The sequence below is a fragment of the Apodemus sylvaticus genome, chromosome 7, assembly GCF_947179515.1.
Source record: "Apodemus sylvaticus chromosome 7, mApoSyl1.1, whole genome shotgun sequence".
In the NCBI taxonomy this organism is placed as follows: Eukaryota; Metazoa; Chordata; class Mammalia; order Rodentia; family Muridae; genus Apodemus; species Apodemus sylvaticus.
This window is the reverse complement of record NC_067478.1, coordinates 130099771-130243949: the sequence shown is the minus strand read 5'-3', so window position 1 is coordinate 130243949 and position 144179 is coordinate 130099771. Positions and strand designations below refer to the sequence as shown.

General features: G+C 37.3%; 1 protein-coding gene and 1 pseudogene across 1 annotated transcript; both read left to right on the top strand.

The window, feature by feature from the left end:
- Positions 1-22008: 22008 nt before the first annotated feature.
- Positions 22009-31403, top strand: LOC127689464 (caspase-1). Its single transcript, XM_052189172.1, has 10 exons — positions 22009-22126; positions 22655-22921; positions 23172-23234; positions 25827-25939; positions 26452-26625; positions 27014-27248; positions 27659-27799; positions 30171-30280; positions 30684-30787; positions 31288-31403. The coding sequence occupies exons 1-9, from the start codon at positions 22120-22122 to the stop codon at positions 30780-30782; spliced, it is 1209 nt and encodes a 402-aa protein (XP_052045132.1). The 5' UTR covers positions 22009-22119; the 3' UTR covers positions 30783-30787; positions 31288-31403.
- Positions 31404-73677: 42274 nt separating this feature from the next.
- On the top strand, positions 73678-117469 carry LOC127689860 (caspase-12-like; annotated as a pseudogene).
- The last annotated feature ends 26710 nt before the right edge of the window (positions 117470-144179 follow it).

Sequence of the window (144179 nt, the reverse complement as noted above, 5' to 3'; positions counted from 1 at the left end):
ATATCTATAGAACATTTTATCCTAAAACAAAAGAATATATCTTCTTGTCAGCACCTTACAATACCTTCTCCAAATTTGACCATAAAAATTTGGAAACAGACGTCAACAGATATAAGAAGTTAGAAATGATCCTATGTACTCTATCAGAGCACCATGGAGTAAGGCTGGTCTTCAATAACAACAAAAACAACAAAGAGCACACATACACATGGAAACTGAACAATACTCTACTCAATAGTAACTTGGTTAAGGAAGAAATAAAGAAATTAAAGACTTTAGAAATTAATGAAAACAAAGGCACAACATACCCAAACATATGGGATGCAATGAAAGCCGTGCTATGAAGAAAACTCATACCTCTGAGTGACTCCACAAAGAAAGTGGAGAGAGTATACACTAGTAGTTTAACAGCATATATGAAAGCTCTAGAACAAAAACAAGCAAATATACCCAAGAGTAGACTACAGGAAATAATCAAGCACAGGGTTGAAATCAACCAAGTGGAAACAAAAAGAACTATACAGAGAATCAACCAAACCAGGAGCTGGTTCTTTGAAAAAACCAACAAGATAGAAAAAACCTTAGTCAAACTCATCAGAGAGCACAGAAACAGTATCCAAATCAACAAAATGAGAAAGGAAAAGGGAGACATAACAACAGATATTGAGGAAATCCAAAAAACCAACAGATCCTACTACAAAAACTGATACTCAACCAAACTGGAAAATCTAAAGGAAATGGACAATTTTCAAGATAGATATCATGTATTAAAGTTAAATTAGGATCAGAGAAATGATCTAAATACACCCATAACCCCTAAAAATGTAGAAGCAGTCATTATTAGTCTCCCAACAACAACAACAACAACAACAACAACAAAAAGCCCAGGAACAAATGGGTTTAATGCAGAGTTCTATCAGACCTTAAATGAAGACCTAATTCCAATACTCTTCAAACTCTTCCACAAAATACAAACAGAATGAATAGTACCCAAATCATTTTATGAAAAAAATATTACCCTGATACCTAAATCACACAGACACCCAACAAAGAAAGAGAACGTTAGAGTAATTTCCCTTGTGAATATCAATGCAAAAATACTCAGTAAAAGTCTTTCCAACCAAATCAAAGAACACACCAAAATGATCATCCTCCACAATCAAATAGGCTTCATCCCAGGGATCCAGGGATGGTTCAATCTATGGAAATCCATCAGTGTAATCTACTACATAAACAAACTCCAAGAAAAAAGAACCCACATGATCATTTCATTAGATTCTGAGAAAGCATTTGAAAAAATCCAAAACCCCTTGATGATAAAAGTCTTGGAAAGATCAGGTATTCAAGGCCCATCCCTAAACATAGCAAAAGAAAAAATACAGAAAACCAGTAGCCAATATCAAACTAAATGTAGAGAAATTTGAGGCAATTTCACTGAAATCAGGGACTAGACAAGGCTGTCCACTCTCTCCTTACCTGTTCAATATAGTACTCAAAGTCCTAGCTAAAGCAATTAGACAACAAATGGAGATCAAAGGGATATAAATTGGAAATGAAGAAGTCAATGTATCACTATTTGCAGATGATATGATAGCATGCTGTTTTTACTATGTTTAAGTATTGTCCTTGTATTCCTGATCTTTCCAAGACTTTTAAGATGAGGAGATGGTTAATTTTGTTGGGCTGGGAAATAAATTAGGGAAACAACACTCTTCACAATAGTCACAAACAATATAAAACCTCTTGGTGTGACTCTAACCAAACAAGTAAAAGATCTGTATCACAAGAACTTCAAGTCTCTGAAGAAAGAAATTGAAGAAGATCTCAGTAGATGGAAAGATCTTCCATGATCATGGATTGGGAGGATTAATATAGTAAAAATGGTCATACTGCTGAAAGCAATCTACAGACTAAATATAATCCCCATCAAATTTTCAATTCAATTCTTCATAGAGTTAGAAAGAGCAATTTGTTAATTTATTTGGAATAACAAAAAGCCCTGCATAGCAAAACCTATTCTTAACAATAAAAGAACATCCCGAGGAATCACCATCCCTGATCTTAAGCTGTATTACAGGGCAATAGTGATAAAAACTGTGTGGCATTGGTACAGTGACAGGCAGATAGATCATTCGAATAGAACTGAAGATGCAGAAATAAACCTATACACTTATGATCACTTGATTTTTGACAAAGGAGCTAAAACCTTCCAGTGGATAAAAGACACTATTTTCAACAGTTGATGCTGGTTCAACTGGCAGTCAACATGTAGAAGAACGAAAATTGATCCATTTTTATACTAATCTCAAGTCCAAGAACCTCCACATAAAACCAGATACACTGAATCTAATAGAAAAGAAAGTGGGGAAAAACCTGGAACACATGAGTATAGGGGAAAAGTTCCTGAACAGAACACCAATTTATGCTATAAAATCAAGAATCCACAAATGGTATCTCATAAATTTGCAAAGCTTCTGTATGGCAAAAGAGACTGTCAATAGGACAAAGCAATAACCAACAGATTGGGAAAAGAACTTTACCAATCCCACAGCTGAGAGAGGGCTAATACCCAATATACACAAAGAACTCAAGAACTTAAACTTCAAAGAATCAGTTAAATGTATTAATAAATGGGGAACAGATCTAAACAGAGAATTCTCAAATGAGGAAAGTCGAATGGCAAAGAAGCACCTAAAGAAATGTTCAACATCCTTAGTCATCAGTCAAATCCATCTCAGAACAACCATGAGATTCCACCAGTCAGAATGGCTAAGATCAAATCTCAGCTGATATAAGATGCTGGCTATTGTATGGAGAAAGAGCAACACTCCTCCACTGCTAATATGATTGCAAGCTGGTAAAAACCACTCTGGAAATCAGTTTGGTAGTTCCTCAGAAAATTGGACATAACGCTTCCTGAGGAGCCAGAATATAACCAGAAGATGCTCCAACATGTAAGAACACATGCTCTACTTTGTTCATAGCAATCTTATTTATAATACCCAGAAGCTTGAAACAACCCAGATGTCCCTCAACCAAGGAATGGATACAGAAAACATGATACATTTACACATTTAATAGCTGGAATACTTCTCAGCTATTAAAAACAATGACTTCATGAAATTCACAGGCAAATGGATGGAACTAGAAAATATTATCCTGAGTGAAGTAATTCAGTTACAAAAGAACACACATGGTGTGCACCCACTCATAAGTGGATATTTTTCATCATGTATATGGTCACCAAACCTGGACACTATTTTTGATGCTTGCTGAAGGGAGCTTGATATGGCTGTCTCCTGAGAGACTCTGCTGGAGTCTGACAAATACAGAAGCCAATGCTTGCAGCCAACCTTTGTACTGAACATGGGGTTCTCTGATGGAGGACTTAGAGAAGGGACCAAAGAAACTGAGGGGTTTGCATTCCCGTGGTGGTAGCAACAGTGTGAACTGACCAGATCCCCTGGAACTCTCAGGAACTGGATCACCAACCAAAGAGTACGCATAGAGGGACCCATGGCTCCTGCTGCATATGTGGTATAGGATGGCCTTGTCGGAGTTCGGTGGGAGGAGACATCTTTGGGCCTGAGGATATTTGATGCCCTAGTGCAGGGGAATGCTGGGGTGGGAAGACAGGAGTGGGCATCCTCATAGTGGCAGGACCAGGGGTGATGGGATATGGGGTTTCTGAAGGGGAGACCTGGAAAGGGGAAAACAATTGAAATGCAAATAAAGAAAATATCCAATTTAAAAAAAGCTAAAATAAAGTTAATAGTTTGTTGAATGAATTATGAAAGAATTAATCAATGATCACAAAATAAATTGAGGAGATATTTTTCCTTTGGCCAGTGTCATTTTAGAATTTTGGTTCTCAAACAATAAAGCTGTGAGATAGCTCACAAATGAAAGAAGCAAAGCTAATTGCCTAGTTCTTTTCATACAGGGGAAAGTATTTATTGGCAGGAAAGTCTTCCCTGATACTAGCAAGAGATTAGGAGATGCTTGGAATGGGTAAGTCACTTTTGACTGAAAAGGATTAGAAGATACAGCATTGCGTGTTTAAAATAGTACATTTAACTTTTTCTGGGAATTCTATTTGGAAATTGTCATGTTCTTGTTTCTTTGAAGCTCACATAACCAACCCTGAAAAACACTTCAGCTGAATACTGTGCAGAAAACAGTGACCTTAACCCCTCCAAACAACTAGTCTAGAAATCATTAACCTCAATGAAACTCATACTGTTGAAACTGAAATTTATGATCAAACATTAAGGATTTCATATTGTTTCAAAAATCATTGTATAATAATATTTGAAATAAATTCAAACATTAAGAGGTTCAAATATCAAAAAACATAAGTAAAAATAAGTTTCATTCAACATTCTCTCTGGATAACATCTCCATATTCAAATAGTCAATATTGATTGTGTATTTTCCTTTTATGCTTTTGATATTTTATGGCGTATATGAGTCAACATGAGCACACATGTGCATACATTTATACATGCAATTTTTTCATAAGTATTAAAAAGAATAAGTGGTGACTATTATTTCTATGTACATTGCATTTTCTACTGTGGAATCAGAAAAATGTTTCCCTATCAGTGCATACCATGATATTATAACTTTATATACTCTCACTGTGAATTTTTTAACTTCTTTTCAATCTTTCTGTGATAGAGAAAATGACGCCATTTAGATTAAGCTTTGTAAATGTGCGCAATTTTCATTGTACTGTGACCACATGAAATGTGTGCATCTGTTAATTTCACAGTCACTGAAGACCACACTCCCTTCCATAAACTATGCAAATATCCAAAATATTACCCAAAACATATTATCAATATTAGAGGACTTTGATAATATTATAAATACTACAAATTTATTTTCTTTATGAAGTATGTCACTTTCTTTATGCCCACTCCTCTCCCACTTTAATAAATGAGAAGGAGCATGAAGGTCTCAGCCTAGATATTAAGGAAAATGTGAGAAAATGCTAGAAAATATAATGATAACAATGTAGAATCAAATAAGTTTTATTAGAGAAATATATCTTTCATGCTCACAGATCAGAAAATTAGGAAATTAAGACATAATTTTTAAAAGTTAGTATTTATATAAATTAGATAAAAAGTCTTATGAATTCAAGAGACAAAAACTCAAAAGTAGGTTTCCATAAAGAATGGTAGAGATAAATATTTCTCTTGTTAAGTTTCTGAAAAATGAATAATGCTATTAAAGAAATTTCTTTTTCTCTCAGATTAACTGGGTGGCTAGTAACCCATCAAGAAGAATCAAACAACCGCAAAGAAAATGGGCCTTTTCTAAATTGTGCGTGGAAGTATACCTAAGTGATTGATATGAATTATCACAAAGCAATGTTGGCTATTTTTTATTTTGACAGTGCTATATTCAGATGTTTGTACAGGGCTCAAAGAGGAACTTGAAACCTGAGTCTAAGCACAAAATGACACAGCATTTATTTTCTGAGGATTCAAAACTCTGTGGTCAAAACCTTTCAGATGTGCACATTGATTTATTTTCAGTGTTTTAAGGGAACTTAGCCCTGCTCTTCACAAAAACTGCTGATATTTTTGCTGGAACCTTTCCTTTCCTTTTTGGTTTGTTTTTTGTTTGTTTGTTTTGTTTTTTGTTTTTTATTTTTTTCAGTAGCCCTGGTTGTCCTGGAACTCACTCTGTAGACCAGGATGGCCTGGAACTCAGAAATCTGCATGCCTCTGTGTCCCAAGTGCTGGGATTAAAGACATGCACCACCACTGCCCTTTCCTTTTTTTCCTCTGCTTTTAGCAGCACTATTTCTTTTTTCTTTTCTCTCTCTCTGTCTCTCTCTGTCTATCTCTCTCTGTCTCTGTCTCTCTGTCTCTCTGTCTCTCTCTCTCTCTCTCTCTCTCTCTCTCTCTCTCTCTCTCTCTCTCTCTCTCTCTCTCTCTCTCTCTTTTCTCTCTCTCTCCTTTCTGACAAAAGTCACTCTAACTGGTGATGGTAGCTCTTTGTGGTTTTGATTTTCATTTCTTTGTCAGTTGAAACAATTAAGGTTTGTTTGTTTTCCCAGATACATGCTGGCTGTTTTATCTTGAAAACTATTCATTCATAGCATTTGTCCAGATTTAATTGTAGATTTCTTGTTATTGAGCACTTTGCATTGTTTTATTCATTAATTTTGTTTGATCCTTGATCATATTTTTATTCAAGTAGACTGACTGTTTTCTCTGTGGAATGGAACAGATTTTGATAGTTCCTGCAGCGCACTTTTTTCTTGCAGTGTGTTTCTTCCCTGCTGGCTCCTTCTTAGTTACTGGATTCTTAGTAGCTGCATGCCTTCCCCCTCCACTCTAAGCCATCCTTGGCTTCCTGTGACCCACAGATATCTTGCCTTTCTAGAGCTTTGACTTCTGGGCAGACCCAGTATCTAATTTGGCTTGCAGGTTGCTGCTGTCCCTTCCACTAATTTGATTGACATTTTTGGTAGCTGGCCTGAAGAAAAATGTCATTATAGTCTTTGTGTAATGGTTCAATTTCAACATAAATCTCATGTTTCTCACAGTATTCTTTTTCAAGATTTCTTGGGTGGTCATCAGGGGCTCTTTGGATCTCTGAGCTTTTCAAGTTTCTGTTAGTATTTGTGTTGATCAGTCTTGTGCATGTGGAGGTTATCGTTACTCTTAAGGGCATCAACCTTACGCTACATTCCTTGAAACTTTTGGAAACCACTTTCAGTCCAAATGAAGAAATGCTCCATAGGCCCGCCAGGTAATATTTCAAAATGTGCAGCTAGCTTACATTAAGCAGAATAAAACAAGGGATGTTTCTGAAGTTCCTGCACTAGATAAGTGATCAGGTCCTCATATTGCCATGCCTCCTCTTTTTCACTGAGAGGTGCAGCAAAAGATATCAGTCCAAATTTAGATTTTTTTAAGAAGTCGAGCAGCTTTCTCAGACATCTTGGAATGGAAAATACTGCCTTCCACCTCCAAAATGGTTCAAAATGGACTTCCTCAACTTGATCACTTCGAGGATACCACTAAAGCTCAGGAGCCCAACTCAGCCAATGAAGAGCAGAGGGCATGGAGGTGGCAATGACACCAAGTTTCAGTTGGTACCAACTTACAGTCTTTGACAAAACAGTGGGTTTCACCACTTCATACCATAGGATTCAGCACAAGACTGACACCTTGCTAATTCCATGAGCTACAGCAAAGGGCTATTTGTTGTTTTTCTGCTAGCTGGTGTGAACAAAGTGGACAAAAACATGTCAAATGGAGGCTTTGAACATAGCTGGCAAGGCAACATTTTTGCCAGAGAGCCCTGCCCTTTCACAGTACACCAATATGAGTAGGCTGGCACAGGCTTTGGTGGGGAGAGGAGACATTGTTTTATTTTCCCTATTAAAGACAGAGCATAACTTCATAACTTTGGGTCAAAGTACCAGGTTGCCCTGGCTAGCACCCAAATGTATATCTTATCCTATCATGACTTCCAAAGTGTTGTGATTACCAGCATGCATTTACACACTGAGATAAGTTTCATCTCTCTCTCTCTCTTAATCTCTGTCTCTCTCTGTCTCTGTCTCTCTCTTTCCCTCTCCATCTCTCTCTCTCTTCCTCTCTCTCTCTCTCTCTCTCTCTCTCTCTCTCTTCCTCTCTCTCTCTCTTTTTATGTGTGTATGTGTGTATGTGTATGTGTGTGTTTAGTTCACTCAAACACTTGTGAATTTGTTTACTATGTTTAAGTAGATAAGAAAAAACAAAACATAGAACATAAAAAATAATTGTACTATGCCATGGCAGAGCACGCTGATTATATCACAATAAATTTCATATTTTGTGAGTAATTAGGAGCAGTTTTTAACTTTGGAAATTAATGATAAGAGGATAGAAATATGTTAATAAAGTTTTAAAATTTAAATTGTGTATAATAGTCTGAAAAGAAAAGTTAACCCTTGTCATGTCTGTTCTTTAATTTTTTTATTAAATTAATCAAAATTTAAAATATACAACTCAGTATTGACATTTTAAGTCATCAAAATAATTAATTATAGTTCAATGCCCCTTAAATATAAATGATAACTTCTGAAGCTAAAAGTAATATGCATTCAGCCAGCTTTTAAAATCTACTTGGAACTTTAAACATGATAGAAGTAGAAAAAAATCTCTTATGAAGTCCTCTATGATAGGAAATTGTGACATGTTCTCAATTAGACAGAAATTATTCCATCTCTAAGGGAGAATATGTAGAATAACTGTGGCTTCATAGAATGAATTGGGTAGTGTTCCTTCTGTTTCTATTCTGTGGAATAGTTCGAAAAGTACTGGGGTTAGGTCTTCTTTGAGGATCTGACAGAATTCTGCACTAAACCCATTTGGTCCTAGGCTTCTTTTGGTTGGGACTTTTAATGACTGCTTATGGGACTGTTTACATGGTTTATCTGGTCCTGATTTAAATTTGGGACCTAATATCTAACTAGAAAATGGCCCATTTTATTCAGATTTTCCTTTTGTAGTAGGATCTGATGAGTTTTTTTTAATTTCCTCAGTTTCTGTTAGTTTCAATGTGACTGTTTAGTTTGTGTTCCAATTATCTGTCCATTGATGAGAGTGGGGTGTTGAAATCTCTCACTATTTTTGTGTGAGGTGCAATGTGTGCTTTGAGCTTTAGTAAAGTTTTTTTGTTTTTGTTTTGTTTTGCTTTCTTTGTTTGTTTTAATGAATGTATATGCCAATGCATTTAGAGCATAAATGTTCAGAATTAAAATTTCATCCTGTAGATTTTTCCTTTGATGAGAAAGAAGTGTCTTTTCTTATCTTTTTGATAAGTTTTGGTTGAAAGTTGATTTTATTCGATAGAATGACTCATCCAGCTTGTTTTTTGAGACCGTTTGCTTGTAGATTTGTTTTCCAGCCCTTTACTCTAAGGTAGTATCTGTCTTTGACTGTGAGGTGTGTTTACTCTATGCAGCAAAATGCTGGGTCCTATTTACATATCTAGTCTGTTATTCTACATCTCTTTATTGAGGAATTGAATCCATTGATGATAAGAGATATTAAGGAATAGTGGTTGTTGCTGCCTGTTATTTTTTATGTTATTTTACATTTGTGTGGCTATCTTCTTTTTGGGTTTGTTAAAAGAAGATTACTTTCTTTAATTTTAACTAGGGTGTAGTTTTCCTCCTTGTGTTGACATTTTCTGTCTATTCTCCTTTGTAGTACTGGATTTGTAGAAAGATATACAAGGTTTGGTTTCTCCATGTATCCTTTGTGCCTAGCCCAGGAGATTTTCTTTTGTTTACGTTTGTCTAAGTTTACTTTTCCTGTTGCTGTGGTAAATATGGCACAAATCACATAAGGGACAAAAGGGACATGGACAAGGGGAAGCAATTGGTCACATTATCTTTACAGTGGGAGAGCAGGGAGCAATGGGTGCTTGTATGCCAGCATTCACCTCTTTTCTATATTTACAGAGTTCAGTGTGGAAATGGCCCCGTCCACAGTTAAATACACCTTCCGACATCGATTAATCTCATCAAGATAATCCCTCATAGCACTGCTCAGAGGTCATCTTTGAGCTGATTCTAGAATTTTTTCAAGTTGACAATACTTCCATACTGTCGTATTACTTCTTGAATGATTCTAAGGAAAAGACACATTTAGACTAGTATTTTAAACCTGGAACACACAAACAAATCCCATTGTGACTTATCACAATGTCAATATCATACAGCAGGAACACATGGAGCCAGAGAATCTTCATTTTTAACAAGCTTCTGCATATTTCCATATTATGTGGACAAACTGGCCTCCAGAGCTTAGTGGATGCTGTACTTGTTGGAATGCTATTTCAAAAGAATGGAACTTTCTCTAGTGTAATGGGCAAACTGAAGTTCATTCTCCTAGGATTCCTCTCATGTGGTTGCTACCTTGCTTTAGTGAAGGGATCATGATAAGTTTGCCTATTTCCTGGTATTATGAGATTTTTTCCAGGTATATAATGGTGTGTAGAGCTTGTAGGAAGAAAAAGATTGTTCCATGTGACTGTTGGGACCTTTGGTTTTTGAATCTATCTTACTGTCAAGTGACTAAAATCAATTTGGAAGCAAATATGTTATCCCATGCTTGACCATTTCCATATCAATTTATACCTGTTTTGGAAGACTTGGCTGTTGATGAGATGGTGATGAGAGAGAGAGAGAGAGAGAGAGAGAGAGAGAGAGAGAGAGAGAGAGAGATATTAACAGACAGAGACCAAGAGACAGAGAGACAGAGATAGTGAGATAGTGAGATAGTGACAAGGAGACAGAGAGAATAACACGGAGACAGAAAGAGAGACAGAGAAACCGAGAGGCTAGAAAAAAGAAACCCACCCCTGGTCCAATGACCTGGGTGGCCTGAAAGAAAACACTCAAGCCCCCTTGCCAGCCTAAGGAAGCCAAAAGAATGGTACCCATGTACCTTCTGTGGTAGGCCACTGAGATAGACATAGGCATGATAGAGAGGTAGGAAAGATGGAATACATGGTGAAGAGATGGAAAAGAAAGAAAATCTGAAATTCCATGAAGACAGGAAATGAAAACTCTTCAGATGTGAGGAAAAAATAGATATCAGGAGGCCATGGTGAGGTCCTGACCTAGGGTGCTGCCAAGAGCCATTCCTAAGTTTGTGGTCGTACTAGAGCTAGAGATTACATTGATATCTGTGGCCTGAGTTACTACCACAGGCCAGTTAAATGTCTATGGTCTGAGATGCCACAAGAGACCATGTGGATATCTGTTGGCCATGCTTACTCAGGATGGGCATGATAATCTTAGTACTGTGCTGCTCCCTGTGGTCATGAGGATATCCAGGCACATGCTGCTGGCAAGAACCATGTCTAGGTCCATTGTCATGTTACAGCTGTGGTCTGTGTTTATGTCCCTGGCCCATGTGACACAAATGGGCATGAAGATGTCCCTGATTTGGACTGCTGTGCTTAGCAGGTCCTTTCCTTTGCTAGCCACCACACTTGGGAGACAGTACCTGGATATCGCCTGAGAAACACAGTAGAGATGACCCAAGGACATGAGAGCAAGAGTGTTGACTCTGTCCCTTGCTAGCTATAGAATCAGGTAAGTTAGTCAGGGCCTTGCTGGAGAGGTCACCTTGATGATGCTGGCAAAGAAGAGCTGGAAGGCTGACAAGCTCAGATATTGACCAGATTCAGATATTTGATTTGGCCCATCCCAACATCTATCCCATGTACAATCTGATGGAGAACATGAAAGGACCAGTGCTATAGATTCAAAGTTATGGGATCTCCATGACATGAGGTTACAAGAGAATAACCAGGAGAACTTCTTATGAAGATCCAGTATTAATAGTGTAGCAGCAGCCAGGGGCCTAGAGACTAATAATTCATTTGCAAGTGAAGAATATAATGCAGTGTGACACTGAAACACTACAACTTCCAGAACAACAGCATTTGTTTATTGTTGATAATGGTGGTGGCAGTGGTGGTGGTGGTAGTTGTTTTTGTTTTATTTTTCTCTTATTTTATTTTCTTTGTGGTAGGGGGAAAGGAGATGAATGAGATTGTGGTACATCCTTGACTAAGTCTCTTCAATGAACAATGAGCCTCATAGGCAATGTGCTTTGAAAATGAATATGCATGGACAAAGAACTTACAGTGTAGATGGAAAGACTTTAACAAAGAATATCTAGACTGCTATTATGAAACATGTAGAATATGAATTTAATAAGATGAGCAATTAAGGGCATTTGATATTGTTCAACTAAAATTCATTGTTAAAAATTTCCTGCATAATCCTATCCTTCTACCAGACTTTTGTGCCCACGCATGCACAGAAAATCAGTTCTCAGTACGTTGATGATTCTTCCAAACATCTCAGAAGAAGAAACGCAGTTTTCGATGTCTTTATACATGATAAGGCAGTAAAGGCCAGTAACCAAAGGTGTTCAACATGAAAGATGATTTCTTTCAGACTTACAATACGCTTCACATTCTTCATTTTATATGAGACTTATGTTATGTTCTTTCATCGCATGATGATTAATCCAGTCTTTCTGGGGTTGAATCCTCTTTAAACTTTGGAAATGAATACAAGTACTAAGTCCTCCATCCTGTGAAGATAATTCTCTCATGGTTTGCTACCATGTAGATACTTGAAGGATTGCATAAAGGCAATAACAACAATGACTAGTTGCCTAATGTTCAATAACCCATAAATGAGTTCAGCACTTTCTCTGTGTCAGGTCTGGTAGCAGGAATTTGTCATCTTGTCAGTTAATGCCACTATGTCCTCATGAAACTACAGGAGGTAAAACAGCTAAATCGTCCAGATGCTTCTTGGGATTTAAGCAAGCATAAAATTTCAAGGGTAGCCTAGATGCTTTGATGACTCATCAGGGTAGGTAAATTGAGTCACTTGGCTGTTTCTTAGATACAGCAATGGTGTAAAGCACTACCTGGCTATATCCCAGGACCCTTCAGTAGTGTTCTTCAATTGCTGTCTGTAATAACAACAAAATAGATAGTAGACAGGATTGACATAATAGTATAGATTAAGATTCTAGACAGATTAGTGTCAGGAACTTGTATAGGCACTATGAATGTTTCACAGGACAGAAGAGTGCACATTTGCATAATGCCATTGTATGCTATGGATAATTGAGAAAAGTCCCTAGATCTTAGAGCCTGTAAAAGCAGCAAGCTGCTCCATCTACAAGTATGTATACTGTCTGTGGTACTCCTGAGAATATCATGGAGATTGTCACTTACCTTTGTTGACTCAGTTGCAGAGACAAGACAATAGATGCTGTGAACTAGGTTCCATTCTTCATAGGGTCCTTGTGGAAATTTACATCTTTGCCTTTTTAATGCTACACTCAGGATCTCTGCCATAGACTTCCCAATATATTAAACTTTGATTCTTTTGCTTAGAATGCTCTCAGTGGAGAGATATATTCCCTCCACTGAATGCCTGATCTACTTTGTCCATTTGTTAGAGAGTTAAACTTGAACATACATTATTACTTATATTTATCTAACTTTTTAAATTCTATTAGTTTTATTTCCGTGTCAATGAAAAAAGAAAGCAATGTTGATAAGAAAGGTCTCATTTCACTTTATCATTCCTGGTTAAAATGCAGCATAAGCGAGTCACAAAATCAAAAGTCTGAGAGAGATGGCCACATGACATCCACAACAAAGCAGAGAACAAAGGATGCATACGTGATAGCATGCTCTCCGTAATGAGCTTTCTCTGTTCTTTTGCCATTTAGGAACCTCTGCCTCAGGAATAATATATTCACAGTGAACTAGGACTTCCTTCACTGATTGAAAATCAAGAACATTCAACCACAAACATGTTCTATCTAATTTATTTGAGATTATTCTCCTTTAAGTCTTTCCCAGTTGATTCTATGTTTTCACATCTTTAAAAACTTATTAACACAATGGTCATACACAAAAGAATCATTTTTATTCCTGTCTTCTCCTACCATATCCAAAATTCTCCTGCTTTAAACTATTTGAAGTGCTAAGAAATAATCATCTCTGTGGTTGACTAACTCCAAATGAGTGAGTTTAATGGGGACATGAAAGCATTCACACACAAGAGTGATACTTATTTCTCAATCTTCATTTAAACCTCATTATATAAAAGCCTATGACCTCTTCTCAGTTTCATTTATATTGGAAGATAGAAGAGAAAACGCATGGCTATTAAAGGAACTACTGTTAAAGGAACAAATTTAGTGAATAGTTTGGAAAGGGTTTGGGCTTTCTGCAAACTATCATTGTGTTCTGCAAATTATTATGTGAGTGGAATCTAGAAAAATACCCCTGACATTGAAAGGAAGCAAAAGCGGGGGGGGGGGGGAGTGAAATGTGCTTTACTGGCATTCTTTTGCATTTTGTGTCTACATTATTAAATGTCCATAGTCTAAAAGAGGGAACAGGGTGAGTGACAGAAACTATTGCCTTCAAATAAAAGAATTTGTCATATCTTTTATTTTTTTAATCTGAATATACATGGAACAGAAAACAATGGTTTCTTCATCCTAGGTGCTAATTAAGAATCCATCCCCTTATTCTGGTCCTTCTTAGAAGGGGGAGCAGAATACCCACATAAGGAGATACAGAGACAAAGTGTGGATCAGAGTCTGAGGGAAAGACCATCCATAGACTAGTGATCCATCCCACATACAGTTACAAAACCCAGACACTATTACTGATGCTCACTAGTACTTGCTGATTGTAGCCAGATATAGCTGTCACCTGGGAGGCTCTGCTAGTGCATAACAAATACAGAGGGGGACACTCTCAGCCAGCCATTGAACTGAACACAGGGTCCCCAATGGGGGAGCTAGAGAAAGGACCCAAGGAGCTGAAGGGGTTTGTAGCGCCATAGGAGGAACAATGATTTGAGACACCCAGTACTTCCAGAGCCCCAGGGATAAAAGTGTCAACCATATAGTACACATGGTGCTACCCATGGCTCCAGATGCATAGGCAGCAGAGGATGCCTTGTTGAACATCAAAGGGAAGAGAGGCCCCTGGTCCTGGAGAGGCTCAATGCAGCAGTGTAGGGGAATACCAGGACAGGGAAGCAGGAGAGGGTTGATTGAGGAACTGGGAGGGGAAATGACTTATAGAACTTTCAGTGGGGGAGGGAAGCAACCAGGAAAGGGGAAATCATTTGAAATGTAAATAAAGAATATATCTAATTAAAAAAAAACAAGAGTCCATTCCTTACGCTGTGTGTGTGTGTGTGTGTGTGTGTGTGTGTGTGTGTGTGTGTGTGTGTGTAATATTGCAGGAAACTGTGGAAGAGATACACAATAAAGAAAGAAAAAATCAAAGGGTATGAAAAAGAAATTTTACTAATTCTATCTGAAAGAGGCCATACCCTGTTAATGATATTAGGGGGTATATTTCTGACCTGAAAACTTTGTATCCTAAACAGATAACATTCTAAGGGCAAAGAAGAAGCAATTCATCATTTCAGTAAGTTTAGTTATGAGGGATGGTTTGCTTCATAGACTTTTGGAAAAGAAATTGATGAACTATGAGGAGATGGAGAAAATAAATTTGAAAAGGCCACTCTTAATGTCTATCAGAAAGATTCGAGTTTTCTCCAGGGTGATAGATATGGATCTATTTTCAGTCTTCTATATGCTGGATCTAGGTGTACCAGCATCTTCAATTGTCGAAGATGCTTTCTTTTATCCATTGTATATTTTTGTTTCTTTGTTAAATCAAATATCCATAGGTGTGTTGGTCTACATCTATGTCTTTGATTAGATTATATTGACTAACTTGGCTATCTGTATGCCAATACTTTGTAGTTCTTACTACTATTGTTCTGTAGGATAGCTTGAAATCACGAATGATGATACCTCTGAAATTTCTGTTATTGTATAGGATTGCCTTAGCTCTCCTGGGTTTCTCGTTTTTCTATATTAAGCTGAGTATTGTCCTTCCAAGATCTGTAAAGAATTTATTAGAATATTGATGGATACTGAGGTGAATCTTTAAATTGCTTTTGGTAAGATTATCATTTGTTCTATGTTAATTCTACACATCCCCAAGCATGGGAGAACTTTCTATCTTCTGATATATTTTTTGCCACTGAACTTAATATAAAAAAGTGAGGAATAAACTATATCACATTGGTACAAGAGACAATTTCTTGTATAGAATAAGGATACAACAGCTATTAGAAGCAAAAACCAATAAATGGTTACTTGTAAAGTGAAAATCTTCTGTAAGGGAAAGGATACCATTAATAGGACAAGATAATAGCCTAGAGAATGTGAAAAGATTTTACAAACTTCACTTCCAATAAATGAGTAATATTCAAAATATATAAAGAACTCAAAAAACAGCCAAAAAATCAAAATAGTCGAAGTAAAATAAGGTACAGATCTAAAATGAGAATTCTTGAAAAAGGAATTTCAAATACTTGAGAAACACTCAAAGGACTGTTCAACATCCTCAGATATCAGGAAAATATAAATCAAAACTACTTGAAGATTCATTAATATACCTGTCAGAATGACTAACTCAGGCTGGTAAGGATTTGGAGAAAGGGGAATACTCCTCCATGAGTTTGTGCTCATAAGAAAACAAATGTGTGCAGCCAGTATGAAAATCAATATGACAGTTCCTCAGAATGCTGGCAATCAATGTACTTTAAGACCTGCTATACTATTCTTAGGCATATACCAAAAAGACATTCCAACCTACCACAAGGACACTTGTTTAGCTAGGTTCCCAGAAGTTTTGTTCATAGTATCCAGAAATCCAAAACAACCTTGATGTTCCTCAACCAAAGAATAGATAAAGAAAATGTGGTAAACATACAAAAAGGAGTATTACTCTGCTGATAAAACCAATAACATTATGAAATCCACTAGGTGCATGAATAGAGCTAGAAAAAATTATACTAAGTAAGGTAATCCAGACAAATATGTGCTCACTTATACTTGGATATTAGCTGTTCAATAGAGGATAATCATGTTATAATCCACAGAACCCAAGATGGTAAGTATCACAGAGGGCTCAAGATGGGGTTCATAGTACTCTCATGGAAGAAGAAATAGAATAGATTTTAAGGGTGGACTGTGAATGCTGGTACTCTGAACTCCACCCCCACAGTTACCTGGCAACACCCAGGTAGACCAGGCCCACTGTAAAAGGGACTTCTTGGCCCTTCCTCCCTCTTACTCTCTTTTTGACTCTTTGCTCTCTTGTTCTCTTTTGCCCTCTTGGGCTCATCCCTTCTCCCTCCCCTTCTCTGCTCTCTCCATGTGTTCATGACCTGCCTCTACTTCTCTATGCTCTCCTTCTCTCTGCCTTTCTCTGCCTCTACTACTCTCTTAACTCCCCTCCCCATGCCCTAAATAAACTTTATTCAATGCTATACCACAGAGGAAAGGGATGCCTAATCATGGGCCCACTGTGGTACCCCCTTCCTCCATACCTCCCTCACACTTCTTTCTCTTTAAATGATCACAGCAGTGGATATTTGAGGATTAAAGCAGGAGATATAGGACAATGGGGTCAATGGGAGAGAACACTGAGAGAGATGACTCAAATTCTAGGGTGATTTGGATGTGATGTAGAAATGTAAAATACATATAAAAACACTGCAATTCCCAGTTATTCAGTTGCTGCTCTGTGTCATGGAGATCTTCTCAATATTTGATGCCATTATTGGTTCTCTGCTTCTAATAATTTCTGATTCTTCTACATATTGTTTATGTTGTACATTATTGCTTCCATTAGGATAAACCAGTATCAGTACGTCTGTGGGGGACTGATAAACACTTGTTATTTCCTTAGTTTGTCCTTGCTCCTTGATCAGGATCCTCTTAAAAATCTTAAATACATACCAACTCTCCACTTTGATATTTTTAGGCAGTTTGAGCTACAGCCTGGAAACAAACTAGTCTTCATTCTGAATTTTCAGTAACACTGTACACACAGACACATACACACACAGAGAAAGAGAGAGAGAGAGAGAGAGAGAGAGAGAGAGAGAGAGAGAGAGAGAGAGAGAGAGAGAGAGAGAGAAAGGTGGAAGGGAGGGAGGGAGGGAGAGAGAGAGAGAGAGAGAGACTCAGATCTGGGTCTAAATATTTACTAAATACTTAACTATAGTTAACAAACCTTCCTTACTTGGAATACAATAGAGTAGACCCAAAGAACCCATTGCCATAAGTATACTGTCTTCAAAATATGTGATTATGAATGTATTGACACTGTTTTTCAACTCCAAATGGGAAGTGCTACTGATGTGGTAAGGTCTCTGGGGAATACAAATAAACAGAGCTAGTACAGAATGGTGACTGACCTTCCTAGGAGGAAAATGAGCATAATTTTGCTTAGTTGACTTTGATTTTCCTATATATTAATATATTCTGAAGTATTATCATCTAGAAAACTCAGGACAGGTTCTAACTCATTAACTCCTGCCAATTTTAAATTTTTCTGGCATGGAGTATCATATATAGTATGTGAATAGTACTAGAAATCAAGACCAAGGAATTTACTAGAGTTTTCAGTTACTGGAAGAGAGCTGAAATAAAATTCAATGTGTTTTCTATTCTATTGAACTTTCTCACTATGAGGGTCTGTATATGCTTGGCTCAAGGAATAGCACTATTAGGAGGTATGGCCTTGTTGGAGTAGGTGTATCACTGTGGGCATGGGATTAAGACCCTCATCCTAGCTACCTGGAAGTCAGTATTCTGATAGTAACCTTGAGATGAAGGTGTAGCACTCTTAGGTCCTCCTATACCATGCATGCCTGGATGTCTCCATATTCCTGCTTTGATGATAATGAACTAAACCTCTGAACATATAAGCTGATTACAATTAAATGTTGTACTTATAAGAGTTGCTTTGGTCATGGTATCTGTTCAGAGCAGGAAAACCCTAACTAAGACACTCACTGATTAGTGTGAAATCACTATAGTTTGAAGCCAAATACAATACTGAATATTACCAATATTTTTTCCATGGAAGAAGGTTGTGCCATTGACCATGAATTTGTACTTATCTGGGAAATATTAGCCAGCATGTTGAAAGTTTTACTAATGACATAAATTATTTGAGGATGATCTGATATCATTTTCAGGATCAAGTTTTCTGTCTTGGTTTAAGACAGGACAATCATAGGCTCTGTGACCATGTTAAGTTTTCTCACCCTAATTTGTCCATGTGCAAAATGGCATTAACATCACAGTTCACATGCAGTCCTTCAAAGAACTATAAGACCTTGTAAAGGCCCAACCCATTTCTCAATAGCAGCAGAATCAAAAACAATGAATTTTGCTTCCAAATATTCTATATTTATTGCTCTTAATATCTGTAGAGATACAGAATAATGAGATTGAGTAAAAGAAAATCTATAACATTTCCATTATAGCCCCTGTCACAAAGATGGCAAATGATTTTATCTTAACATCATGAGCACTACAAAACCTACAGTTATTCAAATGAACATGTAAAACACATGTTCAATACATATAAATTCAAAGAGGATTAAAGAGGCTTCAGAGGGGCATCTTCCATGTTCCATGAAGCTATGAAAGTGAATGAGGAACTCAAGGTTCCAGCCATGTATACTGGGCAGCCACTCTTCATCACTAATGGTAGTGACAGTGCCTCAAAGAACAGGCTCAAAGCAGGAGCAACTGACCTCCTGAACTCAACCTAACTTGTTTCTGATGTTCAACATGTTTTATTTAACCATATTCAAAATATGTGTAATGTAAATGAAATCTAAACCTTTAAGAGAACAACAGTTTAAAATGACTGCCTTAGTTTCTTAATTCACAACTTCCTTAATCAAGAAAGTCATCTTTCATAAATATGTCAGAGCTCCATTTGCAATAGTATTTCTCTGTTGTAACATTTGTTACTTTTATCAATGTTATGACAAATACCTTAAAAGAATAAGTGAAGAAATGCAAACATTACTTTCACTCAGTGTTAAGGCGGAGCACAATCACTGTGGAAGGGTGGCTGGAGTATTGGAACAGGAGACCTTGGTCATATTATATCAATTAAATTGCAATTGTTGAATTCTAGTAACTCAACTTGTTACTACCTTTTCATTTACTTATTTTTTTGTAGGTTTCCATGAACATGATGGTCCCACCTTCTCCCTGAAAAGGCATATTTTCCTTTCTCAACTAAACTGCTTCTCAAACAACTTCAAAGACACATGAAAGTCTCCTATGGGATTTCAAAACCAGTCAGATTAACAAGAGTGTCTGCACATCAAGTGTCCTTGTGGAATAAAGGAATTCTCATTGTAAGCCTCTGGTGTACTGCTTGCATCAAAATCTGACTTCTCTTATCAGAATAGTCTCCTTGACTTCACCCCAAAATCTCATATTTTTGTCAGATGTCCCTTCTCCACAGCCACCTGCACAGACACTGAAATCTTGAGTTCTCACTCCTCTCATGCTAGCTCTGGGGGAGCCTCTACTATGTGTTAAAATTCAGCATCTTACCCAATATCCCTCACAATAGTAGCATATCAATTACTGTCCAAATAAGCTGTTCTTCTTATCAAATCTTAACTTTTATTTTTTTAAATTTATATTGATTTTCATAATTGTCTGTGGTTTGGGTATAAAGGAAACATTTTTACTAAGCACACCTAAAAACAGAGTAAAAGGCATCTGTATCTAATCTAAGTACTGTGGGGATTTATATAGGGTTTGGTTGGGAACTTTGTACCCTAAGATTGTGGGAAAGCAAGGTTACTTGATTTCCTTATTTCACAGTGAACTATTATTTCACTAGACTATCTCAAAGTGGGGAGCCTTTTTCCCTTTTGCTTGTGTCAAGTTAATATAAAACTATTCAGAACAACACCCCGACTCATAATTCAAGGTGCTATAAATTGTTTCTTTCCTAGAGTGTATACCCCAGCATCCCAACCTTCCATTTTCCACCTGACTCTCCATTGCCTGGCTTTTGTATTCCCATGGGTTTCCCTTAATAAAGCACAGTGGAGTTGGGTTTTCTGGATCCTTGTCTTCTTTCCCAGACAACAGTTTCTATGTGAATGAGAAGCATGGGTGTGTCTCTCAAAGCTTCAGCTTTATTGCTGTAGATAAAGCTCATAATAAAGAACAAAGCCAGTAGTGGAAGACCATTCATTTCTTTTGTTAAGAACTTAAATAAAGCTTATATTTCTTGAATATGTATATTACAGGAAACAAAACAGAAGCCAAGAATTAGGCATCTAATAATGATGGTGAAGAAAAATTCCAGAAAAGAACCTATGAACATGTGAACAGAAACCTCCTGGAAGAAGATTTTGCATCTGCTGAGACAGACAGACCAATTGGAATTGCTGTACTCTCAAAGGGTTGGAATTTTGTAGGTACAGAGTACCTACTTCATTTTAGACTGTGTTAGTTTTCTAGAACAGCCATTTCTTGTTTAACTCTTTATCTGAAGCAACACCTTGTGATAATAAATAACCTCTTAGAAGCTATTAACTTAGAAAAACATGCAATTTAACCAATCAGAAAGCTAAGACTGTCATCAGATAACATTTTATGACTATAGCAAAGTTTTCCCACATCAATGTATCTGCTTTTTAAGCTTGCCAATGCATTTTAAAGTTGCCTTGATTTTACCTTTCTTTGCTCTCCAAAAACTAGAAAAAGTTTATGAAACTGCTTCCAAGTTGGAACTTGGAATTTGAGGTAACCTAAATCTGGGTTCTTGGGTGCTACTCACTCAAAGTGGCTTCCGAATAAAATCTTGTTTATTACCTTTAAGGTAAGAGCTGTGGGTTTTTGTTTGTTTGATTTTGTTTTTATTTTTTATGACACAAGTAGTTCATCTTAATGCATCCTTATCAACCCTACCAATGCCCTTTTCCACCCTCCCCCAGCAGGCACCCTTGCTAATTCATGGACTTTCCAGGCCAGAGAAACAAGTAGTGTGACAACACACATGCACCTCTGCTTCTGCTTCTCCGAGTCCAATCTTACTGTCTGTCTAACTCTGCAACGGAACAGGAACGGGAACTTTAGACTACTTCCACTGCAGTGCCTCCTATATTTTTCTTTCCACTACTCATTTCTTAATTCCAGCCCCCAACTCCCACAGGCACCCCTGCTAGCCCTCAGGCCTCACAAGCCAGAAAACAGTACACTGACTACTTATCTTCTCTTTTCCTTTTATTCTCACAGCTCTGATCCCAGAGTCTCAGCCCCAGCCCTGCAACAGAAACACCTGTGGCAGCCTTCCCTGCCTACTTGTTCCTTTCCTGTGATTCCCACAGAGCCTCTACCCTCTCTTCCTGGACTTGTTTTGTCACAGCTCATTTCTTTCTTGATGACAAAGACTCACTTCCTTCCTTTCCTGAGCTCTTCCAAGTGTTGAGGAAAGATCATTTCTATAGTTGACTCTTTGCCAGACTTGAGCATTTAAACCTAAGTTTAATTAGGGAAAGAAGCATGCGCACACTGCAATTGTGGTTATTTCTCAATCTACATTCACGCCCTGTCGGAAAGGAACCAGTTAGACGCTTTCAGTTTCAGAAGCTCTACAGTGTAGAAGACAAACGCCATGGCCGGTGAGTTTTCTCTCTTATTAAAGGTGCTTGTTTGGGGAATAAGTCATTTAGAAAGGAACTTGATTTTCTGAAAGCCATCATTAGTTTCCCGAATTTTATAGGTAAGCTGAACCTGGGCAGAATGGAGACTATGTAAAAGTCTGCACAGAAGCTTCTTGATCCCTGGCTGTGCCAGAAAGGAAACAGTGCTTTACTTGTATCCTGCCATTGTTGCCATTGTTTTTGCAATCTTAGATAATAAATGTCCCTAGTCAGACAGAGGGAATTGGATGACTGACAGAGTCGGTGGTAGCAAAAGAAAATGGTTTATGCTTCTTCAGTTCTAACAGAAAGACATATGTCTCACACTATGTGCTTTTGTGTAATGTTGAAGGGCAAATGTGGAGCAGAGATAGAAAAAAATGAGCAGGGGAAACGATGTATGTGAAAGGGACATTTTGCGGATTCACTCTGAAAGAGAGTATACCTTCTTTAAGAAAGGAATATGCAACTGTTTTCTTGACTTGAGAATTCTTTGTGCCTTAACAGACAAGATCCTGAGGGCAAAGAGGAAGCAATTTATCAACTCAGTGACTGTAGGGACAATAAATGGATTGATGGATGAACTTTTAGAGAAGAGAGTACTGAACCAGGAAGAAATGGATAAAATAAAACTTGCAAACGTTACTGTTATGGAAAAGGCCCGGGACCTGTGTGATCATGTCACTAAAAAAGGGCCCCAGGCAAGCAATATATTCATCACTTACATTTGTAATGAAGACTGCTACCTAGCAGAAATTCTGGAACTTCAATCAGGTAAGAGCCTGAATCTTAGACCAAGTTGAATAACCAATGTCTCTCTGATTGATGTGTTTCTTATGTGGTGTGAAGACAACGCTCTCACCTTAAAGTCCAGACTCCCGATGTTGTGTCCATAGCTCTGTTGTGTGTCTCTTGGCTCCTTTATTCCCAGTACTTCTGTTGTGTCTCCTATAGCACACATTGGCCTCAGTATCACCAAGGATGACCTTGCTATGGTGAATTAATTTTCTTTGTCTCTTTTCAGGTCCATCAGCTGAAACTTTTGTTGCTACAGAAGATTCTAAGGGAGGATATCCTTCCTCTTCAGGTACACATCCTAGTAGAGGAATAATACCTGCTGGACCCTCATCTCTTTTGCCATTGTCTTCATGGGATGAACCAAGGTTGGGGGTGCTATGTGTAATTCACATTTTCCTCTTCTTATTCTCTATATATCTTGCTTGAGCAAAGCAGTTCTTGTGTATTTATTCAAAACTATCTGAGTCTGTATCTCAGTCTTATCTCCCTAGTTAGGTACCTTACCATTCAAGAGCCTAGTGTACATATTCCCATTTTTTTCTGGTGATTTTATCTAAACACGCCCAAAAGATAAACTTGCAATTCTTCCCCATCCAACTTCTTAGCAGTTTTCTTAATTAATGCTGTTCTCACTGGCAGCTGTTCAAATCTGAAACTGAAAAATGCGGCCTAACTGCTTCTTCCCCCTCCCCACCTTTCAGTCTGTGGCTAGGTTTTAATGAGTTCCTCTCTCAAGTCTTCTAACACCTTATCACACACCTGTTATCATAGCACACATTATCTGCCAATCATGGATCTCTACAGTTATCTATGTCAGCTATAATTTTCTTGTTCATTAGAAGAAAAATAGTTATCATATGCCAATTATACTCTAGATATTATCCTATAGGATGTTCAAGAATAGTAAGTACAACATATTATATATACTTCTTATTGAACTGAATTTGCATAAATAAATATTAAAAAGAATATGTATTTGAAGCTATCACTGAGTTAAAGCTACCAGCATTTAGTCATAGTAATGATAATGCAAACTCTTATTAAGATAACATTGAATGCAATAAGAAAGTCGTTATTCACACTTGTTCTTACATGGGAGAAGGCTGTTTCTTACTCATGATGATTATAAAATAGTCATTCTCAATAAGCAAGGAGCTATCTTCCCTAACAGACATCTTCCACACTAAGTCTCACACTTACAGCCAACAGCACTAACAGAATTATGTTCACAGTTAACCTGTAAGAGACATTGGAAAGAATGTGAGAAGACAATTTGTGGAAGACTTTGTAAGCTCAGCTTAGATGTGTCTCACACCAAAGACATATAAGACTTCTTTGGCTACAACTGATCACTCAGACAGGATACGTTCTGGAATGATGGTAACAATGACAGCTTGGTGGCACAGGGTAGGCCATCATATGGACACTGAGAAGAGATTCTGAGAGTGTACAATCAACTTTACTATTAAAAAAGCAAAATAAGCTTCATTTTACACAACATAGAATTCCCACAGAAAATGTTTAAGTCCCAAAACAATTATTGAAGTGGTCTGCACTTTAATGGTCCCTCTGCATTATAGAAACTGAGGCTGTCAGCATATACCACACCCCTTGTTAATAATTTTGTTTTTGAGTAAGTTCATTTATTTCTTAAGAAATAATTACAGCTGTATGTTGCAAGAGCAGTTTTCCACCATATTTCTGAAATAATTTCATCTAGAAGACAATCATTTTTCCCAAGGTCAGAAAGTCAAGAGTTTAAAACAAATCAGTTATCCTACTGGTTCTATTAACGGTGATTAATCCATTTGTTTTCTCTGATTTCATCTGGTGTGACATTACCATTTAACTGAATACTTTATTGTATTATTTTTAAAAAAATCTCTAGTGTAAATAAAATTTGCTTAGTTTGTTGTTGCTTTCAACATATTTATGTAGAAGCAAGACATTTTTCACCAATTAATAAATATTTTCATATTTTTCTACTATACTAATTTTAAGTAGTGTGCACTATTTTCTATTACCAACCTATTTTAATGATTTTGTTCAACTGCTAAACACACAGCAATTTACCTAAATGCCTTTTATAATTATTTAAAATCTGCCCATTTTGATTGCTTAATTTCTATTTTCCAGCTACCTAGGTAAATTATTTCCATTTTGAAATATACCAAGTTTATATCAAATTATTTGCAAGTACATCACCTTGTTTGATGATACTGAATTTAGAATTCAATACAAGTCTCAGGAGCTACTGACATAAACCACTGTAAAAACACTTCTTCTGAGATAGATGCATTCAATAATGAGTCATATGAACTTACAAAATTTGTAAATTTGAAAATTAACTTTATCACTTACCATTCTATTCTACCACGCTTTCCTTCTACTTCATGTGTTCAATATTATTTCTTCTTTGGTTAATGTGCAAATACAATGGAAAGTGATACTGGGGCAGAGGATCATTTCTAAAGAGTACTTGATGCCTACTATTGTGTATAATTTTTTACCAAAAAATAGGTAAACATATTTCTGAAATTATTACTGTAATCACACAAAAAATATTTTCTACCCACCACTACCACTTAAAATTTTCTTCTTGTCTCAAATACTTTCTAAAATGAATATTAAATTTTTAATACTCGTTGCTTTGTTTTTATCTAAAATATGTGTCAAAATACTAATTCAAGACAGATCCCCTATCACATCATTTGGGATCTCCCTGGTTTGGAATGTGTTCCAGCAACATACCTTGTTCTACAATGCGGTAATGAACCCCGGGTTGCCCTCACCCATTTTCACATATAGCTGAGGCTGTAAGAGCTTATATTTGAGACCACTAGAGTTGAATCCACTCATGTGCATTTTTCTTCTCCTACAGAAACAAAGAAAGAACATAGCAAAGAAAGTGGCACATTTCCAGGACTGAGTGGGAGCCTCAAGTTTTGTCCTTCAGAAAAAGTCCAGAATTTGTGGAAAGAAAATCCTACAGAGGTGCTGTGCTCCAGAATCCAGGATGGAACAGAGTGAAGAATCCTGAGGCCATCCTAAAGGGTGGTGGTTCTGTGGCATAGCCAAGTTCATTGCAATATACCAAATATAAAGATTAGGAACCTAAGCCAGATGTGGATCCACTGTTATGTCTACATTCAATGAAATCCTCATAAAAAAAGAAAGAAGGAAACAAAAGAAAACAAAAGAAAAAGAAAAGAAAAGAAAAGAAAAAAGAAACAGTTATTACAATTTAAAGACCCTAGCTACAGCCTCCCACTACATTTTATAAAATTTCACTTTCAAAATTAAGGTCAGAGGCTGAGAGCCCACCTGGTGTTTTCTAGACTCCATTAGCACTCATGAATTAAGATTGAATTTCCTTCCTAGGCTTGATCTAACTTTAATAGGGTGGGTTTCTTGAAAGGATTAAGAGAAAAGAATTAGGAACTGTCATATGCACAAAAGGTAGATAATGGATTAAATAAGGCTATTCATTCAATCTTTTCATACAGATTTATCCAATAATGAATACAACCATTCGCACACGGCTTGCCCTCATTATCTGCAACACAGAGTTTCAGCATCTTTCTCGGAGGGTCGGAGCTGATGTTGACCTCAGAGAAATGAAGCTGCTGCTGCAGGATCTGGGGTACACTGTGAAAGTGAAAGAAAATCTCACAGCTCTGGTAAAAATTCTCATGAAATAGAAGCAGGGTCCATATCTCTCTTCCCCTTAGATAATGCTAGAAAAAGTGTTACAGAAGCTAAAGACTGAAGTCTTGCTAGTTCTATACTAGTGCTATTATTTGGTGACTAGCCACAGAATATTATACAATCCTGTCAAATACAAACATGGTTTAGCCAAAGTCTCATGTAATGTCCAATTGCAAAATGTTTCTATCAGCTAAATAATCTCAGGATGACTTCCTACAGTTTTATAACCTTGATTTATATAAAATAGAAAATTAGAAAATTTCATTTCCATGACACTGACTTTTATGTATGTATTCAAGGACTCCTTTTACTGTACCTAGAAAAGTCACAGTGTAAAATCCTTGGTCTTATCTCTTACAGGAGATGGTGAAAGAGGTGAAAGAATTTGCTGCCTGCCCAGAGCACAAGACTTCTGACAGTACTTTCCTTGTATTCATGTCTCATGGTATCCAGGAGGGAATATGTGGGACAACATACTCTAATGAAGTTTCAGATATTTTAAAGGTTGACACAATCTTTCAAATGATGAATACTTTGAAGTGTCCAAACTTAAAAGATAAGCCCAAGGTGATCATTATTCAGGCATGCCGTGGAGGTAAGTTCTGATGGTTTAAAATAACAGGGCATTCCCATTGAGACTTTATCATTTATAGATAGACAGCACTCTTCAGTGTTTTGGGGTTGATTACTAAATATCTGTGGAGTTTTGTTCAAATTGGTAAATATTTGCTTCATTTTCCACTAAAGTCTATCACTATTAATAATCAATACATACATATTGCTCTTTAGGTACTACTGAAAAAATTATTAAGGGAAAAAGGAATTGTTGAGACATGGCTTAAAACAAATATTTTATACATATATGTATATTCATATTTATAAACACACTACATATAAATAAAAGATAGACTAATATGTTTAGAAACAGGATTTAAGAGAAGTTTCAAGAAAGCAATAATTCCCTTGTAAATTGTTAGTAATATGAAATCACTTTTGGTTTTCCAGAGAAACAAGGAGTGGTGCTGTTAAAAGATTCAGTAGGAGACTCTGAAAAGGAATTCTTGTCAGATGCGATTTTTGAAGATGATGGCATTAAGAAAGCCCATATAGAAAAAGATTTTATTGCTTTCTGCTCTTCAACACCAGGTAAAGAGTTTTTATAGAAGTCACTTTGTCTCTGTTACTGTTAGAAAGAATGACTCTATACTCATCATTATATAAGACTTTTAAGACCACTTTTAAACTTTTTATCCAGTCTCCCTTATCCACACAGACAAGATATATATGTCTGTTTTCTGAATTAGTAAACTCTTCATGCTGTATATTATTTCCTTAAGAACTATCAAGGATAGCATAGAATTAAATAGATGAACATCTTCACTAAAGTTCCATAGAATCTTAAAGGTGCATATCACTGACCTTAGAACATTATTGTACACAGTCATCAAGTGTTTACAGAATCCTGATGGTGGGGATATGGAGACAGGAAAGTTGATTAGTTAACCTGAGATCCTCAGAGCCCATGAAAGCCTGGACATTCATCTGTAATCCCAGATGTTACTATAAATACTTGGGAGCATAGATATAGACTAATCTTTTGAAATCATACAGGCCAGCTAGTTTATGTTACATATTAGAGACTACATAAGTTTTAATGTGAAACAGTTTTATACATTAAAACATATTTTGAAGTAATTCAAATGTATGCTACCTGGTAATATTCAGATTATATTCTTGCATTTCTGTTTATTGAATTTAATATTAAGTCTCATTGTTTCATCACGCTGAAATTTGTTCAAATTTCTCATCAATATATACAAATTTTCTGTCATTAAGGCAAGGATTGAATAAGGTGATATTTGTGAAATATTGAAGAATTCCTAAAACGTTGACATTAAATTACTCTTATTACTAAGGTTTTAGTTTGAATTCTAGCTTGTTACTTACTATGTTAAGAATTAATTAAAACTCCCTTGATCCTTTAATTTCCTGAATTTTACATTTTTGAGGCCTACATTCTTTTACTCAAATACATCCTTAAGGCCTCACATCTAATTAAATTGCTTACACATTATATTACTGACTCTGATACACTTTTCATATAAGGCCTATTCCTACATTGGGTGAACCATGCCTTGATGTTTATATCACTACATTTTTTTTCCAATGATAAAATCACAATGACTATTGATACATTCTGGGCCTAAGGGCCTTACTGAACCATTGGCTAGTGACAAATTCTGGCAAATTGATAATCATCTGAAGAAATATACCAATTAGTAATCCCATGAGACTCTGTTACATAGTTTCATACTCATGGTCACTCTGACATTACTAGTTATACATAGTGAATGACTAAAATACAACAGACATGCACACAGGAAAGAGACATATATGGGAGAGGCCTTGGTTAAGGAGTGGAAGGAAGTTACAGAGGGAACAAGGCATAAACATACTCAGATGCATTTTCCACATGGAAGAAATTGTCAAAGAATAAATATATTTAATTTAAAAATAGGACACCAAAGCACCTACAGATTTCCAGTTTAAGAATGCAATCTGCTTTATTATTAGATTTAACTGTTCCTTTAAATTGTTTCCTTTTGTCTTACACTATATATCGATCTCTGGTTCTAGAGTCTTCTGCACTCCTGCCATCCACAGCTGAATTCTTTCTCCCTCTCTTTTTTTTATTCGATATAATTTATTTACATTTCAAATGATTTCTCCTTTTCTAGCCCCCCCACTCCCCGATAGTCCCTTCTCTTCCCCTGTCCTCCCTCCCACCCCTTCCCACTTCCCCGTTCTGGTTTTGCCGAATACTGTTTCACTGAGTCTTTCCAGAACCAGGGGCCACTCCTCCTTTCTTCTTGTATCTCATTTGATGTGTGGTTTTGCCTTCTTCACTATTCTTTATAAATGAATTTGACTCTACTCTCCCACTACAAAACCCAGCTGCAATTTGCCTGTATAAACTCCAGCCACATAGTAGGACATTTCTGAATATTCTGGCCATTTATTCCTTTCAATGTACAAACTGCTTTCAGAGATATCTGCCCCACTCCTTTCCATTTTCTTTACCTTAGAGAGATATCTATGGTGTGCCATCCATTTTTCACTTATATTTTTTAGTAAGAATAATCATCCTCATCTTATAGTTAAAAACATTGCATTTAAAAATGTACAATGAACTTCTATCACAGTCATTACATTGAATCCCAGAGACATCCACTCAGATACCTGTTCTCACAAACCTAATCACATTACCTTCTGTAGTCAACCTACCTCTCTATTACATTTTTACTTCCTTGAAATCAGGAGCTACACTGTCTGAATATTTGTATTTTTACAATACCACCTTAGGTAGGAAGGAAAATGTAGTCATTGAATTTTGTATACACTGAAAAAAAAAGACAGAATATAGTATAGAGTATAAGCTCTATAATATGTCCACCTAGAGTGAAAGGCTAAATCTGTATCAATCTATCATAAGATTTGGAATGTACTTTATTCACAGATAATGTGTCTTGGAGACATCCTGTCCGGGGCTCTCTTTTTATTGAGTCACTGATCAAACACATGAAAGAATATGCCTGGTCATGTGACTTGGAGGACATTTTCAGAAAGGTGGGGCTGCAAATGCTTTATCAGGTCTACTTCCTTCGTCTTTGACTCCTCAAACTACTTCTAATGGAAAAGTTCTGGGCATGTTTGTCATTCTTTCAAAAGGGATATCTATTTATTTATTGTTTAGTAAACAATCCATACATGGTATCAATGTTTTATGATCAGGATCCTTAAAACATTATCATATATATTAATCTATATCCTTACCTTGGAAGAATATGGAGCAGAATTTAAAATATAATTTAATAGTCTGGGAAATATTCTCATAACTTTGGCTTCTATAAATGCCATGAGATATTGTTTCATTGTTTATTGTCATGCTACTCAATGCAGTCCTTGTTCATCTTGAGTCAAGATCCTACTCTCTGAAAATTATGGCTATAAACATTCCTTTTACTTCTAGGTTCGACTTTCATTTGAACAACCAGAATCTAGGCTACAAATGCCCACCACTGAAAGGGTGACCCTGACAAAACGTTTCTACCTCTTCCCTGGACATTAAACTAAGTATGTCATACCAATGTCTTTGTACAGTTGTGTGTGCATGCATGTGTATATAAACAAGAATGTGTGTGAGAGAGTGAGTGAGTGTGTGTGTTTGTGTGTGTGTGTGTGTGTGTGTGTGTGTATACAGTAGGGGAAGGTTGGATGAAGACCACTTAAAAGTAATAAAACTGATCCTAATCCAAGTTTCTATGTCTGGTATAATACATAGAGAAAACATGGACTCACTGAAGGGGCAACATGTTTTCAGTTGTCTACAAAGTATTTTGATTTTTCTTAACATTCTCAGATTTTTGTGGTCCTTTCTCAGAGTTGGCTGTTATAAAACAAAAATTTGAGAGGCCCATGTTCTATATGTCTACATTTTGTCTCAGTAGGATAAACACACACATCTTGGGCTCTTCTCTGTTGTAAGTGTGCTATACCATTTTTCCAATGTGATACTATATTCTGTGCAGATCACAACAGAATGCTTATGTTTTTGTAATTTCTCTTTCCTACAGGAATCCAGGAGTTCATTCTTACATACCTATCCTGGGAATCATGCCAATGAGAAGCCAATAATTCCCTAAATAATGCAATAAATATCAAAACAAAACAAAACAAAATAGAAAGGCTATCCTGTTTGTTGTTGCTGTTGCTATTTGATTTTCCTTTGATTTGATTTGCAGAACACAAGATGAGTAACTTATTTCTTTATTTTATTTTATTTATTTTTATTTTTTTATTTTTTATTATTTTTTTATTTGATATACTCTTTAGTTACATTTCAAGTGATTTTCCCTTCCCTTGGTTTTCCCTTCCCCAAAAGTCCTTTAAGGCCCTCTTCCCTCGTGCTGTTCCCCAGTCCAACCCTTCCCACTTCCCTGTTCTGGTATTCCCCTACACTGCTGCACTGAGCTTTTCCAGGACCAAGAGCCACTCCTTTCTTCTTCTTGGGCACCATTTGATATGTGCATTATGTCTTTGGTATTCCAAGCTACTATGCTAATATCAATTTATCAGTAAGTGCATATCATGAGTGTTCTTTTGAGACTGGGTTACCTCACGTAGGATGATGTTCTCCAGTTCCATCCATTTGTCTAAGAATTTCATTAATTCATTGTTTCTAATGGCTAAATAGTACTCGATCGGGTATATATATCACATTTTCTATATCCATTCCTCCATTGAGGGACATCTAGGTTCTTTTGAGCTTCTGGCTATTATACATAGGGCTTCCATGAACATAGTGGAGCATGTATCCTTATTACATGCTGGGGAATCTGCTGGGTATATGCCCAGGAGTGATATAGCAGGGTCCTCTAGAAGTATCATTCCCATTTTTCTGAGGAACCGCCAGACTGACTTCCAGAGTGGTAGTACCAGCTTGCAAACCCACCAGCAGTGGATGAGTGTTCCTCTTTCTCCACATCCTCACCAGCACTTGTTTTCTCCTGACATTTTGATCTTAACCATTCTGACTGGTGTGAGGTAAAATCTCAGCGTTGTTTTGATTTGCATTTCCCTGATGACTAAGGATGTTGAACATTTCTTTAGGTGCTTCTCAGCCATTCGGTATTCCTCAAATAAAAATTCTTTGTTTAGCTCTGTATCTCATTTTTTAATTTGGCTCTCTGTAGTCTACTTAATTGAGTTCTTTGTATTTCTTGGATATAAACACTCTGTTGGATGTAGTGTTGGTAAAGATCTTTTCCCAATTTGTTGGTTGCCATTTTGCCCTTCTGACAATGTCCTTTGCCTTACTGCCTTACAGGAGCTTTGCAGTTTTATGAAGTCCCATTTGTCAATTCTTGATCTTAGAGCATAAGCTATTGGTGTTCTATTGAGGAAATTTTTCCCTGGGCCCATGTCCTCAAGGGTCTTCCCCAGTCTCTTTTCTATTTGTTTCAGTGTGTCTGGTCTTATGTTGAGGTTCTTGATCCACTTGGAGTTGAGCTTAGGACAAGGAGATAAGAATGGATCATTTCACATTCTTCTGCATGCTGACCTCCAGGTGAACCAGCACCATTTGTTGAAAAGGCTATCTTTTTCCACTGGATGATTAGCTCCTTTGTAGAAGATCAAGTGACCATACTGGGTCTTCAATTCTATTCCATTGATCTACTTGCCTGTCACTGTACCAATACCATGCAATTTTTAACACAATTGCTCTGTAGTATTGCTTGAGGTTGGGGATACTGATTCCCCCAGAAGTTCTTTTACTGTTGAGAACAGTTTTAGCTATCCTGGGTTTTTTGTTATTCCAGATGAATTTGAGAATTGCTCTAAGTCTGTGAAAAACTGAGTTGGTATTTTGATCGGGATTGCATTGTATCTGTATATTGCTTTTGGCAAGATGGCCATTTTTCCTATATTAATCCTCCCAATCCAAGAGCAAGGAAGAATTTTTCCTTCTTCTGAGGTCTTCTTCAAATTTTTATTCAAAGTCTTGAAGTTCCTTTCATACAGATCTTTCACTTGTTTGGTTAGAGTCACACCAAGATACTTTATGTTGTTTGTGGCTATTGTGAAGGGTGTCATTTCCCTAATTTCTTTCTCAGCCTCTTTATCCTTTGAGAATAGGAAGACTACTGATTTGCTTGAGTTAATTTTATAATCACCCACCTTGCTGAAGTTGTTTATCAGCTGTAGGAGTTCTCTGGTGGAATTTTTTGGGTCACTTAAATATACTATCATATCATCTGCAAATAGTGATAGTTTGACTACTTAATTTCCAATTTGTATCCCTTTAACCTGTGTTGTGTTGTCTAATTGCTCAAGCTAGGACTTCAATAACCATGTTGAATAAACATGGAGACAGAGGGCAGCCTTGTCTAATACTGATTTTAGTGGGATTGCCTCAAGTTTCTCTCCATTTAGTTTGCTTTTGGCTACTGGTTTGCTGTATATTACTTTTATTATGTTTAGGTATGGGCCTTGACTTCCTGTTCTTTCCAAAATCTTTAACATGAACGGATGCTGAATTTTAGCAAATGCTTTTTCAGCATCTAATTAAATGACTGTGTGGTTTTCTTTCTCTGAGTTTGTATGTGTAGTGGATTACATTGATGGATTTCCATATATTGAACCATGCCTGCATCCCTGGGATGAAGCCTACTTGATCATGGTGAATGATTGTTTGGATGTGCTTTTGGATTTGGTTGGCAAGTATTTTATTGAGGATTTTTGCATTAATATTCATAAGGGAAATTGTTCTAAGGTTCCCTTTTTTGTTGGATTTTTGTGTGGTTTAAGCATTAGTGAAATTGTGACTTCATAGAATGAGTTGGCCAATGTTCCTTCTGTTTCTATTTTGTGGAATAATTTGAAGAGTATTGGCATTACGCCTTCTTTGATTCTCTGATAGAGTTCTGCACTAAAGCCATCTGGTCCTGTGCTTTTTTTTTGGTTGGTAGACTGTCAATGATGATTTTTATTTCGTTAAGGGTTATGGGTCTGTTTAAATGGTCTATCTGATCCTGATTAAATTTTGGTAATTGGTATCTGTCTAGGAAATTGTTCATTTCATCCAGATTTTCCAGTTTTGTTGAGTATTGGCTTTTGTAGTAGGATATGATAATTTTTTTGGATTTCCTCAGTTTCTGTTGTTATATCACCCTTTTCATTTCTGATTTTGTTAATTTGGGTACTGTCTGTCTCTATGCCCTTTGATTAGTCTGGCTAAAGGTTCATCTATCTTGTTGATTTTCTCAAAGAACAAGCTCCTACTTTTGTTGATTCTTTGTATAGTTCTTTTTGTTTCAACTTGGTTGATTTCAACCCTGAGTTTCATGATTTCCTGCCTTCTACTCCTCTTGGGTGTATTAGCTTCATTTTGTTCTAAAGCTTTCAGGTGTTCTGTTAATGTGCTAGTGTATGCTATCTCCAGCTTCTTTTTGTAGGCACTCAGAGCTATGAGTTTTCCTCTTAGCACTGCTTTCATTGTGTCCTATAAATTTGGGTACGCTGTGCCATCATTTTCATTAAGTTTTAAAAAGTCTTTGATTTTTTTTCCTTATTTCTTCCTTGACCAAGGTATCATTGAGTAGAGATTTGTTAAGCTTCCATGTGTATGTGGGCTTTTTGTTATTTTTGTTGCTATTGATGACAGCCCTTATTCCATAGTGAGCTGATAGGAGGCATAGAATTAGTTCAAACTTCATATATCTGTTGAGGTCTATTCTGTGACCAATTACATGGTCAGTTTTGGAGAAGGTACCATGTGGTGCTGAGAAGAAGGTATATCCTTTTGATTTAGGATGAAATGTTCTATAAATATCTATTAAGTCCATTTATTCCAAAACTTCAGTTAGTTTCACTGTGACTCTGTTTAGTTTGAGTTTCCCTGATCTGTCCTTTAGAGAGAGTGGGGCATTTAAGTCCCCCACAATTATTGTGTGGGGTGCAATGTATGCTTTAAGCTTTAGTAAGGTTTCTATTACGAATGCAGGTGCCCTTGTATTTGGGGCATAGATGTTCAAAATTGAGAGTTCTTCCTGGTAGATTTTTCCTTTGAAGAGTATAAAGTGGCCTTCTGTATCTTTTTTGATGACTTTTGGTTGAAAGTCTATTTTATCTGATATTAGAATGGCTACTCCAGCTTGTTTTCTGGGACCATTTGCTGGGAGAACTGTTTCCTGGCATTTTACTCTTAGGTAGTGTTTGTCTTTGACACTGAGATGTGTTTCCTGTATGCAGCAAAATGTTGGATCTTGTTTACGAATCCAGTCTGTTAGTCCATGTCTTTTTATTGGGGAAGTGAGTCCATTGATGTTAAGAGATATTAAGGAATAGTGATTGTTGCTTGCTGCTGTTTTTGATGTAATTTTTATGTTTGTGTGGTTATCTTCTTTTGGGCTTTGTGACCTCCTCCTGCCCACTGTTCTAAAAGAATAGCAGCCAGCAACCTGATCCACCTGCCTTATTGAAGAACAAGAAGAACCGGTTTCCAGCCTTCAAGGAAGTGACTTGACCTGCTTTTGTATCTTGGGAGAGAGGGATTAAAGAGGGATGGAGAATTGAACCAGAAGCCATGTGTTTTTGTGTCTCTCCATGTGTTTTCTCTTACCTCTGTTCCTATACCCATCTCTCCTTACAGAGAACCCGCTGTTAGAATGTATGAGCTGGACTCTACATATGGCACCCAAGGGTCTGGTGAAAGGAGATTACTTTCTTGCTTTTTTCTTGTGTGTAGTTTCCTTCCCTTTGTTGGTGTTTTCCATTCATTATACTTTGAAAGGCTGAGTTTGTGGAAAGATACCGTGTATATTTGTTTTTGTCATGAAAAACACTGGTTTTTTCCATTTATGATAATTGAAAGATTTGCTCCATATAGCAGTTTGGGTTGGCATTTGGGTTGACTTCCTTAGTCTCTGGTGAGAAATCCGGTGTAATTCTGATAGGTCTACCTTTATATGTTACTTGACCATTTTCCCTTACTGCTTTTAATATCCTTTCTTTGTTTAGTACATTTGGTGTTTTAATTATTATGTGATGGGATGAATTTCTTTTCTGGTTGATTCTATTTGGAGTTGTGTAGGCTTCTTGTATGTTCATGGGCATCTCTTTCTTTAGGTTAGGAAAGTTTTCTTCTATAATTTTGTTGAAGACGTTTACTGGCCCTTTCAGTTGGAGATCTTCACTCTCTTCAATGCCTATAATCCTTAAGTTTGGTCCTTTCATTTTGTCCTGGATTTCCTTGATATTTTGAGTCAAGATCCCTTGCATATTTCATTTTCTTTGACTAGAGTATCAATGCTTTCTATGATATCTTCTGCATCTGAGATTATCTCTTCCATCCCTTGTATTCTGTTGTTGATGCTTGGATCCATGACTTCTGACTTCTTTCCTAGGTTTTCTATGTCCCAAGCTGTCTCTCTTTGTGATTTTGTTATTGTTTCTACCTCCTTCTTTAGATCCTGGATGGCTTTGTTTAATTCCTTAACCTGTTTTGTTGTGTTTTCCCTTAGTTCTTAAAGGGCTCCTTGCTGTTTACATGTGTTCTCTTGTATTTCTTTAAGGGAGTTATTTATGTTCTTCTTGAAGCCCTCCATGATGTCCTCTATCAGCATCATGACCTGTGATTTTAAATCCAAATCTTGCTTTCCTGGTGTGTTGGGGAATGCATGACTTGCTGTTGTGGGAGAAATGGGTTAGGATGGTGCCATATTGCCTTGATTTCTGTTGGCAACGTTCCTACATTTGCCTTTTGACACCAGCTTATCTCTGGTGTTAGTTGAGCCTTCTGTCACTGGCAGGAGCTTGCCCCTCCTGTGTGTGTGCCTGTAGGCCTATCTCAGCAACCTTTGGTGAGCTGTTTTCTCCTGGCACAAATTGCTGTGGTGGTGCAGAGTTCCTGGGTGGAAGTGGAGTCCTGGTACCGTGTGTCCCAAGTGATCCTCTACTCCAGTGGAACCTGCCTACCAATCTGTTGCACCTTCACAGAAGCAAAGATGACAGCTGTGATGCACTCTCTTGTAGTTTTATTTGGGTATGCACCTCTGGATGCATGCTGTGTAGGCGAATCCTCCCCTCTGCAGGGCCGAACTCACCTGTGCAGGCTTCCTCTTCCTAGCTGGCTGCTGGGTGTATAGTTGGCTTCCTGCACTGCTTGGAGGTGGCATGCTGTGGCCACGGCTGTTCCCGATCCAGAGGGGAAGACCTGAAGGCTCTTGGCAGAGGCCTCTGGACTGGATACTCCACTCTGCAGGGCCGGACTCCCCAGTGCAAGCTGTCTCTTCATAACTGGCCTCTGGGTATGTCGCTTGCTTCCTGCACTGCTTGGAGATGGGGCATTGTGGCTGAGGCTGTTTGCAATCCAGAGGCAGAGACCGGAAGGCTCTTGCCAGAGGTCTCCAGATTGGATCCTCTACTCTGCTGGGGTGGACTCCCCAGTGCAAGCTGTCTCTTCCTAGCTGGTCTCTGGGTGTATCAACTTATTTCCTTATTACTAAATTTATTCTTTGAAAATTTTACACATGTATAAACTGCATCCTGATTATTATAACCTCATAACTTCTACTGTATTCTACTCTTCCTACAATGTATTCTCCTCTGTTCAATTCCTATTCAAACACTCATATCTCTGTACAATTCCTATTCAAGCATCATATTTTGTTTTTGAGGCTGAGTTTAGCCAGAATTGCCAGTGTAATCATAGGAACGGAGTAACCACTGGAACTTTCCTGGAAACACAACTAAGGACAGTTAACTGTCACTCTCCCAAAATAACTCAGTAGCTAGCACATCTACAGGGTTCTTAGTCTAGATTGTTAAATGCAGAACTGGCTGAGCACTACTATTTCTTTCTTTTTAATTTTTTTTTATTTTCTATATTCTTTGTTTATTCATGCATTCATTCTATTGCAGCCTGCAGTTCAGGGGATACCAACCAATCAATCACTCACAGCAAAAATTTATACACAAATTTGTCTTGCACATGTCTTTAAATTTGTCTTTAATAAAATGCATCCATGGTGGTCAAAATGCTTGCTTTGAATTATGTCTAATAAAATATTAAGTTTGAAGGAATATGTATAGAATGGCTATACTGTCATGATCACCACACTGAAATAGGAAACAAATGCTTAATTCTCCAGAGAAAAGAGTCTGTTAAATTTCATTGGCTTAGAACTGATGTTTTAGAAAACAGAGATCAAGTTACTGAGAAGCCAGAGGAGTAAAGAAGCAGCACTGTGTTTTACTGGAGCCTTGAAGAATAAGGAAAATGCAAAAGCAAACACCTTCAAAGTATTGTTTTGTTTTTTTCCTCCTTTTGCAGCCGATCTAGTTGTGTTTGTTTCCCGTGAGGAAGGGCTAGAGTTCAGGAAAAGAAAGACCAGTTTTTTTGAGTTACAGGGGTTTCCCCACAGCAGTTAGTACTTTCTGAGCAGTTCTTTCAACATCTCCTGCAAGTCTCCGCCTCCCTATGCTAAGGAAATGTCCAGTAACTTTTGTTTTACTCTATGAAGCTGTTTGCACAGTGCAAAAGCTTTTTCTCATAGCTGGTGAGTCTGGGGGTTCTTCCTGAATCCGGACTATGACATAAGTCCTAGAATTAAGCTTTGGGAAAGCAGAGGATTTTTTTAAAAAGTGTGAGGACAGAGAATAACAGTGGTGTAGAAGCCTTATTACTGTACTGCTGGAAGCTACTTTGTATTAGGAATGGTGGAGGTTCTGAGATACATACAGCTAATAGATACAAAGAAGTGTATCCCTTATTTTCCTTTCTTGGAAATCAAAGAGGAAGGTAAGGCCAGAACAACTCATATGAGACAACTCTAGAAAACTGAAATAAACTCTAAAACTATTATATTTTCCTGAGATGCTGATTGGCACATATTTGAAGTCACCTCCTAGAGTTACTCTCTTGTTCATTTTAAATGATTCCATTTTTCTTGCTATCTCTCTGCTTCTCCTAAAATCAACTTGGTTGTAGCTCATTCTTGGACTCCTATCACAATGTTTTGACTCATGTCTTCCTTTCCAGGTCTTGGCATTTCTTTGAAATCATGCACCCTTCTTATACTCAGAAGCTGAAAAGGCATAGGATAGAAAAAATCACTTGGTGTTTTGGTAGCAAGTGTTCATTTCTTTGGCTTTATTTGCAAAATCTGTGAGAATGGACAGTTTCTGGGATTTTCAAATTTATAATTAACAGAGTCATAAAGGTTTCAGGTCACTACTCTGCCCTCACCCTGATTGGTTAAATCATTTTTTAAATTATATAATTTATTTTTATTTTTTTTACTACATTCGTTCTTTACATTTCAAATGATTTCACCATTCCTGGTTCCCCTCTCCCCATAAGTCCCATAAACCCTCTTCCCTCCACCCATTCCCCAATCAACCCCCTCCCACTTCTCTGTCCTGGTAATCCCCTACATTGCTGCATCAAGCCTTTCCAGGACCAGGGCCCTCTCTTTCCTTCTTCTTGAGAACCATTTGAAATGTTAATTGTGTCTTGGGTATTCAGAGTTCTGGGCTAATATCCACTTATCAGTGACTGCATTCCATGTGTGTTCTTTTGTGATTGGGTTACCTCACTTAGGATGATATTTTCCAGTTCCAACCATTTGCCTAAAAATTTCATGAATTTATTGTTTTTAATTGCTAAGTAGTATTTCATTGTGTAAATATACCACATTTTTCTGTATCCATTTCTCTACTCAGGGACATCTGAATTCTTTCCTGCATCTGGCTATTATAAATAAGGCTGCTGTGAATATAGTGGAGCATGTGTCCTTATTGCTTGCATGCCAGGGAATCCTCTGAGTATATGCCCAGGAGTGGTATAGCAGGGTCAACCAGAAGTGTCATGCCCAGATTTCTGAGGAACCACCAGACTGATTTCCAGAGAGGCTGTACCAGCTTGCAATTCCATCAGCAGTGGAGGAGTGTTCCTCTTTCTCCACATCCTTGCCAACACCTGCTATCTCCTGAGTTTTCTTAGCCATTCTGGCTGGTGTGAGGTGAAATCTCAGTGTTGTTTTGATTTGCATTTTCCTAATGACTAATGATGTTGAACATTTCTTAAGGTGCTTCTCAGCTATTCAAAATTCTTCAGGTGAAAATTCTTTGTTTATCTCTATACCCCATTTTTAATTGGGTTATTTGGCTTAAAGAGATTTCAGATATCTAGTGACAATTCTGAAGCTGTTTAGAATACATTTATACATAGATTCCTATGTTTAGGATTTACAGTAAATTAGTTCTCAGTTTTGACATTTTACATATCTATTACTATAGTTTCTTACTCAGGAACTCAGGAACATAGGTGACTACCTATTCTATCTCTGTGTATACCTATATATACATATATACATATGTATATATAGGTATACACAGAGATATGATATCAACATTTCAACATTTCAGACAGATTTTCCTTCCTGAAAAGATGCAGTTGTCTATGTTTCTGTAGTTTGATTGAAACGTGATTTCAACTTCACACAAATAAACAAGGTCTTTATCCTGAACAGTTTCTTTCTGCTGTGTTTTTCTTCTCCTTTGATTCTCTATGGAGTGTAGTTCTTTCCATGTGCTCTGTGTCTCATCTTCCAGTGTTTAACTTGAGCTATAGGATGGCTTATCTCTCATGATGTCAGTAAGGTATTGTTAAGGACAGGGGTTAGGTTGTTTTCTGAATTTTCTTCATGCACATAGCACACACATCTGCTCACCAGAGAAAGGAAACCACAACAGACCAAAGTAACATTTACACCAAAATTAAATTACATGAACTTGAGTATTTATTGAGCTTACTTACAAGAAATAGGGATGACTCAAAGACAGGAACATCAACAAAAGGCTCATCTCATCATGCATGATAGCTCTCGAAAGCAGCAACTCTGGAGCTTTGCACTGCCTGCAGGACTGTAGTCTTAGGATCTCTTCCCTTTTGTTCTTCTGGGCAGAGTCTCCTTCCACCCCAACAGATTTTTATTCTACTGGAAGCCTTTGAGGATCTTCCAAATTTCCATTTCTTCAGATATGTGACAGTTTGTCTAATCCCTTTAAGCCTCCCCATTCTTTCCAGACGGAATGTTTCAATTAAGAGTAAAACTGCCATATGACAAGTGGGGTAGTCACTGAATTAAATTCACGCCTGTGGCTGGCTGCCTTTTCTGCAGGCATGCCGTCTTCTAATTGGTTATAAGATTGAAATAACAGATAACTAAATAATAGGAATGAGAAACTGAATATTAGACAACAAATAGACTACTATTTAATTGTTTTGTCTTCATGTTCACAGTTATTTGAGTGTGTTTATGTTACCATTGCTGTTTTATGATTGATGAAAAATTGGACTTGTCAGCATAGGTCAAATTTTGTTCAGGCAGAGTGACATTGTTTTCACATACAGGACACCTTATCTTTCTGCAAATGTCTTTGGAAAAAAATGCATACATTTGACCATTGCCTTTTCTACTGCAGTTGCCCAAGTTTAACCAAAGTACCCTGTTTCTAACACCCAGTCCCTCCAGCTTCCTGTCTACACCAGACACTCTCAAAACACTTTCAATCTTGCCAGAACAGGTACTAGCTCTACATACTTCCTCTTCTGAGACACTGTCTTCTAATGGATGAAAGCTTTTAAAAGTGAATTTTTGAATACACATCAGTCATTTAAATAATTTAATGTCTTTATTTTGTTTGTTTGCATAACTATTTTTACCTTTGCTCTATAAACTTTGCTGTACAGAGATTGATGCTTGGCATCCCCAAAGCTAGAAAATTAGAATTTAAAAAGAGATGTTTAATTAAAATTGCTGACTCAAGGGAAAGATCATTGCACCTCCCCTCAACTTGACATCTTCCAATGTGTTATGTTATATTTCTTGTTTAGTATGCCAAACCTATCTTGTTCTTAAATGTTATTAAAGAGTTGAGTAAATAACATTTCTTCATATGTTTAGTGATCAGTGAGTCACAGAGAATTGTTGAAGACTACCATTATATCAGAAGTAATAGAGACTGGTTGATAGCCCAGGGCTTCCAGATAATATAATCATAATTATAACTATGAAAGAAAAATGCCAGATTAGGGGAAAACAGATAGGTTAGGAGGAAAAAAACCACCTTTGACATTTGGGAAAGGTTGGAAGTATCAAGAGAGTTTACCAAATTTAGTGCTAACTAAGCTGAAATATGAAGTGTAAATTGAAGACAGTGGGAAGCCTAGAAGCAAGGAATACTTAGGAGATTATACATTTTATATATGTAGATTTATAGAATAAAAAAGGATTGCATGTTTAAAAATCAGTGAGCAAGACAGATGATAGCAGAAGACGAAGCTTATTGATCTAAGCTTAACCCTAACCCTAACCCTAACCCTAACCTAACCCTAACCCTAACCCTAGGCCTCGATTTACATTGAGAAGTTAGAAGGCTCAATTTCATTGTGAGGAATACATGAGAAATACATGATTTTTCAAAGTCCACAAAGTAATTATGAATAGAAAAATCTGGATGTAAATGGAAAAATCAAATAGGATAGATAAGAGTAAACAAATTCTGCAAATATTTAAGAGGAGTAATGAAGAAAACATTGATTTAAGTAGAAAATAAGACATAAACCAAAGAGTTGTACTGACACCAGTCTTTGAGCTTCTTATATTGGAGACGGGGTATTATTTATTAGTAAGTTATGACCTCCCCCCAGACCTTCAAAATCTAGCCCATTGTTCTCAAAGAATAACAGCCAATCACCTGACCACCATCCTCTTGCCGAAAAAGCAGAACTACTTTCCAGCCTTCAGGGGAGGGGCTTGGCCTGTCTTTTTATCTCTGGAGAGATACATTAAAGGTTGAGTCTTGAACATGCCTGTCTCCATGTGTTTTCTCTTCCCAACCTGTTCTTCTTATCCCCAGCTCTCCTTCCAGAGAACCTGCCATGAGCACGTAGCTGTAGACAGCTACATAATGACGCCCAACAGATTGAACCTGGAAAAAAAGTGGCCTAATGAGGTTCGTTGTCTTGAGTGGAGCTCCACGGAAAAAGAAAAAGGTTATGTATCCAGCAGGGTAAGCAACAGAGTATTAATTTAGCTCTAACGATGTCATTTTTTTAAAAGCTGTTGCTGCAGAGGTGCGAAAAGGTGCAGGATTAGACTGAATCAGTATAGGCCCAACAACACTGAGATCAGCTAGGGTGTGTCAGCGAAATGTAACAGGGAATTAATTTAGTTAGGCATTTTGTTCGCAGTCTAAGAACTGCATTGGGCAAGAGAAATAAGTCATAAAATAAAATACAACAAAATAAAAAGAATAAAAAACAAAACAAAATAGCAACAACAACAATAAAACAGATTCTAGAAACATGAAAGAAAAAGAGAGAAGGAAAATGGATTTAATTACATTATAAGCACGCTTCCCTTTCTATGTATGTTTTTTTATTTTTATTTTTATTTTATTCTTTTTTTGTCACCAGTGTGCACCATGTATCTACATGTATGTTTATGTCCTCTTCATGTCTTTGTTTTAATGACTGTTTATTTGTTTCATGTTGAAAAGAAAAATTGGTAAGATTTCATCTGCTGGTGGTCTATCTCTTGATCTGGCAGCAGTTTATACAGCAAAGGTTTAAAACTGCCCTGAGCTCAACTACAAGTCAAGCATGGCTGGGGGAAAAAACTGCCTCTTAAAGGGCCAGCAGCCTCCTGTTTTGGTTCAAATTATGAGATTCGTGTAATCGCTTTATTCTTGTTTCTAATTGCTCTTGTTTTTGTTTTTTTTTGTTTGTTTGTTTATTTGTTTGTTTGGTTTTCAAGACAGGGCTTCTCTGTATAGTCCTGGCTGTCCTGGAACTTACTCTGTAGACCAGGCTGTCCTCAAACTCAGAAATACACCTGCCTCTGCCTCCTGAATGCTGGGATTACAGGCGTGCGCCACCACGCCTGGCTCTAATTGGTCTTAAAGGTATAAAGTTTTACATAGCTTAACTATAGAGTTAAAAATTATTGGTTATGACTTAAAAGGTATAATGTTATTAAGAAAAGTTTAGTTTTAAACTGATGGCTCAGGGTTGTAGCCCTCTTGACCAGAAACAAACACATGGCATGTTACAATTCATAACATACAGGCCTCTAAGATGCTTCTAAATTGGCATGGTGTTTTGTGTGAATCTGCACCATGAAATTAGACTTATAAGGAATCAAATTTAAAATAATGTCTCTCCAATTAGTTATATGGTCATACATTTGAACATAAAAACTGTCAGATAAACCTTGTACTGTAAAAACAATGCATTTGCCATTGATTTTAAAGAAAATAGATTATTTAAAATCGGGTTTTACTCTCCAAAGTTATAGTTATGCTCTAATATTGCAATAGAAAATTAAGAATTACAATAAAGATTGCCAATGTGCCATTGGCTGCACTTCACAGTCTGGTGGGAGGGTCACAATTCTTGGTACATTTTGTAATTTGGGATGATTTTAAGAGTGATACAGTTGTGGCCATTATGGGCCTGCTGCAACTTTAGTTTATTGATAGGGTGGGAGCAAAATTTAACCCCCCCACAAGATTAAAAAAAATTTCTTTTAATGCTCACACAATAAGGCCTGGCTGAAGGCTGTAGTCATGCCAGACCAGTGGGCATGTATCTGGCCTTAGAGACAATGGAGATATTTACATTTGAGTTGCACACCAGTGGGTGTGTATCCAGCCTTAGAGACAATAGAGATATTTACATTTGAGTTGCAAGCTTAGTTGTAAGCCTCAATAGAAGTTTGTGGGATGCCGCATTTGGCTTCCAGGTCTCACTTGCAGAGCTTCTGGCCAAGAAAATATTTTTGGCAGATTCATGCAGGTATGATTCAAAATACAGTTCAGATACAGCCTTACCTTGTGTGAGAAAAAATGTTTTGTCTCTGCTTCAAGACAAGAAGCTTGGATCTTAGATTTTTTTTCAGAGTATATTGTTCATGGAATTTTTGTTACAGGCCTTTGCTCTTACCTGTGGGCTTTTAATTTTTTAAGTAAATAATTTTCAAAAGTTAAGATAAATTAATTGGCTAAGACATTGCTTTAAGCTTGCCACAAGAGGATTTAAGCCTCTGATGTTTTCAAAATAAATATTAGAGACATAAATTGTCTGTTCACTGCAATTCTTGACAAATAGAATATTAATGAAAAATCAGCTTCTTTCATTTACAAATAAAGTTTTACATCCTTCAATAAAGATATTGATGTGTTTGTAAAATGTTATAAGATAAAATCATAAAGATATTTTTAAAATGTGTCTTAAGAGCCCAATAAAATGTTTGTTTCTTGCTTCAAGCAGCAATCAAATTGATTATTATTGATGGTTAATCTATTACATGGCAAGCCTTTTAAGGCAAAATTAATAATTGTTATCCAAAAGATAATTTGTTGCAATTTGCTTTTGTATTTCTATGTATACATCCTATAAAGACTACATTTACTGCGAGCGTGAAGCTCATGCAATTGTATCACATACTTATTCTTTCAAGTTTCCCCCTGCTTCAGCACAGATAATTGACTTGTAGTGGTGTAGTGACTTCGGTGCTGTAGTGGTTGTTTTTGGGATGTTAAACATCAAGCTTTTAGTAATAGTATATATATATATATCATGGTTTACAATTGCTTAAAATTGTTCCTTTTTTGATACTGTTGATTCTTAAATTATTTATGCAAATGTAATTCAAGTTAAAAAAAAAAGATAAGTTCTTTAAATGACTGTCCTGAATATTTGAGTGCTGATCCGAGGGCTAGAGAGATGGCTCAGCCATTAAAGGCTAGGCTCACAAGCAAATATATAAGAGTTCATTCCCAGTAACCACATGGCAGCTCACAACCACCTGTGATGACATCTGACACCCTCTTCTGGCATGTCTAATGGCAGCTACAGTATATTTTTATATAATTAATCTTTAAAAAGTTGCCTGGACAAAACCCCTTAAGGAAAGGCACATGAAATTTGTGTCCCAGACAGACTATATAGAAACAATTGGCCATACAAGTATATTATTTGTATCATCAATGGGGTAATGGCTTAAAAAATAATTTTATATTTTTGTGCCTATCAAATTGTAAAGAATTGTTCTTGGTGTCCTCGATTTCTACCTCTACTACATGCTGGTGTTAATTCTAGAGGACTTAATTAATTATTCCAGATGAGTGATAGTCATATTTCTGATTTGGAAAATTAGACTATGTGCATATGACTAATGATTCATTTTTAGGCTTTCTGGTTGCCACTGCTCTACGAAAAAGCAAGTAAAAATGCTACATTTATTTTCTATAATTATATAGTTATTGCCTATGTTATGGTATATGCTTGGTGTTTCAACTTAAATTAAAACAGACAATGGAACTGGCCTTTTAATAAAAGTTATCAAACATTTGAGATGCCTTTGACAATTTAATTCTTTATTATCCTCAAAGACAAGGTAATATGAATTGAAAAAAAATATCTTCTTAAAAAAGAAAAAGAGACGGAAAAATTGGATCCCTGTGCATATCATTTAAATTATGCGTGTGTATTTTTAAGAAAATTTCAAAATTTGGATGCCAAGGAACTCCTTGCTAAGTATATATGGCATTCTATAACTAATCATATTGATGCCCAGGTAAGATGGAAGAATTCACTCATTGGCACGTGATATAATCCTGACTTAGTATTGGGAAAGAAGGCATGTCTATGTTTTTTCCACAGAATGCTGCAGAAGCATGCTAGCCACCAGAGTAATTGGTGTCGTACTGTCTCCAGTGTTTTCTCTTGCCACCCTGTTCTTCGTATCCCCATCTCTCCTTCCAGAGGACCCACCGTTAGCATGTAGCTTCAGGCAGCTACAGTAAGTGTATAAACAAGGGTAATTAAAATGAGCCATTTCAATTTTTTTTCAATTTTTTTTATTCGATATATTTTTTATTTACATTTCAAATGATTTCCCCTTTTCTAGCCCCCCACTCCCCGAAAGTCCCGTAAGCCCTCTTCTCTCCCCCTGTCCTCCCACCCACCCCTTCCCACTTCCCCATTCTGGTTTTGCTGAACACTGCTTCACTGAGTTGTTCTAGAACAAGGGGCCACTCCTCCTTTCTTCTTGTACCTCATTTGATGTGTGGATTATGTTTTGGGTATTCCAGTTTTCTAGGTTAATATCCACTTATTAGTGAGTGCATACCATGATTGACCTTTTGAGTCTGACTTACCTCACTTAGTATGATGTTCTCTAGCTCCATCCATTTGCCTAAGAATTTCATGAATTCATTGTTTCTAATGGCTGAATAGTACTCCATTGTGTAGATATACCACATTTTTTGCATCCACTCTTGAATAGTACTCCATTGTGTAGATATACTACATTTTTTGCATCCACTCTTCTGTTGAGGGATACCTGAGTTCGTCCAGCATCTGGCAATTATAAATAAGGCTGCTATGAACATAATAGAGCATGTATCCTTATTACATGGTGGGGAATCCTCTGGGTATATGCCCAGGAGTGGTACAGCAGGATCTTCTGGAAGTGAGGTGCCCAGGTTTTGGAGAAATGGCCAGACTGCTTTCCAGAGTGGTTGTACCAATTTGCAACCCCACCAGCAGCCTAAAGAAATGGAAGGAGTCATAGAAAGTCTTCCAACCAAAAAAAGCACAGGACCAGATGGTTTCAGTGCAGAATTCTATCAGACCTTCAAAGAAGAGTTAACACCAATACTCTTCAAACTATTCTACAAAATAGAAACAGAAGGAACACTACCCAATTCCTTCTACAAAGCTACAATTATGCTGATACCAAAACCACACAAAGATCCAACAAAGAAAGAGAACTTCAGACTAATTTCCCTTATGAACATCGATGCAAAAATACTCAATAAAATTCTTGCCAACCGAATCCAAGAACACATCAAAACGATCATCCACCATGATCACATAGGCTTTATCCCGGGAATGCAGGGTTGGTTCAGTATACGGAAATCCATCAATGCAATCCACTACATAAACAAACTCAAAGAAAAATACCACATGGTCATTTCATTGGATGCTGAAAAAGCATTTGACAAAATTCAGCATCCTTTCATGCTTAAAGTTTTGGAAAGAACAGGAATTCAAGGCCCATACCTAAACATAGTAAAAGCAATATACAGCAAACCGGTAGCCAGCATCAAACTAAATGGAGAGAAACTTGAAGCAATCCCACTAAAATCAGGGACTAGACAGGGCTTCCCCCTTTCTCCTTATCTTTTCAATATTGTACTTGAGGTACTAGCTCGGGCAATTCGACAACATAAGGAGGTCAAAGGGATACAAATTGGAAAGGAAGAAGTCCAACTATCATTATTTGCAGATGACATGATAGTCTACCTAAGTGACCCAAAAAAACTCCACTAGAGAACTCCTACAGCTGATAAACAACTTCAGCAAAGTGGCAGGTTATAAAATCAACTCAAGCAAATCAGTGGCCTTCCTATACTCAAAGGATAAGGAGGCTGAGAAAGAAATTAGGGAAATGACCCCCTTCACAATAGCCACAAACAGTATAAAGTATCTTGGGGTGACTCTTACCAAACATGTGAAAGATCTGTATGACAAGAACTTCAAGACTCTGAAGAAGGAAATGGAAGAAGACCTCAAAAACTGGGAAAACCTCCCATGCTCATGGATCGGTATAATCAATATAGTTAAAAAGGCCATTTTGCCAAAAGCAATCTACAGATTCAATGCAATACCCATCAAAATCCCAACTCAGTTCTTCACAGAGTTAGAAAGAGCAATTATCAAATTCATCTGGAATAACAAAAAAACCAGGATAGCTAAAACTATTCTCAGCAACAAAAGAAAGTCTGGGGGAATCAGTATCCTTGACCTCAAGCAATATTACAGAGCAATAGTGTTAAAAACTGCATGGTATTGGTACAGTGACAGGTAGGAGGATCAATGGAACAGGATTGAAGATCCAGAAATGAACCCACACACCTATGGCCACTTGATCCTCGACAAAGTGGCTGAAAACATCCAATGGAAAAAAGATAGCCTTTTCAACAAATGGTGCTGGTTCAACTGGAGGTCAGCATGCAGAAGAATGCAAATTGATCCATCCTTGTCTCCTTGTACTAAGCTCAAATCCAAATGCATCAAGGACCTCCACATAAAGCCAGAGCCTCTGAAGCTAATAGAAAAGAAACTGGGGAAGACCCTTGAGGACATCGGTACAGGGAGAAAGTTTCTGAACAGAACACCAATAGCGTATGCTCTAAGAACAAGAATTGACAAATGGGACCTCATAAAATTACAAAGTTTCTGTAAGGCAAAGGACACCATCAAGAGGACAAATCGGCAACCAACAAATTGGGAAAAGATCTTCACCAATCCTACATCAGATAGAGGGCTAATATCCAATATATATAAAGAACTCAAGAAGTTAGACTCCAGAAAACCAAACAACCCTATTAAAAAATGGGGTACAGAGTTAAACAAGGAATTCTCACCTGAAGAACTTCGGATGGCAGAGAAGCATCTTAAAAAATGCTCAGCTTCATTAGTCATTAGGGAAATGCAAATCAAAACAACCCTGAGATTTCACCTTACACCAGTCAGAATGGCTAAGATTAAAAATTCAGGAGACAGCAGGTGTTGGAGTGGGTGTGGAGAAAGAGCCATTTCAATTTTTAAATTCAATATAATGAGATTGTGGATTATGGAAAAAAGATAATGCATTGATTATTGAATATGTGACTCTCACTATTTGGATCCCAGTGTGGCCAGAATCTTTGAAATAAAAATTATTTATTATCTAGAGTTTATAGTTCATGCACTGAGAAAATGTGGCTTACAAGAATAACTCTTAGAGTTGGGCAGTGGTGGCACACACCTTTAACCCAAGCACTTGGGAGGCAGACGCAGGCAGATTTCTGAGTTCGTAGCCAGCCTGGTCAACAGAGTGAGTTCCAGGGCAGCCAGGGCTACACAGAAAAACCATGTCTTGAAAAAAAAAAGAACCCTTGGTAAAATCATTCATCTTTCTATTAATAGTTATGTATTTATAAAATGGACAAATAATATATATGGTTATTATATAAAATATTTTAAAATATGAGTATACTGTTCAATACCTAAATAGGATTAATTCTTATATATGTTACTTCTCTTTTTCTTGTGTGGTGATAACACTTTCATTCTCTAAGATACTTGCAACAATATGATACATCACTAGAATTATAGCTACTGTTGTCTAGGGAAGCTATGGAATTTATCCTATCTAGGGAATAGTGGCTTCTTTTCAGCAGTATCTCTCTAAACTACTTCCCACCCACCTTTCTACTGTTTTCCTGGCTGTAAAAGTTTTAGGTACCACAACTAAGTAAGATCATATTGTGTTTTAGATTTATGTATGTGGCTTGGTTTATTTCACCTAACACAATGTCCTCCAGTTTCATCAATATATTCACAAATGTCAGAATTTCATTTAAAATACTAAGCTTTACAAATGCTAAAAAACTATCTATATGTACAGCTTTACCTATAGCTATAGCTATAGCAATATCTATACATCTCCATCTATATCATCTGTATCTTTACCTATTTATATTCTTTCCTTATCCATTCACATATCTATAGTCATATTGTCTCTATATCATGGCTGATTAAACAATACTGCATTAAGGAGTCTATAATATTTGACCAACATTGTTATTTCATAGAGAAGATGTAAGCAAGTTAGATTTGATTAATCTAACCTCCAAGGTAGTTATATATTATTTCTAAAGAATCTCCATGAATCATTTTTATTATTCTAATGGTGTATTTGCTGATACTGCCACTGATAATATACAAAGGCTCACTTCCTTAGCATACTCTACAACAATAGCCTTGTATCTTTGTTTTTAATTTTTGTTTATTCCTCTTATATAATACATCTTCACCATAGCTTTCCATTCCTCTCCTTGCAGTTCTCTTTACCACATCCCTTTTCCCCTAACTCAACTCTGCCCCATTTCTCCCCTCAGGAAAGATTAGGCTTCCCAAGGATATCAACCAAACATGGCATAGCAAAATAGAATGAGATTAGCACAAATCTTCATATCAAGGCTGGCCAATAGGTGAAAATGTGTCTTAAAAGGAGGCAAAAGATTTAGAGACATACATTCTCAGACTATCAGGAATACTTCTCAAAACACAAAGCCTATAAGTGTAATATATGCAGAGGACCAAGTATGGGCACATGCAGACTCTGATAGCTGCTTCAGCCTCTGTAAACACCTATGATCCCTGCTTAGTTAATTCTGTGACTCAAGTTCTTCCAGTGTCCTCTCTCCCCTCTAGCTCCTACAACCCTTCTCCCTTTCAAGGGGCTTCCCAAGCTCAGAAGGGAGTGAATCAATGGGAACCTTCAATCTAGGCTTTCTCTCCACCTATTGTTTGGCTATGGGTCTCTGCATCTGTTCCCATCAACTTCCTGAAGTAGCTTCTCTAAAGATGAATGGACTAGGAACCAGATCTATGAGTATAGTTTAAAACATCATTAAGAATCATTTCATTGATTTTTTTTTCCTTTTTGTACAGTCATGTTTGGTTTTACCCTCATTCTCTGGCTATCCATCTTCCAGTTCCTTACCATCCAGGCAGTGTGGGGCATGGGTTTCCTCTCTTGGCACAGTCCTCAAATTAGACCAGTCATTTGTGAGACAGTCTCACAAGTTCTGTGCCATCATTACCCTAGTAATTCTTGCAGACTGAACAGATGGTAGCTCAAATGTTTTGTGGCTGCTTTGGTGTCTCATTCTCACACTGGTAGTCTTGTCTGGATACGAATATGGAATGTTTAGTTTCCATATACTCCATAACTAGGAGTTCTCACTAGGGTAATCCTGACTCATAGATTCCAGGAAGTTTATACTAATCCAGGTTTCCATATGACCCCTGCCCAAATGCCCTCTAATTCTAATCAGTTCTTCCTGTATCCCCACCCTCCATTACTATAGCCCTATACCCAATCCTTCCCATTTTAATCCCCACCCTTCCCTAGTCCACTTGAAAAATCTATTTCCCCTTACCAGGGAGATCAATGCATCCCATCTAGGGAGGTCCTTCTTATTTATCCTCTCTGGGTTTGTGGGTTGTAACTTGATTTATCTTTTACTAAGCATGTAACATCCACTTATAAGTGCTATATAGCATGTTTGTCATTCTGGCTTTGAATAACCCCTCTCAGGATGATAGTTTCCAGTTCCATCCACTTTTGTGCAGATTTCATGATGCCATCATTTTTAACTGCTGAGAAATGCTTCATTATGTAAATACACAATATTTTCTGTATCCATTCTTTAGTTCAGGGACATCAAGGTTGTTTCCAATTTCTGGTTTTTTTGAGTAAAGATGCTGTGAACATAGTTGAGCAAGTGTCCCTTGCTCATGTGTGATAGGTAGGGTGGAAAGTCTTAGGTAGATCAATTCCCAATTTTCTGAGAAATTGCCATATTGTATTTCATTGTGAATATGCAAATTTATGCCATTTTAATTGTGCTCATTCTGTTAGATATCAGATCATATCTTACTCTGGCTTTAATATTCATTTCCTGCTAACTAGAATTACTGTTTATTTGTACATACATATTGACTATCTATACTCAAAGCAGGCAAAATGCTTCTCCAGATGTTCCTTATTGTGGACTCAGGCAACCACCGTGGTGAAAGTAAGGGCAGAATGCACTGTGAACAGTTCAGGGTGATCATGGTGTGTTCCGGTTTTCAGGCCCTACACTCACTTTGATATTCTAATCTTTGTGTCACTATCATTTTTCTTTAAAATAGATAACCTTTTAGAAAGTGTATTGACTTTCATGGGTAGGACCCAGTTTCCAATGTGGTAAAAATGCTAAGTCGTATGTTCAAGTTATTTTGAGAAATAGCTAGTCACTAGACAATTTTAGAATGGAATACTAATTCTAATGTTAATCACATTATGAATTTTGTGGCTCTCATCAGTCTTAGTTTCTGTAAAATAGGAGCATTCTAATACTCTATCATGGTCTTTCAAATCTAGAAACATATCTAGCCAGGAACATAACTTCCCAAATGCTGACTCTTATCTATCTTATCTTATCTTAATACTTCTGACCACATGTTCCACTGTTTCATGAAATAAACACATGTAAATCTAAACACTGTCTTCCCCCAGTAAGTCAATTAGGTGCTTTCCTACAAACTCTCAAAAATAAAACTAAACTAAAAATATTACATGCATTAAGGATCAAAATTGGAGAGACATGTTTAAAATACTGTTAGTAATTTCAGAAATAATACCAGTGTCCAAACTCTGAGCTTAATTGAAATGAATTGAATGTCCAGTAGACAGGAGGCACAAGAGGGCACTCTCTTGAAGGACCCTAGGCTTTTTCTGTACTAGAATCTCTCAGTGACCCCAGAATAGCATGAAAGCTCTGGTCTAGTAGACCAGGTGACAGGGGAAAGGGATGTTAGAGCCTAGGTCTAGACTCTGGCTAGTCATTTGCCTATGGATTTAATTATGAAAGTTTTGCAAAACAGAGTGAAGAATAGACAGAATCCAAGATATTTGTCTGTTACACTGAACTAATTTGTATCAGGAACTTTTAGTCAGAGAGAAGCAGTTAAAGTTCTATTGGCCCAGGATTACATAGTTTTCTTCTCTAAGAGAAATTCCTCACTTGTTAAACTAATTAATAGGATTTCTTATCAGTTTATGGGAATTAAAAATTACAAATTTACCTAAATTCCTCTTGCTTTAAAATTTCCTCCCCTCCAAGACAATAGGTAGGAGCTACACATGCATAGTAACACATGAAGAAATGGCAAAATTTTTGTGAAAAGTTGCACTGAAGTGTATAGAGTATTACTAAAATTATTTCCTTAATTGCATTCCTTTTGTTTAATATGCTATTAGAAAAGCTAAACTGAAATATTAATTAAAGTAATTTTAGTAGCTAATACTCTGGTAAGTAAATTATTTTGGCAAAGATACTATTGAAATAATCAAGGATGAGGTGGTTTTTAAGAGTAAAATCATCAGAAATTTAAATGTTTGAGTATGGAAAAGTAAGGTTTGATCACCAATTACAATGATGTTCACCCAAGAATTACCAGAATTCAGAGCCTCATTGTGGGTCTCATTCTGCTTTTCACAACCCCCTCCCTCCCCTATCTTAGTTGACAATATCCTGTGCTACTGATTCCTTATACTAATTGTTACATATCAGAGCCATTTTCACTTAGTTTTCTTCAAAACCATTCTACCCAGCTAACAAATCAGGTCTCTAAATCAGACTGAAACATTTATATCATATGATGGATTTTACAATTAATCTGGACATGGAAGAACCAGAACAATCAGTGGACACTCTCAAACTTTGTTTGCCCAAGGAATTCAGAGGCTTTGCAGAGAAGACACAAAAAGTACTGTCCTTCATTGTTGGAATAGAGACACCAAAACAATTCTTCATACTAAAGACAATTTCTTAAACCTTGGAGCTCAAGAGATTGTGATATAACTGTGATAGATTATGATTTTAATTATGAACAAAGTCAGTTTGTCTTCTAATTCAGTGATAAAATTCCTGATTTTCCTTTAGTTTATTTTTCTTTCCTATTTATTAATTATGAAAATTTAATCTGCAGTCATGGAATCAAAACATCTATAAAACAACACAGTTGACTAGTAGTTATCTTTAGACTTCTTTTCAAAAAGTACACATACTGAAGAATGTTTATTGTTACAGAATACAGAACATAATATTGATATAGTAAAACTGGCATCACAACAATATTCCTAAATGCAATTTGTTTTATACTTTTCTTGACATGGACTGATACTATCTTTGGATTTTATAGCTAACCTTACCCTTACATTCTAGGAAAAATTGACTAGGAACTAGTCAACAAGAGATTAGAGTAGTAATTATTCTGGGTTTCACAAGCCTTATGTGCAACTATCCCAGTTATATACTTGTTCTGTCTTTAGCCCTTAAGAAGGACACAGGCAGTATCTTTCAGTTACAGCTGAGGGAGAAGGAAGTTATGTGAGACTGTAAGAAAGCAATACTTATGATAGTTAAATAGGCTTTCAAAAAATTCAAGTCAGCCAAATTAATTATATGTCATATTTTATACAGATTTACCCAATAAAGGAGGTCAGTGGTCATACTTGAAAGACTCTTATCATATGTAATATAGAGTTCAAACACTGAGGTATGGGCTAACTTTGGCATCATAGGCATGAAAGGCCGTCTTGAAGACTTGGGCTATGATGTGATAGGGAAAGAAGAGGTTACAGCTGAAGTAAGAGCCTCTGCATCCGCCTATACTGGGAACACTGCAGGTGAGCATTATAATGTTAAAGAGAAATCCATGTGAAGGGGTGTGTGCATGTGTGTGTGTGAGAGAGAGAGAGAGCAAAATGTACTTCTGGTTTTTATATTATCATTTCAAAATTTGTGTTTGAAAGTGGAACAATATAATTGTTGTATCTGAGTTCAGTACCCTATACTCACTAATGGACAGACTACAGGACCATACAGAAATAAAGTCAGCAAAGAAACACTAGGGTTAGCCTACATTATATATGAAATGGGAATCAATAATATCTACAGTATACTGTAATCAACATATACAGAATACACATTTGCAAGTTCTGGGGAGAAAAGAAAAGGTAGACTCCAGTGGAAGATCCCCCAGATCAATGGCCAAACATCACAATGCATTTGTTAAGTTTGGGGCTAGTATACAAAGTGCATATATAATGCATTTACTCCTCACCAAGATGTCCATTCAAAATATCCCTCATATCCATGGATTTTAAGGAGACAGCAAATTATACAATCATGCTAGATTACCATCAACACATGCCTGGACAAAGAAATGTTTTTATGCATAACTAGGTACTATAAAACCATAATGGAATAAATTCCTGAAATTTGAAGGAAAATAAATGGGACTGTATATCCCCATGTTAAACAAGATGAATCAGTCACAGAATGATGATTGTCCCATTATATGTTTCAGCTTCTTATATGTAGAAAATAAATAAAAATTATAAAAATGTTATCTGAAGATACAAGAGTGTTTGTAAGTGAGGAACTGAGGACTTGGAGCTGTGGAATGCAGCAAGAAGTGAGAGTGAATAGAAATGATAGAAGGGGTCACGGCAATGAGAGCAGCATGGTCAGGGCAAAGGTGTCCATGTGTGATTGTGCACTGTGTTACATTTACTGCTGTAATCACTGTATGCATAAACTAGTATCTGAATATTCAATACTTGAGTGTGCCCACATATAATCCTGTCTTTTAGTTTATCCTGTATTGATAATATAAAATAATTGCTTCATTATGATATTCTATACACTTACACTTGATTTGATCAGTCTATACCATAACCACCTCATTTCTCCATTCGTCTCTTGCTGCTGCACAAATGTATTGAAATATTTTCACTTCCACTTTTATGTGTTTCTTTAGTTTTTAATCTAGATTAAAACTAATCTAAACTACATATAAATAATATCATCTAAAATTTTCTTTCCCAATCTGGCTTATTTTGCTTAACATGATGGCCCCCAGTCTAACCCACTTACTTTCAAATAACAAAATCTTCATCTTCTTTCATTGTACAATGCTTTTGTCTATATTAATCTCAATGTTCTTATACATTCAATTTTTAATGGGTACCTATGCTAATGTCACAATTTGGATATGATGAATAGTAAAACAATACATATGGGTGCATGCATATGTCTATTGTTTATTTTATTTATATTGAGTTTTGCTGTGTATTTCCAACTTGTCAAGAACTCTAAATAATCTCCTGCCTCAGTCTCTTGGGAGCTGGGATTATAGTTGTATACTATCACATCCAACTTGTAGGATTCAGAAAGGGCTGTATGACATGGAACTCATATAACTATGGGCCTATAAGTAACTAAAATAGAAATAACTTTTCTATGACCAGATGGCATAAAATGTTGCAGATCTAAAAGTCCTCTGCTGCTTTTAGTAAAGACATTCTTAAAATTTTATGACTCTGCCTTTATTTTTTCTTACCATGTAACATTTCTCATTGATCCTAGAGGAAAAGAATGTCTTAGTCTCTGTCTCTTTGCTCTCTCTGTATCTCTGTCTGTCTCTCTGTCTCTCTGTCTCTGTGTCTCTCTTTCTCTTTCTGTCTCTCTTTGTATGTGTTTGTGTTCCTACTTACAGTGCTTTTGTTTATGTATATGTGAAACTAATCTGAATGAACTTTTAAAATGACTGAGGTAGGAAACTGAAAATCTTATTTAGTGTGATCAGTTCTAGAATGCATTGTTTCTACAGGTAACCTTGGGGAAATGTGGATCAGAGAGTATTCAAAACCCAGTCATTCGGAGTTGTAGATCTATCTAGAAATATGGACTCTGATGCTATCCATCTGAGCCACGTGGATAAGAACTTCATTGCCTTCTACTCTACAAGCCAACATATGTGTTTCCTCAACCATACAGCTTTTCAGGCCAAAATCCATCTTTGTATAGCAATGGTCTGACACAAAAATTTTGTGGGTAACAATTTATGTTACATATATCTTATTTTTGTTTTGAGGATATGAACTCCTTATACACAACTTTTAAGACTGTCCTTTTACTATAAATAGAAAATTGTGTAGCGAGGTGTGTGTGTGTGTGTGTGTGTGTGTGTGTGTGTGTGTGTGTGTATTCCAGTGCAGGAGATACTCTTCATAGATTTTAACATACATGATTAATTTGATTGACTTCTTATGATCAAATTCCTTCAGCATTCTTACATAAAAAGTCATAGATCACAGAATTATCTGCTTCTTCTCAAATATTCAGCCCCAAGGACATTTTGGCCAATATCCTGTCACATTCTAGATACACCAATTCTATGACATGGTCCACTAGAAATAGGGTATCCTGCCAAAGAAGTTGAAGAAGACACATTCACAGGTCTTGAGGTGAGGTTCAGTGCTGCGTGTTTGTTCTCTGTATGTGTTCCCTAAGGTGCTCTTTGTCTACTTTTAGAATTTGTATATTTTTCATGGCTTCTTTTTAAAAATATTTTGTGGAGGCAAATTTGATAACCTCAAGTAGCACAGGTATAATGTCTACACTTAATGAATTTGAAAATATATGTAAGACACCATCAACAGAGTATGGCATCTCTCCTCCCAAAGTATATTGGCCTCATCTATTTTCCTTATTGAGCATATTTTGTATGAAAACATTATGCATATAATCTACTGATCACACTTAACAGATCAGTATTATTATTTGTGATGCATATATAATCATATAAATACAGCAGACCCTATGACTTATTCATCTTCTGTATATGAAATATTGGTTCTGTATAATATTTTGTTAATTACATAGTAAAAAGCAAAGAAACAACAAACAAAACACAATGACATAATGTATACATAATGTTGTTTTCATAAATGTTTATCTAAACGTTATTTGTCAGTAGGAAGTAATTTACTCTACCAAGCGAATTAGTGTAGGCATATCTATACTTCCATTCACTGCACGTTAATTGCCAGGCTCTGCTAAAATAAATACTAAAGCTCAGAATATCCATAAATCAATATATAACACTTTCTGTCATCACAGATCACTGGTCCTACCGAGACAAAACAAGAGGCTCCTACTTCATCCCCAAACTCATTTTCTTGCTTCTAGACACATGCAAGCTCTTGTCATCTCTTTGATATATTTCTGAACATGAATGCTTTGCAACTCATATTTGTCATAAAGACTTCACTATACTCACTTTTTGCGTTTCAATAATATAGTTAGATATGCAAAATAAAATGGTATCTTTTTTTCTTATTCACATGTTTAAAATACAGTTTAGAAAAAGATGTCAATACACCACTGCGAAAGTTCTAAACAGATTAGAAAAATACAAATTTTAATCTTGCATATTATGAATCATACTAAATCCCAGTCTCTCTCATGAGAAGTATTAGTTTTGGAGAGAAAGAAGATTAATATAGCATATCCAAAATAAAAAAAACAGCTGTTTATAAATCCAAAATTATAAAAGACATTACATATTTATGAGAAAATAAGGACATTTTTACATGTTAGAGAAGATGGCTTTCTTACAGTACTTGGCGTATCTATGACTAGGGACCTGGAAAGTCAATTTTTTAATTGAAAATAGATTATTTCCTAAATAAAGTATCTTGATTATGATTTCTCCTTGCTCTACTCCTCCTGGTTCCTTACCTCACCTCCAAATAGGAAACACTCCCTTTCTATCTCTCATCAGAAAACTAACAGGCTTCCAAAAGATGATAAAATACATAAAATAAGGTAACATAAATAAAATAAAGTAGAATTTTGGTGGTGGTGGTGTTGTTTTTTGTTTTGTTATTGTGTTGGTTTTTTGCTTGTTTGTTTGTAGGGTATATTGTTGTTTGGCTTGGTTTGGGGGTATGAGATAGGTAGTATATAGTTTTACTCTAGTTTTCTGGCATATCTAGTCTCAATTTCAGATGTGGGTCCCATCACATGGAATAAGACTTCAATCAAATAAATTATTGGTGGGCTAATCCACAAACTGTTTGCCACTATGTACTAGCATATCTTATAGGCAGGGCATTATGTGGGTAATATTTTGTATATTAACCTTCAATCAGATATGTAGAAAAAAACTTTATAGAAATAATTTTGCATTCTATAGGCTACTGGCTTTTCCAAATGACAGTGTCTATTGCCATGGAGAAACTTCCCTGTTTCATGATTTCCCATTTACTGATTGTTGACTTTAGTGCCTGTGCTAATGGTATCCTATACAGAAAGTCCTGGGCTAGTGAGTTCAAAGCTGGCCCTTCACTTTCTCTTCCTTTAGGTTCAGTGTAACCTATATATAGTAATATGTTTAGGTCTTTGATTTCTTTGGAGATAAGTTTTGTGCAGGGTGATGAGAATCTATCTATTTGGATTTTTCTATGTGTAGTCGACCAATTAGATAAACATTTGTTGAAGACTCTATCTTTTATTCAATGTGCATTTCTAGCTTCTTTATAAAATGTCAGGTATCCATAAGTATGTAGAATTCTATCTTGGCCTCTAATTAGATTCCTTTGATAATCATGTCTGGGCTTTTTTTCCCAATTCCATGCATTTTTTAAATTATTCTAGCTCTAGAAGACAAATTAAGCTCCGGAAAAGTGAATATTCCTGTAGTTCTTTTATTAATCAGGATTGTTTTAGCTATCCTGTGTTGTTTATGTTTAAAAGCTCTGTGGTGCTTATCGTTTTAAGGTCAATGTGTTTGAATTTTATTGTAAGTGCATTAAATATGTAGAAATATTACTTGTCTTGAATGACCATCTTTAAATACATTAATCCTACCTACCCATGAGCATGGGAGATATTTCCATATTCTGATATCTTCTTCAAGTTTTCTAATGTTTTTAAATTTTAGAGTTAGCCCAAAATAACAGTTTTGAGCCTAGTGAAAGTAGTCATTTCCCTGATTTCTTTCTTAGTCTGTTTGTCATTGTACATAAGAGAGTTATTGATTTTTGTAGGGAAATTGTGTATCCAGATGGTTTGCCAGAAGTGTTTACCAGCTGTAGGAATAAACCACTGAAATTTTTATGATCATAGCATTTGCAAATATAGGTTCTTTGATTTCTTTCTTTCCAGATTGCATTTATTGGTCTCTTTCAGCTGTGTTATTTCTCTAGATAATACATGAAATACTATATTCAGTAGACAAGGAGAGAGTGGATAACCTTGTCTTGTTCCTGGGTTTAGTTGAATTGTGTTCTGTTTTTTACATTTAAGTTGAGTTGCCTGTGGGCTTGCTGTAAACTGCTTTTGTGTTAATGTGTGTTTCTTGTATCCCTAATCTCTCTAGCACTTTTATCCTAAAGTGATGTTTGATTTTGTCACAGTCTTTTCTGCACCTAATGAGATGATCATGTAGAGAGAATCTTGTGGTTGTATTTTTCAATTTGTTTATGTGGTAGATTACATTTATCACTTTACATATAATGAACCATCATTGCATCTTGAATCATGGTGGATGATTGTTTTGATATGTTCTGGGATTTTGTTTGTGAAATTTTTGTTGAGAATTTTTGGATCTATGTTCAATAGTGCAACTAGTCTGTAATTCTCCTTTTTAGTTGTGCCTTTATTCTCCTTGATTTTTTTATTGGATATTTTCTTTATTTACATTTCAAATGTTATCTCCTTTTCCAGTTCTCGAACCAAACCCCTTATCACATCCTCCCTTTCCCTGCTTCTATGAGGTTGTTCATTCACCCACCCACCAACTCCTGTCCTTGCATTCCACTACACTGTGGCATTCAGCTTTCACAGGACCACAGGCCACTTCTCCCATTGATACCAGACAAGGCCATCCTCTGCTACATATGCAGCTGGAGCCATGGTTTCATCCATGTGTATGCCTTGGTTAGTGGTTTAGTCCCTGGGAGCTCTGGTGTAATTGGTTAATACTGTTGTCTTCCTATAGGGTTGTAAACTCCTTCAGCTCCTTCAGTCCTTTCTCTAACTCCTCCTTTGAGGGGCTCTGTGCTCAGTAGTAAGTAACTGTAGCACTGTAAAGCAGTTAGGGTGATGTCCCTTCTGTTTTGTGGAAAAATTTGAGAAGTATTCACATTAACTCTTCTTTGAAAGTCTGATAGAATTCTACAGTAAAACCATCTGGCTCTGGAATATTTTATTTGGGAGAATTTAAGTACTGTATTACTATTAGTCTTCTATCATGAGTAGGATGTGATTGGTTAGTGCAAGGGAAAAAAAAAACATACAGGCTGGACCTAGGCCTCCCTCACACTTGTCTGGTGTTAAAAATAGACTTTCTTCCAAATTCAATTCTTGTGAATAGAAAGGAAAGCAAATGAAGATTAGAGTGTCTCAGATTAAATGTTATGCTCACTTCTTTTTTTTAATTAGATATTTTATTTATTTACATTTTAAATGCTATCCCCTTTTCTTGTTTTCCATCCAAATGCCCTATTCCATTCCCCCTCCCCCTGATCACTAACCCACCCACTCCCACTTCCCTGACTTGGTATTCCCCTACCCTGGGGCAGTGAGCCTTTCTGAGTCAAAGGGTCTCTATTCTCATTGAAATCCTAACAGGCCATCCTCTGCTACACCTGTGACTGGAGATATGGGTTCCTCCATGTGTACTCTTTGGTTGGTGGTTAAGTCCCTGGGACCTCTGGGGATTCTGGTTGGTTCATATTGTTGTTCCTCCTATGGGGCTGTAAACACCTTCAGCTCCTTGAGACTTTTCTCTAGCTCCTCCTCTGGGGGCCCATTTTTCAGTTCAGTGGTTGGCTGAGAGCATCCTCCTCTGATTTGTCAGGCACTAGCAGGTCCTCTCTAGAAACAGCTATATCAAGCTCCTGTCAGCAAACACTCATTGGCATCCACAATAGAGTCTGGGTTTGGTAACTTTATATGGGATGGATCTCCGGGTGGGGCAGTTTCTGGATGGTCTTTCCTTCAGTCTCTGCCCCACACTTTGTATTTCCTCCCATGGTTATTTTGTACCCTATCTAATAAGGACCAATGTATCCATACTTTGGTCTTCCTTCTTAAACTTCATGTGGTCTGTGAATTATATCTTGAGTATTCCAAGCTACTTCTGTGTAGAGTAATTTTATAAAGCCCAACTAACTCCATTTTCGAAGAAACTCCATTTGGTGCAAGAACAGATGCTATACTCCAAAACCTTGAAAGAAAAATAAAAAGCCCACCTGAGCAAACATCCTATGACAACTCCCATCCCCTTAGCAACAGCCAGGATACAGTAGCAGGATCAAGGTATATAAAGATAATCTAAAACATGCTGCAAAGAATAGATAACCTGACTATCATGTTTGTCAAATGGTTCTGCCTTGGTATTCAGTTCTTGCAGATTATACCAGAAATGCAGTTTTTAAATTATTAACTTGCTGACCTACATGGAAGTTCTCCAATCTTGCTGTAACCATAATAAAAACATTACACCTTAGACAACTTAAACCTTAGACTCAGGACTCTCACTCTGACACACTGCAATGGTAAGAGTCTGAGAAACATTGTTCCCGAGCTCTCAATAAAAGACCTGTTATGGTTTGCATATTCTCAGCTCATTGGGTGGCACTATTAGAAGAAGTGGCCTTGTTGGACTAAGTGTGCCACTGTAGAGGTGGTCTTGGAGACCTTCCACTTAGCTACCAGAGGATGCTCAGGCTGTTCTTGGATTCCCTCAGATCAAAATGTAGAACTTTTTATACCATGCCTGCCTTTGTTGTCATGCTGCCTTGATGATAATGGACTAAACCTCTAAACCAATAAGACAGCCCTAATTAAATGTTGCCATTTATAATACATGCTTTAGTCATTGTGTTTGTTCACAGCAGAAAAACCCTAACTGAGACCAAAGTAGGTATAAAGGAATAGGGTATTGCTGTGATAGGCCTGAGCATGCTTTTGTTTATAAGACCAGATTTTGGGACTTTGGATTTGGAAAGCAGTGGAATGCTTTAAATGGGGCATAAAGAGCTGTCCTAGTAGGAATATGGAAGACTTTGCTCCTGAGAGTGATTTGAATTGTGCGGGCCTGGCACAAGAGATTTCAGTGCATAATTTCAATATGTAGCCTAGAGATAGTTTTTGTGGTATTTTGGTGAAGAATGTGGCTACTTTTTGCCTTTGCCTCAAGAGTCCACCTGTGGTTAAGGTGAAGAAACTCAAATTAATTATATTGATAATGGAACACTCAGAGAGGTGCAGCAGAGACTTTGTTCTCTCATTAAGTCTCCTGAAGCCCATTTTTAGCAAGTGTAGCAAGCTTAAAATGGAAAAATTTACAATATGTGGTTTGAGTATTAAAGTGGCACTGGGAAGTGAAATCCTGTATTCTAGAAGATAGAAGATTAAGGGAGTAGGACTTTGAAGCAAGAGTTTACCAGCTGAATTTAGATACAGGCATGGTGGTACACACCTTTAATCACTGGAGACAATCATACAGATCTCTAAACTCAAGATCAATCTACAGAGCAAGATCCAGGAAAGCAAAGTTAGGCAGTGAAGGAGTTGGAAAACAGGAGGAGATAATGAAATAGAATAAGGGATGCCATGTTCTGGCCCAAACAAGCAGCAGAACTGAACAGGTTTGACCACATAACTCAGGCTTTAGAATCTAGAATAGAAGGGACTACTGGGATGATTGATGCTGGTTAGCTGTAGCTAAGAAATTAGAGAAGATAGCAGCATCACTGAGATGAAATCTTCTGGGACATGCTTTCTGAGAGCACAAAGAGGTTGTGTTCCAGAGATAGCTGAGGTTGTTCCTCCTGCTGCAGCTGTACTTCATAATGTCACCCATGTGGTACTAGTTTTGAAGGCACAAATCCATCATGAAGAATAGTTGTAGCTTGGCACTGTGACAGGCCATGGAAGGCCAGTGGTGAAGGTGCTGACCCAGTTTCAGTTGACAGCCTAGGACTGAAGGGATCATGCAAAGAAGCTGAGGTTTGGCACTAAGAATTGAACCTATAAGGGGCAACTGGTGAAGCCTAGTTTCAGAGGAAGACTGCAGAATATTGGAGACACCATTACCAAGGAATGATCGCCAAGAACAGCAGCAGAAGTGGAGTGGATCAACCTGAGCTTCAAGTGCTACAGAAGTCAGACTTGGAGAAGTGACACTAGCCTTTTGGAGGAACCCAGAAGATCATGTGCAGATCCCAGATTGAAACAAGAAGCCATTAGACTGAAGTTGCCTTGGAAACCCCAAGATATTTATATGCCAGAGTCAAGGTCTATCTGCTGAGAAATAATTCTAATAGGGAGTAGAAACTGCCCAGATAAAAGAAGTTTGTTGCAATCAACAAAGATTAAGAGAGAGAGAGAGAGAGAGAGAGAGAGAGAGAGAGAGAGAGAGAGAGAGAGAGAGAGAGAGAAAATATCCACTTATCAGTGAGTGCATACCATGTGTATTCCTTTGTGATTGGGTTATCATCCTTACTCAGGATGATATTTTCCAGATCCATTCATTTGCCTAAGAATTTCATGAAGACATTGTTTTTAATAGCTGAGTAGTATTCCATTGTGTGAATATACCACCTTTTCTATAACCATTCCTCCATTGAGGAACATCTGGGTTCTTTCCAGCTTCTGGCTATTATAAATAGGGCTGCTTTGTCCTTTTGACAGTGTTCTTTGCCTTACAAAAACTTTGTAATTTTATGAGGTCCCATTTGTCAATTCTTGATCTTAGAGCATAAGCTATTGGTGTTCTGTTCAGAACTTTGTGCCCATGTCCTCAAGGGTCTTACCCGGTTTCTTTTCAATTAGTTTCAGTGTGTCTGGCTTTATGTGGTGGTTCTTGATCCACTTGGAGTTGAGCTTGGTACAAGGAGATAAGAATGGATCAATTCACATTTTTCTGCATGTTGACCTCCAATTGAACCAGCACCATTTGGCTCCAGATGCATAGGCAGCAGAGGATGGCCTTGTTGGACATCAAAGGGAGGAGAGACCCCTGGTCTGGGGAAGGAGCGATGCCTCAGTATAGGGGAATATCAGGACAAGGAAGCAGGAAAGGGTTGATTGAGGATAGGGGGGAGGGGAGATGGATTTTGAGACTTTCTGGGGGGGGACAGGAAAGGGGACAGTATTTGAAATTTTAATAAAGAATATATCTAATAAAAATGAAAAAGAAAAGCTTATTCTTATGGAATTGACAAGAGTTAAAAAAGATTTGGAGATTTGAAGACAATATTGACATTAGACATTTAGATGCAGAGTTCAGAATTTTTCCAGCTGGATTCCTGTCTTGCTTTGGGGATTACAGTTGTTATCTATCCGATGAATCTCAGAAGAGACCTTGAATTTTGGACTTTTAACACTGTGGCACTTTTATATACTATGAAGACTTTTGAAATTGGACTACATGTATTTTGCATTATGCTATGCTTAGGTATGACCCCCCCCCTAAACTCATGCTTGACCAAGTCTATGGGGGTTAGGGAGTAGCATGTAATGGTTTATATATGCTCAGGTCAGGAAATGACACTATTAGAAGATGCAGCCTTGTTGGTAGAAGTGTGTCACTGTGTCGGTGGGCTTGGAGACCCTCCTCCTAGCTACCAGAGGATGCTCAGTCTGTTCCTGGCTTCCATCAGATCAAGGTATAGAACCCTCAGCTTCTCCTTCATCATGATTGCTTGGATGTTGCTATGCTCCTACCTTAATGATAATGGACTGAATCTGTAAACCTGTAAGCCAGCAACAATTAAATATTATCATTTATAAGACTTGACTTGCTCATGGTGTCTCTTCACAGCAGTAAAACCCTAAGACAAGACCCTTGTGCATTTGCATTAGAATGGGCTCCTTGGTGGTCTTTGGGCTCCCTGTGACTTGGGCATAACAATGTTACATGGGGGTAGGGTAATGAGTTAGTGTTTCCATTAGTCTCATCCCAACAACTCCTAAATTCTTTTCATCCCTATAATTTTCTGCACTGTAATGAAGTATGTTTTATGTGAATATTGAAGCTTATGTAGTACACATCTTAATTTTTGGTTTAGGTACAACAATCATTGGAAAAGGCAAGTATTAATTCCCAGATGCCCACCATTAATCTGGCAACCTTGACAAGATATTTCTACCTCTTTCCTGGCAACTAAGAACAGTAAGTAGATTTCATATTAGAAACCTTGGATGGCCAAGTTGGTCTCTTGATTGGCCTAGTTCATTGACTACTGGCACATTTTTGTTATACTTCCATATATTTAGATACCATTTATTACTTCAAACCATCAAGCAAATGATAAAGGTTATAGAAAAAAAAACAAAGGTAAAACCAAAAAAGCAACAATAAATGGTGGAAGATTTAATTTGAAAATTATTGAAGTAAATTAGATTATGCCTATGTATTTATTAGTGTTTATAACATTTTTGCCTTGTGGTGTATCTTTTTTATCTCCTACATAAAACACAGAGAATCCAAGTGGATGTCAAGGTGGAATAGCAAGAACATGGTTGTCAATGAAGAATGAGTAAAGGAATGTATTCTCTGTAGAATTAACATATTTATCATCTATGTATTCTTTGTCTCCTCTGCACGAGCAACAAGCAACTGAAGCTCATTTCTCCAGCTTGAAGAAGTGATATTGTACAAGGATCACATTCTATAGCTGTGATTCCAGAACTAGGGAAACTGAGGAAAGAATAATTATGAATTTAAGACTAGCCTGAGCAATACAGTGGGATTCTCACATAAACAAAGAATGTGGAAAAAAAACAAAACAAAAAAACTTTACCACAAAAGAAGATGTATTTGTGTATATAAATAAAAAGAAAGCAAATAATTATGTTAAGTTGGGTTCTGTAATGGAGAATGTTATTTAAATTAATAATAAATTGAAGTGATAAGAAATATAAAGTTGTAGTTTCAAACTTTAGGGCTCATTTGATGTCTACATTACTAGAAAAAGATCTGGGAATGCAGCTCTGGCAGTAGGATTAAAGAAAGCTATTATAGTGGTCAGGTTTGTGTACTCAGATTGACAGAAGCTAGAGTATCTTAGAGACAAGCCCCTGACCAAGCCAGAGAAGAATTATATTGATTAGGTCAAGTGATAGAGGAAAGCCTAACCTAATAGGGGGAAGGATCATATCCAAAGTCTGAGCCCTGGAAAGCAAGATGTGCATCAGAATCCATCACTCTTTTCTTCATGATGAGCACAAAGCCCTAAGTTCCTGGAAAATTAATGTCCATCATGATGGCTTGTAGCCTCAAAACTCTGAAGCATGGTAAACCCATTCCTTTTTCAGTTGTATTTGTTGTATCATTTTCAAAATAAGAGTGCAAGTAGATAAGATAGTATATAAATGATTACATGGTATGCCTTGCACACATTAAGATATTATTTAAAAATATATCAAAAAGGCTATTGAGATGACTCAATGAGTCAATACGCTTACTAACAAGGCTGAAGACATCAGTCTGATCCCTGGATCCCACATAGTAAGAGGAGAAAAATGACTCATTCTACAAGTTGTCTTCTGGCCTTAATACCCAAGTGGCATATAGAAACACAGACAAACACACACACACATACACACACACACACACACATACACAAATGTCCTAAAAACCTTAATAACATGTATTAGCAAAAAGTGTTATAATCAGAATACTGCTATAATATTGGCTGAGGTATACTGTTTTATAGTGAACATGTCATGCAGTATGGTATTTATACATTTCAGGGACCAATCTCTGTATTTAAACAAAATGATTAAAAACAACACATAAAAGAAATATTTTAATATTTTTATTCATGGCATTAATATTTGTAATACTTAAAACATGGCAAGAAACCAAAAGGAAATGGATAAGCAGAATGAAATGGCAATCAGTTCAATCTGCAAATATGAATGCTATTCACGTTTAAAACCAAGAGTATTCTGCATACTGCAATGGGGGTGGCTACTGTGGACATGATACCATGCAAAGAGAAAGAGAAAGTATGTAATTGCTCTGTATACCTAGAATAGTCAACTCCTAGAGAAACTCAGAGACAAACATGAATGGCAGACACCACAAAAGGAAGAAAATAGTACTGTTTAGTTGTGGGTTTTTTCTTTTCTTTTTTTTTTTTAGATAAATCTCTTTTTTTAATATTTTTATTTTCTACATTCTTTGTTTACATTCCAAATGATTTCCGCTTTCTCAGATCCCCCCTCCCCATATGTCCCATAATCCTTCTTCTCTCCATCCATTCTCCAATCACCTCCCTCCTTTTTCTCTGTCCTTATATTTCGCTCCAATGCTAGATCAATCCTTTCCAGGATCAGGACCCTCGCCATACTTCTTCATGGGAGTCATTTGTTATGCGATTTGTACCTTGGGTATTCAGAGCTTCTGGGCAAATTAATATCCACTTATCAGAGATTGTATTCCATGTGTATTCTTTTGTGATTGGGTTACCTCACTTAGGATTATATTTTCCAGATCAAACCGTTTGCCTAAAAATTTTGTGAATTCATTGTTTATAATTGCTGAGTAGTATTCCATTGTGTAAATATACCACATTTTCTGTATCCATTCCTCCTTTGAGGGACATCTGGGTACTTTCCAGCTTCTGGCTATTATAAATCAGGCTGCTATGAATATAATGGAGCATGTGTCTTTATTACATGCCGGGGAATCCTTTGGGTATATGCCCAGGAGAGGTATAGCAGGGTCCTCTGGAAGTGTCAAGTCCAGTTTTCTGAGGAACTGCCAGACTGATTTCCAAAGTGGTTGTACCATCTTACAGCCCCACCAGCAGTGGAGGAGTGTTCCTCTTTCTCCACATCCTCGCCAACACCTGCTGTCTCCTGAGTTTTTAACCTTAGCCATTCTGACTGGTGTAAGGTGAAATCTCAGGGTTGTTTTGATTTGCATTTCCCTAATAACAAATGATGTTGAGCACTTCTTAAGGTGCCTCTCAGCCATCCGAATTTCTTCAGGTGAAAATTCTTTGTTTAGATCTGTACCCCATTTTTTAATAGGGTTATTTGGTTCCCTGGGGTCTAACTTCTTGAGCTCTTTGTATATATTAGATATTAGCCCTCTATCAGATGTAGGGCTGGTGAATATCCTTTCCCAATTTGATGGCTGCCATTTTGTCCTTTTAACAGTGTCCTTTGCTTTACAGAAACTTTGTAATTTTATGAGGTCTCATTTGTCAGTTCTTGATCATAGAGCATAAGCTATTGGTGATCTGTTCAAGAACTTTTCCCCTCTGTCCATGTCCTCAAGGGTCTTCCCCAGTATCTTTTCTATTAGTTTCAGTGTCTGGTTTTACATGGAGGTCCTTGATCTACTTGGAGTGAAGTTTAGTACATGGAGAGAAGAATGGATCAATTCGCATTCTTCTGTATGTTGACCTCCAATTGAACCAGCACCATTTGTTGAAAAGGCTATCTTTTTTCCACTGGATGTTTTCGGCTCCTTTGTTGAAGATCAAGTGGCCATAGATGTGTGGATTCATTTCTGGATCTTCAATTCTATTCCATTGGTCCACTTGTCTGTCACTGTGCTAATACCATGCAGTTTTTTAACACTATTGCTCTGTAGTATTGCTTGAAGTCAGGGATACTGATTCCCCCAGAATTTCTTTTGTTGTTGAGAATAGTTTTAGCTATTTATGAAGGATAAAGTGATTCATTTTCTGGTTCTACTAGAAATAGAGATGAACATCATCTTAGCAGATAACATATATATACATAATATATATATTACAACATGGAAGAAACATTGTGGGTTCAAGGGAAATACCTGAACCCACAATGGATCAAGCACATTTGATAAAACAAGGCATACCTATTTTGATCAAGCCAGAGACCAATAGCAGCACTTCCTAAACGTGGCAGCCCAGTGACAGAATTTGCAACTGTGGACTTTATTTTGTAATCATTTGTCTATAAAACCCAGCATTATGTGAAAAATGATTCCAGAACATGAAGATTGACATGCTCAGACCACAGCAGATGATAAATACTTAATTGGTATAGTTCTTTAGTTTTTTAAAATGGAGGAAAAAAACCCAACAAAATCTAGGAGTAAATGCCAAGAGGAGCACGGTAGCCTCATGAACATGTGTGAACAGTACTGTAGTCCACAAGGTGTTCAAGATGGTAAATTCCCATTATTTACAATAAAAACAGGAATGTCAAAATGAAGCATGATTACTGGGAAAATGAAGAATGGATCTCAATTAACCTACACAGAAAAATGTGAAGCCATTTGTTAATAGTATAATATAAAAAGGTAGATCAATATGATGGTATACTCAACCTCAGCATTCATGAAACCAGCCTGGGTCTATGAAACTCTTGTCAAAAGATAATTCATGATACTTGAAAAGTCATTAAAAGCCAAGCAACAAAAGGGGTGAGGCTAGCTACAGTTTGCTTTTCTATGAAATAGTTAATGATAGGACACAAACATCCTGAAGTATTTTGGAAGGACAGATAGGCAGCAAAATTACATTTTCTGATTATAAAAAAAAACTTCTGCCCTCATGAATTCAGTATAGCCCTGGCTACCTCACAGGAACTCACTGTGTCTCTGCCTATCTCACAGGAACTCCCTGTGGCTCTGGCCATCTTACAGGAACTCACTGTGTCTCTGCCTATCTCACAGGAAGTCACTGAGTCTCTGGGTATCTTACAGGATGATGAACTCCCTGTGGTTCTGGCTCTTACATGGCAGCCACACTATTAATCCCATCAGCATTTCATCACTCAGTAGAGGACAGCCCCTCCCTGGAGTACTATTGGCAGCTAAGGGTTGTTTGAAGAGGTGTTGTCAATTTTGTCAGTGAGTGGTGTAACCACTGCTTAATTTCTCATGCTACATTAAACAACCTTCCATCTATGATCAGGAAAGAAAGTAACAAATCACAATGGGACCCTCAGAAACATGCTGTGACAATAGGGATTTGTGGAGGAATGCTCCAGCAGGAGAGAAAGAGGATAAATGTGGTAAACAGGGGGTAAAAATAGCTTCATTTCCTTCTGTATGAAACGATCAAGCAAAATAATTTAAGAGATTATTGCCACTATTCAAAAAGGACAAATAATGTAGTGAAGTTCTACATAGAATACAGGAGTGAAACAAGTCTGAGGGTCAGATTTTTCAGTCTAAATTTTCTATACTCTGTTCATTCATTGAATTGTGTAATGGGTTAATATGCTAAAGATTTTGAAGTTATATCCTACCATGCTTGATAGTTCAGAGATTATCAGACTATATATTTCACTATGGTGTTTTCAAGGAAGAAGTTGATTGATTTCTATTACAATTGTCTGACACTAGGACTATGGTAGCCTTTTGATTGTACTAAGGGAGTCTTGTGTTGTTAGTGAGACAACCATGATTCTGAGGGAGTTGCTGAAGAGGACAGAATACAGGGAGATGGGAAGCAGGAAGCTGGCCTAAATGTGCTTCCTCTTGTACTGAAGTCTTGAAGGGTTAAGAAACAGAAAAGGAAAATTATAACTGAGTGACTGCATTCTGCTTCCTGTTCTGCCAAGAAATGAGGATGCTTCCTTCCTCTTGCTGTCAACAAGTTTTTTACATGGATGTTCAGATTTCAAAGCTGAAAAAGTCCACAAGGCTTTGTGAATACAGGCCTAAAATTGCACCTAGTTCTTTGAAGGTGAGGTGTTAGTCACTCCAACTAACTCCTAAGGTCAGTAAGGCAAAGAAGGCTTCTACAAGAAAGTGAAAGGATGAAGTCAACAGCATTAGAATTGCATTATGTATTTGTCTTAGTCAGGGCTTCTATTCCTAAATAAATATCATGACCAAGATTCAAGTTGGAGAGGGAAGGGTTTATTCAGATTATACTTCCACATTGCTGTTCATCACCAAAGGAGGTCAGGACAAGAACTCAGGCAGGTCAGGAAGCAGGAGCTGATGCAGAAGCCATCAGGCATGTTACTTTTTTACTGGCTTGCTTCCCCTGGTTTGCTCAGCTTACTCTTATAGAACCCAAGACCACTAGCCAGGAGATAGTACCACCCACAAGAAGCCCTCCCCCCTTGATCACTAACTGAGAAAATGCCACTATTCAGAGTTGGATCTCATGAAGGCATTTCCTGACCTAAAGCTCCTTTCTCTGTGATAACTATGGCTTGTGTCAAGTTGACACACAAAACTAGCCAGTACCGTATTATATGAGGAATTTGAACAATTCACAAAGAAAGCTACTAACGTGTAACATCCTGAACCATGAAAGTAGCAAAACAGCATTCTTTTCCATTTTATAAACATTTCCCTTATTTAACTTTTACCACCATTATTTATCAATAAAATTTCCAAAGTTAGAGAGAACAACTGTCTTGTGTATTTAACATGCCATAATGTACACTGGTGTCTCCAGATAAAAAATATCTAAATTTGACAAATAAACCTGCTGACTCAGAGAAATGGAGACAAGATGACGTACCTGGGCTTTGAATTGGTAGTACCAACATCTAGGTACGGCATCTCAGTCAGCATCTTTCAGCTGAAGCTCTGGGAATTGACACATTCTGGATTGACCAAGTGTCACAGTTTCCTGGTCTCTTGTCTATGTAAAGTACCATAGAGATGCTAAGAAAAACATCTCAGAGTGCATTTCAAAATTGTACTAAACTGGATTGAGAATGAATTGTGTGAGAATATACATTTTCAGTCAGAAAACTTTGTAACATCCAGGAGAAACTCTGTTTGTCAAAGCAAAGTCCTGGTTGGCTTTCTGGGGAAAGAGCAGGAGAATTTGGCAAGTGGGAGTTTCAGTAAGAAAGCACCATCTGCGTGTTTCTGGGAAGGAAAGACAGACTGTTTCTCAGGTTGCTTCAGTTTCAGTGCTTTCTATGTCCAGGAATCCTGCAGAGCCATGGCGGTGAGTCCTTTCTTTGTTCATGCTTATGTTGAACGAGTTGCATATGGATTTCTGAGAGAAGGGATAACAATGTGGAAGGGCTTCATCAGAGCGGATGTGTTTTTCTCTACGTTGGCGGCGGGGAGGGGAGCTAAGGTAGCACATGTTGAAGCAGAGTGCATGCAGACACTCTTCAAAGGCATTTACACTCAGCATTGACAACTGCAGGAAAGAAAGGAAAATGGATCTCTCTAGACCCCTCCTTCTAGTATTTTCCTGTGGTTTAAGGATTGCCTTTGACTCACTGACCAGAGGTTTTCCCCAGCTCTGTGGGTATTTTTTTTTTCTTTCTTTCTTTTTTTTTTTTTTCCTGTGAGGATGAGAAACTTTACTATGGAGCAAAACCTTGCATTTCCTCCATCTTTCTGTTCTGTATATGAACTACTTCCAGCAGCAACCAAGGCAGCTAGTTTTATTTCTGTTTCTACACTAGAGTTCTCAACAAGCACTGGGAATATAAAGAAAGTGAGGGACAATATAGCTTCACTATGTTCCCAGTATATCATGCTGTGTATGGAATAAAATGTCCTTTTAAGTTATTTACAAAAATGAGCAAAAAGTGGAAGGATCATGAGTGATCTGCAGAAATATCAGACATATCTATGGCTGAATCGCCTGAAAGAGTTGTTTCTTTTCTCAGCTCCGTTTCCTCCTGTACGGAGGAATTTGGAATTTGTTTGACAGTATAAATGTTCCTGTGGGTTTATAGACAGATTGATGCTCATTAATTTGTCACCTCATTAATTATATTATAATCTCAGAAATGAAAGAAAGATTAAAAAAAATAAAAGGAAAACCCATGGGTCCCATCCTAATGCAGGAAGTACAATTTCCAATAAAGCCTTACAGGGAATCTTGTTTATTTAGCTATGTGGGTGATTCTTGTCTGTATTTTAATTTGAAAGCTAGTAATGTGGAAACGGATATATAAATACCTTTCCATGTCTAAATGCTATTATTTTTACGGCCAAGAGAACACATGGAAGAGATACAATCTACAAGATCAAAGGTTTGGCCAAGGGCATGCTGGGTGGGGGTTTTGATGACTTGGTGGAGAAGGATGTTTTAAATGGAGATGAGTTAATCAAAATAGGGGAAAGTAGGAGTTTCATCTGAACAAGGCTGAGAACCTGGTTGAGAGCTTCTTTGAGAAAACAGACATGGCAGGAAAAATATTTGCATGTCATATTGCCAATTCCCATGAACAGCTGAGTTTACATGAGTAGTTCAGGCCAAAATTCCATAAGAGCTTTCTTTTCTATTTCCTACAAAACTTCTCTGTTTACTTCTGCTGTTCGTAAGGAAATCTAACCTCCCCATATCCCTTAGACTGTTGCTTTTCTATTTGTTTAACAAGTGAAGAAGGCCCAGATTCACCCAAACCACTTTTCTACTCTTGAATATTTTATTTTTCCCTTAACAATTGCACCATTGCCCCGTGATATTTATGTGTTCATTATATTATTGTGTTTCTCTGTCCTAAAACACAGGCATAAGAAGCCAAGCCTCATTGGCTGACTTATTCATGAAACAGATTGATCATGAAAGAACTCACACTTGACAGATGGCAGGTACTCATCAAATATTAAGTCATCTTGATTAAGAAAAAGCAGGGTCTTTTTGTTTTGTTTTTTATTTTTTATTTTATATTTTATTGGTTATTTTGTTTATATTTCAAATGTTGTCCACCTTTCTAGTTTCCCTCTGCAAGCCCCACATCCTATCTACCTCGCCCTGCCTCTATAAGGATGTTCCCCCAGCTACCCACCCACACTCACCTCACTACCCTCTGCTGGGGCATCAAGCCTCCACAGGACCAAAGGCCTCCTCTCCCATTGATGCCAAATAAGGCAGTCCTTTGTAGCTAAAGCCATGATGTCCATCCATGTGCAATCTTTGGTTCTTGGTTTACTCCCTGGGAGTTAGTTGATATTCTTCTTGTTCTTGTTCTTGTTCTTGTTCTTCTTGTTCTTCTTGTTCTTGTTCTTGTTCTTCTTCCTCTTCCTCTTCCTCTTCCTCTTCCTCCTCTTCTTCTTCTTCTTCTTCTTCTTCTTCTTCTTCTTCTTCTTCTTCTTCTTCTTCTTCTTCTTCTTCTTCTTCTTCTTCTTCTTCTTCTTCTTGTTCTTCTCGTTCTTCTTGTTCTTGTCCTTCTTCTTTTTCTTCTTCTTTTTCTTCTTTTTCTTCTTCTTCTTCTTTTTGATCTTCTTCTTCTTCTTCTTCTTCTTCTTCTTCTTCTTCTTCTTCTTCTTCTTCTTCTTCTTCTTCATTTGTTTTTTGTTTTGTTTTGTTTTGTTTTGTTTTGTTTTGTTTTGTTTTGTTTTGAAACAGGGTTTTTCTCTATGTAGCTCTGGCTGTCCTATAACTTACTCTGTAGACCAGGCTGGCCTCGAACTCAGAAATCGGCTTGCCTCTTCCTCCCAAGTGCTGGGATTAAAGGCATGTGCCTCCACTGCCCGGCATTGTTCTTCTTCTTATGGGGTTGCAATCCCCTTCAGCTCCTTCAGTTCTTCCCTATCTCTTCCTTTGGTGTCCCAGTGCTCAGTCTGATAGTTGGCTATGAGTATCCTCATCAGTATTGGTCAGGCTCTGGAAGATCCCCTGGGTGGGTGGGGACCAATATACCAGGCTCCTGTCAGAAAGTACTTCTTGGTATCAGCATTAATGTTTGGGTTTACTGTCTGCAGATGGGATGGATCCCTAGGTGGGGCAGTCTCTGGATGGCCTTTCCCTCAGTTTCTGCCCCACTCTTAGTCCCTATATTTTCTTTAAACAGAAGCAATTCTGGGTTAAAATTTTTGAGAAGGGTTGGTGGCCACAACACTCAAATAGGGGCTGCACCTATACACTGAATGTGGTTTCTATGGTCTTTATCTACTTGTGTTTGGTATTTCAGCTAATGTCCATGTTGGGTCCTGGGATCCTCTTGTTTCTCTTGGCATCTGGAACTTTCTAGTGCCTACTGCCACTGCTGCACACCTCCATTCAATTTCCTAATCATTTGCACTTCTCAGCCTCCTCCACACCTGAGCCTACCTGCCCTTTTATTGTGATCTAAGCTTTTGATCATATCATGGAAATTTTGGACTCATTCTCAGATATATAATGTTGAATGAGGGAGAGGATAAGGCCACTCTATTCTCTTAGATGTAGTTCAATTCAAGAAAAGAAAATCTTGTTGCTTTAATTTCTAGTGGAAAAAATAAAACAATACAAAATGAACAAACAAAATATTCCCTAAATTTGAAGTTCAATGGATCATTAATTTGGCTCTAAAAACAGCAAATATTATAAATTTTGTGTCTGTTTTTGTCTCATTCATATCTCAGGTTTTCTCTTTTGATAAGACAGCATCAATGACTGAAGAACAGTGGGTGTTTATGTACTCCATTGAATACTTAGCACAAGGTGGCAAGTGTTCCTTGGTCTGCAGGTCCATGCAGCATCCCAGCAAGTGATAAAGAAATATATATCTTAAATTCTTTGCATTTTTGTCTGTGTTATTTTTGTTATGTAAAGGACAACTTTAATACAGTCAAGTATATCTTTGTTCTCAGAAAAACAAAGGCTATTACAAGGAGACTCTGGGTATAGACTTTGTCTACATATTTATTCTTATAATAACCATAGAAATGTTCTTGTTTCATAAATTGATTTGGGAAAGGCTAGCATGCTTATGAACAAAACTGAAGCTTGGAAAACAGATGGAACATCCATGTTTTAAACAGCAACATGGGCATTTACTTATCAGTGCTTTGAGAGGGGTTTTATGTGTAAAGGGCCTAGAAATGTTATATTCCCCGAAAAAAATCTGCTGTTAATATTGTTTCAGAATTTCTTCTGATGATGAGGAGGGTAAAACTCAAAAAATGTATACGCCATCTTCTCCATTGGGTAATTACCACTATGTGACAGACTGCCACAGTAACCATTTGATACCTATTTTTATGTGCCAGGAAAGGCTCATGGAACTATAGTGTTCTACATTTTCATTTTCAGAAGTGATGGCAGTATATACCTGCTGAGTGAGGCAGAGTCACTTGACACTAGAGACATAGTCAGTGACTGCTCAAATTCAGTGGATGGCCAATCAGCCCTGAGCAAAATGGACAAGAGTTTGGATTCAGGGATAACTAAAAATAGCATAATATAAAAAAATAAATAAAAGGAGGAAATGACACTAGAGGGATAAGAAATGGAAAAACAAGGAGGAGTTTAAAGAGGTAGTGTTAAACCTTAAAATTGTAAGGGGAAAAGACTATATCAACAATTGTCCAGTTAAGCTATTCTTTGGAGTATACCAGGGACTGGCCAAGCAGTTATCTTACCCTAGGTAGAGATTTGACAGAACAGCCCTTGCCAGCCTCCCAAGGTCTTTTGTATAAGAGAGATGAGGTGCTCCTAGAGATGAGAGAGTTGGCTGTTATACACTCATAGAAAGAATACAATCCAAGGGAAGGAACAAAGATAGGCAAGGCCATATAACATATGAATGGGGTCACAAGTTTAGTGTGGATTGAGAAAGATGTTTTTTAAATTTACATCATGCCTAAGATACAGAAAAAAACAGGAACTTATTCTTTTAATTATCTTAACTGTAAACAGAGCCCTTAGCTTACAAAGAGCACACTTTTCCTGTTTTGGTCTGAATAGAGGAAGATGGGCATGGTCACAATGCAATGTATCAACATATGGAACTTTCAAAAAAACATAAATAAACAAGAAAATATCTTTGAAACAGAATACTGATTCTCTTTTTCTCTGCCTACTCTAGACTCTGAAAATGAAATTAAAGACAGCAAAGATGAGGGTCAAGCTTTATTAAAGCAGACATTGTCTTTATCTCTGACGTTTATTGCACAAAGCCCCCTGTTTCATGGGTCTTGCTTATCACTAGGGGATGGGGTCACAAGTTCCCTAAATTACTGCAGAGACCACTTCATGGAGTATCAGAAAATCTTGGGTGTTTTAAACCTCTACCACTAGAAAGTCCTTTTAATCCTGGTTCTCAATGTCTTTTTAGAATCCTGGAGAAAGTAGTATAAATTCATTTAACAGATAAAAGAAAGTGAATTAGACTAGAGAAAGCAATTGCATATGGAAGGATGGGTTTAGGATTGAGGATAGCCAAGGAAGGTTATATGCTCAAATATTTAGTCAATCCCACCCCAATGAGGAGATATTCTAGAATATACCTTGTGACCTCCTCCTGCCCACTGTTCTAAAAGAACAGCAGCCAGAAACCTGATCCTCCCGCCTCACTGAAGAACAAGAAGAACTGGTTTCCAGCCTTCAGGAGAAGGGCTTGGCCTGCCTTTGTTACTTGAGAAAGAAGGTATTAAAGATGGAGACTTGAACCAGAAGCCATGTGTTTTTGTGTCTCTCCATGTGTTTTTTCTTGCAACCCATTCCTTACTCATCTCTCCTTCCAGAGAACCTGCTGTTAGAATGTATGAGCTGGACTCTACATATGGCACCCAACATGGATTATAACTGGAAATGGAGAGGCAGAATGAGGTATGTTGTTCTGATTGGAGCTCCATGGAAAAAGGAAAAAAAGTTTATGTATCGGGCACAGTAAGCAACAGGGTATTAATTTAGTGCTAATAATGTCATTTATTTCTAAAGAATGTTGATGCAGAAGTGTGTAGAGATACAGGCTAGACTGATTCAGTGTAGGCCCTAAACTGAGATCAGCTAGAGTGTGAAGACAACAATGGAACAGGGAATTAATTTAGTTAGGCAATTGTCCGCAATCTAGAACTGCACCAGTCAAGAGAAATAGGGCATAAAATAATATGAAACAAAATAAAAAGAGTAAAAAAGAAAAAACAACAAAAAAATTTCTAGAAACAAAAGAAAAGAGAGAAGGAAAATTGGATTTGATTGCATTGCAGCACAATTTAATTTCTATGTCTTCGGTGCACCGATTGTCCACATGTTTATTTGTCTGTGTTTTGTGTGAATGAGTGTTTGTTTCATGTTAAAAAATGAAAATTGATGAAAATTTCATCTTCTTGAGCCAGCTGCAGGCTAATTTACAGCTGTGTGCAGCAGCACGCAGCATGTTAAACTTTTTTTTTTCTTAAAAGGCCACTAGCCTCCAATTTGGGAAAACTTTGGTTTAACTTATAAGATTTGTGTAATTGCTTTGTTCTTGTTTTTAATTGGTCTTAATGCTATAAGGTTTTACATGTCTTAACTATGGAGTTATAGATATAGAGGTTGGTTTTGGCTGATGGCTTAGAGGTAGCGTTCTCTTGAGTGAGTAGGGAAGAGGCTGGAACCGAGTCCCTGCCATGCAGGCCCCGGTCACCTTGATTCAGCCCTAGCTAGAGAGAGTCCGAAACTCTGTGGGCCACGAGCAGATAGATGGTCCAGGAGGTGCACAGGCACAAGCAGATATAGGCCCCTGCTAGAAGGAGCCCAGAATTCTGCCGGCCTCCCGGGACAGTGGCCCAGGCTGCCAGCAGCTGCGGAGCGCAGCACAACATGGCCTTAGCGGTATCCCTGGTCCTGTGTGCTGTAGCCCCCATGGTTTTCCAAGCGGCTAGAGGCAGAACATGAATGCTGCAAATGGCCGCTACAAAGGCATGCTGTCTGGACCCGCTGGGCCTGGGCATGCTGCTGTCTCCCCCACTTCGGCATTTCTCTGCCTGTCGGTCCCCAGGACCACGGTTTCTAAGTTGGCTGCTAAGTGCTGCTTAGAAAACCATGGGGATCTGACTACTTAATTAAAACAAAGCATGAGTTTCTGGCCAAGAAAATATTTTGGTGGATTCATACAGATATGGTTCAAAATACAATTCAAATATATCCTTGTCTTATCTGAGAAGGAGTGTTTTGTCTCTGCTTCAATACAAAAAGCTGAGATCTTAAATTTTTTAATATATTTTATTTATAAAAATTTCTTTTGCTTTATAAAAATATTCGTTTATAAAAATGTTTTGTTTATAGAAATAAACAGTCCTTTGCTTATGGGTGTTTTAAATTTTTTAAATAAATAATTTTCAAAGGTTATTAAAATAAGTTAATTGCTAAGACATCTCTTTAAGCTTGTCACAGGAGGACTTAAACCTCTGTTTTCAAGACAGATATAAATCTACTGGCAAAGGATAGATAATTTTACAGATGAACACTGCTATAATCAGCTGTTTATGATATGTGCTCACTGCCATTCCTTGGCAAAAATAACGCTGATATAGAATCACATTTTTTGCTCGTGAATTAGTTTTTTACATCCTTCAATAAAGATATTGATGTGTTGTTAAAATGTTATAGAAATATTTTTAAAAAATATTTTAAGAGCCTAGCAAAATGTTTGTTCCTTGCTTCAAGCCTCAATAAAATTAATTATTATTAATAACTGGCCTATTACATGACAGGCCTTTTAGGCAAAATTAATAATTGCTATCCAAAAGATAATTTGTTACTATTTGATTTTATATTTCTATATATACATCACACAAATAATACATCAACTATGTGACTAAAGTTTATATAATTAGATCACATGTCTATTCCTTTAAGTTTTCCCTGCTTCAGCACTTAGGTGCTATAGCAGCTATTTTTAAGATGTAAAAATCAAGCTTTTAATAATATATTATCATGGTTTACAATTGCTTAAAATTGTTCCATTTTTAATACTGCTAATTCATAATTTTTACAATTGTTTATACAAATATAATTCAAATGTCAAAAGATATGTTCTCTAAATTACTATCCTTTAGATATTTAAAAGCTAACCCAAAGGCTGAAGAGATAGCCATGGGTGCTGAGAGCTCAAATCTTGTATTTTATGTTTGTAAGCCAGGAGAGATGGCTCAGCTGCTAAAGGCTAGGCCCTCATTCATGGAGCATGAGAGCTCAAATCCCAGAGGCCACATGGTGGATCACAACCACCTGTGGTGGGATCTAATGCCCTCTTCTGGTGTGTCTAAAGACAACTACAATATACTTATTTATAATTAAATCTTTAAAAAAGTGCCTGGACATGACCCCTTGAGGCAGGCCACATAAAATTTGTATCCCAAACAGGCTATATAGAAACATTCAGATGTACAAACATATTTATTATTTATATAATCAAAAGGGTAATGGCTTAAAAATAATTTTATATTTTTATGTACATCAAAGTATAAAGATTTGTTATTGATGTCCTCAATTTCTACTTCTACCACATAATGGTGTTGATTCTAGAGGACTTAATTAACTTTTACAGATAAATGATACTCATATTTCTAATTTAGAAAATAAGAATATGTTCATATAACTAGGATTCATTTTTGGGCATTCTAGTTACAACTGCTCTAGCAAAAACAAACTGGAAATGCTACGTTTATTTTCTTTAATTACATTGGATTGGAACAAACATTGGAACTGGCCATTTAATAAATAAGAGTTATTCACTTGAGATATCTTTGACAATTTGATTCTTTATTATCCTCAAAGATAAGGTAATATAAAACATTTTTTAAAAAACAAAACAATATCTTCTTAAAAAAGAAAAAGAGAGGGGAAATGGTATCCCCATGCATATAATTTGAATTATGCATATATATTTTTAAGGCATATATATTTTTAAGAAAATTTTAAAATTTGGATGCCAAGGAAATCCTTGCTAAATGTATATGGCATCCTATCACTAGGTATGCCAATGCCTAGATGAAATGGAAGAATTCACTTATTGGCATGACTGTTGTCCTCCAGATAGATTAATAATGTTTCTTAGATATGCATGAGGTTGTATTTCTTAATATGATCTTTATAGCCTCTACATAATAATACTCTTGATTTTCATAGATGGCGCTTCTGAAGGAAGAGCTAGATATCTTATTTACAATCAATAGGTGGTTATAGAAACACCTGGGCTTAGCTCAGTTAGCAGAGCTGACAATGATATTAAATGTTTATCAACCTATAAATAATGCTTCTAATCATTTTACAATCAGCTTGTATGCTGCAGAATCTTCCCTTTTATTAGAATCCTGTGGCACATTTAATTTTAATACGCCATCAGGATCTTTGTTTTCACTATTGTAAAACAATGCCCTAATTGCCTTTCCTTATCCCCAGCTCCTCATTTAGGGGTTGATCCACGTGACCTTATGCCCAATCATTTTTGACAAATGGATGTAATTCACTATACAAAATTGGAAAATTAAAATTTATACATGTTTGCATTGATACTTGTCCAAGGTTTCTTTTCACTTCTCTACATTCGAGAGAAGCCTCTAAATATAATCAATCATTGTTCACAAGCTTTTTATACCAAGGGATTGCCCAAAGTCATTAAGACAGACAATGGGCCAGTCTACACTGGCAATAACTTTATCTCATTTTGTAAAGAATTTGGTTTTAAACATAAAACTGAAATTCCTTATATACCAATGGGTCAAGGAATTATTGAGCGTGCACATCACACTCTTAAAAATTGACTTTAAAACAAAGAAGATAAAAACTCTTCCCTTTTAGATCACCCAAAGCATACCTTGCTTCTGTTTTGTTTTGTTTTTTTAATTTCTTGCAAACTAATGCTAAACGTCAGTCTGCAGCAGATCACCATTGGCAATTTGCTACTTCTAATTCTTATGCCATGGTTAAATGACAGGACACTTTAATTAATACATGGAACGGTCCAGACCCTGTTTTATTATGGAGAAGATGTTCTATTTGTATTTTCTCTCAAAAAGAAGATGGAGCCCGATGGCTGCCAAAAAGATTGATATGGTAGGTAAATAGAGACCCTGAATCAGCTGGTAAGTATGACTAATTCAATAATGTTCTTAAAGCTGCTTCTCCCATATTGGAAAGGTAGGCTGCTTTCCCCTAGCCATTAATTTGCAAGCCAGGTTTTATTCCTGAGCTACTAATTTACAACCAAATTAAATACCATGGGCCCTCCAGAGAAACAGTCCAAGCAGTTTTTCCTCTTAATCTCTTATTTTGTGTTTCAAGCAGATATCTTTCAGATACAACACTCGAAGGTGGGCTGCTACAGCAATGGCTTCCAGGACTGGAAGGTGGGCTGCTATGAAAGCCAGCCAGCTCTTATTCATAAGACATTTACTTTACCAGTGGATTTCCACAAATGGAGCTGCATAAAACTCAGATCTTTGGATGTTTGTTAATTAAACAAACATGGACACCAGTTATGAGGTGCGAGGCGAGGCACTGCAAGGGAAAAAGGAAATGTTCTGCTTCTGAGTTTCCCTGAAAGTAAGCCTGGCTGCATAGGGGTCAATGTTGAGAGACTGTCCTTTAAAATAATAAGGCAGTCTATTTCCTCTCCCCTGAAAAGTATGTCAATTAATATTTAAGGGGCTCTAGGCCAATGCTTTCCCTCACTAGTCAATGCCCATTGTCTTTTCTCTGCTAACTGAGCTAAGCCCAGGACGAATATATTTATCCTCTGGTTTTTCTTAAAATTAATAAAAAAGGAGGAATTGTGACCTCCTCCTGCCCACTGTTCTAAAAGAATAGCAGCCAGCAACCTGATCTGCCTGCCTCATTGAAAACCAGGAAGAACCAGTTTCCAGCCTTCAGGGGAGGAGCTTGGCCTGCCTTTGTTGCTTGAGAAAGAAGACATTAAAGATAGAGACTTGAACCAGAAGCCATGTGTTTTTGTATCTCTCCATGTGTTTTCTCTTGCAACCCATTCCTTACCCATCTCTCCTTCCAGAGAACCCACTGTTAGAATGTATGAGCTGGACTCTACAATACCTCCAAGGTACAAAGGAAGTTTGTGCAAAACTGTTGAATGAAATTCGAGGCCAAGATATACCTGATACAGGAATCATCTTACCATGTCACAAGTCCATATGGAAGGTTATAGTCTGAGAGTGAAGTAGGAAATTAAATGTTAAATAAATACACCTGTTATGTTCAGAGATGTGATGCTTAAATCTTCTCAGTAGAAAAGCTGGTAGACATGTATATGTATATGTGCTCCTTTGTGTGCATGCATGTGTGTGCATTAGTGTGAATATTAGTATGTGCATGTGTGTGCATTTGTGCTTACATGTATGCATACATGTGTGCATGTGTGTGCATGTGTGTATGGGTATGTGTATATATGAATGTGTGCATAGGTGTGTGTGCATATGGGCATGCATATTGTATGGAGAGGGAAACTGATTTCATTGAGAGTTGTCATTCCCTAAAAATTTCATCAAATATAAACCCACTGATCAGCCCAATCATCTATTAGAGTGAGCAAACACCCTACTCTGTACTGTGTTCCAAGCATGTGCAAATAGTAAGGAATCCTTTGTGTATAAACTGCTTGCATACCATAAATTAGGAAAAAAAGAGACAGCAGATTTGTTGATAGAGCCCAAAATTAAACTTATATGGGCTTCCTGTCACTGGAATGGACTGAAAGGCTATCCAAGGATAGAAAATCAAAATATCAATTAGTTTTTTTAATTCTAAATGAAGCTTAACTTCTTTAAAAATGTTTGTATTCCTAAGTTTATTGTGTTGAACCTGAAAGACAAGACAATGATTCAAATACTAGAAAAGCACAAACTGTCAATAATAAACAGAAAACAAAAGAAGCAAAAATAATCAAGGCTTTTGCTTCAGTCATTTATATATGAATTGGCTTTTACCTTACCTTTCAATAGCTTAGGGAGGAGCACCTGAGAGCACTCCAGAACTCGAGGCCATGCATGAGTATGACTTATGGGGCCGTGTCAGATGTTTGGTTCTGTTTTCTCTTTCAGCTCCTCAGTGAATCCAGAGCTAAGAAGTCCAAGATACACCGTAGCTTTGTCCACATGATCAGTTTTTTAAGATGAAGACAGAAATGCAAAAGAGGTGATGAGCATTGGAAGCAGGAACTGGAGTTAGCCCATTCAGTCTACACATACAGATTCCTTCAGATCTGACAAAGGAAAAGGAACTTCATCTAATCAAGTGTTGCTCATCCTAAATTTTTCCATTTTTAAATTTTATCTCAAAGTATGTCCTCAAGTCCACCCCACCACATAATCTAAGCCATATCATTAGCCAAAATTAATACCTATTCTGGCCCCAATATGTTTCTAGTCTCACATTCTATGGTTTTATCACCAGAGTATAACACCATTAGCAACATTCTGTTGTTGCCAATAACTATTTTCATCTGCATTGTATTGATTTTATAGGCATGTGGAAGTCCCTTTCTGAAATCTCCTGTGTCTGTTAGCTGCAGATAAATCCAGTGATGGAGAAGGAAGAATGAACATGTCAGACCCTCATCATCTGCAACAAAAAAGTCTGACAACCTTTTTGATCGAGATAATGTTGATTCTGACAGTTTGAACATGCAAGAACTACTTGAAAATCTTGGATACTTTATAGTTGTTAAAGGAAAACCTTACAGCTCAAGTAATTGCCCCAGAGATCAAGGCAACCTTCCCTGTGCTTTTGTCAACCTCTCTTTGGGAAGCAACAAGAACAAATTATATTTGATCCAGAGCAGGATTCCTGAGTTTCAACCTTCTTCAAAGTAAAGTCTCATAGAAAGTGTTCACAGAATGCCTTGCAACATTATTTCAGCAAAACAGAAAGTATGTCTTAACTGCTAGTTTCAGTGTTTATATTAACTGGTGTTCTAAGAGAGACATAAGCTCTGAGCCTTGAAACTTGCAAGACTCAGAAAATAAACACATAAGATTAAAATAATAGTAGAAAAAATACCTAATTATTGAGAGTTATTCAAACCTTGAGATCTCAGTTCTGTCTAAAGCAACCTGGGCATGTTTGATTAAAGTAAGTAAAACTTGATATTGTTTGATGTGAAAATTTTTCATATTTTCATTTTTTTCAACATAAAATTGTCTGTGTAACACTTATTTTAATGAGAATTTTCCAAGCCCTTATTGCCATAAAGTTGGTTTCAATTTTATTCCATCTCTCCAAGTCTTTAAAAGTTCAAGATTCTCCTTAAAACCATAGAAATGAGAACTATGTTTAAATAAACAAAAAAGCTAATGTTCATATATTTTCTGACTTGATATAAAAATATTACTTATCTTACCTCTCTACTCTGTGTAAATTACTTGATTCCTCGAAGCTGTTTAGTTTTTGTAAACTTCCTCTGTAACTCAGATATAAACTTTATTTGGAGAATACATTGGGACTGATTCTGGAGTCTTTTTAGGGAATGGTCGTCCAAAGCATCAGTCCTCCCACAGCACAGACCTGATGTCCCATGGCATCCTTGAAGGAATCTATGGAGTGAAGCACAGAAACAAATAGCCAGATGTGCTTCATGATGACACTATCTTCACAGTTTTCAACAACTCTGTCATAGTCTGAGAAACAAACCCAAGATTCTCATCATGCAGTCCTGCAGAGGCACTGAGTCAGAGTCAGGGTTCTAGTATGTGGTTCAAAACTTTCTACTATGAGTCTGGTCTGTTCCAGTAGACAAAACATTTTAGTACTACTGGTATGTCCAGTCCAAAAGAAACTATTTTATGTCCTATGTTTTAAAGAAACAATGAGGATTCTGGGATTATAAGAAATGTCCCAGTCATTTGTCAATATGGTGGGTATTGTATTGTTATTGTTAACTGAGACTTTCTGTAATATATTTTTGATCCCAGGGAGATGGCTTAGTGATTAAAAGTACTTACTGTGCAAGAACAAATCCCAAGAACCTATGTGAAAAGGCAGGCATAGCAAGTCTTCAGATAACTCCAGGACAATAGATGATAGAAACAGGCAGATTACTGATGCTTTGCTAATGGTAAGCTCCAGGTTCACTGAGAAATCCTGTAAGATGAAGAATAATAGAGCAAAACCATTGACATATTTTTCCCCTTTGGCCTCAGAGAATGCTCACAAGGATATGGATATCTTACATGGGGTAGAAGATTTGAAAGCAATGAAATCCATTTCCATGGGGGGGGGGCTTTTTTATATTATTATTCCATTTGCAGCTCAACCACTCTGGAAATCAGTTTGGAGGTTCCTCAGAAAACTTGGCATGACACTTCTGGAGGGCCCTGCTATACCACTCCAGAGGATTCCCTGTCATGCAATAAGGACACATGTTCCACTATGTTCATAGCAGCCTTATGTATAATAGTCAGAAGCTGGAAAGAACCCAGATGTCCCTCAATGGAGGAATGAATACAGATATGTGGTATATTTGCATAATGGAATACTACTCGGCAATTAAAAACAATGAATTCATGAAATTCTTAGGCAAATGGTTGGAACTGGAAAATATCATCCTAAGTGAGGTAACTCATTCACAAAAGAACACACATGGAATGCAGTCACTCATAAGTGGATATTAGCCTAGAAGTATTGTGTCTCAATACCCAAGAAACAGTTCACCTATTAAATGATTCTCAAGAAGAAGGAAGGAGTGGGCCATGGTCCTGGAAAGGCAACCTTGTAGGGGATTACCAGGACAGAGAAGTGGGAAGGGGTAGTGATTGAGGAATGGGCAGAGGGAAGAAGGATTGTGAGACTTATGGGGAGGGGGGAACTGGGAAAGGGAAAGTCATTTGAAATGTAACAAGGAGTCCAGCCCTACAGAGCGTAGGATCCAGTCCTGAGGCCTCTGTCGGGAGCCTTCAGGTCTCTGTTTCTGGGATCGGGAACAGCCTGGATCACAGCACCCCATCTCCAGGCTGTGCAAGAGGCCAGGTGTGCACCCAGAGCCTGGCTGGGAGGAAGGAGTGTGTTCTGGTGAGTCCAGCCCTGCAGAGCAGTGGATCCAGTCCTGAGGCCTCTGGCGTGAGCCTTCTGGTCTCTGCTTTGGGATGGGGAACAGCCTGGACCACAGGATCTAGTCCTAAGGCCTCGGGCAGGAGCCTTCTGGTCTCCACTTCGGGATCGGGAACAGCCTGGGCCATGGCAACCCATCTCCAGGCAGTGCCAGAGGCCATCTGTGCACCCGGAGGCCAACAGGGAGGAAGCAGGGCTCTCTGGTGAGTCAGGCCCTACAGAGCATAGGATCCAGTCCTGAGGCCTCTAGTGGGAGCTTTCAGGTCTCAGCTTCGGGATCAGGAACAGCCTGGGCCATGGGTCCCCTTCTCCAGGCCATGCAAGAGGCCAGCTGTGCACCTGGAGGCTGGCTGGGAGGAGGCAGTGTGCTCTGGTGAGTCTGGCCCTGCAGAGTGGAGGATTCAATCCTGAGGCCTCTGGCTGGAGCCTTCCAGTCTCCACCTCTGGATCTGGAATAGCCTGGGCCACAACAGCCTGGGCCACAGCACCATGTCTCCAGGCAGTGTCAGAGGTCAGCTGCGCACCCAGAGACCAGCTGGGAAGAGGCAGCTTGCACTGGTGAGTCCAGCATTGACAACAAGACCAACTAATACCAGTGAGAACTATATAGCAAAAGGCAAACGTAGGAAAGTTACTAACAGAAATCAAGGCAATATGGCAGCATCTGAACCCAATTCTCCATTAACAGCATGTCCTGGATACTCCAACACACCAGAAAAACAATATTTGGATTTAAAATCACTGGTCATGAAGCTGTTACAGGAACACAAGAAGGACATAAATAAATCTCTTAAAAATTTTCAGGAGAAAATGGATCAAAAGTTAGAAGCCCTTACAAGGGAAATTCAGAAGCCAATAAGGAGGAAACACAAAAATCACCTAATGTAATACAGGAGAACTTTGGAAAACAGGCTGAAGTCATGAGAGAGGAAATAAAAATCTCTTAAAGAATTACAGGAAAACACAAACAAGCAAGTGAAGGAGCTAAGCAAAACCATCCAGGATCTAAAATCAGAAATAGAAACAAGTAAGAAATCTCAAAGGGAGACAACTTTGGAATCCTGAACATCTATGCTCCATGCATAAAAGAAACTTTCCTAAAGCTCAAAGCACATATTGCACCTAACACAATAATTGTGGTGACTTCAACACTGCAATTTCCTCAATGGACAGATTAGGAAAACAGAAACTGAACAGGGACACAGTGAAACTAATTGAAGTTTTGGACCAATTAGATTATATATATCTAATATATATAATCAAATAGATCACCTATATAATATATTAGATTATATTATATATATATATTATATATATATAATAATGTTATATAACATTATTTCCTAAAAATGTTATATATATATAACATTTTTTCCTAAAGCAAAAGAATATACCTTTTTCTTAGCACCTCATGGAACTTAGCACCAAAATTGATCATATAATTGGTCACAAGACAGACCTCAACAAATATAAAAAGATTGAAATAATCCCATGCCTCTTATCAGATCACTATGGAGTAAAAGTGGTCTTCAATAGCAACAAAAACAACAGAAAGCCCACATACACATGGAAAATGAACAATATTCTACTCAATGATAACGTGGTCAAGAAAGAAATAAAGAAAGAAATCAAAGACTTCTTAGAATTTAATGAACTTGAAGACACAACATACCAAAATCTATGGGACACTAGAAAGCAGTGCTAAGAGGAAACCTCATAGCCCTAAGTGCCTCCAAAAAGAAAATGGAGAGAGCATGCACTAGCAGCTTAACAACACACCTGAAAGCCCTGGAACAAAAAGTAACTATTACACCCATGAGGAGTAGAAGGCAGGAAATCATCAAATGCAGGGGTGAAATCAATCAAGTAGAAACAAAGAGAGTCATACAAAGAATCAACAAAACCAGGAGCTGGTTCTTTGAGAAAATCCACAAGATAGATAAACCCTTAGCCAGACTAACTAAAGGGCACAAAGGCAGTATCCAGATGAACAAACTTAGAAATGAAAAGGGAGATATAACAACAGAAACTGAGGACATTCATAAAATCACTAGATCCTACTACAAAAGCCTATAGTCAACACAATTGGAGAATCTAGAGGAAATGTACAGTTTCCTAGACAGATATCAGACACCAAAATTAAATCAGTATCAAATAGATCACCTAAACAGTCCCATAACCCCTAAAGCAAAAAAGGAGTCATAGAAAGTCTCCCAACCAAAAAAAACCCACAGGCTTCAGTGCAGAATTCTATCAGACCTTCATAGAAGACTTAACACAAATACTCTTCGAATTATTACACAAATTAGAAACAGAAGAAACACTACCCAACTCATTCTATGAAGCCACAATTACTTCCACCAGAGAACTCCTACAGCTGATAAAAAACTTGAGCAAAGTGGCTGGTTATAAAATCAACTCAAGCAAAGCAGTTGCCTTCCTATACTCAAAGGATAATCAGGCTGAGAAAGAAGTTAGGGAAATGACACCCTTCACAATAGCCACAAACAATATAAAGTATCTTGTTGTGATTCTAACGAAACAAGTAAAGGATCTATAGGACAAGAACTTCAGGTCTCTGAAGAAGTAAATCGAAGAAGACCTCAGAAAATGGAAAAATCTTCCATGCTCTTGGATTGGCAGGATTAACATAGTTAAAAGGGCTATCTTGCCAAAAGCAATCTACAGATTCAATGCAATCCCCATCAAAATCCCAACTCAGTTCTTCGCAGCGTTAGAAAAAGCAATTCTCAAATTCATTTGGAATAACAAAAAACCCAGGATAGCTAAATCTATTTCAACAGTAAAAGAACTTCTGGGGGAATCAGTATCCCAGACCTAAAGCAATACTACAGAGCAATAGTGTTAAAAACTGCATGGTATTGGCACAGGGATAGGCAAGTGGACCAATGGAATAGAATTGAAGATGCAAAAATGAACCCACACACCTATGGTCACTTGATCTTCAACAAAGGAGCAGAAAACATCCAGCAGAAAAAATATAGCCTTTTCAACAAATGGTGCTGGTTCAACTGGAGGTCAGCATGCAGAAAAATACAAATTGATCCATTCTTATCTTCTTGTTCTAACTCAACTCCCAGTAGATCAAGGACCTCCACATAAAACCAGACACACTGAAACTAATAGAAAAGAAAACTGGGGAAAACCCTTGAGGACACGGGCACAGGGGAAAAGTTTCTGAACAGAACACCAATAGCTTATGCTCTAAGATCAAGAATTGACAAATGGGACCTCATAAAATTAAAAAGTTTCTGTAAGGCAAAGGACACCATCAAAAGGACAAAATGACAACCAACAAATTGGGAAAAGATTTTCACCAACCCCACATCTGATAGAGGGCTAATATCCAATATATACAAAGAACTCAAGAAGTTAGACCCCAGGGAACCAAATAACCCTATTAAAAATGGGGTACAGATCTAAACAAAGAATTTTCACCTGAAGAAATTCAGATGGCCAAGAAGCACCTTAAGAAATGCTCAACATCATTAGTCATCAGGGAAATGCAAATCAAAACAACCCTAAGATTTCACCTCATACCAGTCAGAATGGGTAAGGTTAAAAACTCAGGAGACAGCAGGTGTTGGAGAGGATATGGAGAAAGAGGAACACTCCTCCACTGCTGGTAGGATTGTAAGATGGTACAACTACTTTGGAAATCAGCCTGGTGGTTCCTTAGAAAACTGGACATGACACTTCCAGAGGACCCTGCTATACCTCTACTGGGCATATACCCAAATGATTCCCCAGCATGCAATAAAGACACATGCTCCATTATGTTCTTAGCAGCCTTATTTATAATAGCCAGAAGCTGGAAAGATCCCAGATGTTCCTCAATGGAGGAATGGAATACTACTCAGCAATTAAAAACAATGAATTCACAAATTTTTTGGCAAATGGTTAGATCTGGAAAATATTATCCTAAGCGAGGTAACCCAATCACAAAATAATATACATAGAATTCAATCTCTGATAAGTGGATATTAATTAGCCCCAGAAGCTCTGAATACCCAAGGCACAATTAAGATAACAATGACTCCCATGAAGAAATGAGAGGGTCCTGATCCTGGAAAGGCTTGGTCTACCATTGGAGGGGAGTATCAGGACAGAGAAAAAGGAGAGAGGTGATTGGAGAATGGGGGCAGGGGGAGAGAAGAAGGTTTATGGAATATATGGGGAGGGGGCAACTGGGAATGGGAAAATCATTTGGAATGTAAACAAAGAATATAGAAAATAAAAATATATAATAAAAAATTAAAAAAGAAATGTAAACAAAGAATATAGAAAATAAATTAAAAAAGAAGAAACAAAAGGAATTAAAAACATTTTATGATAAAATTAATGATTTACATGGAAAATATTTCTGATAGAATAGAAGGGATATATAGAAAAACATGTTAAAATTGACAATTTTCATGGCAATTTAAGAGTAAAGTGGTAGATATAAAAAATATTGCTAAATTAATTGAAAAATGAAATAGAAACATTTTATGATAGAATTGAAGATTTACATGGAATATATTTCTGATAAAATTGTAGAAAATGTTAAAATTGAAGATTATCATAGAAAATTGTATATAGATACAATAATGGTAAGCATAAAAATATTTCTAAGTTGATTGAAAGTGGAATTATAAACATTTTCTGATAAAGCTGAAAATTTACAAGGAAAATATTTCTGTTAGTCTATATCTTTGTATTGGGTAATTGAGTCCACTGATGTTAAGAGATATTAAGGAATAGAGATTGTTGATTCCTGTTATTTCTGATGTTATTTTTATATTTGTATCTTCCCCACACAAATATGTTGGATTTGGGTTTGTTGGAAGAAGATTACTTTCTTGCTTTTTCTAGGGTGTAGTTTCCCTCTTTGCATTGGTGTTTTCCATCTATGATCCTTTGTAAGACTGGGTTTGTGGACAGATATGTTGGGTTCCATAGCTGCCTGCAGCTATTACAAAGTGGGTTTCTGGAACAGAAGCTGAGGGATAAATAGGGAAGAGGGGCAAAAAGAAGTATGGCTAAGACAATATTCACTGATCAAAGCCAGAAACTTTAATGGCGCCAGACCTTTTAACAGTTTGGGCAAACCCTTCCCCCCAGACTCCAGGCTGAGTTCCGGTGGAAGTTGTCTAGCTTCTCTTGGAGGTCCTCGTCTTGACTGCTCTGGCAGCTGGGTGGGTCACCTGCTTAATTCAGGAATTCCTAGACCTGGAGGAACAATGAACTTAACCTTTACTTTGAGCACTCGGCCCTAGGTGGAGCAGGATCCTGGCTATCTGGGAGAAGTTAACCTTGACCAAAGTCAAACTCTGACCAAGTGCAGGACTGCCCCAATATGGCTCTGTACACAGATATTGTATAAATTTGGTTTTATCATGGAATATCTTGATTTCTCCATCTATGGTGATTGAGAGTTTTGCTGGGTATAGTAGTCTAGGCTGCCATTTGTGTTCTCTTAGGGTCTGTATGAGATCTGTCCAGGATCTTCTACCTTTCATCCTCTCTGGTGAGAATTCTGGTGTAATTCTGATAGGTCTGTGTTTATAAGTTACTTGCCCTTTTTCTCTTACTCCTTTTAATATGCTTTCTTCATTTAGTGCATTTGGTATTTTGATTATATCTGCCCAGAGGACTTTCTTTTCTGGTCCAGTCTGCTTAGAGTTCTGAAGGCTTCTTGTATATTCATGGGCATCTCTTTCTTTAGGCTAGGGAAAGTTTCTTCTATAATTTTGTTAAAGATAGTTACTGGCCTTTTAAGCTGGAAATCTTTGTTCTCTTCAATACCTATAATCCTTAGGTTTGGTCTTCTCAGTGTCCTGGATTTCCTGGATGTTTGAGGTTACAACCTTTTTGCATTTTGTATTTTCTTTGACTCTTGCTTCAATGTTTTCTATGGTATCTTCAGCACCTAAGATCCTTTCTTCTATCTGTTATATTCTGTTGTTGATGCTTGCACCTATGACTTCTTTCCAAGGTTTTCTATCTCTAGAGATGTCTCACTTTGTGATTTCTTAATTGTTTCTACTTCCACTTTTAGATCTTGGATGGTCTTGTTCAGTTCCTTCACTTGATTGTTCATGTTTTCCTGTAATTCTTTAAGGGATGTTTATGTTTCCTCTTTAATGGCTTTTACCTGTTGACCAATTTTCTCCTGTATTTCTTTAAGGGAGTTATTTAAGTGTTTCTTGAAGCCCTCTATACAATTTTAAATCCAACTTTTGCTTTTCCAGTGTGTTGGGGTATCTGGGACTTGCTATGTTGGGAGAACTGGGTTCTGATATTGCCAAATAGGCATGGTTTCTGTTGGTAGGGCTCTTGTGCTCGCCTTTCAGCATCTGGTTATTTCTGGTGCTAGTTTGTCTTGCTGTCCCTGGCATGTCCCTCCTGTGGGCCTGTAAGCCTGTGGCTGTACTCCTGTGTGACCAACTGTCTTCTGTCAGGGTCTGTGATCAGAAGGCTATGGTGTCGCCTGGCTCCCTGGTGGAAATGGCAGCCGGAAGACCTCTGTCCCAGTTGCTCCACTAATCATCTATTCCCTGCGTGATTCTAGTGGATACCATCCAGAGAGGAGGTGGAGATCTCACCTCCATGCTCAGAGGTGAAAGCACTGCTGGGAGATGACTCTCTCCTGGAAAGCTGTGCACAGAAGCCTCTGGAGTTGCCCAGCTCCCTGATGCCTAGTAGTAATTTTTATACAAAATGCCAGCCAAAGATAATATATTTTCAGTAAACATTCTATGTCTAACTTTTTGGATATTTTCAGTGGAAGAGATGTTTAAAGTATTTGGATTTTCATAATTATGTTTGCTTAGAAATAATGTAAGCAGGTAGTTTTGGGGAATCCAAAATTCAGATATTTTCCCTATAAAAAAAGTGAATGCTATTTCATTTTCGTCTTCTTTTTAAACATGTTAGTGACACATCAATGCATAACCTATAATTTCCCAAAAATCTATCAGAGAAAATACCTAGCCTTACAGCACATACTGTGGAAACTCTTAGACTATTAGCTTAATCTAATTTTTAGAAATCAGTTAACACTGAAATGTCTGCATTCATATTAATGTAGCCAACAAATGGCTAATGATCTCCCTAAGAAAGAGAAACTACAGTAAAGGTGACATACAGGCCTAGAAACAAAACATTCCCAGTAGCTGAATGTCAATTTAGGCAAACATCCTTTTAAACAGTCATCTATAACAGGACTCTACCAATAATTTAGAGAAGAAGACAGCTTGTGACAAGTTTGTACAAATCATGGTTTCTTGCATTCACATACTGTGAGAATCAGGTCAAATGTATATATGAATCATTTGGAGATTGTGATTTGCAGAGTTCTGCTTCTGTGTGTCTGAGGTAAGTCCTGACATGCAATCTTTCTAATAAATCATTATGATGTATCACATGTGAGGTAAGAGATATTAGAGGACTCTTCAAGTATAGACCAGAGAAGGAATAATGAACTAAGAGTGGCCACTCACACCTAGATAAGGCACACTTTTAATTGTTTTTATATGTTGCAATTTTAATGAGATTTTATTTGAATAAAATTCTATACATTTTACTCAAGAAAAAATAAACTAAAAACATATGTAATCTGCTAAGAACACTTAAGATATTTTTACTGGTGGAAATAAACTAGAGTATATATAATTATTCCATTCCTGTTGTTCATGTAAAATGTTGTGCTATAATTGGGTTAATGAAACACATACTCCTCAATAAAATCAGATGTGGCCAATTCTTAGGGTCACAAGGCAGACATTAACTGGAGAGAAAACAAAGCACATTATAACAGAAATAGTAATAGTCACATTCATTAAGTACTATAAAGAAATATGGGGATTGGAGCATAAAAAGGTTACCCACTTCAAGAAAAGTGGCCATATTCCACATTATACAATTAGAAAGCATGGAAGATCGGGAAAATAGAAAAACTTGGAAGAAAGCCAAAGTCCCTTAAGCACTGAATCATAAGAGAGGCGAGATAAGGGAAGTTCTTACTTGAACTTTCATGGTAGTAACTTTGGAGAATTTTAAGCAATGGAATCATGCAAATATGTCTGTTAAATAAAATGAATGGCATGCAGAATAGTGGGAGTGGATGCAGCGAAGCAGATCAGTCTGCTGGTGCCAAACTGAGACCCAGAGATGAGAATGATAACATGCAGTGAGGCAAGTCACTGGCTCCAGTAACGAGTATGTGAAATTAACATGACCCATTGTTTTCATGATTTGATGAGGAAGAGATAGGGAATGTGGAGATTATTCATTATCTAAAAAGATTACTACAGTAAAATTGTTTAAGTAGGATGTTTTATTTTCCAAAGATTGTTTCATGTAATGTTAAAATTCTATTTAGCAGAAACCTATATGGAAGGAAGTACTACATATATTCTCTGATATGTTATAAATTAAAAAGTCAACAAATGTCTTTAAGTTTTTAAGTGACTGTTTTAAAGTGATGAAGGGGGAGATTCTGTCAAAGAGTTTGAGGTGGCATTGGCATAGCTGAAAGAGAAATGATGGATAAAGAGTTGATCAATTGACGATTTCCAGAAGATATCTGCCTTAAAGGTTGAGTTTGGGGATTTCCAATTGCCAAAACAATATTTCTTAATGCTAAAGACAGATAAAAAAAAAAACAACAGAAAATTGAGAATAGTGTTAGAAAATTTCTTGGAATAAGGTTGAAAAAAATCTCTCAAATAGGAAAGCTAAAGATAAAAAAAAACATAGACAGTGTTCTTGACTTACAGACTAAAGTAAGAAAACCTGAAGACAAACAAATTTCCGAGTTATCAGTAAGGATGTCAGAGCTAACAACAAGTCTAATGTGAATGATAGGCCAGGTGTAGGTAAGGCTTGATAAATGAGATTTCTTTAGAGATTTGGAAATGTTGGGTGGCAAGAGGCAGAGGCAAGGGGATAGGGAGCAGGGCAGCTTTGTGACATTCATATAAGATCTATGATGAGAAGCCAGATACCAACAGTCTTATAAAAAGGAACTGCCAAGGAAAGAAAGGTTTAGATGCGCTAATGGAAAAACTGGCAACTCGATGCCAGGTAAGTGGCAGTTAGAGAACTGTTTCTCTATGCTTTAACTAGAGAAGCTTAATTCAAATGGCAGAGAAATGGTCTTCTTAAATAAGGGTGAAAGCATGCAAAAATGGGTAGCAGAGCAGCAAGGACTGGTAACAGTTGAGTTTTTCTTTACTTTGAAGTCGGTCCTAGAAGGGCTCCATGATCTTTTACAGGACTTGCTTGCTGTATGCTGTAATATTTGGCTCACCTATTAAAAAAAAAAAAAAACCCTGTGGTTTTATGACAGGATCTTCACAGGTTTTCCGTGTGTCTTTGCTTTACTCTCTTTTGGCCTCCTGTCTTCTGTGAAGCATCCAATACTTAGTTCCTAAAATGTCATGCCAGGAGACTTCATTTTTCATTATTCCCATGCATTTATTTGCAGATAATATTTCTTGGAAGATAGGCAAGAGAGGCTTTCTCTTCATTTCCGAATTCATTGACTGCTTCAAAGACTCTTGGTGTTGTCATTTGGAGGAAACTTTTCAAAAGGTAAGGGTTTGGTTTTGCTTTTTTATGGTCTCTAAAACTGTCACATGCTAAGGACCATAAACGGATTTATTCTGATTATGCTTAACAGCCAATTTATTTAAAGAACAACTTTTTAAGAGTTTCACATAAAAGCAATACATGTTTTTCTAAACCCTTCTGATTTTCAGACCCTTGCTCAGTCATTTTTCATAAATTCCTAAATCATTCGGCCTGCATTATATCCAAATAAAAGCTAAACACTGTTACCCTACAAAGCCACAGCCCTAATGTTCACAACATTTGCTGTTGTTTTTGTTGAGGTCCCACTTGTTGATTCTTGATCTTAGAGGATGTTCTTTTCAAGAAAATTCCCCCTGTGCCCTTGTGTTAGAGGTTACACCCCAATTTCTCCTCTATTAGTTTCAGTATATCTGGTTTTATATGTAGGTCCTTGATCCACTTGGACCTGAGCTTTGTATAAGGAGATAAGAATTGATTGATTTGCATTCTTCTACATGCTGACCTCCAACTGAACTAGCACTATTAATTGAAAATGATGTCTTTATTTCCACTGGATGGTTTTAGCTCCTTTTTCAAATATCAAGTGATTATAGGTGTGTGCATTCATTTCTGGGTCTTCAACTGTAATTCCATTGATCTTCCTGCCTGATTCTGTATGAAGAGCATTCAGTTTTTTTTATCACTATTGCTCTGTAGTAGAGCTTGAGGTCAGGGATGGTGATTCCCCCAAAACTTCTTTCAGTGTGGAGAATAGTTTTCAATATCCTGGGTATTTTGTTATTCCAAATGAATTGGCAAATTGCTCTTTCTCCCTCTATGAAAAATTTAGTTGGAATTTTGTTGGGGATTGCACTGAATCTGTAGATTGTTTTTGGCAAGATGACCATTTTTGCTATTTTAATCCTGTCAATCCATGAGCTTGGGAGATCTTTCCATCTTCTGAGATCTTAGATTTCTTTCTTCAGAGACTTGACATTTTTGTAAGACAGAATTTCACTTGCTTGGTTAGAATCACAGCAATATATTTTATATTACTTGTGACTAATGTGAAGGGAGTTATTTCACTAATTTCTTTCTCAGCCCATTTATTCTTTAAATATAGGAAGGCTACTGATTTGTTTGAGTTAATTTTACATGCAGTCACTTGGCTGAATTCTTGTCAGGTTTAGGAATTCTCTGGTGGAATTTTTGGTATCACTTAAGTATGCTATCATATTATCTGCAATAATATGTTAGCATATTATCTGCAATAATATGTTGTGATATGTTGACTTCTTCTTTTCCAATTTGTATCACTTTGACCTCCTTTTCTTGTCTAACTGCTCCATCTAGAACTTCAATTACTATATTAAATAGGGTGAGCATGTGCAGCCCTGTCTAGTCCCTGAGATAAGTGGGAATGTTTCAAGTTTCTCTCAATGATGCTGGCTACTGGTTTGCTATATATTGCTTTTGCTATGTTTAGTGAAGGGCCTTTAATTCTTTATCTTTCCAACACTTTTAACATGAAAGGATGTTGAATTTTGTCAAATGCTTTTTCAACATCTAATGAAATGACCATGCTTTTTTTTTCTTTGAGTTTGTTTATGTAGTGTATTACATAGTTAGATTTCCACATATTTTATCCAGAGATGTAGCCTACCTGATCGTGTTATATGATCATTTTGATGTGTTCTTAGATTTGGTTTGCGAGAATTTTATTGAATATTTTTGCATTGATGTTCATAACGGAAATTGTTCTGAAGTTCTCCTTGTTGGGTCTTTATGTGGTTTAGGTATAAGTGTAATTGTGCCTACACAGGAAGAATTGGGAAGTGTTCCTTCTGTGCTTATTTTGTGGAACAGTTTGAAGAGTATTGGTATTAGGTCTTCTTTGAAGGACTGAAAGAATTCTGCACTAAACCCATCTGGTCCTGAGCTTAATTGGGAGACTTTTAATGACTGCTTCTATTTCCTTAGGGTTTATGGGACTGTTTAGATCATTTATCTGATACTCATTTAACTTTGGAACCAGATATCTGACTAGAAAATTGTCCATTTCACCCACATTTTCCAATGTGGTTATGTATAGGATTTTGTAATAGGAACTGATCGTTCTTTTTTAAAATTTCCTCAGTTTCTGTTGTTATGTCTCCCTTTTCATTTCTGATTTTGTTAATTTGGGTACTGTCTCTGTGAACTCTGGTTGGTCTGGTAAAGGGTTTACCTATCTTGTTGATTTTTCTCAAAGAACCAGCTCCTGGTTTACTTGATTCTTTGTGTAGTTCTTATGCTTGATTTCACCCCTGAGTTTGATTATTTCCTGCCCTCTACTCCTCTTGGGTGTGTTCGCTTCTTTTGTTCTAGAACTTCAAGCTGCTAGAGTATGCCTTCTCCAGTTTCTTTTTGTAGGTACTTAGAGCTATGAGTTTTCCTCTTAGCACTGCTTTCCTTGTATCCCATGAGTTTTGGTATGATGTTTCTTCATTTTCATTAAATTCTAAAAAGTCTTTAATTTCTTTAGTTCTTCCTTGACCAAGCTATCATTGAGAAGAACATTTTTCAATGTCCACATGTATGTGTGTTTTCCATTGTTTTTGTTTGAACTTAAGACCAGCTTTAGGCCATGGTGATCTGAGAAGGTACATGGAATAATTTCAGTATTTCTGTGTATTAGTTTGGGTTCTCTAGAGTCACAGAACGTATGGGTAGTCTTTATATAGTTAGGGAATTTGTTGATGACTTACAGTCTATAGTCCAACTCTGCAACAATGGTAAGCAGCAGCTGTGGATGGAAGTCCAAGGATCTAGCAGTTGCTCAGTCCCACAAGGCAAGCAAGCAAAGAAGAGTGAGTAAATCTTCCTTCTTCCAATATCCTTATATAGATTTCCAGCAGAGGGTGTAGTCCAGATTAAAGGCTGTAGGTCTCCAGCAGAGGGTGTGGCCCAGATTAAAAGCATGTGGGTCTCCAGAAGAGGTTGTGTCCCAGATTATAGGCATGAGCCTCCATGCCTTTAATCCCAGATGATCTTGAACTCAGAGATCTTCTTGTCTTAATCTTCCGGAATTCATAGCCACTATGCATCAAGATCTCCATACCAAGATCCAGGTCAGAAACTATATCTCTGAACCTCCAGATTAGGATCATAGGTGAGCCTTCCAATTCTAGATTGTAGTTCATTCTAGATATAGTCAAGTTGACAACCAGGAATAGCTGCTACATTCTGTGTCTATTGAGGCCTGTTTTGGAGCATAGATGTTCATAATTGAGGTTTCATCTTGATAGACTTTTCCTTTAATGAGTATGAAGTTTCTTTCCTTGTCTTTTTTCGTAACTTTTCATTGAAAATCAATTTTATTTGATACTAGAATCTGTATTTCAGCTTGTTTCTTGGCACCATTTGCTTAGAAATTTTTTCCAGCTTTTTACTCTGAGGTAGTGTCTGTTGTCATTGAAGTGCATTTCCTGTATACAGCAAAAATCAATATCCTGTTGGTTTATTCAGTGAGTTAGCCTGTCTTCTATTGGGGAATTGATTCCATTGATATTAAGATATATTAAGTAATAGTGATTGTTGCTTCCTGTTACATTTTGTTGTTAGAGGTGGAATTATATTTGTGTTGTTATTTTTTTTGGGGGGGGATTTCTTGAAAGAATATTACTTTCTTGCTTTTTCTAGGGTATAGTTTCCCTCCTTGTTTTGGAGTTTTCCATCTATTATCCTTTGTTGGGCTAGATTTATTTAAAGGTATTGTGTAAATTTGTTTTTGTCATGGAATATCTTGATTTCTCCATCTACAAAAATTGAGAGTTTTGTTGGGTATAGCAACCTGGACTGGCATTTGTATTCTCTTAGAGTCTATATGACATCTGCCCAGTATCTTCTGGCTTTTAATAGTCTCTGGTGAGAAGTCTGGTATAATTCCTATAGGTCTGATATTATATGTTACTGCTTTTAATATTCTTTCTTTTTTTTGCATTTGGTGTTTTGATTATTATAGGGCATGGTGCAATTTCTTTTCTAGTCAAGTACATCTGGAATTCTGTAGGCTTCTTGTGAGAAATTGGTTGTGATGATGCCAAGTAACCTTGGGTTCTGTTGCTAATATTTTTGCTTTTGTCCTTTGCCATGTGTTTATCTCTAGTGTTACCTGCCCTTGCTGTCTCTACCTGGAGCCTGTCTCTCAAATGATCCTGGTTGTGTCAGAATTTTCAGAGTCCAGCTGTCTCTCTCTTCCTATGATTCTCGGATCCTGTGATTCTGAGATCCTGGGTGTGTCAGAGCTTCCGGGAGCCAAGCTACCTCTGGGATCCTGAAATCCTGATGTGTCCAAACTCCTGAGATCTTGTAATCATGGGCAGGTTAGAGCATTTGTGATTCTTGTCATGTTAGAACATCTGAGAGCTGAGTTTCCTCTGGGTGTTGTGGTGCTGGGTGCAGAGCTAGAACTCAAGGTCTACTCAGGGTACCAGCTTAGACCAGAAGAGCTCTATACAACTTTTAGTAGTGTTATCTTTATGCCTTTATATTTGTTAACATGAAGTGAATTTTCTCAGAATATATGTGTAAAATCAAATCAGTGTACATAATACAAATACTTCTATGTGTAATAACCCCCCAAATTATGGGAGAAAACTATATTCATTTTACTAAAACAGGATAGTCATCAATATATAACAAATGATTGCTCTTAATCACTTACTTACATTCAAAAGTTTTGAAACATTGTGAAATTCATTGTAGCACTATTAATAACTTTGCTCCTCTGACACCAGTTCTGAGGTGTTAAATGTTTACACTAACACCAGCTTCCATAGGTTGATGTGTGCATAGCAGGTCTTTCCTCTTTCCTCTATCCTAGCATTTGGACAATGATTTACTATATAAGCCTTGTCTTAATTTGCATCACACTGGTGAATGTCATCCCTGTTGTGAATGACTGAGATTTGAGTATCATGTGTTGCTATATTTTTCTCATTTATTCTGATTTTGTATGTGTTTCTGAGTAATTTTCAAAACAATCTTATCGATTTTCTTGAAGTTGGTATGAAATATCCATGAGATTTAATTATGTTTAGGAATGTGCTCTGCTAATTCTTTGTTATTTTTCCCTTTTTTACCAGGAGTTTTGTATTTCTATTTTATAAACTTCTAAACCTTTAAGAAGAATATATTAAAGGCTCTCTTATTTTGAAATTATTTATAAGTAAGATTTGCTTTTTCCCCACAGTTCTGAGCCAAGTATTTCTATTGAAAAGAAAAGGAAATTCCAAGAACCCAGTATTTTTAAATATGTAAAACTTTGCAGTTAGACATTTTATAAAATATCATAAGGCTAGATAATTTCCATATATTATTTTTGATGGGAAACCTGACATGTAAAATTTTGCATTAAAAGTATAGATTAGCTCCTTCCTTCTAAATCTCCACATATTTCACTTTATTTGGATAAATTTACATTTGCACATCTGTGTAAAATGAATAAAAGAGAAAGACCCTAAAGAACACATGGATAATACCTTTTGGTGAACCACTTTTGCTTATAAATTAAGAAATAGAATTTACTCCCAATGAAGATTTTTTTAATTTATTGATATATTTATTTACATTTCAAATGATTTCCCCTTTTCTGGACCCCCCACTCCCTGAAAGTCCCATCAGTCCCCTTCCCTCCCCCTGTTTCCCCACCTAACCCTTCCTACTTTCCTGTTCTGATTTTGTTCAATACTGCTTCACTGAGTCTTTCCAGAACAAGGGGCCACTCCTCCGTTCTTCTTGTACCTCATTTGATGTGTGGATTATGTTTTGGGTATTCCAGTTTTCTAGGTTAATATCCACTTATTAGTGAGTGCATACCATGATTCATCTTTTGAGTCTGGGTTACCTCACTTAGTACGATGTTCTCCAGCTCCATCCATTTGCCTAAGAATTTCATGAATTCATTGTTTCTAATGGCTGAATAGTACTCCATTGTGTATATATACCACATTTTTTGCATCCACTCTTCTGTTGAGGGATACCTGGGTTCTTTCCAACTTCTGGCAATTATAAATAGGGCTGCTATGAACATAGTAGAACATGTATCCTTATTACATGCTGGGGAATCTTTTGGGTATATGCCAAGGAGTGGTATAGCAGGATCTTCTGGAAGTGAGGTGCCCAGTTTTCGGAGGAACCGCCAGACTGATTTCCAGAGTGGTTGTACCAATTTGCAACCCCACCAGCAGTGGAGGAGTGTTCTTATCTACTATGGATCTGAGAGATGAAGTGTCTGTTAAATACTGCTGCAGATACAAATAAAACTAATCATATTATAGGGATAAGATTAAGGAGGCTTATTTCTACTGTTGTCTCTGACATACATGGTTTTCTTGCCTAGTGGCTGCCTACCATTCCTTTTAATCAATTTGTTAGAATATACTTGACACAGTTAGGCTGTGTTTACATTTTTTTCTTAAGTGTTTTTCTAATAAAAATATACTCACACATGCACATTTAGGTCTTTGTCTGCTAGTATTAGTCAAATAAACTCTTGAAACACAAAATACAAGGTTATGTTGCAGGATTTTGCGTGTCTAGTCACATTAGGGCAGTCAAAGTCCTGTGAATGGACAGGAAAAGGGAGGTGGAGCTAGGAGTGGCTGAAATAGCCTTAAAGGCTCATAAAAGGTTCAAACACCAGCCAGTGACAACAAGACCAACTAATGCCAGAGATAATAAGATAGCAAAAGGCAAAGGTAGAAATGATACAAACAGAAATCTAGGCAATATGGCAGCATCTGAACCCAATTCTCCAATAACAGTGAATCCTGGATACCCCAACACACCAGAAAAACAAGATTTGGATTTAAAATCACTGGCCATGCTGCTACTAGAGGAACTCAAAAAGGACATAAATAAATCTTTTAAAGAAATACAGGGAAACATGAATAAGTTAGAAGCCCTTACAATGGAAACACCAAAATCATGTAAAGAAATTCAGGAGAATATGGGTCAACAGATAGAAGCCAATAAAGAGGAAATGCAAAAATCACTTAGAGAAATGCAGGAGAAATTAAGTCAACAGGCAGAAGTCATAAAAGAGGAAACAAAAAAAATCTCTTAAAGAATTAAAGGAAAACACAAAGAAACAAATGAAGGAACTGAGCAAAACCATACTGGAGCTAAAAACAGAAGTAGAAACAACTTAGAAATCACAAAGGGAGACAATTTTGGAGATAGAAAACCTTGGGAAGAAATCAGGGGCCATAAATGCAAATATCAACAACAGAATACAAGATATAGAAGAAAGAATCTCAGATGCTGAAGATACCATAGAAACCATTGACTCAACAGTCAAAGAAAATGCAAAAAGCAAAAAGCTGGTAACCCAAAACATCCAAGAAATCCAGGACACAATGAAAAGTCTAAATTCAAGGATTATAGGTACAGATGAGAGAAAAAAATGGAAAGGGCCAGCATATATCTTCAACAAAATTATGGAAGAAACCTTCCTTAACCTAAAGAGAGAGATGCCCATGAATATACAAGAAGCCTACAGAGCTCCAAACAGACTGGACCAGAACAAATATACCTCCTTTCACATAATAATCAAACCTCCAAATGTACTAAACAGAGAATGAATGTTAAAGGCAATAAGAGAAAAAGTCCAAGTAACATATAAAGAAGACCGATCAGAATTACACCAGACTTCTCACCAGAGACCATGAAAGCTAGAAGATCCTGGACTGATCACATGCAGACTCTAAGAGAGCACAAATGTCAGCCATGACTACTATACCCAGCAAAACTCTCAATCACCATAGATGGAGAAACTAAGATATTTCATGACAAAACCAAGTTTACACAATATCTTTCTACAAACCCAGCCCTACAAAGGATAATAGGAGGAAAACACCAATACAAGGAGGGAAACTATACCCTTGGTAAAAGAAAGATAGTAACCTTCTTTCATTAAAACCAAAAGAAGATAACCACTCAAATATAAAAATAACATCAAAAATAAGAGGAAGTAATAATCACTATTACTTAATATCTCTTAACATCAATGTACTCAATTCCCCAATAAAAAGACATAGATTAACAGACTGGATAAGGAAACAGGACCCTACATTTTGCTGCATACAGGAAACACATCTCAGTGTCCAAGACAAAAACTACCATAGAGTAAAAGGTGGAAAGCCAATTTTACAAGTTAATGTTCTCAGGAAATGAGCCAGAGCAGCCATTGTAATATCAGATAAAATTGACTTTCAATCTAAAGTCATCAAAAGAGACAAAGAAGAACACTTCTTGCTGGTCAAAGGAAAAATCCATCAAGAAGAACTCTCAATCCTGAACATCTATGCTCCAAATGTAAGGGCACCCTCATTTATAAAAGAAACTTTACTAAAGCTCAAAGCACACATTGTACCTAAGAGAATAATGGTGGGTGACTTCAACACTCCACTATCCTTAATGGACCAATCAGGGAAGCAGAAACTAAACACAGACACAGTGAAAGTAATTGAAGCTTTGGTCCAATTGGATTTAACAGATATTTATAGAACATTTCATCCTAAAGCAAAAGAATATACCTTTTTCTCAGCACCTCATGATACCTTCTCAAAAATCGATCATATAATTGGTCACAAGACAGACCTCAACAAATATAAGAAGACTGAACTAGTCCCATGCCTCCTATCAGATCACTATGGAGTAAGAGTGGTCTTCAATAGCAACAAAAACAACAGAAAGCCCACATACACATGGAGGCTGAACAATATTCTACTCAATGATAACTTGGCCAAAGAAGAAATAATGAAAGAAATCAAAGACTTTTTAGAATTTAACAAAAATGAAGGGACAACATACCCAAATCTATGGTACATAATGAAAGCAGTGCTAAGAGGAAAACTCATAGTCCTGAGTGCCTTCAAAAAGAAATGGGAGAGAGCATATACTAGCAACTTAACTGCATACCTGAAAGCTCTGGAACAAAAAGAAGCTAATTCACCCAGGAGTAGAAGACAGGAAATCATTAAACTCAGGGCTGAAATCAATCAAGTGGAAACAAAGAGAACCATACAAAGAATCAACAAAACCAGAAGCTTGTTCTATGATAAATTCAACAAGATAGATAAACCCTTAGCCAGACTAACCAAAGGGCACAGATAGTGCATCAAAATTAACAAAATTAAAAATGAAAAGGGGGGATATAACAACAGAAACTGAGGAAATTCATAAAATCATCAGATCCTACTACAAAAGCCTATACTCAATGTAACTGGAGAATCTGGAGGAAATATTGGTATCCTACACAGATACCAAATACCAAAATTAAATCAGAATCAAATAGATCATCTAAACTGTCCCGTAACCCCTAAAGTAATAGAAGAAGTCATAGAAAGTCTTCCAACCAAAAAAAAAAATTTACAGGACCAGATGGTTTCAGTGCAGAATTCTATCAGACCTTCAAAGAAGACCTAACACCAATACTCTACAAACTATTCCAAAAGATAGAAAGAGAAAGAACACTACCAAACTCATTCTATGAAGCCACAATTATGCTGTTACCAAAACCACACAAAGATCCAACTAAGAAAGAGAACTTCAGACCAATTTCCTTTAAGAACATCAATGCAAAAATACTCAATTAAATACTTGCCAACTGAATCCAAAAACACATTAAAACGATCATCCACCATGATCAAGTAGGCTTCATCCCAGGGATGTAGGGATGGTTCAATATATGGAAATCCATCAATGCAATCCACTACATAAACAAACTCAATGAAAAAAACCACATGGTCATCTCATTGGATGCTGAAAAAGCATTTGAGAAAATTCAGCATCCTTTCATGCTTAATGTCTTGGAAAGAACAGGAATTCATGGCCCATACCTAAACATAGTTAAAGCAATATACAGCAAGCTGGTAGCCAACATCAAACTAAATGGAGAGAAGTTGAAACAATCCCATTGAAATCAGGGACGAGATAAGGCTGCCCCCTCTCTCCATATCTTTTCAATATAGTTCTTGAAATCCTAGCTAGAACAATTAGAAGACATAAGGAGGTCAAAGGGATACAAATTGGAAAGGAAAAATTCAAACTATCACTATTGGCAGATGATATGATAGTATACTTGAGCGACCCAAAAAACTCCACCAGAGAACTCCTACAACTGATAAACAACTTCAGTAAAGGGACAGATTATAAAATCAACTCAAGCAAATCAGTAGCCTTCCTATTCTCAAAGGATAAGCAGGCTGAGAGAGAAATTTGGGAATTGACACCATTCATAATAGACACAAACAATATAAATTACCTTGGTGTGTGTCTGACCAAGCAAGTAAACGATCTGTATGACAAGATCTTCAATTTCTGAAGAAGGAAATAGAAGAAGACTTCAAAAAATTAAAAAAAAAATCTGCCATGCTCGTGGATTGGCAGGTTTAATATAATTAAAATGGCCATCTTGCCAAAAGCAATACATAGATTCAATGCAATCCACCAAAATCCCAACTCAGTTCTTCATAGAGTTAGAAAGAGCAATTCTTAAATTTGTCTGGAATAATAAAAAGAACCCAGGATAGCTAAAACTATTCTCAACAACAAATGAAATTCTGGGGGAATCAGTATCTCAGACCTCAAGCAATACTACAGAGCAACTGCTGCCTGAAAGAGAAGGGACAGGAAAGCACCTGCTTCTCTTAACTCTTTCACTGTCCTCCCATCTTCCACCTTCCCCTTTCCATCTTTCCCTCTTTTTGTGCTGTCAGGAAATTCAATAAAACATCCTGACAAATTAAAAAAAAACTGCATGATATTAGTACAGAGACAGGCAAGTAGATAAATGGAACAGAATTGAAGACCCAGAAATGAACCCACACACCGATGTCCACTTGATCTTCAACAAAGGAGCTGAAAATATCCAGTGGAAAAAAGATAGACTTTTGAACAAATGGTGCGGGTTCAACTGGAGGTCAGCATGTAAAATAATGCGAATTGATCCATCTTTATCTCCTTCTACTAAGCTCAACTCCAAGTGGATTAAGGACCTTCACAGGAAACCAGACACACTGAAACTAATAGAAAAGAAACTGGGAAGCACCCTTGAGGACATGTTCACAGGGGAAAATTTCCTGAACAGAATACCAGTAGCTTATGCTCTAAGATCCAAAATTGACAAATGGGACCTCATAAAATTACAAAGCAACTATAAGGCAAAGGACACCATCAAAAGGACAAATTGGCAAGCAACAAATTGGGAAAAGTTCTTCAGCAACCCTACACCTCACAGAGGGCTAATATCCAATATATACAAAGAACTCAAGAAGTTAGACCCCAGAAAACCAAATAACCCTATTAAAATTGGGGCAAAGAGCTAAACAAAGAATTTTCACCTGAAGAACTTTGGATGGCTGAGAAGCATCTTAAAAAATGTTCAACATCATTAGTCATTAGGGAAATGCAAATCAACACACTTTGAAATTTCACCTAACACCAGTCAGGATGGCCAATATCAAAAATTCAGGAGAAAAGAGGTGCTATCATTGATGTGGAGAAAGGGGAACACTCCTCCATTGCTGCTGGGGTTGCAAATTGGTACAACCATTCTGGAAATCAGTCTAGCGGTTCCTCAGAAAACTGGGCTTGTCCCTTCCAGATGACCCTGCTATACCACTCCTGGGCATATACCCAATGGATTCTCTAGCCAGAAGCTGGAAAGAACCCAGGTGTCCCTCAACAGAGGAATGGATACAAAAAATGTGGTATATCTACACAATGGAGTACTATTCAGCCATTAGAAACAATGAATTCATGAAATTCTTAGACAAATGGATGGAGCTGGAGAACATCATACTAAGTGAGGTAACTCAGTCTCAAAACATGAATCATGGTATGCACTCACTGATAAGTGGATATCAGCCTAGAAACTTGGATTACCCAAGTCATAATCCACATATCAAATGATGTCCAAGAAGAATGGAAGAGTGGCCGCTGTTACTGTAAAGGCTCAGTGCAGCAGTATAGGGCAACACAAGAGCAGGAAATTGGGAAGGGGTGGATTGGGGAACACGGGGAGGGAAGAGGAACTTTCGGGGAGTGGGAAGCCAGGAAAGGGGAAATCATTTGAAATGTAAATAAAAAATATATCGAATAAAAAAAGGAAATCTTAGATTCTGAGAATAAACTAACATTGTATATATAACTGAAACAGGCACAGAACAAATATCTCCATATGACATAAGAGAAAAGGATGTCATACCCTGTTCTCTTCTGTTTCTGTCCATGTCTTGTTGGTAACTTTATAGCTCTTTACTCTCAGAAGTGCTAAATCTTGAAATTGAACTTCATATTCTTTAGACTAGCATGATAATTCTAAGATAACATTCCATTATTAATAAGTTTGGCACCTAAAATCAGAGGCATCCATGGCTGGGTTGATCATAGTCTGTGGAGGAGAACCTACTACTGTTATTCCAATTAAAGGACATAGTATGAAGGTGTTCCTAACTACTGGTCTTTATACCCAAAGAAAGCACACTGCTCAATCCGATCAAAGAAGTACTTTTTTTCCATTAGACAGAAGGTAATGGACACCCTCAAATGGTAATGTGCAAAAAGTGAGAAGCAATGAAATGCTCAACTCTAAAAGGAGCTTATATAGCATGATCCCTCCCAGTAATCACCACAGAAGAGGAATTATAATGACGTTAGGAACTGTCTTAGTCAGGGTTTCTATTTCTGCACAAACATCATGACCAAGGAGCAAGTTGGGGAGGAAAGGGTTTATTGAGCTTACACTTCCACATTGCAGTTCATCACTAAAGGAAGTCAGGACTGGAACTCAAGCATATCAGGAAGCAGGATCTGATTCAGAGGCCATGGAGGGATGTTTCTTCCTAGCTTGCTTCCCCTGGCTTGCTCAGCCTGCTCTCTTATAGAATGTAAGAGAACCAGCACAAAGGTGGTACCACCCACAAGGGGCCCTCCCCACTTGATCACTAATTGAGAAAATGCCCCAAAACTGGATCTCATGGATGCACTTCCCCAACTGAAACTCTTTTCTCTGTGATAACTCCAGCCTGTGTCAAGTTGACACACGAAACTAGCCAGTACAGAACCATAGATTGTGTAGACCTGGTGAAAGTTAGTGTTTTAAGACATAGAAAGAGAACAAAAAGAAGTAAATACACCTAAAAGGAGTAGATGGCATGAAATAATTTAACTCATGGCTGAACTAAACCAAATAGAAAGAAAGAGAACTATACAAAGAATTAGCAAAAACAGGAGATTGTTTTTTGAGAAAGTAAACAAGATAGATAAACTCTTAGCCAGACTAACCAGAGAGCACAGAGAGAGTATCCAAGTTAACAAAATCAGAAATGAAAAGCAAGACATAACAGAAACCTAGGAAATTAAAATATTCATCACATCCTATTACAAAAGCCTATATTCAACCAAAATTGTAAAAATGCTGAACACTTTAATATACAGAATATTTCCCACCCCCAAGATTCTTTAATTAGCTTGGAGTATGCACAGTCGAGATACTAGGAATTCCACTGTTTTTTTTTTTTTTTGAATATTGTCTTCATTTACATTGCCAAGGTAAAACTTTTCCTGATTTTCCCTCTCCCTAAAGATCCCCAGACCCTCCTGCCACTCCCTGCCTCCACATATATGCCCCTCCACCCAACTCATTCCCACCCCCCCTCCCTCGATTTCCCTTTGTTGGGGCATCTATTGAGCCTTTACCTTACCAAAGACCACTCCTCCCACTGATGCCCAACAAGGGCACTCTGCCACATTTTTGGCTGGAGCCATGTGTGGTTGATGGTTTAGTCCCTGTTGAGTCCTGGGATGTCTGGGTGGCTGAAATCATTGTTCTTGCCATGAGGCTGTAAACCCCTCCATCTCTTCCAGACCACCCTCCAGGTCCTCCATTGAGGACCCCACTCCCAGTCCAGATGCTAGCATCTGCCTCTGTATTTGTAAGGCTCTGGCAGGGGCCCTCCAGAGACAACCATGGCATGCTCCTTTTGGTATACACTTCTTGTCGACCATAGTAGTGTCAGGGTTTGGTGACTCTTTATAGGGTGAATCTCCAGGTAGGGCAGTCTCTGGATGGCATTTATTACAGTTTCTGCTCCGCATACTGTCTCCCTTATTGCTCCTGTATTTTGTTCCCTTTCTCAGAGGAACAAAAGCATCCTTACTTAAGTCTTCCTTCTTGACCTCCCTGTGCTGGGTGACTCATTTATTTTGTGCTTTTGGGTTAATATCCCCTTATTAGTGAGTGTATACCATGTGCATTCCTTTGTGATGGGGTTACCTAGCTCAGGATGACACTTTCTAGTTCCATCCATTTACCTAAGAATTTCATGAATTCATTATTTTTAATAGATGAATAGTAATCCATTGTGTACATATACCACAGTTTCTGTGCCATTCCTCTGTTGAAGGACATGTAGGTCCTTTCCAGCTTCTGGCTATTATAAATAAGGCAGCTATGAACGTAGTGGATTATGCGCCCTTATTACATGTAGGAGCAATTTCTGGGTATATGCCCAGGAGTGGTATAGCTGTGTACTATGTCTAATTTTCTGAGGAATCTCCAAACTGATTTCCAGAGTAGTTTTACCAGTTTGTAATCCCACCAACAATGGGGAAGTGTTCCTCTTTCCCCGCATTCTCTCCAGCATCTGCTGTCAGCTGAGTTTTTCATTTTAGCCATTTTGACCAGTGTAAGGTAGAATCTAAGTTTTGTTCTGATTTGCATCTCCTTGATAACTAAGGATGCTGAACATTTCTTTAGGTGCTTTAGAGCCATTCGAGTTTCCTCAGTTGAGAATTCCCTGTTAAGCTTTGTACCCCATTTTTTAATAGTGTTATTTGACTCTCTGGAGACAAACATCTTGAGTTCTTTGTATACATTGGATATTAGCCCTCTATCGGATGTAGGGTTAGTAAAGATCTTTTCCAAATTTATTGGTTGCCATTTTGTCCTATTGACCATGTCCTTTGCCTTACAGAAGCTTTGCAGTTTTATCAGGTCCCATTTGTCAATTCTTGTTCTTAGCACATAAGACATTGGTGTTCCATTCAGGAACGATTCCCCTGTGCCCATGTGTTCAAGATTCATCTCAACTTTCTCCTCTATAAACTTCAGTGTGTCTGGTTTTATGTGTAGATCCTTGATCCACTTAGACTTGGGCTTTGTACAAGGAGATAAGAATGGGTCAAATTGCATTTTTCTGCATGCAGACCTCTAGTTGATCAAGAACCATTTGTTTAAAATGCTGTCTTTTTTCCACTGGATGGTTTTAGCTCCATTGTCAGATATCAAGTGACTATATGAATGTGGGTTCTTTTTCAGATCTTCAATTCTATTCCATTAATCTTCCTACCTGTCTGCACACCACAGAACAGTTTTTGTCACTATTGCTCTGTAGTAGAGTTTGAGGTCAGGGATGGTGATTCCCTGAGAGGATCTTTTGTTGTGGAGAATAGTTTTTGCTATCCTGGGTTTTTTTGTTATTCCAGATGAATTTGAGAATTTCTCTTTCTAGATCTTTGAGGGATTGATTTGGGATTTTGATGGGGATTGCATTGAATCTGTCGATTGCTTTTAGCCATATTTACTATATTTATCCTGCCAATCCATGAACATGGGAGATCTTTCCATCTTCTTAGACATTTTTGATTTCTTTCTTCAGAGGCTTGAAGTTCTTGTCATACAGATCTTTCACTTGCTTGCTTAGAGTCATACCTAGGTATGAAATATTATTTGGGACTATTGTGAAGGGTGTCATTTCCCTAATTTCTTTCTCATCTTGTTTATCCTTTGAGTAGAGAAAGGCTACTGAGTTGTCTGAGTTAATTTTATATCCAGCCACTTTGCTGAAGTTGTTTATCAGCTTTAGGAGTTTTCTGGTAGAAGTCTTGGGGTTGTTTAAGTATACTATCCTATCGTCTGCAAATAGTGATATTTTGACTTCTTCCTTTCCAATTTGTATACCTTTGACCTCCTTTTGTTGCCTGATTTTTCTGGCTAGGACTTCAAGTACTATACTGAATAGACAGGGAGAGAGTGGGCAGCCTTGTCTGTTCCCAAATTTTAGTGGGATTGCTTCAGGTTTCTCTCCATTTAACTTGATGTTGGCTACCGGTTTGCAGTATATTGCTCTAACTATGTTGAGGTATGGGCCTTGGATTCCCAATCTCTCCAAGACTTTTATCATAAAGAGATTCTGGATTTTGTCAAAAGCCTTTTCTGGATCTAATGAAATGACCATGTGTTTTCTTCCTTTAGTTTGTTACTGTAGTGGATTACATTGATGGAAATCTGTATATTGAACTATCCCTGCATTACTGGTATGAAGCCTACCTGATCTAGGTGAATTATAGTTTTGATGCATTCTTGGATTAGGTTGGCCAGGATTTCATTCAGTATTTTTGCATCAATGTTTATGAGGGAGATTGGTCTGAAGTTCTCCTTCCTTGTTTGGTCTTTGTTTTGTTTAGGTATAAGCTTTATTGTGGCTTCATAGAATGAGCTGTGTAGTGTGCCTTGAGTTTCTATTTCATGGAATAGTTTGGAGAGTATCAGTATTAACTCTTCATTAAAGATTTGATAGAATTCCCTGCTAAATCCATCTGGTTCTAGGCTTTTTTTAAATGGGATACTATTAATTACTGCTTCTATTTTGTATTATTTATAGGACTGTTTAAATGTGATCCTGTTTTAACGTTGGCACTTGGTATGTATCTAGAAAGTTGTCCATTTAATCCAGATTTTCAAACTTTGTTGAATATACACTTTTGTTGTAGGATCTGCTCATTTTTTGAATTTCTAGTTTCTGTTGTTATGTCTCCCTTTTCATTTCTGATTTTATTAATTTGGATACTGTCTCTGTGCCCTCTGGTTAGTCTGGCTAATGGTTTATCTATCTTCTTGATTTTTTTCAAAGAACCAGCTCTTTGTTTTGCTGATTCTTTATATAGTTATTTTTGTTTCTGTTTCATTGATTTCAGCCCTGAGTTTGACTATGTCCTGCCTTATACTCTTCTTACATATATTTGCTTATTTTTGTTCTAGAGCTTTCAAGTGCACCGTCAAGCTCTTCATGGAAGCTCTTTCCATTCTCTTTTTCGAGGCATTCAGAGCTATGAGTTTTCCTCTTAGCTTTCATTGTGTCCCACAAATTTTGGTATGATGTGTCTTCATTTTCATTAAATTCTAAAAATTGTTTAATTTCGTTCTTTATTTCTTCCTTGACCAAGCTATCATTGAGAAGAGCAGTGTTCAAAGTCCACATGTATGCATGTTTTCCATTGTTTTTGTTTGAACTTAAGACAAGCTTTAGGCGATGGTGGTCTGATAAGATACATGGAATAATTTCAATATTTCTGTATCTTTTGAGGCCCATTTTGTGACCAATTTTGGAAATTGTGCCGATGAGGTGCTGAGAAGAAGGTATATTCTTTTGCTTTAGGGTGGAATGTTCTGTAAATATCTGTTAGTTCCTTTTGGTTCATAACTTCAGTTAGTTTCACTGTCTCTCTGTTTAGCTTCTGATTCCATGATTTGTCAATTTTTGAGAGTATAGTGTTGAAGTTTCCCACTATTGTTGTGTGTGGTGCAATGTGTATTTTGATCTTTATTAAAGTTTCTTTTATGAATGTGGGTACCCTTGCGTTCAGAGCATAGATGTTCAGAATTGAGAGTTCATCTTGGTAGAGTATTCTTTTGACCAGTATGAAGTGTCCCTCATCTTTTTTGACAATTTTTGTTTGAATGTCAATTTTATATGAAATAAAAATGACCACTCCAGCTTGTTTCTTGGAACCATTTCCTTGGAAAATTGTTTTCCAACCTTTGACTCTGAAGTTGTAACTGCCTTTGTCACTGTGGTAAGTTTCTTGTATGGGATCCTGTTTATGTATCCAGTGTGTTAATCTATGTCCTTTTGGGGGGGAGGGGGATTGAGAATTGAGAGCATTGATATTAAGAGACATTAAGGAAAAGTGATTGTTGCTTACTGTTATCTTTTTAGTTAAAGGTGAAATTCTGGTTGTGTAGCTATCTTCTATTGGTTTTGTTGAAAGTTTACCTTATTGATTTTTCTACAGTGTGGTTTCCTACCTTGTGTTGGTATTTTCCACCCATTATCCTTCGCAGAGCTGGATTTGTGGAAAGATATTGTGTAAATTTGCTTTTGTCATGGAATGTCTTGTTTTCTCCACCTATGGTAATTTAAAGTTTTATTGGGTATAGTAGTCTGTATCAGGAAGTACGATTCTCCCCATGTCAGAAGTGGCTCAAGTCTATCACATCAGATGTAAAGGGACAATGGCAGGGGCGGGAGAGTGAGGGGTAGAAATAATGGAAGGAGAGTGGTGATCTGGAGGTTGCAGGGGCAGTGGGTCCCAGAGCAGCTCTGGGCCTCTAGGGCTGTGGGGTGGTTCTTACTGGATGCCCTGTTCCTGCCTATTCTCCAGAGAGTATCAGGAAGTAGGATTCTCCCCATGTCAGAAGTAGCACAGGTCTCTTGCTGCTCTTTCTAATTGATTGCAATCCCTTCAGCTCTTTCATTCCTTCCCCTAAGTTTTCCCTTGGGGTCCCTGTGCTCAGTTGGATGGTTAGCTGTGAGCACCAGCATTAGTATTGGTCAGGCTCTATCAGAGCCTCTCAGGGGACTGCTATACCAGGTTCCTATCAGCAAACACTTCTTGGCATCAGCAATAGTGTCTGGGTTTGGTGTTTGAAGATGGCATGGATTCCCAAGTGAGGTAGTCTCTGGATGGCCTTTCCTAATTTCTTAAGTGATTTTAATTGAAATTAGACCCTTACTAAGATATTTTTATGTTTGTGTTTGTATTTATATCTTGTCAGGAGGTGGAGATCAACATAAAGAAATTAAACTATTGTAGATGAAATAAGCAAATAACAGAACAGCACGGTCAATATACTGAACAAACAGAAAGATAAGCTGGTATAGCCCAATCTTGTCCCTGAAAGTGAGGAGGAATTTAGCGAAGCAGATCCCATGCAGGAATAATTTTTTAGTTTCTGAAATTTCTGATTTTCTGCCTGGAAACACATTCCAATAGAACTCAGTCAATGACTTTGGATTAGTTGAACTCTATTTGAGCAACGATTTTAAAAGTCACATGTATTCGACTGAGAAACTAAGTAATAAGAAGAGTAAGGACACGTTGTGGGGAAGGAGTTTTGCACATTTATATGAACTTAGACATTCCTATTTGTCCTTAGGTCACTACGGGCCATGGGAAAGAGAAAAAGATAGTAGCATTTGTGCAGCCCTGCCTTCCATTCACTACCCAGAGCCACCTTTATGAGTGTGCTTATGAGTTTTGTTACACTTGGCCTAATGGTCTCTTTTTACCCATGTTGTATTCAATAGCTTTTAATGTAATCACAATTTGAGCAACCATTACATAATTCAGGGATTCAGGATATTTGTATCCTAAAAGTGAATCACTTGACTATCAAGAAATCATATAGGGTTGGTTCTGTTAGGATTCTGCCTAAGTTCCACCTCACAGTTACCTAGCAACAGTCATGTAGGCCTGGTCCACTATAAAATGGCTGCTTGCCCCATTTCCCCTCTCTCCATGTGGTGATGGCCAGCATCTACTTCTCTACTCGTTCCCTCTCTCTGCCTTTTTCTGCCTCTACTACCATCTTAACGCCTCCCTCCCCATGTCCTTAGTAAACTCTATTCTATACTATACTGCCATGAGGCTGGTCCCTCAGGGGGATACCTTAGCATGAGTCAGCTAAAGCACCCCCTTCCCCCACATCTCACCACACCCCATAGAACTATATCTTAATAGACCTTTATCTTTTTATAGTCAAAACAGGTTCCCCTTCTCCTAATCCTTGGTGTTGAAAGTAAGTTATGTCTGACATATAAATGAACATTTTTAAGTCTTTTTACAATACCAGAATTTATTAAATAACAATACATTCACAAACTGCCACATTCATTGCTTTAGTTCACTAATACTTATTTCATTAGGAAGCCATAGTCATTAAACACAGGCCCCTTTTTTTTTCTTATCTTATTTTTAGTCCTCGGGTCACACATACCTCTAAATGATATAAAATGGCAGTATTAGTGAATATAGGTTTCAAAAATAATTTTACTGAATGCAGGCAGAGGACACTGATAGATTTGTTGAAGTACTGAATGAACAGACAATAGTAAGACAAAAATACACAAAAGTATTTTCAATTTATTCTTCCTTGAATTCTTTAAAATGAGAAACTAGAAATGTTTTTCACTTTGCTTAAAACTGTGTAATTCATTATTTTTAAAAGTCATGCTTAATTTAATGTGCATGTCTCACTAATATGAGTCATGAATTATCAGTTCCAACAATCAAAATAGATGAATGTGTATGGCCTTGACTTCTGCAGCACAAAGCAAGGGTTTCTTATCTCATGAAACAGCAGTAGAATAGTATGACATACAGTTTTAAAGATAAAAAGAAGGGATCATTTGAATACAGTAATTAGTTTAGCACACTATTAGGGTGTTTTTTTATTTTGTTTCTTTTCCTGATGGTGCTGTTATTCTATATTTGTATATGAACTACACACCATAATTTCTTTAAAGAGATGATTGTATCAAGTAAATGTTGATTCCATAATTATTACTAATTAGATAATTTCAAACACTTCTGATGTGTTTAGATCCCTAATGATTTTGAATTCCTTTCTCTTTTACACAACAAATTTCTCTGGTGGAACAACTGTATATGACTAAATTTAGTGTTGATATCTGAGGTTACACAGCTGCTCAAAATCCAAGCATGGGGGATCTTCTCTCTCAATGGTTCTCACATTCTAGTTAGCAGGAACCATTTGATGGTTATCTACAATATCACATTTGTTTTCTTAAGAGTCATGTGAAGGCTACCTTTAATTCTTAGTTTTGTTCTAATACAGATTTTGTTCTAATACATAAAACAAACCAAATATAGTTCTTATATAAGTATGAATTTAAAATACACACTTAAACATTAAAACCCAGTATATGTTTTATGAAGTGATATGCACTTTGCATAAAATTTTCAGTTTTACTTTATAAACCCAATTTTATTTTCACTGTTATATAATGATAAAGTGGTTATGAAATGTAATGTTTGCTGTTAACTTAGGAACAATTCATGGAGAAACACATGAGAAGAAATGATACTGATGAGTGTCTACTTATTTTTTTAAACACAAAACAAATTGTAAAAGCTATTTTCTAGCTATTATTAATTATCAACACAGCCTAGACTTATCTGAGAACATAATCTCTATTGTGAAATGGCCAGGGTCAGAAAGACCTGTGTGCATGTATGTGAGAGGATGTCTGAATGGGTAGCTGCTTTAGAAAGATCTGCTGTGAGCAATTCCATCACTAGGAAGATAGTCCTGCACAGATAAGGAAAAACATGAGAGAGGGCTAGAAAAACCATTCCTCTGCTCCACATGTCTGCTTCAGGTTCTTGTCATGAGTTACTATCTTGAATTCCCTCAGTGATGGGCTGTAACCTAGGAGTATCTGCAAGTCAAATCCCTCTTCCTCTAAGTTGCTTTTGGTTGGGGTTGGAGTTTATCACAGCAGCCGGAACTAGGAAGGGAAATGAGCAATATCCATCATCGCCATTGAATTTTTCTAGTGATATGGAGAATTTGTTTACAAAATCACTTAAAAGTAAATGAGCACTGTAAAGATTATGGTGATTTACATTAGAAGTTTCTGAATTTCACATTTATCTTGAATTAGCCATTCCTACGTGTATAAAACTCAGTCAGATAATACGTGTATCTCAAATTCAATGCTATTTCATTATTTTATATTTTAAATTATTCATCATTTCTTAGTTACTGTTTTCCCAAATGTGCGTGCAGTGATAACTGGATTAGTATTACATCACTTCCATTTATCCATAGAACTGCACTAAACATTGAGAGAAATCTTACTTGGAGTTTAATTGTACATATGCACATTAAAGTACATAAAATTTAATGTCAGAATAATAAAGAGATCAGTGAAAAGTTGCCCTCTTATTGTGATTTTCCTTGTTGAAATCATAAATATACACTAGCTGTGGCTACCTGTACATGACCCGCACAATCAAAAGACATGACAGCATGCAGACTACTGGCAAGCACAAGAGCTCAGTTAAGAGAAAGAATGGTGACTATGATCATGCTGCATTTGTACAAAATGTCAAATTTTCAAAGATCTATGCTATCTTTTTTTTATGATAGTATAATTTTTTTTTCTGGGAAAACCTAGACAGTTTGAATTTTTAAGATTAAAGAAGGAATGATCATTGTACAGTTTTATAAAGTCCCTCTGCTTTATCTTCATTGTGTGTGGGAAATGTTTACCTTGAAAAACATTCATAAACTCATGCCCTCACTTTGCTTATTCATGAAAATTTAGCAAGAGCTTAGAATCAGTTTTATTTCTTTTTAAATAAGCACGCATACTAGGCAAAGGTCTCTAAGGAAAGTATTACCCCATTTCCACTAAATCTATTTAAAACTGTGACTTGCCTTTTCCTCCCTGGTAATAACATGATTATCCCATTTTGATCTGCACTGTATATCCTGCTATCAATCAAAGGAAAGTTGTTTCTCTCCTAACGTGTTTAGGACAGTCCTAGGGGACCTTTCTGTGATATTCCTCTGTACTTCCGTGAATGCCTTTTTCTGCCAGTAAATTGTATGTCAAAGAAAGAAGAAAGGCTGCCATTTCTTATTCACCTTTAGTTTTCCCAGTGTTTCATGCATCTTTTGTAGACATGACTTGAATCAAACATAATTTTTCGAGACATTAACATTTTCTGTTTATTAACTGAATTCATTCACAGAGGCCTGAACAACAGATTTTAAGGAAAAATAAATAAAGTATATAGAGAAACTGAGGATCATAAAATATTACACAGATACATGTGGCATACAAATTAAAGAATTATTCAATGGGTTCAAAATACCTGTGTTGTAATATATATTTTTACCAAAAGGATTTTTTAATTAAGTAATGAATTAAAATCATTGTTAGCTATAACAATAGACTATGAAGTGAAAAAAGAAAAATAAAAGACCCAAGTGGTAGATTGCCAACATTGTAGATGCCTGTGTAATAAGCTTAGATCCCTGGTTCAATCCTTGATCACCTTCAAGGTAAGTTCTTTATTTAATGATGTTTTGTGGTTAGGTTGAGGTTCCATTATTTTCAAATGAGTTTATATGTGGGAACTTGTGGAAATGTGTTCACTCATTGTCAATGTATTTGCAGATAAGACTGGTATTCATTTCTCAAAGTTTCATGTTATCTTTTGACAGTACAAATTTCTTATTTTTACAGATGTAGAAAGTATTTTTCTTAAATTATAATACATGAAAATAAGGCAATTTAGTTAAACAAATATATCATAAGTTTCCTTATATAAGAATCAAAAGATGTTAAGCTCATTAATTTAAACAATAGAAGAGTCATCAAAGACCAGGGGGATATTAGGAAGGTCGTGGAGAAGGTATAACACTCTTCAGTCAGACAGAAGGCATAAGATCAAGAGATTAATATATTATACCACTGAAGCTTACCTTCAGTTTATTTGTGAAACTGACCAAAAGAAAAGAAAAGAAAAAATATTGGTAGTTCTCATCCTTAAAACGGAAAAAAAATACTGAGGGAAAGAAGGTTCAGTGACTGGCCCAAATTGGCATTCAGTTCAAGGGGAGGCTTCAAGGCCTAACACTGTTAATGATGCTGTGGTGTGCTTACAGACAGAAGCCTATCATGGCTGCCCTCTGAGAGGCCCAACAAGCAGCTGAATTTGATGCAATACTTACAGGCAACCAATGGACAGATGCCGTGGACCCCTGTGATAAACCTAGGGAAAAGCTGGCAGAAGATGAGGAGGACCCGACCGCAGAGGAAGACCAGCAGTCTCAGCTAACCTGGAAACCTGATGTCTCTCAGACACTGAGCCACCAAGCAGGCAGGAAAAACTAGCTGATATGGGGCACCTGACACATATATAGCAGAAGACTACCTGGTCTGGTGTCAGTGAGACAAGATGCACCTAACCAATGAGAGACTTAAGGCCACAGGGCATGGGGAGGTCTGGTGGGGTGAGATGGGGTGGGGACATTCTCTTGGAAATGATCGGGGGAGGAATGGGAGGAGGAATTGTCAGAGGGCAGAACAGGAAGAGAATAAGGAGTGGACTGTAAAACAAATTAAAGAAATAAAAAAATAAAAGAAAAAAGGAAAAAGTAAGGTAATAATACATTAGCTCCATTTTGCTTGACCATATGTAGAAATGTCAAAACAATGATGGATTTATGATGAATGCATGTAATTTTTACTTGACAATCCAAGTAAATAAAGGTACCTTGATGATGTATATGATAAAATTAAGGTGTTATTCCACATACCTGATTAATATCTATGCAGCTTAGGTATAAACCTTTGTGTTATACAAACTAGTCCAAAGTTAAACAGATTCTAAATGATCACTGATAATTCTTTTGTTGCATCTTTATTCTTTTTTGTCATCAAAATGATTTATAAAATTTAAATGCCTCTTAAATATACATGATATCTTCTGAAGCAAAAAGTAATAAGCACTCAATCAGTTTTAAAATCTATTTGGAATATTAAACATAATAGAAGTAGAAATAACTCTTATGAAGTCCTCTATGAAAGAAAATTGTGACAAGTTCCTGATTAGAAAAAAATGGTTCCACCTACATGGAAGAATGTGCTGGATAATTGTGGCTTCATAGAATTAATTGGGTAGAGTTCCTTCTGTTTCTATTTTGTGGAATAATTTGAAGATTATTGGTATTAGGTCTTCTTTGAAAATCTGAAAAAATTCTACACTAAACCCAGCTAGCACTGGACTTTTTTTTTTTTTTTTTTTGGTTGGGGGAATTTAATGACTGCTTCTATTTCTTTAGAGTTTATGGGGCTGTTTAGATGGTTTCTCTGATTCTGATTTACCTTTAGGACCAGATATTTGTCTAGAAAATTGTGCATTTCATCCAGATTTACAACTTTTGATGAATATAGGCTTCTGCAGTAGGATCTTATGATTTTTTTTAATTTTCTCAGTTTCTGTTCTTTTATCTCCATTTTCATTTCTGGTTTTGTTAATTTGTATACTGTCTCTGTGCTGTCTACTTAGTCAGGTTAAGGGTTTAATCTTCATTGTTGATTTTCTCAAAAAAATCACCTCCCAATTTTGTTGATTCTTTGTATAGCTCTTTTTGTTTCTACTTGGTGGATTTCAGACCCAAATTTGATTATTTCCTGCCATGTATTCCTCTTGTGTGTATTTGCTTCTTTTTGTTCTAGAGGTTTCAGTTGTGCTGTCAAGCTGCTACTGTATATTCTCTGCAGTTTCTTTTTGGAGGCACTCAGAGCTATAAGTCTTCCTCTAAGTACTGCTTTCATTGTGTCCCTTAAGTTTGAGTATTTTGTGGCTTCATTTTCATTAAATTCGAAAAAGTCTTTAATATCTTTCCTTATTTCTTCCTTGACCAAGTTATCATTGAATAGGGCTTTGTTCAGCTTCCATGTTCATGCTGCTTTCTGTTGTTTTTGTTGCTATTGAAGACCAGCCTTAGTCTGTGGTGATTTGATAGGATGCATGGGATTGTCTCATTCTTCTTATATCTGTTGAGATATGTTTTATGACCTATTATATGGTCAGGTTTGAAGAAGGAACCATGAGGAGCTGAGAAGGAAGTATATTCTTTTGTTTTAGAATGAAATATTCTATAGATATCTGTTAAATCCTTTTGGTCCATAACTTCTGTTAGTTTCAATTTATCTCTGTTTATCTTGTGTTTCTATGATCTGTCCACTGATGAGAGTGGAATGTTGAACTCTTGAACTGTTATTGTGTGAGGTGCAATGTTTGCTTTGAGGCCCAGTAACGTTTCTTTTATGAATATGGGTGCACTTGTATTGGGGAAATAGATGTTCAGAATTGAGAATTCTTTTTGGTAGATTTTTCCTTTGATGAGGAGTATTTCCTTTTATATAAATCCTTTTAGATAAACTTAGGTTAAAAGTTGATTTTTTTTATATTAGAATAGCTACTCCAGCTTGTTTCTTGTGACCATTTGCTAGGAAAATTATGTTCCAGCCCTTTACTCTGACATAGTGTCTGTCTTTAATACTGAGGTGCATTTCCTGTATGAAGCAAATTGCTGGATACTCTTGTGTTTTTTCTCATGTGTAGTTTCCCTCCTTGCATTGGAGTTTTCCATCTATTATCCTTTCTAGGGCTGGATTTGTGGAATGATATTGTGTAAATTTGTTTAGTCATGGATTATCTTGGTTTCTCCATTTATGGTAATTGAGAGTTTTGCTGGCTATAGTAGCCTGGGCTGGCATTGGTGTTCTCTTAGGATCTGTATAACATCTGCCCATGATCTTCTAGCTTTCATAGTCTCTGGTAGGAAGTCTGTTATAATTCTGACAGGTCTGCCTTTATATGTTACTTGACCTTTTCTCCTTAATGCTTTTAATAGTCTTGGTATGTGCATTTGGTGTTTTGATTATTATGTGATGGGAGGAATTTCTTTTCTGGTCCAACCTATTTGGAGTTCTGTATGTTTATGGTCATCACTTTCTTTAGTTTAGGGAAATTTTCTTGTATAATTTTTTTTGAAGATACTTACTAGCCCTATAAGTTGGGAATCTCCACTCTCTTCTACAACTATTGTCCTTAGATTTGATCTTCTCATTTTTTCCTGGATTTCCTGGATATTTCAGACTAAGAGTTTTTTGAATTTTGCATTTTCTTTCACTGCTGTGTCAATGTTTTCTATGGTATCTTCTGTATCTGAGATTATCTCTTCTACCTCTTGTATTCAGTTGGTGTTGTTTGTGTCTATGACTCCTGATCTCTTTCCTATGTTTTCTATCTCTAGGGTTGTCTCCCTTTGTGCTTTCTTTATTATTTTTGTTTCCATTTTTAGATCCTTGATGGTTTTGTTCAATTCCTTCACCTGTTTGTTTGTGTTTTCCTGTAATTCCTTAAGGGATTTTTATGTTACCTCTTTAATGGCTTCTAGCTGTTTACCTTTGCTCTCCTGTACTTCTTTTTTTTTTTTTATATCAACTGGTAAAACTTTATTTTTACAAGCAATAGGAATTGGACCAAATGATTATTATAATCCAGAGTTAAGTGTTCATAACCAGAGCAAATGCCACTGTACACACTGCCAATACAGACTTAATAACACGATTCTGAACTGTACAAGAGTTATTTATTTTCCTTAATCTCAAAGCTATTTTTAGTAGTACAAAAAGCCATATTAACATTTTTTTTCCATTAGAAAACAACAGGATGTACAAAACTTTGGATGAAAAGTATGTCAAATTGCATTTAGCCACTTGGAGGAAAATCCACCACTCCATCAATACCACCCAAAGTGTTTAGGCAGTGATTAAAATCAAAATAATGCATCTTAATAAATCTCAGCTGTTAAAAGAACAAACCTAGCAATATAGAATACTTTTCTACACAGTATTTTTAACTACTCAGTTCAGGAGTTATTTTCTTAAAACCCATTCCAGTTGAGTCCTACTATATACCAGGCACCATATTTGGCCAACTAGGGGTTTTCAAACAAGTTGGTTAAAGCGGGAAAGACCCACAAATCAGTCCTTTGGTTACCAGGTTTGACTTTATCTTCCATAAACTCAAGAAACTCATGATCAAGTTTATTCTTTCAAATGTTACTTGGCTTCATTAGCAGGGGTGATGTTTAGAAAGAAAAGGAACCATTAATTTTGATGTATTATTTCAATTAGAGGAGCATTATTGAAAAAGCTAATGCTGTTATCTTTTTAATACGATGTAATTTTGAGGTGCCACCAGAGTGGTTCAACTTTACCCTGAACTCCACCCTGCACTCTACTCAAGAAATGAGCACAACAGGTGGACTATTTTGCATTTAAAAAAGCAATGGTAAAAAAAAAAAAAATCAGTTTAGGGTCCAGTAAAGTAAAAATATCCAGTTACAAGATGGAAAATAAACAGAAAGTAAACTAGTAAGGGTTAATATATAAGGATTATCTTTTCATTTGAATACAAGATGCTAACACTTTGATTTAAAAAAAAAAAAGTTTGCAGCTATGCTAATGGCCCAAAACTGACACCATTCAACACCATGTACTTCTTTAAGGGAGTTATTAATGTCCTTCTTAAAGTCCTCTATCATCATCTTGTGATGTGATTTTTATTTCTTTTCATTTTAACATTTTTATTTTCTATATTCTTTGTTTACATTCCAAATGATTTCCCCTTTCCCAGATCCCCCCTCCCCATATGTCCCATAAACTTTCTTCTCTCCACCCATTCTCCAATCACTTCCCTCCTTTTTCTCTGTCCTTATATTCCCCTCCATCGCTAGATCAATCCTTTCCAGTATCAGGACCCTCTCCATCCTTCTTCATGGGAGTCATTTGTTATGCAATTTGTGCCTTCAGTATTCAGAGCTTCTGAGCTAATTAATATCCACTTATCAGAGATTGAATTCCATGTGTATTTTTTTGTGATTGGGTTACCTCACTTAGGAAAACATTTTCCAGATCAAACCATTTGCCTAAAAATTTTGTGAATTCATTGTTTCTAATTGCTGAGTAGTATTCCATTGTGTTATATTCCATGACACTTCTGGAGGACCCTGTGATGTGATTTTTAAAGAGTTTTGTTTTTCTGGTGTGTTTGGGTATCCAGGGCTTGCTGTGGTAGGAGAACTGGATTCTGAAGATACCTAGTTTTGATTTCTGTTGCTTATATTCTTGCACTTGCTTCATGCTACCTGGTTCTTTCTTTCTTTCTTTTTTTCTTTCTTTCTTAATTTTATTTTTTATTAGATATTTTCTTTATTTACTTTTCAAATGTAAATTTACTTTTTCAAATTTTAAATGTACTTTTTAAACTTTCAAATTTACTTTCCTGGTTTCACCTCCAAAAACATCCTATCCCATACCCCAATCCCCTGGCTCACCAACCCACTGACTCCTAATTTTCTGTCCTGGCATTCCCCTATACTGGGACATTGAGCCTTCTCAGAACCAAGGGCCTCTACTCCCTTTGATGTCCAACAAGGCTATCCATTACTACATATGCAGCTGGAGCCATGGCGCCCTCTATGTGTACTCTTTGGTTGGTGGTTTAGTCCCTGGGAACTCTGGGGTTACTAGTTGGTTCATATTGTTGTTTCTCCTATTGGACTGCAAGCTCCTTCAGTTCCTTTGGTCCTTTCTCTAGCTCCTCCATTGGGGACCTTGTGCTTAGCCCAATGGTTGGCTGAGAGTATCCACCTCTGTATTTGTCAGGTACTGGCAAAGCCTCTCAGAAGACAACTATGTCAGTGTCCTGTCAGCTAGAACCTGTCCCTGGTGGGATTGCAAGCTGGCACAACTACTCTGGAAATCAGTTTGGCGGTTCCTTAGAAACCTGGACATAGCAATACTGGAGAACCCAGCTATACCAGTACTGGGCATATACCCAGAATGTTCTCCAACATGTAATAAGGACACATTCTCTACTATGTTCATTGCAGTCTTATTTATAATAGCCAGAAGCTGGAAAGAATCTAGATGTACTTCAACAGTGGAATGGATACTGATAATGTGGTACATTTTTACATTGGGATACTAAACAGCTATTAAAAACAATGAATTCATGAAATTCCTAGACAAATGGATGGAACTAAAAATATCACCCTAAGTGAGGTAACTGAATCACAAAAGAGCACACAAGGTATGCACTCACTGTTAAGTTCATATTGTCCCAGAAACCCGGAATACCCAAGATACAATTCACAGGACAAAGGAAGCTCAAGAAAAAGGAAGACCCAAGTATGGATACTTTGGTCCTTCTTAGAATGGGGAACAAAATATCCATGGGAGCAGTTACAGAAACAAAATGTGGAGCAGAGTCTGAAGGAAAGACTATCCAGAGATTGCCCTCCTGGTATTCCCATATGCAGTCACCAAACCCAGACACTATTGTGGATATCTGGTTATTTCTGGTGTTAGCTCACCTTGCTGTCTCTGACTGTGGCTTGTCTCTCCTGCAAGCCTGCATGTCAGTTTTCCTGGGAGACCAGTTCTCTCTTGGAGGAATTCAGGTATAGAGAGCTGTGGCTCAGTGTCAGCTCTAGGGTACAGATGGAAACTGAAAGGATCCTGTCCTCAGCTGTTCCTTGGTTCCTTGTTCCTTGCCTCTGGGTGGGTCTCTCTTTGGCCAGGTATTTTAACTGAAGTGGTAGTCTTACCTGTGCTCACATGTGTATCCACACTCCTGGGAGACCTTCTGTCTCATAGCAGTATTTGGGCATGGAGAGCTGTAGCACAGGATCAGCTCTGGGCTCTGTGCCACAGGATCATCCCCTAGCACTGATAGAAATTGGAAGGATCCTGCCCTAGGCTACAACTTGGATTCTGTGTCCTGAGAATGCCAGGCATGTCCCTTTGAGTAGAAGCAGTGGTCTTACCCGTGCACATAGGCTTTTCCACACTCCTGGAAGACATGCTTTCTCCTGGTGGCATTTGGATATGGAGGGTCAGTTCCTGTGACAGATAGAAACTAGAAGGCCATCTGTCTTCTTAATTGCTATTAATACAGTTGTTTCAAGTGATAACAGATAACACCACAAATTGATGTTTTTAAACTGTATGTAAACAAGAAGATTTAATGTCATAAAATAAATCCCTTTACATATACAAAGGAAATAAAGGGCAAATTTCATTTAGGATCCTATAAATAATACAAGTATATGTGTGCTCTGCTTCATCATTTCAACTGTTAATAAATTTGTAAACATACAATTATCTCATTTTATAGCAAGCTATAGGCCATTCCATTAGTATTTATGTACCCATATGAAACATGATCTAGGTATTGTCACTATTAGTGATTTTGTTCAATACATTTTGGACAGGGTAAAAATATAAATCAATGTTTAAAACTGTCACTTCTGTTTTTCTATGTTCTATGTTTGCAAATTCAAAATCTCTCACTCTTTCTATGGCTATCAGAATGTATAACTTCCCTTGGAGGAGTCAGAGCATCCTAGAACAGCATGAGCATACTTTAGGAAACTGCTGAGAAGCAGGCAATCCTGTTGTCTTCTGTTATGCACACTTCTCAACAGTGTGCTGCCTGTTTTCCTCAGGCCAAGGATGCCATTTGCACTATGTGGGCCACCACATTTCCTCTGGCTAAATCCTGCCTTACATAGACTACATGCTTCTGGTGTGCTCAGTTATTCTAGCTACATTGAACTGAATTGTTGTCATCTATTAGAAGCTAAAATATATTACGTGTCTGACTACTACTTTTCTTTGTCATTTCACATCAATGTGAGCCTACGTTTCAGTATTTTGCAGTTATTTAGGATTCAATCTGTCTATAAAGAGATACTGACTAGAACTGACACAACAAGGCTTTTTACATGGATAGTCTCAAAAGAGTGAAATGGGGTCAAGTGTAGGAAGCAAGAGTAGCACGTCTGAGCCTATGGTTTATGATCACTTTAGGGTTTGTAAAAAGACCCTTTCTCAATGGTCACTTTAGACAATCAAAAATAACAGATATTTACATTACAGTTCATAACAGTAGCAAAAGTACTGCTATGAAGAATCAAGAAAATAAATTTGGGTCTGAGTTACCTTACTCATGATGATATTTTCTAGTTTCATCCATCTGCCTTCAAAACTCATGATGTTCTTGTTCTTAATAGCTGAATAGTATTTCATTATGTAAACTAACCATATTTTCCATATCCATTCTTCTATTGTGTGTCATCTGGGTTGTTTCCAGTTGCTGGCTATCACAAATAGGCCACTATGGATATAATAGGTCACATGCACATCTGTCATGGTGGGGCAACTTTTGGGTATATACCCAAGAGTGGTATAGCTGGGTCTTCAGGTAGATCCATTTCTAATTTTATGAGGAAATTTGGGATTGATTTCCAGAGTGGTTGTACCAACTTGCAATTCCACCAGCAAGAGAGGAGTGCTCCTTTTTCTCCACTTCCTCGACATCATGTGCTGTCACCTGAGTTTTATTATTTATTTACATTTCAAAAATGTCCCCTTTCCTGGACCACCCCCCCCCCAGAAAAATCCCATAAGCTATCTCCCCTCCCCTTGGCAATCAGCCCACTCTTGCTTCCCTGTCCTGGTATTCCCCTACACTGCAGCATCAAGCCCTTCCAGGACCAGGGGCCTCTCCTCCCTTTGATGTCTAACAAGACCATCCTCTCTTTCCTATGTGTCTGGAGCCATGGGTAACTCCATGTCTACTCTTTGCTTGATGTTTTTTTCCCCTGGGAGTTCTGAGAATACTGGGTGGCTCATATTGTTGCTCATCCTATGGTGTTGCAAACCCCTTCAGCTCCTTGTGTCCTTTCTCTAGCTCCTCCATTGGGGACCCTGTGTTCAGTTCAATGCCTGGCTGAGAGTGTCCCCTCTGTATTTGTCATACCCTAGCAGAGCCTCCTAGGTGACAGCTATATCCTGCTCCAGTCAGCAAGGACTTGTGGGCATTGAAAATAGTGTCTGGGTTTATAAGTGTATATGGGATGGATCCCTAGGTGGGGCAGTCTCTGGATGGTCTTTTCTTCAAACTCTGCCCCACACTTTGTCTCTATATCTTCTTTTGTGGGTATTTTGTTCCTCCTTCTAAGAAGAACCAGAGTATCCATACTTTGTTCTTCCTTCTTGGGCATCATTTGATCTATGAATTGTTTCTGGGGAATTCCAAGATTCTGGGCTAATGTCCACTTACCAGTGAGTGCATACCATGTGTGTTCTTTTGTGAGTGGGTTTCATCACTCAGGGTGATATTTTCCAGATCCACCCATTTGCCTAAGAATTTCATGATATCATTGTTTTTAATAGCTGAGTAGTATTCCATTGTGTAAATATACCACACTTTCTGCATCCATTCCTCTGTTGAGAGACATCTGGGTTCTTTCCAGCTTCAGGCTATTATAAATAAGGCTGCTATGAACATAGTGGAGCATGTGTCCTTATTACATGCTAGGGAATCCTCTGGATATATGCCTAGGAGTGGTATAACAGAGTCCTCAGATAATATTATGCCCAGTTTTCAGAAGAACCACCAAACTGATTTCCAGAATGGTTTTCTCAGCTTGCAATCCTACCAGCAGTGGAGTACATGGTATGCACCCACTAATAATTGGATATTAGCCAAAAAAAGTACAGAATGCCTGACATACCCTACAGGACTAAAAAAGTTTATCAAGCCAAAGGATCCAAGTGATGACTCCTCAGTCTCACTTGGGAGGGAGAAGAAACAAAAAGGAAGGCAGAGAGAGAGAGGAAGGTACCTTGGTTGGAGAGGTGACAGATGGGAAGGGGTAACATGATCAGGTATTTGGGGAAAGAACACTAAAGCCCTGAGGTCCAGGAGAAAAAATGAAAACAGGCACCCTTGTGATTTAGGAGGTAGGGGGACCGACCCACTAGAATGTACCAGATATCTCAGAGTTATCCTCTCAGGACTCAAAGAGAGGGACCTTGGATGAAGTGCTCTATAGTAGAGAGGGGGAACATATAGAGGCCACCTCCAGTGGAGACACAGGACATCAAGTAGAGGAATGTGGTTTCTATTCCACAGTCAAAATCTCTGACCTAGAATTGTTCCTGTCTTGTACCCTTCCCCCAGCCTTGAGCAGGATAATCAGACCTTGTTTGTCACAGTTGCCTAGCCCACCTGGGGTGGAGTCTTCTGACCAGGTGGAAGTCTCCTATTTACCACATCCACAGAATTCCTTAGAAACAAGACTACCTGCTGAGCTTGTTTTGAAACAGAAACTCAGCTAAAATTAAGGATGTGTCTTTACCTATGTAAACACAGAACTGAAAATTAAACTTTGAGCCTTGATCAGAAAAGAAAAGAAAGGAAAGGAAGGGAAAAGAAAGGAAGGGAAAAGAAAGGAAAGGAAAAGAAAGGAAAGGAAAGGAAAAGAAAAGAAAAGAAAAGAAAAGAAAAGAAAAGAAAAGAAAAGAAAAGAAAAGAAAAGAAAAGAAAAGAAAAGAAAAGAAAAGAAAAGAAAATGTGGAAGTCACCACAACATGTGGAATTGTAATAAAGGGTCACAGCATTAGGAAGGTTGAGAACCACTGGTATAGAGGATCCATTTTGGGTTCTCATTCTCAAAGTGAAAAAGAAAGGAGCATTAAGCAAGGTTTTGAATGATGGTAAAGTTTTTCACAAGCCAACTGAAGGGGGCTTAACAAGAGAGAATGGGGTGTTAGAGAATGTGGCAAGGTGGTGTCGGGGAAGGGGGTACCCAGGCAGGCCCTGCCCAAGCACTTCTTACTCCTGAGGGACCACAGGCACACAGACATGGTATAGAATAGAGTTTATTCAGACCAGAGGATGGGAGTTAATGGTATAGTGGAAGTGGAGAAAGGCAGAGAGAAAGAGTAGAGAACAGAGAAGTGGAGGTGTTGAGGCCAGCCATGACCATGTGGAGAGAGGGGGAAGGGGAGGTGAGCCCAAGAGGGGCAGAGAGATGAGAATGTGAAGAAAGTGACGAGAGAGAGCAAAGAGGAACAAGTAGCCCCTTTTATAGTGGGCCAGGTCTATGGGGCGGGGCATACCTGGCTGTTGCCAGGTAAGTGTGGGGTGGAGCTTAGACAGAATACCAACACCAACAACGCAGATAGTGAAAATGATATAACGAGTCATTGAACTTTGTGAGTGCCTTTATATAATTACCCTGAGTTAACAAAATTAAATTAGTAAATTGCAATTAATTAATAACCATCTGTAACTTTTTGCTACAAAAGCAAAGAGATGTGGAAGACATGAAAATTCCTCTATCATCTCACCTGACATGGTTTCTCAGATTTACCTACAAATGAAGATAAAAGAGAAGACTTTTTTGTTTTTGTATTTTTTAATTAATGGATATTTTCCTTATTTACATTTCAAATGTTATCCCCGTTGCTGTTATATCCTCTGAAAATACCTTATCCCATCCTCTCTCCCCTTTCACACCAACTTATCCACTCCTGCTTACCTGTCCTGGCATTCCCCTACACTGGGGCATTGAACCTTCACAGGGCCAAGGGCCTCTCCTCCCATTGATGTCCAACAAGGCCATCTTCTGCTACAAATGTGTCTGGAGCCGTGGGTCACTGCATGTGTACTCTTTGGTTGGTAGTCCTTGGGAGCTCTGGAGGTACTGGTTGGTTTATATTGTGGTTCCTCCTATGGGGCTGCATGATCCTTAATCTCCTTGGGTACTTTCTCCAGCTCTACCACTGGGGACCTTGTGCTTAGTCCAATGGTTGGCTGAGAGCACCCACCTTTAAAAAATGGGGTACAGAACTAAACAAAGAATTCTCAAATGAGGAATACTGAATGGCTGAGAAGCAGTTAAAGAAAAGTTCAACATCCTTAGTCATCAGAGAAATGCAAATGGAAACAACCTTGAGATTCTACCTCACACCAGTCAAAATGGCTAAGATAAAAAATTCAGGTAACAGCAGATACTGGTGAGGATGCAGAGAAAAAGGAATGCCCCTCCATTGCTTATAGGATTGCAAGCTGATTAAAAACCACTCTGGAAATCAGTTTGGTGGTTCCTCAGAAAATTAGACATAATACTACTGGAGGATCCAGCTATACCACTCCTGGGCATATCCCCAGAATGTTCTCCAACATGTAATAAGGTCACATGCTCCACTATGTTCATAGCAGTTTTATTTATAGTAGCCAGAAGCTGGACAGAACTCAGATTTCCACCAACAGAGGAATAGATACAGAAAATGTGGTACATTTACACAATGGAGTACTACTCAGCTATTAAAAACAATGAATTCATGAAATTCCTAGGCAAATGGATGGAACTAGTGTAAGATCCAAAAAACCCGAGGGTGCCTCAGCGCCCCACGCCTTGAAAGGCAACACCCATATCACTCGTGAAAAATGGTCTTGATGCAATAAACAAGAGGATTTTTATTCTAGAACTCTGGGTTCCACAAAACACTGTAGACCCTGAGTGCAGAATTGTGACAGCTTTTATAAATTTACCTCAAAGCCCACGAATCACAAACCAATCATTCCTTAGCATCAAGCATGTAGTGCGAGCCAATTGATTTGTGCCACTCCATAGTTTTTAGGCCAATCAGTTTAAGTTATCAGAGCCTGCGCTTCGTGGACCAATTAGTTTCCTATTTTCTTGGAGGTCTATAGCTGCGTTAACTCCTGGATGGGGGTAATGGCATAAGCAGTTTACAGAAGCAAGATCCGCAGATAATTATCTCATTTCCAGTTACCTTAAGGGGCCAGAATCACCTATTCAAGGCCTTTTTGCCTAGCTCTTAACAAAGGGCGGGTTCTGGAATGCGACCTTTTACCTAATTTCTAACAAAGAGCACAAAGAGCAGACTCTGGAATATAAGCCTTCTAACTCCTTAGAAGGCTGGAGTTAGAGCTTCTTTGGAGGGATATAGCATTTTAAACTTCTGACTTCTTGGGGTCATTAGAGAGTAAGGCTGTATTTTCTATCCTTTCACTAGAAAATATCATCCTGAGTGAGGTAACCCAATCATGAAAAAACTCACATGGTGTGCATTCACTGACAAGTGTATATTAGCCCAGAAGCGTGAAATATCCAAGATACAATTCACAGACCACACGAAGCTCAAGAAGAAGGAAGACCAAAGCATGGATACTTTGGCCCTTCTTAGAAGGGGGAAAAATACCCATGGGAGAAGGTATAGAGACAATGAGTGAAGCAGGGACTGAAGGAAAGACCATCCAGAGACTACCCCACATGGGGTTCCATCCCATATACAGTCACCAAACCCAGACACTACTGTTTAAGCCACAATCGCTTGCTAATATAGCTGTCTCCTGAGAGGCTCTGCCAGTTCCTGACAAAAGAGAAGATTTTAATTGGTTCTAGGTGAATCTTTCTAAACATAATTGCCTAAGCAGTATCCATGAATTTTAATGAATTCAGAAATGTACCCAATATAAGGATTTATTGATATTTGATACCCACATGATAAGGAAGTAATTTTTTTCTGTGATTAAAAGCAACTTCTGGTGGACAGTGGTGGTGCATGCCTTTAATCCCAGCACTTGGGAGGCAGAGGCAGAGGCAGAGGCAGGTGGATTTCTGAGTTTGAGGCCAGCCTGGTCTACAGAGTGAGTTCCAGGACAGCCAGGGCTACACAGAGAAACCCGTCTCAAAACACAAAACAAAACAAAACAAAACAAAGCAACAACAACAAAAAGCAACTTCTATCTGCTTTTGCTTAAGGAGCATTGATATAAGGCAATATTTAAAGCTTAGCAGGAAAGAATTAATTTAGTCTTTTAACTAGCAGCTACTAATATAGATATTCCCCCTGTATCTGATTTATATATTATGGCCCAGATTCATCACTTCTCATTGCACAGTAGAGTCAGGTAACACAAGGAGTTCCATTGCTTGAGTATTGACTTCTATTTTCCAACAACGATCTGACATCCTTCTAGCATCTGCAATTGGGTGAACCAACTGTGTAGAAAGACTGATTTGGTGAATGTGCCAATTTTCACATTGTTACTGCCTATAGCAGAAAACAGAAGACACACTTGACTTGACATATTCCTACAGAAACATTGTTTCTCATCCACATTGAACCAGCCTTTGCTTATGTTTTTCTAAATGTAATGCTTTGTCTCTACCACTAACAGGAAAAGATAGGCCAGTGGCTAGCAGATGCAAATGCAGCCTTAAGCATAGGAATTTCACTGTTCTTAATTTACAAACTCTAAGACTTCTTATTGCCAGTCACCCTTCCCCCACTCTGTTTCTCCCACTCTCAAAGTGAATTCAGCAGCAGAAGTGCATAATGAAACACATCAAGTTTTGATGTCAAGTGGGGTGGTTAGAGTCAGGCTGAGCATAGTAACTTGCCAGAGGTCCTGAGTTGCTAATGATTCACAATATGCTATCCATCTTGAGAGTCATTTAACTTCCACCTCTAAACCTAATCTTCCTTTCTGCGCTTGTAAACTACCTACAGTATGAATTATATCTTTAGATTTAATAACAAATCTTGATTCTATTAGCATATTTGTTATAACTCACAAGTCATGTGACTGAACTGCTGTGGAATTGAGAGCAGTGAGTAAACACAGGCCCTGCAGATAATATTACACAGACTTTGTTTCATATGTATACATTTGTTAATGTGCATCTGTTACATAAAGCACAAAAGTTTAAAAAATAGATTATTTAATGGTTATTCTGAGATGGATAGTATCATAAGATTTCAAATTAAACTTGATTTTCAGAATGAAGTATTTAGAAGGCTAAATTTACCTTTTTATAAGAAAATTCAGAAACAGGACATTTGGGTAATTTGCCAAAGATGAATAATCTCAAATTTCTAACCATTGAGGAAAATAATGATATAGACAGAAAGAAGGAACAATTGTGCTTCTTGAACATTTAAAGTTAAGGAGAAAGACCAATGTATTTGTAGGACCCCCATTTTGGGGAGACTCCACTTGAGTTTTGGGTTAGCACACACCCAAGGAAACATGAGAGACCGGCTTGATGCAAACGCATGAAGCAGTTCATTATCGGAGCTCCAGGCCGACATGTATCTCACATAGGAGACAGGGGAGTTGACCCCGAGGCTTGGAAACCAGGGGTTTTTATAGGAAAAGTCAGGGGGTTTGGCGCACTTACACATGATTGGCTGATTCAAACATTGGCGGGAGGAATTTGTGCATGGTTACATCAGCAAACAGTACATGCAGATCGGGGCATTGTAGAGTTAAATGTTGGGCCAGTCATCAGATGAGCTAGTTCCTGGGACAGGGTGAGCTATCTCTTGAGGCCAAAGGTCACAATCTGAGGGGGGAAGGCAACTTACTCAGTGACTCAGTGCTAAGCTAATTACTGGGGTCTAAAAATATTGAGTTGGGGCGTAATGGCATTAGAAGTTTACAGAAACAAGATAAGCTTAGCTCATTTCCAGTTATCTTGTGGGGCCAGGATCATCTATTCAAGGCCATTTGTCTAGCTTTTAAAGGGCAGGCTCTGGACTGTGACTTTTTACCTAGTTTTTAACAAAGAGCACAAAGAGGGAGCTCTGGAATATGAAGTGTTTGGGGCTCCCAAGAAGGCTGGAGTTAGGCTGTATTATTTTTTATCCTTTCAGTATTATCAATACTTACTTTAGAAATGATGAGATGAGTGGGCATGGGGTAGCCACACAACATAGCCATATTTTGGGTTATTTGGCTCTAGTAATAAGGACAGAAATTAATTACAGATGTCACTGAAGACTTTCGCTGGAGAAAGTAGAATTAATGTATAGCTCATTTTAAGCAATCTGTGGCATCTTAGTCACAGGTCCCAGGAATTTCTTCTGTGTATACGGATAGCATATTACCTTTTTTGGATGACTCTGTATGATTCTCTGAGATACTTCTTGGATTCACTTTTTGTATAAATGATATGTGAGATAAATTCCATCATAAATTTATTCCCATCTTATTGCCTGACTGAACACCTATCAAACCCAAGCCTTTATCCCTGCTCTACTCTGTGATTCTAAGTGCAGGTTATTTTCATACAGAGTACATTCCAAACAACTGTGTGTCACACATTGAATGTGGAATGACGTTGTTCTGTGGAAGTAGTAAAGAGAGTTATTAGTAAATTGCTAAGGGACATTAACTTACTGAACAGGTTCTAAAATATTTCATTAAGTTCCAGTCCAAGCCCTTCTTATCTTTTCACTATAAATACTATAATGAAAATACTCATGTATCCCTGAAAGCTTCTGTGTACACACCTTCAAACATCAGTTCATGTCAGCCATGACTCACAATTTCATACATGTCCCCGCTCCCACTGGAAATGGAATCATGGACTGCCACTGCAGCCACAGACTAAGGATGATCTTAGCTAGCAGTGTCATAGGGAATCCAGGTGTGTGTAGTTCAAGGAGGAATTTAGAGTTATGCTGAGAACAGCATTCTTCCTCATGACCTGCTTCTGAAAAATACTGCTTAGGTGATTTGGAAAGACATGAAAAAATGTGGGTCTTCCTTTCTACAAAATAAGGCAAATATTCAATGCAGCATCTCATAATCAATGAATAAATCCTATATTATTATCCAATTGCAGCTTGTCTACCAAAATTCATGGAATTTTCTTTTAGCAAGTTCCTCAGAAGACACAATGCCTGAATTGCGAATGTTGAAATCTCTACGCATATACAAAAATATGTAAATATAAAATATTCCCAATAAAACTCAAATCCCTCACAGTAAAACTACTAAATATTAATAAATCATATGAGATGACTCAGCTGTTGTTCAGCACATGCTCTGCTGTAAATTTTCTTTGAGATTTAGTTTTATTCATGAGTGTTTTGCTTTTCTGTACTATTTGTGTACATGTAAAGTGTCTGTAGAGATCAGAAAGGATGTTGGTTACTTTAGGAACTGGAGTTATAGACTGTGGTCAGCTGTTATAGGAGTGCTGGAAATTGAGCTTGGCTTTTCTGGAAGACATGCGAACGTCTCTGAAGAAACATATCTCTTGCTGGGCTTCACTTTGCTGCTTTAGCCAAGGGTTTGGTCCCCAACCTCGTGTCAGGGAGATCCCAACTACACATAACTCTAGTTCCAAGTAAATATAATTATTTCTTCTGGCCTCCATGAGTACCCATGTGTGTGCATGCTCATTCACATGTGCACACACACACACACACACACACACACACACATACACAAATAAAAGGCATCTTAATATATAAATAAATCTAAAAAGTTTATATTAAAAAGAAAATATGTCATTGCAAATTAGCCTATTCCTTCCAATTCTACATTACACTTATTTTAAAAAGCATCATACAACAGAAACTGATTAAAGATAGGCATACAGAGACTAGAAACTAGCTGGTCTGGAATTTTCTGGAAACAGAGATATAAGCATTGTGTTCCAAACATGACCATGGGATATACAAAAATGTCAGAAACAAATGATTTTTTTCATTTTTGTTATATACAAAAATACTTATGAATCCCTTGAAGATTCAAGCATATTTTCCTTTTTTCCTCTATATTGGCCTTCAGTTTTTGAATATGAAGTTAGGAACCTGAGAATATTGCTGAAAATTTATAAACCATACTATTAAACCAAAAAAAATGTTCCAAAATTCCATTTAGATATGTTTGTGAATGTATGAAGCAATTGTCTAGTTAGTATGAATTTTAACTGAAATGTTAGTAGGAGCTACAGTACCAGTTATTTTCCAAATATTGTAAATTACCAGAGTACCTTCCAGAAGCATGTACCTTGCTGACTTCATTAGCTAGGCATATACATCATTTCATGTTGAATTGCTATTATACAGTTTTATTTTATACCCAAAGCATATTGTTGCCTGGTCATCACATTTGCTAGTAGACATCACTCTCATTTGAAGCTCTACCAATGAACTACACGGCAGCATCTCCAGATATGACTGATTGGCAAGGCCAGGCTCACTTCTCTCTTGTCTGTTCCCAGAAATGACTATCTATCTTAACTATAGACTCTGCCTGTCACATTTGCTTCCTTCAAACAAGTAATCTCTCAAGGTTTATTTTTAAGCTTTAATTTTGACAGAATAACTTTCTTGACTTCCCAACTAATTAAACAACTAATTAAAACAATTCTACAGTTGAGAAATACAAAATATATTTTTACCCTGTGATTAGGCAGTCATCTTGGCCAAACTTTATGGGTTTCACTTCTAACATCACTAGAATAAAATAAATAATCTTAAATATATTAATATAAATACATTGCATTTTAAAACATAACTGTGAATACCCCTCCAAGGAAATATTTTAATAAATTAACACATCATAAATGTAAATGTGATAGTAAGCGAATTCAATTATGAGTTGTATTACTATTTAACTTTTTTCTTTCAAAAATTATAGTTTAAAACTCCAGTTATTCTAAGAAAGAAGCCTTATAAATATCATTTATGTATAAAATGAAATTTAAACAAAGTTTACGGAACTGATCATTCCTTAAAGTTTAGGATATAGTAAAGTCTTTATGGTTTTATGTTCTCTTTTTTTTTATTAGATATAATTTATTTACATTTCAAGTGATTTCCCCTTTTCTAGCCCCCCCCACTCCCCGAAAGTCCCGTAAGCCCCCTTCTCTTCCCCTGTCCTCCCTCCCACCCCTTCCCACTTCCCCGTTCTGGTTTTGCCGAATACTGTTTCACAAAAAAACAACACTTTTTGAAGACCTTCTTGAAGAACACATTGCTTATCTCTATATTTCCCATTCCAACCTGCAGTTCCTACTTACTGCAGTTAAATCTTCACCATAGATTTAACTGCTTGCTAAGTTCACTTCCTTCAAATAAGTAATGTCTCAAGGATAAGCATAGGAATCATGTGTTTAACCATTAAAACAAAGAAGGTTAGATCATTAAATTTTCTAGTAAATTTTAATAACCTGAGTGATGTGGGAAACCTTAAAAAGGAGAGCTGACCTGTCCCTGCACTAGTGCCAGCAAGGCAACGGGGCACGCGGCAGAGGTCGAGCTATGCACAGGACTCTTGCCCGGGGTCTCACTTGGTGGTCCCTCTGCTAGCCGTCTCTCCAGTGAGGGCCTCGACTTCATCTTGCTACCATACAATGCCCCTACACCCCACAATCTGCTTCTTTACCATGTAATTTCCTGGTAGAATCAAGGCTCTTAATGCTTAAAAAACCAATCAGATATAGGTATAAATAATATTACAATTTACAAGATGTCAATGCAATAATCTTGGAACCAAATGAAAATGATAAAAACTTTATCCCAATATTTCTAACTTTATAAAAACATAACTATTTGTGGCTAGTAAATGGCACGCAGGTCCACATCTGAAGCCATCTCCATTCTCTTCTCTTCTCCTCCTGCAACCTCTCCATCTCCCTCCAACTCCTGTTCTGCCTCACTTTTCCTGTCCAATCACAGGCCTTCCACTGCCCTAAGGTGATTGATTGGACAGGGAAAATCCTGCAAACCCAGAGCTTCACCAAGATTTCCCAAATCAGTATGCAAGCTTAGCTTCGCTGGTGGCTCTGTCATGGACCATATTATGCAGTGTGGCATCAAGCAAGACCTCAATGCACGTTAAATGTCAGGATTATGTTACTAGTAGGTGTTGGTAGGTCCCAGCATAGAATCCAGAATAATTTTGCCAAAAATTGCAGGCAAAAAGTTATTACCTAAGCAGTGTAAATACCTGCACAGGAGGTGGACTTATCCTTATGTTGGAGAACATGTTAATGTTTTAACACATATTAATGCTATAATATGCAAAAATGTGCTCTTTTTCTTTTAAAAGTTTTATGTCTTTAAATCTCTTCTCTAGTCATAATTTTTTATAACTTGAAAATAACTTAGATTGCTTCTATGTTAAGGGAAAATATCAATCATTTGGCACAGGTATATTCAAAACAACACCTATGAGTGTTTGTTTTCTACATTTTATTGTGTGTGTGTGTGTGTGTGTGTGTCTGTGTGTGTGTGTGCCCACTTCCATGTCATAATGCTCCTGTGAATTTCAGACTACAATTTTCCATTGCTGTTTTTCTCTTTCTAAGGATGGAACTCAAGTGATCAGGCTGGGTGGCTTCTAGCTGACTTCTCTGTGCACTCCACTGTCTCAAACAGAGCTGACATTCCTAAACTTCTCCAAGCTACATATGTTTAACTTATATGCAATTCCATGGACTGTAGGATTGGATATTGAAGAACTTGTGCTAATACTTTTTCAAATTGGGAGTAAATCGTGACATTAAGTCTCAGTGATGTGAAAAGCAATGTGTACTGGCAGAAAACACAATACCTAGGAAAAATGTGGTCACAGTGTTAGAATTTAGCATACATGTGTGGTTTTAAGTATTTCTCTCACTTAACATGTTTATATTATTATTGGAGAAACTTAGATATACTCTCTCTTTTTACTGTATTTAATGAAATATTCATTTGTAACCTTTAGGTAGGTATTTTGGGAATATTATATCACATATATTATTGTGCAACATGTTAGTGAGGATCTGATCACAGCCATGTATTATATGGAAAGAGCACAGCATCTTCCTTATCACTAAAGCTTCCTGATGCAACTGTTGGATGATTGTTATGGTAACAACTTTTCTATATATACAACTATAGCAAGTAGGTAGCTAACAGACTGTTGTAAAAACATCATGGTGGCATTAAAACACTAGCAAGTTTACCTAAGAAAAAGAAATTTACAGCTAAGGAGGGTAGCCAGCAAATTTTTACATCTTTACTATGCATACACATTAGAGTTTTGCATTTAGTGAATATTTAATCTTTTCCACAATTAAATGAAGTAAGTGGGTTTATTTACAACTGATTTAAATGAAAGAGCTCACTTTTAAATTTAATCAGAAAAACTGCAAAAATCACACAATCTGCTTCCCAAAAGGAAAAACTTGGATATATTTTTATTTGAGTGAGATACTCAAAGGAACCTGTCAGACTGCCTCTGAAAACAGTGGGTCATCAGTGCTGACCATTAGCTAGACTCTGCTCTAACTAAATGTACTGTGAATATAACAGCAAAACTGATTTCTTCAGCCCTAGAGAGGTGGTTTCTTCCCCAATAAATGCAAGAAAGGGCTTTTATCGAGGTTTAAAGTTATAGAGGACACCAAATAAATTGCCTTCCCAATATTTTTTCCATGGAAATATTTGATCAAGCTTCCTGCATTCATATAAACTAAATGTGATTTATCACTATATGCTGCAACATTGTGCTACTTTTTGAAATTGACTTCAATTCTCATCGTTCCTTTGGGTTTTAAATCTTTAGAAAAAAAGAATATCCTTGCTGTTTTGAAGCCTGGATAACTTTCTAATCATGTAATTAATGTTAGTGTCATTTAAAATTAAGAAATTCAATCAAAGACCTCTCTCTTGAGCTGTGAAGTGAAGCTGTGTGTGTGTGTGAGAGAGAGAGGGGGGGGGGGGAGAGGGAGAGAGAGTGGGGGAGGGAGGCAGAGACAGAGATACAGAGAAAGACAAAGAGACAATGAAAGAGAGTTAAGTCAGATTCCCATGTTTCAGCTAAAGATGTTTTATTCGATCTACTTTAGGAATAACTACAGAGGAGTAAATTCAGACAACCTGTAAGATAAAGATGAATGGAAAAACAAACAAACAAATAAATAGAAAAAGAAAGGAACATGAGTGTTCCTTGCTATGGTGGAGGAGAACGTTTACTATAGGAAGGTAAAGGGCACCTGAGAGATTCCAGAAAGGTCAAGACCAGACTGTGCTGTGCTATGTGGGGAGAGTGAGAGGTGAGTGGAGAGAAGAGAGAGGGGAACTAGTTGCAGCAGCCAGGAGCCCCAAAGACAGAAAGACGAGTAGACAACCAAAGTGCTTGGATTATATAAGGAAGAACAGACTAGCCTCCGGGGTGTAAAGTTCAGAGTAACTTTTGAAGTATGCCAGCCAGGAGGGCCAGAAACAAGCACTGAAGAAGGTACTTCTGGGAGAACCTGGCAACCAGTGCCAGCTTTGATACATTAAATAGGTACCTCTGCTCTTTGTCTGGGTTTGAAAGCTAACATCCCAGGATTTTGTTGATAATAATTTGTATGCTGTAACTTGTAATCTTCACTATGATTGATTCTGGATGACATTGGAGTGTATAGGCTGGACCACCTGGCACTAGAAGATTTGCAGCTGGAGAGCAGAGTCCAAGGGAACACGCTAGGAACTGGTGCTGGAGCGGTCTATAGCTGATTTGAAATCGGTTGGGCTAGACAGAAAAGAGAGAGAATGTACTGTAACGGAGTGTAAGAGGACATTTTGTCCGTGGTATACATTTGAAACATTTAGGCTAGCACGGATGGAAGAGCTGGAGGAGGGAAGCCCCAAGATCAGGGAAAGGGAGAGATCCGACCCTCAGGAATAGGCCATTGGCACAAAATCTATTTGGCAGTACTTATCTGGACTCCATTTTACCTGTGAGGTGGATCCCTGAAGATT

What these genes read in the sequence shown, in the direction of transcription:
- LOC127689464 (XM_052189172.1), top strand. An exon ending in TTTCTGCTCTTCAACACCAG is followed by an intron (nt 27,800 to 30,170) that starts GTAAAGAGTTTT and finishes CTTTATTCACAG; the next exon opens with ATAATGTGTCTTGGAGACAT. An exon ending in TGGAGGACATTTTCAGAAAG is followed by an intron (nt 30,281 to 30,683) that starts GTGGGGCTGCAA and finishes TTTTACTTCTAG; the next exon opens with GTTCGACTTTCATTTGAACA.